The sequence below is a fragment of the Panthera uncia genome, chromosome D2 (assembly GCF_023721935.1).
Source record: "Panthera uncia isolate 11264 chromosome D2, Puncia_PCG_1.0, whole genome shotgun sequence".
NCBI lineage: Eukaryota > Metazoa > Chordata > Mammalia > Carnivora > Felidae > Panthera > Panthera uncia.
In genome coordinates this window covers 60,202,915-60,347,093 of record NC_064818.1, presented here as the reverse complement: position 1 = coordinate 60,347,093, position 144,179 = coordinate 60,202,915, and the positions used below count along the sequence as shown (strand labels likewise).

At 39.0% G+C, this 144,179-nt stretch overlaps 2 protein-coding genes, 1 long non-coding RNA gene and 1 pseudogene across 6 annotated transcripts in view; 2 read left to right on the top strand and 2 right to left on the bottom strand.

Annotated features, from left to right (window-relative positions):
- LOC125932945 (uncharacterized) overlaps nt 1-1,973 on the top strand; it is a 2,983-nt gene extending 1,010 nt beyond the window's left edge. Inside the window, exon 2 of the long non-coding RNA XR_007460799.1 lies at nt 1,635-1,973. This is a non-coding gene — a long non-coding RNA (uncharacterized LOC125932945). The remainder of the gene's footprint in view (nt 1-1,634) is intronic.
- GSTO1 (glutathione S-transferase omega 1) overlaps nt 1-10,540 on the bottom strand; it is a 12,635-nt gene extending 2,095 nt beyond the window's left edge. The window contains exons 1-4 of one of the 3 annotated variants that reach the window (XM_049645705.1): nt 10,003-10,107; nt 9,674-9,782; nt 5,644-5,866; nt 2,326-2,424 (exon numbers count right to left, since the gene is read on the bottom strand). In XM_049645705.1, the coding sequence (XP_049501662.1) occupies nt 2,326-2,424; nt 5,644-5,866; nt 9,674-9,782; nt 10,003-10,036 (465 nt within the window). In that variant the 5' untranslated portion in view covers nt 10,037-10,107. Of the gene's footprint in view, nt 1-2,325; nt 2,425-5,643; nt 5,867-9,673; nt 9,783-10,002 lie in introns of all 3 variants that reach the window. The other 2 variants (XM_049645704.1, XM_049645703.1) reach the window with 2 other exon arrangements.
- On the bottom strand, nt 3,220-3,311 carry LOC125933571 (uncharacterized; annotated as a pseudogene).
- Nucleotides 10,541-24,057: 13,517 nt separating the features above from the next.
- CFAP43 (cilia and flagella associated protein 43) lies at nt 24,058-143,780 on the top strand. 2 transcript variants are annotated; one of them, XM_049645691.1, is made up of 38 exons: nt 24,059-24,240; nt 25,246-25,499; nt 30,021-30,117; nt 36,005-36,172; nt 38,878-39,028; nt 45,267-45,426; nt 56,349-56,416; nt 58,371-58,502; nt 63,438-63,554; nt 66,461-66,541; nt 69,706-69,854; nt 72,227-72,330; nt 76,289-76,429; nt 77,439-77,611; nt 78,665-78,814; nt 81,239-81,369; nt 83,283-83,430; nt 85,825-85,926; nt 86,697-86,774; nt 103,521-103,646; nt 107,776-107,880; nt 109,102-109,218; nt 110,126-110,353; nt 112,460-112,666; nt 114,447-114,536; nt 114,834-114,914; nt 116,015-116,140; nt 123,006-123,125; nt 125,848-125,955; nt 127,470-127,556; nt 129,294-129,382; nt 130,982-131,195; nt 132,318-132,430; nt 133,418-133,577; nt 140,323-140,487; nt 142,477-142,557; nt 143,192-143,345; nt 143,535-143,780. In XM_049645691.1, the coding sequence occupies exons 1-38, from the start codon at nt 24,176-24,178 to the stop codon at nt 143,699-143,701; spliced, it is 5,007 nt and encodes a 1,668-aa protein (XP_049501648.1). In that variant the 5' UTR covers nt 24,059-24,175; the 3' UTR covers nt 143,702-143,780. The 2 variants fall into 2 exon arrangements, with proteins under 2 accessions (XP_049501649.1, XP_049501648.1); XM_049645692.1 differs by lacking the exon at nt 143,192-143,345 and having other exon boundaries at nt 24,058-24,240; nt 143,535-143,636.
- The last annotated feature ends 399 nt before the right edge of the window (nt 143,781-144,179 follow it).

The following is a 144,179-nucleotide window of genomic DNA, read 5'->3' as shown; positions in this document are numbered from 1 at the left end:
AATTAAAATTTTACCTAAAATATGCTGGAAATAACTGGATTAACTATTTTTTTAAAGGTGTTTTTTTTTTTTTTTACATTTATTTATTTTTGAGAAACAGTGAGACAAAGCATGAGCAGGGGAGGGGCAGAGAGAGAAGGAGACACAGAATCGGAAGCAGGCTCCAGGCTCTGAGCAAGCGGTCAGCACAGAGCCTGATGCGGGGCTCCACAAACTGTGAGATCATGACCTGAGCTTAAGTCGGATGCTCAACCGACTGAGCCACCCAGGCGCCCCTGGATTAACTATTAAACTGATGTCAAAATTATTTGAAAGCCAAAACAAGTCGTATGTTCCTGAAATTCAAGAACATGCCTTGGTATTAATGGTTTTGCCAAAGTAAAGAAACTGAGAATATTATCTGCCTAATAAACCAACTTACCGTTTCTAAAACTTCTGCAATTTTCCTCAGGGCCCATATAACAGTCTGCATTATAGATTGATGGCATATATCAACCATGTACTACCAAACTAAATATCTGAAGAGTATAGACAATGTCTTACTTTCTACCTCCCATACTTTCCAGCAGAGTACCTTGTAGTTATTAGGCACTCAGAATTGTACAATGAATCGATGTTAACTGGGTCTGTCCTTAAACTATAGTGTCTTGTTATTATATTCTGCATAAATAAAATTTAGTATGACAGTTTAAGTCAGAAGGAAATAACCCTCTCAGCAACCTAAAGCATGGAAATGATACTACTCACTTTGAAGCATGAGTTCTTAATCTGGAGTCTGAACTTAGATGAGAAAAAAGTACATACCTTCTCCCAACTCCACTAACCCCACAGTTATCAGGTATTTCCATTATGAAATAAACCACAGTAGAGTTAATCTTACATATTTTAATTTAAGCATTTAAAAACATGGGCTTTACCAGGTTGCCAAACACAAAAGTCTTAATCTTCAAAGAAACAACATCCCACATGCATTCTCTGACCATAATGTAATTAAATTAGAAAACAGCAAAAGATGTAGTTTAGGAAACTTACAAGTACATGATCAATAATTGGTAGGCAATGAGAAAATCATGGCAACAGCAAAAAAAAAAAAAAAAAAAAATTAGAACTGAACAATGAAAGTCCTTCACAGTAAAACATACTGGATGCAGCTACGATGTTTAGAAGTAGTGTGTTAGTCATTAATGCATTAAACAATCAAGAAAGACTGAAAATAAATGCATTGAGCTACTGAACTCCTGGGCTAGTTAGTAAAAGCAGAAACAGCCAAACCCTATCAAATGGTTTCTGAGATTAGAAATACAGGGAAAGTAACCCAACTCATTTTATCAGGTTAGAATATCCTTGATATAAAAAATAAGGACACTATGAAAACAAAATAATAGCTCAATCTCATTAATATACAACACCTTTAAGTATTCACTAGTTCTATAGTATATAGAAAAATCCATTGAAAACAAGTAATGCTAGGATGGTTTAACACCAGAAAAATCTGTCAATAACACCATATTTATCAGATTAAAGGTAAAAAATTCTATGAACATATCAATAGATGTAATATATATAGACAAAACATTCAGTAAAGTCTAACACTAATGCATGACTTTTTGTTTTTTACTTTTTGTTTTTTACAGACTAGAAACATTTTTCTTAATGAAAAAAAGTTGTGAAGAAAGTCTACAGCAAACTTCAAACTGACAAAATATAGGATACATTCCCATACAAGACAGGAACTATGTCTAGTAAAAACCCAAGGCTGAGCAAGGAAATGGTATGTTTCAAGACCAAGAGAAAGACTTGATCTAAAGGCCCAAATGGCAGCTTTGCCCCAAGGGAGGTAAAAACTCAGCCAGGCTTCTCCAAGTTTCTTTACAATTCATGGCAAACTGTGGTGGGAAATGTTTATTATGTATTATTAAGTGGAAAAAACACAGAATAATATCTATGCCCTGATTACAGTTATGTTAACCTTCCTTTCTTCCTTTCTTTTTGTTGTTTTTTTGTTTTAATATATGGATGAGGACTAGAAACAGGCATGGAAAAATGAAAACAGGTGACAAATTGTGGAAATATCAGTGCATTTCTCCCCCTTGTTAACATCAGTGCAACAAATTGTTTTAAAAGCAAGCCATGACAAAATATTTTTAGGTGTGTTGATTTCTATCTTAAATGCACCTGCTTATAGCAATCTGTTGTAACCTAAAATTCCTTAATTGATGTTATTACTAACTGTCACAAAGTGATTTGGGAAACGGGAATAGAAAGAAAGAAGAGGGCAGGAACAGTGTATCATTTACTCTGATAAAAGCTAGGAGAAGAGATTACCTCCTCTAACTTGCTGAATTCTTTACGCAATTCTTCTTTTAGGCCAGAGCCGTCTTCGTTATTTTGTCTTCTAATGAAGCTTGTTACCAAAGGGGGAACCTAGACAGAGTAATTTCTTACTGTCAGTGTGAGGCTAACTGTACCGGCCCCCTCACTGAACCCTCAGAGTCCCAGTTCAGGGTGTTTGAGAAACTTGAAAGGTGCACCCATTCCTGTGTTCACAGAGGTCAGGTATCAATCTTAGAAACAATTTTGCGGTGAAAGGTGCTGTTTGCTCAGGATTTTATAAGTTGCAAATAGTAGAACCCACTTTGGCGAGTTTGAGCCAAAAATACCTTTTAAAAAGTATTGAGTGGCCCATTGAATTATTGAGAGGCTGAAAAAAAAAAAAAAAAAGGCTGAGAACTAAGCTGGAACATTCCAAAATCATGCTCCGAGCTGACCTCATGGGAAGCACCCACTGCTGCCAGTGAGCTGAGCACTAGGTGCTGCGGTTTGTACCTTTGCCAGAAGTGGGACTCAGAGGTAACTAAAGCCCGGAATTTAATCTTGCAACCGCCACTGCTCCCGAAAGCCTGGGGCTCTGCGCCACCCTCCCACCCCCTCCCCTGCCACTCCCACCAGCAGAATCAGTGCCCTGCCCCAAGCCTGTCTCCCCACATTGCTCGTTTCTCATCTTTTTTTACCTTTAAAAAAAATTTTTTTTTAATGTTTATTTTTGAGAGAGAGCCAGAGATAGAGGCAGAGACGGAGACACAGAATCCAAAGCAGGCTCCAGGCCCTGAGCTCTCAGCACAGAGCCTGTTGGGGGGCTCGAACTCCTGAACTGTGAGATCATGACCTGAGCCCAAGTTGGAGGCTTACCTGACTGCGCCCCCCCACCATGCCTTTTTTAAAAATATGGAACGCTCTGCAAATTTGCATGTCATCCTGGTGCAGGGGATGGATGGTTCCAATTTTCATACATGCGCTGCTGAAGCAAGCGCCACATGGCTCATTTCTGAGCCCAGCTCCACCATGTGTGTTTCTGACAGGAAGAGCCTAGGTCCCAGGCATTGGCCCCAGCTGCAAAGGGAGCTGGGGAAGAGAATTTTTCTGCTTTCCACCTCGGGGAGGACATGAGAAGGGTGTTCGAAGGGGCTGACTACCTGAAGACTCACAGGCGTAGTGCCAGATGCTGTAGGGCTCCTGCTGGAGGCATTTGTGTGTTTTCTCACTGCAAGAGCTTGAAGTCCACTCGTCTCAGTTTATCAACAGGTGCTTGTAAAAATCCAGGAGAATGTCCTGATATCCTGTCCCTATCGGTACAGCTTGCCCTCTTTGGAACTGAAAGTTTGCTGGCAGCACTTCTGCACGCAGTTCCATCTGGGCATGCCTGCTTTATCTATCCCTGCCTTGCCTTAAATGTCTGCTCCATATGGTTTCCTGTATATCAAGATATCAAGTCCCTTTGCAATGCTCTTAATTTCTGCTTCCTTAAAAAATGTATTTTTTACATGCCTTTGGTTTGTTAAGCCTCCAATTATATAAACACACACACACACACACATATATATATATACACACACACACATTTATACACACACACACATCTCTAAAGCTTCAACACCTTTACTGTTAATCTCTGTGTCTCAGTTTCAAGTTCTCAAGAAAGAAGATGATTGGCTGCAGGTACAGGTGGGGGCATTTCTGGTTTGCTGAGAGCTGTGGCCAGGAGGGAGGGGGCATATGGTACCTAAGGCCACCTTTTCCCTGAATGTGAGCTGGGAAGTAATGGTGAACATCTCCAGCTTTTAGCTTATTTTCTTTCGAGACAATACAATGAATCTTTTTTTTTTTCTTTTAAGTAATCTCTACACCCAACATGGCGCTTGAACTCACAACCCTGAGGTCGAGTCTCATGCTCTACCAACTGAGCCAGTCAGATGCCTCTACAATGAATCTCGTTACTTTTTTTTTTTTTTTGAATTCTCCAACACCTTTCTTCTAATTGCCATGTTCCCTGTCTATCACTTTTGACAGCAGGTATCTGCTATTTCCCTCTCCTTCTGCTAAGCCAGACAACTCCCTCTTCCTTCCCCATTGGCTTCCCTTTGCAATGTCTCCTTACATAATACATTCTCTCTGTAAGTTCCACCTTCTAGGTATTTCTTTAACCATTTAAAGAAGACAAGATATGCCAACATATATTCTGATAAATAACAGGGGTATAGAGATAACTTGACATAGCTATACCTGTTGTCTACTATTGGGCATTTCTTTGTTAATATCAATTGTTTGAACTATCTACAACCTTGATGCTGATTAAAATAGTTCTTCTACAAGAATGTCATTTACTCAGCTAAGAACTACTGCCAACACACAGTAGATGCCCGCTGCTAGACACTGTGGCTAGAACCACAAGAGCTAACACAGTATTTACCATGTGTCAGACTCTGCTCTAGGTGTTTTATATAAACTGATTTTTATCTGCAAGAAAGGAGCAGTTATTGGGGCGCCTGGGTGGCGCAGTCGGTTGAGCGTCCGACTTCAGCCAGGTCATGATCTCGCGGGTCCGTGAGTTCGAGCCCCGCGTCAGGCTCTGGGCTGATGGCTCGGAGCCTGGAGCCTGTTTCCGATTCTGTGTCTCCCTCTCTCTCTGCCCCTCCCCCGTTCATGCTCTGTCTCTCTCTGTCCCAAAAATAAATAAAAAACGTTGAAAAAAAAATTAAAAAAAAAAAAGGAGCAGTTATTATACTCCTTTTACAAGCGATGAGCTGAGGCACAGAAGTAAATGAGTAACTTTCTCAGAGTCACACAACTAGGAAGAGGCAGAGTTGGTCACAGACCTAGGCAGTGAGCCAACAGTGATGGGAACATGGCTTCACCTTCAAGGAGCTCACAGCCCTGGTGCAACACACAGGCAAGAAGGCAGGCAGTCACTGGCCCAGAGAAGTTAGCACATGTGGGAACACAGCTGGGCACTAAGCCAGCGCGGACAAGCTTCTGGAAGGCAGCAGAACCTGAGCAGATACATGAACGAGAACTTGGAGATAACCAGGCAAAGTGAGAAGGGGGAAGATTTAAGGAGGAGGTGGCAAGTCTGGGAAAGCTAAATATTCAGCGGCTGGAATACAGTGTCCAAAGAGTAAGGAGGGCTAACATTGGAGAGGCAAACAGGAACTGGATGGTGAAAGGACTTGCAGGACATGTCAGAGCAGATAAGAGCACTGCTTTCTTTTCCTTTCCCACACTCCTGAGTCATAAATGACAACACCGATTTAGCTTAAACAACAAAGTTTGTTCAAATAAGAGCTGAGATTTCTTATACACACACACCTTAGAAAATAACTCAAAGACCATCTTTTGGCAAGCTTTCTCATAGGGGTCATCTGGCAACAGCTTCTTCCCTGGATATGCTTCATCCAGGTACTCACAAGTAATGGCAGATTCATAGATCAGTTGACCCTGACTGTTTTCCAGAACTGGCACCAGACCAAAGGGATTCTTCGTAAAGAACCACTCAGGCTTATTTTTCAGGTTGATGTTGATGATTTCATGCCTGAAAGACACACAAAAGACAATCAAGAGAGTGGAACTTTTTCTTTCTTTCTTTCTTTTTTTTTTTTTTTTTGGTACTTCTGAGTAGATCCTTACCAGCCCTACCATCCACTTAGCTGATTGGACCCCAAATTTAGGAATCAAATCAGTCTTGATTCCTTCTCCCTTGCTCCCTCTGCCTCCAGTCAAATAAATGGATGGATCATCAAGACCTGTCGGCTAGACCTCAAAATCATATCCACTTTTCAGCTATACTGCTACCATCTGGTCCAAAACATCATCTGCCAGCTGGACCACTATAGTAGTCTCCCACTGGCCACTGCTTCCACTGTGCCCTCCCTACAGTCCATTTTCCACACACAAGTAAATTGAATCAGGCCACCCTCCTGCTTGCAACCCCTTGATTGCTCCTCATTGCAATGAGCATAAACTCTAAGCCCCTCTGTGGCATGTGATCTGGCCTGTTCTTACTTGTCACACCTGTTTCCTATAACTTTCCCTCTGGTCATTACAATCTGGGCACACTGGCCTTTTTTATATTCCCTGAATTTGCCAAACATATTTTCACCTTAGAACATTAACATTTATTGTTCCTCTGCCTTCTCTGCCTGTCTTCTCAGGTCAAACACCATTCCAAGAGGCCCTCCCTGACCACCCTCTCTGAAGCTGCTGAGAGCCTCTATTAACATGATCATCTTGTTTTCCTGATGACACGTATCTGAAATTACTTTGCTCACTTATTTACCTGTTTATTATGTCACCTCCCTAGAATGTAAGCTCCTTGAAAGCGGGGATTTTGTGTATCTAATTCATATTAATAAACAAACATGTAAGTGAGTAAAATTTTAAACAGATTTAAATGCTGTGAAAATAAAAGTGGTTTCAGATAGGGTACTCAGTAAATATTTATTGAATGAATGAATAAGTGGAAAATGCTTCAAGATTGTCAATAAGATAATCCACTTTGGGGTATAAGGTATCATTGCAAATTATAGGAGGTACATAATTGAATTGTATCCATTACCTACTATAAGAGAATCAACATGATAAAATTCAATTCCTCTTGCTAAATTGAGTAGAAAGGTCCTCATTTTTAAAAAAATGTTAAGGAATGCAAAAAATCCACCCACAAAACCAAGTTTCAGATTAAATGTCCATGCATTATTGGTTTTTTTGTTTGTTTGTTTGTTTTTAAATGTTACGTGAGTAAGCTACGCTAAGCAAACCCAAAAGGAGGAAAACAAATGAAATCCAAGCTATATTCAGACTGTAATTAGATCTAACTTGTTTCTTGCCTGAGAGATTGTAGAGGAAATAAAAGAAAGGAAAGCTTCATATAATTGTTAAATCTGAGTAATCATTCAACAGAACAGGTTAGTTACTCAAAAATAATAACACACCAACACCTTTTGTTTCCTACTTCCCCATCCACCTCAGAAGTTAGAATAGTATTTAGTTTGAGGATTTAAATATGTAATCCCCCATGGAAACAGAAATGGCTACAATGAACCCTAGCATTTGTGTATCAAGAGGTTTGTGTGCGGACAGATTACTGGAACTCAGATACAAGCCATGGAAAGAAATACAAGGCCAGCTCCCTGCCAAGGAATTATCAACACTTCTGAAATTTTTATACCATGAAACAAAAGTTGTTTTATACCAACAACAACAACAACAAAATGGGTTTTTTTTTTTGTGATAAAGAACACACTTAGAACACACTTGGATTTGTCAACCTGACATTATGAGCTAACAAGTCAACACACCTGCCACGAGTTGGAAGATGCACTTTTTAGAGAAAACCACGCTTTGTCAGGTTATACCATGTGAAAATGTAGCACCTGTCCAATAAAAGTCTTCTGGGTGTGAAACTGAAAACTGATTCAGAATGTAGAAGACCTCTGTTGTTTCCTGTTACCATTCTTCACCCCCATACACACACTATTTGGGTAAAATCAGTCCAGTTTTCCTTTGGAAAACTGTCCCAGTAAATAAGGTAGGTTGTTTTCAACCTAGTGTTCCAGCGGGGCACATTAACCAGGATTTTATGCCTCCCAAGCCAGCTGTGCTTGCTCCTATCCTTTTATTTTTATTTTTAATGTTTATTAATTTTTGAGAGACAGAGACAGAGTGTGAGTGGGGAGGGGCAGAGAGAGAGAGGGAGACACAGGATCCAAAACAGGATCCAGGCACAGAGCCTGATGCGGGAATTGAACTCACTGACTGCGAATCATGACCAGAGCTGAAGTCAGACACTTGACCGACTGAGCCACCCAGGAGCCCCTATACTTTCCAATTACATAAGCATAAGATACATCTTTTTTCAATCCAATTTGAATAAGATTAGGATAAAATACAAAGTTTGGGATAGATGTTATTGAATGTTGAGCATTTTGCTATGTGTTCAGAATCAATTTCATCCAAATAAGATGCAAATTTTAGTGAAGTGATGGCTAATTCAAAAATATTTTTGGGGCGCCTGGGTGGCTCAGTTGGTTAGGCATCCCACTTCAGCTCAGGTCATGATCTCACCATTTGTCAGTTCAAGCCCCACATCGGGCTCTGTGCTGACAGCTCAGAGCCTGGAGCCTGCTTCAGATTCTGTGTCTCCCTCTCTCTCTGCCCCTCCCCTGCTCACACACTGTCTGTCTCTCTCAAAAATAAACATTAAAGAAACAATTAAAAGAAGAAACTTTTTTCCTTCAGAAAAAGAATGCATCTTACATTCTTTTAGGTAAAATTATTGTCTGCCTAATTCTCCCCCTAGAAAACTAAAATTAGTTTATAAACCTTAAGCACATGGATGGAAAATTTCTTAAGAATGGGGGCTATGTTTTAAACTTCCACACCACAGGTATCTAATGTCTGCTCAACAAATTCCAAAGATCATTGGAAGGGAGGGGATTCCAATGGATATTTGGTATCAGGAGCCAACTGACTATCGCATACTCTCTATGCATAACCCATTGGTCAAAAAAACCATGCTAATTTCAAAGAGGCTTTGCAAAAGACTAAATTTTTAGGCATAGACACTTTGACTCAACCAACAACCCAACCTATAAGAATATGTCCAGTACTGGGGCGCCTGGGTGGCGCAGTCGGTTAAGCGTCGGACTTCAGCCAGGTCACGATCTCGCGGTCCGTGAGTTCGAGCCCCGCGTCGGGCTCTGGGCTGACGGCTCGGAGCCTGGAGCCTGTTTCCGATTCTGTGTCTCCCTCTCTCTCTGCCCCTCCCCCGTTCATGCTCTGTCTCTCTCTGTCCCAAAAATAAATAAAAAACGTTGAAAAAAAAAATTAAAAAAAAAAAATATGTCCAGTACAATTAACTCAGCACTCTGCCAGGACGGTCAAGGCCTGGACTCTGTCCTGGGGTAAATTACCAACTATTAGGGAAGGGACTATATACTCAGAATAACAGCAAACAGTATTAGATATCAGACATGAATGTAGAAGTGGGGTGAAAGCAAAAGGGCAGTGGACCAAGAATCAGGGATCTACCAGACCCAAAAGCGCTGCTGTCAAGTGATCTCCCGTATCACCAGCTTTACCAGAGCCTCAGCTTTTCTAATCCATAAAGTGGTTAGGTTGATCTAAATGGGGAGTCCTAGACTGGTGTAATCTGTGGCATTCCCCCTACCTCTCACCCTGGGAAGTGGGTTCATAATTTGCTCTGTCCCCCCAAAAGTCTGAGAATAGTTTATTTTGCAGGAAAGGAAGCCCTGGGGCCCAATCCGAGGTTCCCCCCCGGCCGCCCCGCAGCAGCTGGTTCCCGGGCGGCTGGGGGAACGGCCCCTGCCTGGGTCCTCACCCAATTCCCTTGGCCTTCAGGACCAGGAGCGTCCTCTGGGCGAACGGGCAGAACCTCATGCTGTAGACGCGGATCAGGCCCTGGGGGACCGGCCCCGGGGGCGCGCTTCCTGCGGGGGAGACGCGGCAGTGGTCACGGCCCCGAGAGCGGCCGGGACTCCCATCCTCCCGCCACCCCCGGGCCAGGCCGCGGAGAGGTCCCGCGCGCTGCGGCCCCGGCCCGATCCCCCCGTGTGGGGGACCCCCCGGGTGGCTCCGGAACAGCCACACCGGACACGCGGCAGGGGGTGGCCGAGATTCCCCCCTCCTCCCGCGGCCGGCCGGCCTCACCCTTCGCTAGGCTCCTGGCTGACCCTCCGGACATCGCGGCGCAGGGCAGGCCCAGCTCGCGACCCAGGGTGTGCAGGCGGTTCAGGAAGTACGTCGCCCCTCCCTCGGTCCTTGCTCCCTTCTCTTCTCCTCTCAGAAGTGCCTGCCGGGGGCGGCCGCCAGCTGGGCGGGGGCTGTGCTCTCCGGGCCCCGCGTGGCCCCGGGCGCTTAATGAAAGCGGGCTTGAGGCGTCCAGAATCCCCTTCCCACTCTCTGCAAGCGGGAACGCGCCGCCCCTGCGGCCAAGAGCCTGCAGGGAAATGGCAGCCGGAGACCCACCCAACGCGCCCACCTAGGCCTGGCCTTCCCGGTTTTGCAGAGCTAGCGCTAAAACACCGCAGCTGCTGGTCGTGCCCGAGTGTACTCGCTGGCCAAGAGAGGTACCCACGTCCAGAGCCACAGAAGAAGCTGGACACCCTCAGAGACATCCCCCCATCCAGAAGGATGGTGGTCTCCAGGCCGGCCTCCACGTATGTCCACGCCTAACCCTGACCTGACCTCCCACACCCCACACCTGGGCGAGGAGGCGCACCCGCTGCTCTCAGGTGACATGTGTCTGGGTGCAGATCCCCTTCTGTCCCCAAACTCCCCTGACTTGAGGGCTTGTGGGCCCCAGCCTCGAGCTTGCTCACAGTTCTGGGATGTATTCTGTAAAGATACCTGTCCACTGCCGGTGTCAGGTCGCCCAGCCGTCTGTGCAGCCTTTTCCTTTCCTTGTCGGTACTTAATACAACTACTATTGCATAGCTTAATATGGCTACTGGGAGGGCCATTGTTCTTACTGTCACCTGTAGGACACATCCTTTTAATTTTAACCCAAAGGGAACAGCACAAATGTGGATAATACTAACCTCAGAATGCTGGTGCTGCTTTAAAAAACCTATTAAAGGTTTGGATTTTTTTTTAAGTTTATTTATTTTGAGAGTGAGAGGGATAAGCTGGGGAGGGGCAGAGAGAGGAAGGGAGAGAGAGAATCCCAAGCAGGCTCAGCACAGAGCCTTTCGTAGGCTCCATCCCTCCAAAGGGGCCATCAGAAAGGTGAGAACATGACCTGAGCTGAAATCAAGAGTCGGATGCTTAAAGACTGAGCCACCCAGGCGCCGCAAACGTTTGGATTTTGAAGCTGAGTAGAGGCACAGGCTCAGAGTCCCGCAAGTGAGCTGCGTAAATTTAGACTTGTAGATCTATGACAAATGTCTGTCTAGAGCCACTGCTGAAAGTCCCTTAAAGAGGCAGAAAAGCAGAGGCTCCAGGGCACATGGTACAGACTCTAGAAAGGGGTCAGTGTTTTGTTTGTCTGCCTAGATTTGCAAGCTGGTAATTCCTGTGCCATTTATTTGCTCCAGGCCTTGGTGTCTGCTTTTATTTTGATTAGCTCTATTATGGGAGAGGCAGAGAGTGAGGTGATAAGCACACCAATCTTGCAGCCTTTCCTGCCTGGGTTTGATGCCCACTCCACCCCTTTATTAGTTTTCAAGGGTTAGGTTATCAAAGTACCACGGACTACATGGCTTAAACCACAGAAGTTTAGGGCCGCCTGGGTGGCTCAGTCAGCTAAGCCGCCAACTTCAGCTCAGGTCATGATCTCACGGTGCGTGAATTCTGTGCTGACAGTGCAGAGCCTGGAGCCCGCTTCCCGTTCTGTGTCTCCCTCTCTCTCTCTCTGCCCCTCCCCTGCTCTCTCTTTCTCTCTCAAAAATAAATAAACATTTAAAAAAAATTTTTTTAAGGAAGTTTATTTTCACAGTTCTGGAGGCCAGAAGTCTGAGATCAAAATGTCAGCTGACTTGGTTCCTTCTGAAGACTATAAGGGAGAATCTATTTCATGCCTCTCCTCTAGCTTCCGGATGGTTTTGCTGGCAATTTTTGGTATCCTTGGCTTGTAGAAGCATCTGTTCCATCTCTGCCTTCACCTTCCCATGGCCTCCTCCTTGTGTGCATATCTGTGTCCAAATTTCCCCTCTTTATAAGGACACTAGTCATACTGGATTAGGGTACCCTACTCTAATATGGCCTCATCTTAATTGAACTAATTACAGCTGTAATGGACCTATTTCCAAATAAAGTCATATTCTGAGGTACTGGGGGGTGAGGTTTCAACATATGGATTTATGAATTAATAATTCAATATATGAATTTCTTATAAAACTCTATAATAACCCCTTATTAAACTGTGTGAATGTAGGCAAGATCCCTTTGTGTTTTAGTTCCCTCATCCGTAAAATGCAGTGGTGACAACTTCTTGCCTCCCTTATAGAGTTTGAAGAAGTATTACATTAGTAAATATATAGAAAACACTTAGACGAGTTCTTGGCACAGAATAAACGTTAAATAAATGCTTATTATTACAGATACTAAATGAAAAAAATTAAGGCACATTTTGTACTAACACAGGGGTCTTGCTTAGCTCTTTTTTTAGAAAACTAACTTTTTAGAAGGTCTTTTAGCACATTTATGATATAATGCAAATTAACCTTGTACATTTAAGTCTCTGATTGGCCAACCTAAAAACTTCATGACTAGTGTAACATTTTGTTGTAATGATTTGAAAGATCCAATTCAACAATAAAGTAAAAGGTTAATTGCTCAAAAGAAGAAATTGAAAAAAACATATATTGTCCCAGGAAACTACTGTACTGCTGTGCATTATAGTGGTTCCTCTCCAGGCCCTCTGTGATTGTGTTCATAATGTGACCATCTGGATACCCACTGCTGTTAGCCACAGGTGAAGGGCACAGTATTTCACATTTTTGCAGTTGTGATTGTCAGTAATTAACCTGAGGGGGCTAACTCAAACTGATTCTGCTGGTTAAAGGTCAAGAGTTGGAGGTTCCAGTGATAAGAAACAGTGTTTTGCCTTCTAAGTACCACCATATACACTCACTCACCATAACTCACAAGTGACTTACGGACCATATACACTCACTTGATACAACATTCTTTTGTGACTTGTCAGGAATGTAATTTGAATAATATTATACTTTTTAGAACACGATCAATTAAAATTAATAAGGTATTTTTATAGAGTAAGTTAGGAATATTGAAGTCACATGAAGTGTTTCACTCGTTATTATTTTAATTAATTATATTTAAAATCTCTTGAAAAATTAGGGGCCCTTATCTTCTTACAGAATTAACATTCTGTGACAGTCTATGGCAGCCTTCAACAAAGAGATTCCATGGAAAAATACCAGTGGAATGAGAATGAAAGAATTAGTAAGGCCCAGAATGAGGTCAAGTGAAAAAACAAAAAAATCATTATAATCCTTACAATAAGAAGCCATACAGGAATAAATGGCCCATAAAGAAAGGAGCTTGAATAGCAAAAAAACAAAAAAACAAAAACAAAAATGAAAAACGGGGCGTGAGGGGGGGAACAGAGACAGAGGGATAGTAAAAGTGTACCCTGAGTACAATGGATAAATAATTTGTGGTGTATTCATATGTTCATGTAATGGCCAACTATCCAACAATGAAAACTAATAAACTACAGCTACAACTATTAACATGAATGCATCTCGAAAACATAAGACTGGGTCACAAAAGCAAGTCACAAAATAATATACGTGGCATGACTAATATATTAACTTTAAAAACATGCAAAATGACACAGCATGTCAGTTATGGCACATGCATATGTGGTAAAATTGAGAAGCAAGCAACAATAATAAACAGAATTCAGGTGAGTGAATACCGCTGGATCGAGGAAGAGAAAGAAAAAGAGAAGGCACGTGACACGGTGCGGTGCTTGCAGGGCCTGGTTATATTCTGTTTCTTACGCTGGAAGGTGGCTTCTGGACAATGGAACTGAGGTAGGAAACAATGAGTTGAGAAGAAATGAGATGAAGACTGTCTTCATTTGAAAACCTTTCTATGTAATCTGAGTTATTACTCTATGCTATATATCAAAAAAAAATTTTTTTAAGAAACTGATTTTAGGGAAGAGGGAAGAGGATGGACCTAAGATGGCGGCGCCCACGTGCGCCAGGAGGAGCTACTCTTGTCGTGGAACAGAGCGGTGTGGGGGCGCTTGCGAGGCCAACTCCACACTTTCCGGGGACACCTACCGGCCTGTGGGGCCGAGGCCGCGGCCGCGGCCTACGGCAGGTGCGTGCAGGCGTCCACAGCCCCGGGAGGCCGCCTGACTAAGGACCTCTGCGCGCGCAGGAGTTCAAGGCCCTGCGGAAAAGCTTCGCTGACCCGGCCCAGAAGGGGAGGCTTTCGGGGTGGAAGAGCCAGCCCTGCACTTCCGTTTGCTGTGGACTGCCACAAGGGCAAAGGTCTAAAACATCTAAAGCTTTTAGAGCTAAAAGGACTGCAGACTTTTCTGGGCAAGTCGTGGGCAGAGGGGGATTTGGTTTTCCTGCATCCTGTGTGTAAGGTTTCTGATTAGAGTAAGAGGCAGTGAAGAGACAATACTGACCATGGCTGATCAAAAAATGAAAAAGAAACTGATTTTTAAAAGGACAGGTAAAAAATAAGAGCAAAACACAAACCTAACGACTTTTTTTTTTTTTTTTTTTTAATGTTTATTCTTGAGAGACAAAGGGCGTGAACAGGGAAAGGGCAGAGAGAGAGGGAGACAGTCTCAGAAGCGGGCCCTGTGTTGAGAGCAGAGAGCCCTATGTGGGGCTGGAACTCACCAATTGCAAGATCATGACCTGGCCGGAAGTTGGCTGCTTAACCCACTGAACCACCGAGGTGCCCCCCAACCTAACTACTCTTAAAAGGGACTGTAGGGGAGAAAATTTTGCCACCCCAAAATGTGTTTCTTTGGCATATGGCTTATGTTAGGCTGATTATTTATAAGAAACAGAAGGCTCAGGAAGAACCTTTGACCTTCTCCCTGAATACCTGAAAGAATTTGCATGAAAGACCTGTTCCAAGAAGGGAGCTATTATCATAAATAACAGCCTAAGATGAACTAGGTGTGGTAGACAGGAAGAAACACAGCAAAGTTTGTTTTTAAAATTCCTCTCTGTGTCTCATTCTTTTTGTATGGCCCCACAAACATTTGTTTAGGAAGCATTTGCTTGTTTTCATCTTGTTTTGTGGAAATTGTCTCCTCCAGAGCCCCAGATCCCTACCCCCCTTCTTCTCAGTTCAAGATGAGGTATATACCTAATTTTGCCTATTTTTGGAATCTTTCATGTTTGTGTGGATTCCCCAAACATACATAATTAAATTTGATTTTCTCCTATTAATCTTTCCCATGTCAATCTAATTCTTAGACCAGCCAAAAGAATCTAGAAGGATAGAGAAAAATTTTTCCTCCCCAAAAGCATGAAGTAGTTATATATATACTGATGCAGAAATATGTTCAAGGTATACTGTTAAATGGAAATGTAAAATAGCATATAGGATATAATTCCCTCTGGTGAATGCATACTGCCTGCCAGGTGTCTGCTAAATGTTCTACATGAAAAAGTTTTAATTAAACTTTAAATAAAAGTTAAATTAAATAAATAAAATTAAATAAATAAAAATTAAATAAGAATTAAATAAATTAATTAAATTTAATTAAAATTTAAATTAAATAAAAATTAATAAAATAAATAAAGAATTAAATAAAAATTAAATAAGAAATACTGTTAATATTACCATCTCATGGATGAGGAAACTCAGGGACAGAAATTAAGTGGCTTTCCAACAGCAACATACTTCTGAATGGTGGAATGGGTCTTTAAATTATGAACTGACATCACAGTCTGATCTCTTAACTACTGCCATATTTCATTAATTCTAAGCTGTACATTTCTCCACTTTTGAACACTTCTGAAAATTGGGCTATATCTTAAAATCACTATAGGCTTGGTGCAATCCTGACATGAATGTTATTTCTTGTGCTTGAACTTTGCAGGGTGGATGCCAATGGCTTGAAAGAAAATCCCAGAGATAATAAGAGGGCACTCTTTTTCCATTATTAAATGAAATGCTCTTATTGGCACAGAGGACAATGCAGGGGGTGGGGAGTGGCAGGTGAGGTAGTGGTAAATGAATACCTATGACTCTGACTTGAGAAATTGTTCAAAATAGCTGGGTTATAAAAGTGAACAAGTTGTAGGAAAACCTTAAATCACATCATTTATATTTTCTTTTTTTTTTTAATGTTTATTTATTTTTGAGAGAGAGAGAGAGAGAGATTGAAAATGAGTGGGGGAGGGGCAGAGACAGAGGGAGACACAGAATCTGAAACAGGCTCCAGGCTCAGAGCTGTCAGCACAGAGCCCAACTCAGGCCTCTAACTCACTCACTGTGAGATAGTGACCTGAGCTGAAGTGAGATGCTTAGCCAACTGAGCCACCCAGGTGCGCCTATATTTTCTTGTTTATACTTACACAAGAGAGTAATATAGGATAAGAACCTATTTCTTTTTTCTATGTTTATTTATTTTGAGAGAGAGCAGGGAAGAGGGACAGAGAGAGAGAGAATCCCAAGCAGACTCTGCGCTGTCAGTGCAAAGCCCAACTCAGGGCTTGATCTCAGGAACCTCGAGATCATGACCTGAGCTGAAGAGCTGGATGATTAACTCACTGAGCCACCCAGGCGCTCCAGGATAAAAATCTATTTCTAGGTAAGTTTCAGTTCTTTTATGATAAAAATCTAAATTTTAAAGAGCACTTTCAGTAAATATAAAATAAAAATTCTGAGTGATGAGAAAGGATTCTTTTGTGATTTTTTGGTAGATTTTACCCCTTAATAATTTTATCTGAAATTTGATGAAATTCAGTATGTCTTGCTCACAGTTACCTCTAATGTACTTACTGACTTTTTTTAAGTCATTTTTAAATCACATTTTTAAAGTGATCAAACACACACACACACACACACACACACACACACACACACACCCCTGAGACTTTATTTACCCTACCCTGTGGGATGCTTTGTGAGATTTTGTTTATGTTCTTTCAGTAACAAAAAGCTGTTGGACACAACTTAGTAAACAAATCATACAAATCACTAAGGTGTTACAACCTATAACTGCTCTAGAACACAAACGTGTTACCAATGCTAATGAACAATTCAAGGGAATTTGATAATCTTCTATCTTAGCCTTAACTCACCGTAGTAATCTATGCACTGCCTGCTTTCAGTGTGCTATAAATCACCTTCCTTCCCAGGCTCAGTAGCTGAGGGACTTGCAACTGACTTGCAACTATGTAACTATGTAACAGGACCATATGCCTATATTGTACATTTCATTTAAAGTCATTTTTATGTATATCATTTCATTTGATCCTCATAAATAATCCTGTGCAGGTAGGCAGGGGAAAATATCAGATTCGCTTTACAGATGATGCAGTTAAATTTCAGAATGTTTTGGTTTTTCCAGTATCACATACCTAGTAAGAAGCCAGATAGAATAAGAACATAAACTTTTAGGCTGGGGGCTCTTTTCTCTAAATCACATAGCCTCTGAGAGTATAATCTGAATTCAAATATGTATTTCCACCACTTCATCTTCACTTTCTCATTCTGGACTCAAGTTTTTGTCATAGAATACAATGAAGCGTCCAAGTCTAAACTTGTCATGCCAGATTTCTACCAGTAAAAACATATGGCCACAGAACATGTATTTTTTTTGAAAGCACTGTTTCTTTGCTTCTACTTTAAGGGATTATGAGCATGAAAGACCCTATGGGCAAAGGAAATGGAAGGGAAATAAGATGAAAGGATATAAAATGGAATGTACTGATGGATTTTACTGCTTTTAAGCTTTTACTTTTATGAGAAGGTACAATGGATAATTTAGTGTGGATGAACCTTGAAGCTTTTTAGGAGGACATCCAAACTCAAATTTTGAATATGTAATGATGGTAAACCTTTGCTCTTCAAAAACTTTGTACTTAATACTCCTTGAAAATGCTATTTTAAGTGATATTTATGGCACAAGGCGAATTGATTCATTTTTATCTACTAATGGCCCCTGGATTTCTATTTAAATGAAGTCCATGTTAGAGTCCATAGATATATGGATATATAGAGTCATAGATATATTTTCTTGTTTATACTTTCACAAGAGAGTAATATAAAATTTCATTTTTAATTAACATTCATTTCAGTGTTCTGCAAAATTGCCAGGGATCCAAGGCCCCAGGTGAGCCCAGAAGTCTTGCCCAGCCCATCTCAATGCCCTCCACAACCAGATACCTTCTGCAGGAGTAACTAACTTCCCGACTTTTTGTTAAACTGTACTGTTTTTGTCATCTAATAAATTCCACTGCTTCCCCCTTTCACCATCTCCCACAAAGCTTTCCTCCTACGCTATTTTATCTTTCACTACATAGTTTGTTAAACATCTGTAACATTGTACCATCCACAGATGCAGCAAGGAGTGCCCCTGCCAGGGACCCCACGCTTTAGAGAGCCCATGCCACCAACGTGCAGGATACAGCACTTCACATTCTCGCAGAACCATGGCAACCCTAAAGATCTACCATAGTGACTAGCCCTCTTCTCGCCCCGGGTTTCTCCATTGTTGCCCCAGGTCCTGTAAACCAGACTGCTTAACTGTTTTTGACCACTGTGAGGTTTCACTGTGAGGTATCACTACTGACTGACATCAGAGGGAGAAACTATTTAGGGAGTGTAGGGAAGATCTGAGTGGCAGAAATGCTTGGATATGAGAAAAGACAGATAATGTGTCTAGTCCTCTGCTGCTGAGAGTATGAATGCATTAGGCTGCTCTCATAATTAAGGACCCTTTCTCAGTAGAATCAAGTGACTATTTTCTTAATTCTCTTTGGGTTCCAATTTGTGCACCCAGGGGTTCTCATGAATTAGTGTGGTATTGGCATTAGTAACACATGAGACTGTGGAATGCGTTACAATATAATACAAACCTTATTATGCCTACGTTTATTTATGTACGTGGGACTAGATGAAACATGTTGGAGTCTGACACCAATTCTTCACTTTGACTAGATGGATACTGAACACTAGAATTACAATGTTTGATATAAAATATTTTAAGATTTAATTATGATAAAAAATGAAATAACAATTTTGCCTTCATTTTAAAATTCTGATTTGAATTTTTTTAATGTTTATTTATTCTTGAGAGAGAGCACGCGAGAAAGAGTACACGTGTGTGAGTTGGGAGGGGCAGAGAGAGAGGGAGACAGAGGAGCTTAAGCAGGCTGTGCTGTTAGCCCCATGTGGGGCTCAACTCATGAACCTGAGCTGAAGTCAGATGCTCAACTGACTAAGCCACCCAGTGCCCCCTGATTTGAATTTTTAATTTTCATTCCTGTAATTTGTATTTTGACTTTTAAATTTTATTTCATTTTTTAAAGTTTATTTATTTTGAGAGAGAGAGAGAGAGAGAGAGTGCTCGTGCGCTGGGGGAGGGGCAGAGGAGGTGGGAAGAGGGAATCCCAAGCAGGCTCTGCACCAATGAGGGGCTTGAACTCACAAACTACAAGATCATGACCTGAGCCAAAATCAAGAGTTGGACGGTTAACCAACTGAGCCACCTGGGCATTCCAACTTTTAAGTTTTAATAAATCATTTAAAAATACTTGGATAAATGGCTTACAGATGTCTTGCCTATATTCTTGCCTTGGAATTCAGGGTGGGCCTGATATAACAATCTCCCCTCTCCCCCTTAAACTAACTTTCTTAGTCACCTTCTTTAGAGCATTGTCTAACACTGTATTATTTACTACTTAATACAGTGTATTATTTACACTATTTAATAACTGTATTATTTACTTGGATGTTGATTACAAATCCTTTCCATGTTTCAACCAAATGTAGTTATTTCAGCATCAAGATCAAGGTAAGCAACTTGGGACATGAAATGTAATCATACAGCTATGTTTTACACACACTACAAAAATATTTGAAATGTGAAAATAAACCTGAATATGTTAGGTTAAATGCACAAAATAATAACATTTTTACTAATTGGCTCAGAATAACCATAAAAATGTAACCTGGTCCCATATTCTTTATTCTAAAACTTCTGAGAATTATGAAGGATTCCCTATTTTTCTTCTTCTTCCGGGAAAATGCTCAATTCAAGTTAAATGCCCAATTTGGTTTAAAATTTCAAGTCTTCACATATCTGGAAAGAAGGGTTCTTTCACATAATTAAATCCACCTGGGTTCAAATCCATTTAAGATTGTGATACTCTGTACAAAATTCTTGACTTTCCTGAGACTAAATTTCCATGTCTCTGCAATAGGGATAAAATAATACATGTTTCATAAATGTGTAGCAGACGCAGAGCAGTGGCATAAAAAGAGTGAGCTGTTCTCATTGCCGAGTGGAGAGGAAATCTGCGCAGAGCCATGCGTCCAAACTTGAGTTACATGCTTCAACTCTCTGAGCCCCAGTTTGCCCTGTACCATGGTTGTTGGGAGGGTCCAGATTTTATGAAGTTCTCTACAAAAAACAGGAGCTCAAGAAATTGTGGTTTGTTATCATCACTATTATAAAATGGGCCAATTACCAGAGAATAAGAAGCTACTTTCTCTTGCAAATTGTTATTCCTTTACCTTAAAAACATTAATTACTTACATTTCTTTTTACCCAGAGAAACAATGTTAATTTCTTGCTTTTTTGGCTTCTCATGTAAACATTGCTACCTTTCACAAAAAGCACATTTATTCATCTACTTAATGAAATGCGTTCCAGTATGCTGTGTAATTTTTTCCCATGTTTAAATGATCCTAGAAAACCGAGTTAGTGGGTGAAAACTTTAGTGAAAATTCATCTTTCAGATATCATGGAGTTTGACTGGGACCCAAGAGAAGCCAGGAATGAAACAATCTCTTAGTGGGAAACAAGTATTTGTTGTTGTTGTTCTGTGGCTGGTTGTGGACAAGTTTTGGTTTTATGGTTCAATGAACTTGAATTGACCACTGCTTTTTGGGGGCATTGAGCTGAGTTCTACAAAGGTATAAAGCCTAATGCTGAGGATGAGGCTTATTCTGTCCAGGACTAGTCTAAGGGTGATAGAGAGGAGATTTGCAAGGAGAAAAGGAGTTGAGAGGTGTGGGTTGTGCTTAGGTGGGTTGGATGCTTCCCCCAAATGGTGGAACATACTAGTTGTCACCTTAGGACGCTCAGGGCTGCTCCTTGGGGTCACTGATTAGAGAAAGAACTTGTTTCTAGAGAAAGATTTTGTTTCTACTGTTTGTAAATCTTTCAGAGTGAGCACTGGAACAGATTTTCCTGATTCACCCCTACCAGTCCATTTCCTGGGGATGATCTATATTTCCCGCTGCAGACTAAGAAAGGCCACTAATCTTCCTGTAACTGATATGATGTAAAGGTTAGGGCGTCTCTTCACGAATATCAACAACAGATATCACAGAAACCCAGCTGGAGACATTTTTTTTTAAATCTAAACTGCAGTCAGGGTTTCATGCAGTAAGATAGCTATAAAATGGGGTTTTCCAATTTGATTCCATTTCGTTTCTCTTTTGCTCTAGCACTGGGCAAGTTCAGGGTTTCCAGGGTCATGGCTGATGCCAGCCTGGTCAGTATCTCTTTTCCAGAGTACATACTTCCTGCCTCCCTTATATCTTCTACCTACCATTTATTTACCCAGTGGCAGGATTTGCCTCATCACATTCTTCTCTGGTGTTGGCTTTAAAATGCTCAGGTTGTGGTTAGGGGCGCCTGGGTGGCTCAGTCAGTTAAGAATCTGACTCTGGATTTTGGCTCAGGTCATGATCTCACAGTTAGTGAGTTTAAGCCCTGCATCCGACTCTTCACTGACTGTGTGCGGAGACTGCTTGGGATTCCCTCCCTCTCTCTCTCTCTCTCTCTCTGCCCCTCCTCCGATCACTTTCTCTGTCTCTCAAAATAAATAAACTTAAAAAAATAAATAAAATGCTCAGGTTGTGGTTAAAGGTATGTTCGGTGGGAGGGCTTAGTCAAAACACAAATACAAGCCAACTAGTGAGGAAGTGGCAGCAGAAACTGTCCAGGGTTTAGGAATTACCAGAGGGGAAAGCTTGACTTTTCTTTATGCCACTTCCCCCTGTGACTGAGAAATGTGGGATTTTGTCACCCAGTTCTGTGAGGTTCTTTAACACTAAGCACTGCATGTGTGTTGCCTTCCATTTCCGCAAAAAAAACAATCTTTAGAGCAGAAACACACGTCTCTGATTCTTCTTCACCCCCTCTCAGTGAAGGGTACCACTCTCTTTGACTATGATAATCAGAAATCCAAGATCATCCTTGATTCTTCCTTTTCTTTTACCACTCTTTATCAATCCAACACCAAATCCTATAGATTTTTACCTTCTAATTTTTAGACTGATCAGTGGTCTTTAACTAGGGGTGATTTTACTCCCCCCCCCCACTATAGACATTTGACAATGTCCATAAACATCTTTTTAAGTTTATTTATTTAGAGAGAGAGCGAGCAACAATGTGTACAAGAGGGGGAGGGGCAAAGAGAGAGAGAGAGAGAGAGAGAGAGCGAGAGAGAGAGAATCCCAAGCAGGCTCCACACTGTCAGCACACAGCCCAATGTGGGGCCCGAACTCACAAACTGTGAGATCATGACCTGAGTCGAAATCAACAGTCATATGCTAACCAACTGAGCCACCCAGGTGCCCTTAGACATTTTTGATTGTCCCAACTATGGAGGTGCTACTGGCAGAGGTGCTGCTAAACATCCTGCATGCAACTCCCCACCAACCCTCCAATGCCAATAGTGGTGAGCACGAAAATCCTGTTTTGCATCCCTTGCTGGGACCCTTAGGCTCCTAACATGTCTTCTATTTCTATTTTCCCTATTCTCCTAGTCAAGTGATAATCTTCCTGCAGTCAGAATCTTTTATAAACATAAATCTGATCATGTCATTCTCCTGCTTAAAGTTATTTAATGTGTTTGCATTGGCTTTTAGGAGAAAGAGCAGAATTCTCAACTTGGCTTTTACCTGGCCCTTGGTTCCTTCTCCAGCTTCATCTTCAGTATTTTCTTCTCATCTCCCTCTGCTCCAGGCACATTACTCTTCCCTGTTCATCCAATCTGCTGTCCTGTCCTAACAGTTTACAAAACTCTCTGCCCATCCTACTCCTGCCCCCCAACCTCCACCCCAGCCCCTAGCACCCAGCCCCCAGCAATGGCTCCTCATCCTTCAGCTCGCAGTGAAAATGGCGCATGCGCACTGAAATCATCTCTGCCCATTCAACTAGGTGAGGACCTCAACATAGGCGATCACAGTATCATGGTCCTTTTCTTCTTAATTCAACCTATAATTCCGTATCTGTGTAATGATGTGGATGTCTATCCTCATCTTCCTGGACTCCACCAATCTCTAAGTTCCAAGAAGGAAGAAATTTTATCTCTTGCTCATTTTTTTTTTCAAGTGACTAGCGCCATGCACGGGAGATACTCAGTAAATATTTTTGTACGAAATGAAGGCCAGAAGGTGGCAAGACAGGGAAGAAAGAACTAAGGAAGAGAAGGGGAGGCCAGTGAGGAGGAGACGAATAGAAAGGAAGAAAGGGAAAAAGGGTACGAGAGGGAAGGGAAGAAACAAGAACAAGATGTGGCCTTCCGATCAAGTTACTTCCTGGAGATGTCTGCCTCCTTGAGGTAGCGGAGGGTCCGTTTGAGAGTGTAATATAGTAATTAAAGGCTAGGAACTCTAAATTTAGACGATACCGATACCTGGTTTTAAGTCCTAGTTTGCAGTCTTAGGCAAGTTCTTTCTCGCATCACTTACACTTTGCTTATCTATAAAATGGGGCTGATGGGCGATTTGAAGAGTAAATGAAATAATGCCTGCATGGCGCTTGGAACGACGTCTGGCGTGGTCAGCACACAATATTAATTCTGCTATTGATATTTATTAATATTGTAATTATTTGCCCCGGGCAAGGGCCACTCAGCACTCACTCTTAAGGGCCCGCCCCACGCTTAGCTCGCCGCTCTCCCATATGCTGAGACGCGGCAGCACTTCACCAATCCGCTAGGTCCGAGAGGGAGCCGGCAGACAGGGCATAGCCAATGGGAGCAGGAGTTACAGTCTCCTGGATACGGTGGTAACAGCGGACGCTTTGCAGTCTGCGCCGCAGAGGACCTCAGAGTAACGAACGGCTGCAGACCCGAGTGGGCTCGGGCATTTTCTCCCCGGGGTCGGGCTGAGAGAAACCTGGCCCATGGCTCACGGCCGGGAGCGCGAGGAGAACGCCTACGCCTCCGTCGGCCCTTCCCTGTCCGTGAGGTGCGGCGTCCTCCGCCCAGCGACTGCCGGGTCTCTCGGAAACTTCCTTCTGACCCAGTCCCCTCCCTACCCTCTTCTTTCTCCCATTCTTTGGACCTCTCTCCTGGAAACTTTGAGCTCTTGTCCTTTACCCCCCAACGCCCTCCTGCAGACTCCCTCTCTGTGTGACTTCTTAGTGACCACATCTCCAGCTGTTTGCACCCCTTCGTTTTTCTGCGACCCTCCCCTTTCTCGCTTACCCACGATTGCTCTCTTCCACTCTTCATTTCTGCCTCCTCTTTCTGGCTCAGTATTCCGTTTTCTCCTGATTTTTCAAACATACCCACCACCCTACACACACTCCCATCCTTTCCTCGTCATCCTTGGGGATTTACCCTAAATTAGGACCGTCAGTCCCTTCCTTCTATCCACTAACTTTGGAGCTATTTGCATTTTTTAGTGGTCTTTGGAAAGCACAAACAGCTGCACAGATAGAAGGTGGTATTTCTTTTCTTCTACATTCTTGAGTGTTACCTGCACTCTGTTACTGTTTGATTCAGTATCCTGTATTCTCCAGTCATGTTGACTTAATTCCATTTATTTTCTGCATTCTATCCGTTTTTTTCCCATCTAAAATACAGCTGTACACACTTCATCTTGGTAAAGAAACAGTTTTCTACTTGACTCACAACCACAAAGTAGGCTGCCCTATTCAAAGTTGTTTTTTTTAAAGGTTGTTTAAAAAAAAAAAAGTTTCTTATTTTGAGAGAGCGTCTGCGCGAGCGAGCGAGCGCGCGAATGGGGGGAGGCAGAGAGAGGGAGATGGAGGGAAAGAATCCCAAGCAGGCTCCACACTGGTCTCACAGCCAGCATATGTCTTCTTTTATCTTAGAGATTGTTTTGGGCAGAAAGGAGGTAAAAATAGAATAGATGTGTTTCAAATATTTTGATGCCCTTTTGTTTGCTTTGTTTAAAAAAAGTATTTGAAACGGATTATATTGATGGTGATATATTTTTTTCCCAAAGATGGGTCCAAGGATTCCCTAAGCAGAATGTTCATTTTGTCAACGACAGCACCATTTGCTACCCTTGTGGGAATTTTGTAATATTTATTAATATTGAAACCAAGAAAAAGACTGTACTTCAGTGTATGAATGGAGTTGTGGGTGTTGTGGCAACTAATGTTCCTTATGAAGTTGTGGCTTTTTCCGACCGGAGGTTAAAACCTGTCATCTACATATACAACTTTCCTGGATTGACCAGAAGGACCAAATTAAAAGGTAAACTGCAAGACTCATAATCTGCCATAACTGAAGGATTTCTTTATGTGAGCAAACCTAGTTCTTACAAATGAAGGGTGTTTTGGGTTTGTCAGTTTGTTTTTTTTGTTTTTTGTTTTTATATCGCACATTTTAAAAGTAGGATCGGGCTGATCACAAAGAATTTAATCAGTGTACTGCAGCCTTGCTACTCAAAAGTCTGTGGTCTGTTTATCCTCAACATTGGCATCACCTAGGATACCTGTTATAAATACGGAAACTGCTCCCATCCCAGACTTACTGACTCAGAATCTGCATTTTAGTAAGATTCTCCAGGTGATTGATATGTACATTAAACTTGATAAGCACTGGGCTAGTAGACTATTACAGCACTAAATGCAGTTTGAAACCTTTTTCCAGAATACTTTTTTTTTCTTTTATGATGATTTATTGAAAATCCAGGTAAATTGAGGTCATACAAGTTCTAAAGTCTCTGAGCCTCTATTTCCTTAGGTGTGGGGATAATGGTAGTATCTACTGTTAAGGCTGTAGTGATAATAAATGTAATTATATGTATATTATGTATATATCCACATGACATATATGAATATCACACACACACATATATAATATGTCAGTCACTGTTACCCAACATTTACTATAATTAATTTATTCACAGATACATGTGACCCACAGTGGGCTGCTGCACATTTACTGGAGTTTCCATCTAATGATTCCCTCATTTAACACATCATGGATAGAAAGCCCAGGAGAGCTTGGGACTGGTCTTAGTTCTTTGGACTTACTGGTCAAATAAGTCTTTGGGTTAAGCCAGGGAATTTCACTATAATTGATAGCATTTTATTTGTGGGGAAATTTGTGTTCTGAACAGATTAAAACAACTTATAAAACATCGCTCATTCATACATTGGTAACTGTCTATATGGACTGTAACTACTCTTCATCTTAAAAATTTCCCCAGCTTTGTTATTTTGACTATAGCCCTGTCGAAGCAATTAAAAGTTAATTCAAACCAGCAGCCAACATTTATATTAAAAAATGAAACTCTAAAGGCATTCACAATAAAATTATGACTAAGTCATCAAGGATAGCTGTTGTTACCACAGTTATTTAATATCAGCCTGGAATTTCAAGCCAATGCAACAAAATATGAAACAAAAATTATAGCTATAGAAGAAGAGATTATGGGTAATGCAATGGTCTACTAGGACTAATAAAAGAATGCTCAGTAAGATGCTGGTTTCAAAATATTCACATAGCTAAGGTGATTTAAATACTTAGAACTGATTCAAGAAGAAATGTGAGTGACCTCAATGAAACCTACAAAAGTACCATTGATTTAAATTATTTAAGTATATAGAGACATATTCCTGAGTGGAAAGTCTTGTTATTATATAGTTCATAGAAAATAATTCCTAAGTTTATCATGTTTTAGACAGCAAGGAGTACCTAAATGAAATGATTCTGAAGTTCTTCCAGAACAACAAAAAGTAGAGATGGGAATAATTCGAAAGAGAATGATGGCATGATAGAGGGTCCTTTTAACATGATGCTATAGCGATTAAGAGTGTGATATTGGTGTAGGGATCACCACATCAGTGGAAGAGTTGAAGAGAGGGTAAAAGCTTAGAATATATAAAAGCTAAGTATATGATGAATGATACTCTGCATTCCTTCCCCCAAAATAGATAATATAAATTGTTCAGCAGTGATGCTAGGAAAACTATTTGAGGGGTACCTGGCTGGCTCAGTCAGTGGAGCATCCAACTCTTAATCTCAGGGTCTTGAGTTCATGCCCCATGTGGGGTGTAGAGATTACTTAAATAAATCAATAAATAAATCTTTAAAAATTTTAAACAAAACTATTTGAGCAAACATATCAAGTTTGATACTCATGTTATACTGAACATCAAAACATACATCAGATAAAAATAAGAGTTCAATATAAACAGCAAACCATTTGAAAAGTAGGAGAAAATATGGTAGAATATTGAAATGATTTGGATGGGGAAGAAATTTTCACACAAAGGAAATAGCTAAAAATAGAAAAATTGACCTATTATTGCATACAAATTTAAAATTTAAGAACATTCAAAACACCATGAAAAATTAAAAGGCAAATAATAAACTGTGGAAGATACTTGGAAGTAATATGATCAAGTATTTTTAGAGAGTTTATGAAACAATAAGAAAAAGACCCAAACATCCCATTAGAACAGTGGAAGAAGAAATTGCCCAAACCACAAAACTACAGATGACCAAAATATCAAAAAATATTCCATCTCAATATTCATTTTAAAAACTGGTATTTGAACTGAGATGAGGTTTTTCTCCTTATCAAGGTCACAATTTTTTTAAGCTGATAACCGCTAGGTGGAGCACAGTGAAATTGGTAGCACACTTTCTTGCTGAAGGTGGGAATAAGGTGGGAATAAGATTGATACAATCTTTCTGGGAAGTAAACATTACCGTATTTGACCCAGTTAAACTCAGTTGAAGAACTAGAATTCAATTTTAAGGAAATCAGAAATAGTCAAAGATGTGTATGCACAGGAGATAAAGGCACTATCATAATAGAAAAACATTGGAAACCACCTACATCCCCAGTAATATGAATATGGTTAAATATGTGAAAATATCCCATAAAGGGTATTATATAAGCATTAAAAATTGATTTTGAAGAATTATTAATGACAAAATGCTCTATATAATGTAAGTAGGAGTAACACTGTATGATCCAAGTTTTTAAAATGAATTATTATACATAATATTTAAACCATGATTGTTATAGCTATAAAAAGCAATGTTATGTATTTTTTCAAAGTTATATTTAAGCAAAAAAAAATGTTTATTGACAAGTAAGCATAGAAGAAAATACCAGAAATTTACCAAATTTGGTAGTGAGATTACAGAGGATATATTTTCTTGTAAAGCTTTTTATTGGGGGGGAGGGGCACCTGGGTGACTCAGTTGTCAGTCTCTTGACTTCAGCTCAGGTCATGATCCCAGGGTTGTGGGATAAAGTACCACATTGGGCTCTTTGGTGACTGTGGAGCCCGCTTGGGATTCTACCCCTTCCTCTCTCTCTGCCCCTCCCCCAGTTGTGCATGTGAGCTCTCTCTCTCTTTCAAAACTAAATAAACATTAAAGCTTTTTTTTTTCATATTCAAACATCATGCATTTTATTCAAACATCATGCATTTTTAGAAATTTAAAATAAATAAAATATAAAACGAATAATCTTCATTTATGAGAGGAAATGTCTATAGTAAGGATAGAAATTATTCTATTGAGGCCTCTATTCCACAGAAAACCTTTTATTTTTGCTCAGTTAATACAAGTTTTCTTTGTTAATCAAACTGGGCTAAATAAATTCAACAAACAACAAAGTTTAGCGTTCTATTCTAGTCAGTTAAAGTGAGAAGGGCAAAAAAAGCAGGAAACAACCACGAAAAGTACAGAGAACTAGCAATAGAGACCTGCATGTGAAAAAGACATGGGAGAAGGCAGAACTTGTACCTATGGAACCACATTGAAAAACAGCAGGTAGAGTGGGGGAAACCGGATCTTTATACACAGGAGGGCAGAAGCATACTTCCTTGTCTTAGCGTCCTCATGACACACATTGTAAACACATTGTTACTAAGGTTTTTAGAGTCATGTTTCATGTCTTCAACTACAGGGATGGATGAGATAGAACTTTTTATAATTGTTCCTAGAACCAGAAGATATTAAGCAAAGGGCCTGGTGTGGCCCAAGACATAGAGACATGGAAGTAACCTGGAATGATTACAACCCCCCAAAGTATTTAAAGTTGTTTGAATAACTTTTCTAATTACAGTGTTTCATATATTTATGGAGCATGTTCTAGTTCTTGGGTCATTTCAAATTATACTTACGACATCCGTGGTTCAATACACTCAGTTCTTATTGAAGTCTAGGGACAGTGACCTAATGGTCTTAATTTACTCTCATATCTTTAATTTTTTATTTTTAAAAAAAATTTTAATGTTTATTTTTGAAAAAGAGACAGAGCATGAGCAGGGGAGGGGCAGAGAGAGAGGGAGTCAGAATTCAAAGCAGGCTCCAGGCTCTGAGCTGTCAGCACAGAGCCTGATGAGAGGCTTGAACACAAGAGCTCTGAGATCATGACCTGAACCAAAGTCGAATGCTTAACTGACTTAGCCACCCAGGTGCCCCCCTAATTTTTTTCTTTTTTTTAAAAAGTAATCTCTACACCCACTGTGGGGCTCAAACTCAATATCGAGAGTTGCATGATTTCCCAACTGAACCAGCCAGGTACCCCAACTCTAATATCTAAAAAAAAAAAAAAAAAAAGGAATTTTAACGTTGCTTTTAGCTTTCTGTTCATAATCTTAGAAATTACCTAGGAGATTTGTTATTCCAGGAGCTGAATGCTTTTGAATTATGTGAAAATCGTTAGATAAGGGAGATAAACTATAAGACTGTAGTTAATCTGAACACAATGATTAAACCCTTGTAACTGATTTTATATTTTAGGCAGTGTTCTTCTGGACTACACTTTACTTTCATTCAGTTATTGTGGCACCTACTTGGCTAGCTACTCCTCTCTCCCAGAATTTGAACTGGCCCTTTGGTAAGTCAGTGTGCTACAGCATTCCTTTCATTGGATTACATTTTAATCTTGTCTGGATTTTATTAAAGGACATATACATGCAAAATGTGCAACAAGGAAAAATGGAAAGAATAAAAGTTTTGATTATAAGGTTTAATAGAGTTGCTACTTTTAGGCATAAAATTTGGCAGGGCAAAAGCTATATGGGAGTGAAATTATCATCTTTCCTTTTTTGTTAATGTGTTATAGTAGTTCCTTTGTTGGGTAAAGAATGACAATTGCATACAGTTTCATCTTTCCTTCAAATAAATGGTAGCAACTCTTTTTTTGAGTTGTGTGTGTATTTTCCACTAATGATGAATTTAAGATGTTCTCTATATTAGAGTTCAATTTGAAGTAATTATAATTAGTATTTTAATTTTAATTTTAATTAGTAAAGTAATGTTTTTAGAGACATTAGAAGAGTTATATGTTCAGAGAGTGGAACAGCACAGCACATTTGCCAGCTGTATAGGAAATACCTGTGAGTAAGACACATCTGTGGTCTTTGCTGGGTCATTTCATGTGGCCAGTTTCAAAGTTGTACTCACTCTTCCATCCATCATATAAACTCCTGCAATGGACAGTTTTCCGTTTTTAAAAATATTTTACTTTTAAGGAATCTATACACCCAATATGAGGCTCGAGCCCACACCCCTGTGACCAAGAGTCACATGCTCTACCAACTGAGGCAGCCAGGCACCCATCAGGGGGAGTTTTTCTTTTAAGGGGAAGTACAAACTGTTCAGAGAATGATTGAAGATACTCCTTACACACCAGCATTTCTTATACAAAAATATAATAATCTACATTCAGAGAACTACATTTAGTTTATTCGGTTTCTTTTTTTTTTTTAACAGCTTTATTGAGGTATGATTGGCATATTAAAAAATTCACATATAAGAATATAATTTGATTAGTTTTTACTTGTGTACACACCCATGAAACCATCACCATAATCAAGATAATAAATATATCTATCACCCCCAAAAGTTTCCTTGTGCTCCTTCATATGTTTCCCTATGGGCCCTTCCACACTTACACCATCCCTGTCCCAACCCTTGGCCCCTTTCCCCAGGTAGTCACTGATGTGTTTTCTATCACTCTGGATTTGTTTGCATTTTCTAGAATTTTTTATACAGGGAGTCATCCATTATGGACTCTTTTGGGGTCAGGGGAGCCTGGCTTTCATGCAGCATAATTATTTTGAAATTCTCTTATGCTCCTGTGTGTGTCAACATTTCATTCCTTTCTATTCCATGGAATGAATATACCACAGTTTATTTATCCACTCACCTACTAATGGATATATTAGTTTGCTGGGGCTGCTATTAACAAAGTACTACTAAATGGTTGAAACAACAGAAATTTAGTGTCTCACAGTTCTGGAGGCTAGAGGTGTAACATCAAGGTGTAAACAGGGTTGGTCTGTTCCGAGAGCTATGAGGGAGAATCTGCTCTAGGCTTTTCTCCTTGGCTTGTTAATAACTGTCTTCATGTTCACATGGTGTTCTCATTGTATGTAGATCAGTCTCCAAATTTCCCCTTTCCTTTTTACAGGGATACTAGTCATATTGGAATAAGGCCACACTAAATGACTTCATTTAACTTAGTAAAGACCCTGTTTCCAGATACAGTCACATTCTGAGGTACTGATAGGACATCAACAAATGAATTTGGGGGGACACAGTTCAACCTATAGCAATACTTAAAGGATAAGTAGGAATCAACCTTATGAAGAAGATAAGGAAGAGAATTCTAAACAGAGGAAAGGCATGTGCAAAGGCCATGAGGTCAGAGAAAATATGGCAAGTTTGAAGATTTAATTAAGACATCATAATGATGGCAACCAGAAATGGGTCATGAGAGGTAAGCCTAGGCGGTCAGTCTGAGGCTGAGGCTGGCTCATGAGCAGCCTTATAAATAAGTGACCATGTAATTTATCATGCAAGTCAGGACACTTGAGAGTGAGAGGGGATGTTGTCAATAATTAAACCAGGAGAATACTCACCCTATGCCTAAGCCATGCTAATAGGCACATCCTTTATCCTAAAGGTGATGGGAGGCTGTTAAAGGGTTATAAGCAGGGATGTGACACGAGCAGATCTGTGTGTAAGAAGCCTCCTTCTAGCCATGTCATGGAAAGTATATTGGAGGGAAATAGGCATGAACATGAATTAGTAAGCTTTGGTGGCTCAGGTGAGAGGTGACTGTGGCATGGACTAGGGTGGTGGGAGTAGGGATAGAGGGAAGTGGAGAGATTTGGAAGGTGTTTAGGAGGCAATACCATGGCACTTGGTGACTGAATGTTGGGCGTGGTGCTGAGGGAGAGGGACAGCTGAGGGTTTTACCCAGAGTTGTGACTTTGACAACTTATGGTCATTATGGTTCATGTCAGAAAGATGTCAAGAACACAGGTAGAGGGAAGTTGGAAGCGGCAATGGGGGAAGACCAGCTGAGACAAACTGAGGTGAGGGTGCCTGAGATAAATAAATGGATATAACTAGTTGGGGCAGCTGATAGATCAGCTAGGATTTAAGTTCAATTTCTGTCACAGAAACCCAAATCATCCTAAAGTGGTTTAAACAAGACAGAAGTTTCCTTCAAGTTCACTAGTCTGGGTATGAGTAGCCCATGGTTGGAATGGTGGCTCCCTAGTCTCGGGCCAGCCTGCCTCTAACTTGTTGCTCTCCCTCTCTTGGAGTGTTGCCCTCATCTCTAATGTAAAGTGGGGCACCGCCCACGTATTTTGGGGAGCCAGTGGGAAGGGAAAAAGATAAAGAGGAAGGCACAAACCTTTCTTGGAATGCATAGCTTAGACGTTGCACACGTCACTGCCACTTATATCCCACTCACCAGCTTAGTCACAAGCCTTGTGGAGCTACAAGGGACACTGGGAAATTTGGTCCTCAGTGTGGGTAACCACGTGGCTGGCTAAAAACTAGGAGTTCTGTTACTCACAGAAAGAAATGGAGAAGAGATGTTGAGGGACACAGTGCCTCTGCCACAGATGTACAGGACTGGAGCTCAAGAGAGAGCTGAAGTTTGGGAGTTGTTAAAGTGGTATTCAAAATGCTGGAAGCGGATAAGAACACTCAAAGAAGAACCTCAGGCTGAACCTAGAGAGCACCAATAAAAGGGTCTGAAAGAGGAAGAGAAACCTAGGAAGCTCAGAAGGAGTAGTTATGAAGGGAGGAGGGACACTAAGTATGGGGGCTTTCCAGAATATGCCTCAACCAGTGTTCCTTAGAAAGCAGAGTCTGAGGTAACAGCCCCTGAGCCACTTCTTTAGTGGGGAGTGCAATCCCAGGAAGGAGGCGGGTGGAAGTGGGAAAGTGGAGGGAGGCAGGGAAGGAAGAGAGCCAGCATCAGGGCGCATTACTTTGCCGGCCAAGTGCATTACTCTGCACTTGGTGCCAAGTGCAGTCGATTGCTTGGTTTCACAGATGGTCGTCTGAGAGGCAGAATGAACTGTGAACATGGAAAGTCCTTGGTCAGTGACAGACAGTAGTAGGCTAGGAAGCGGGGAGGAAGAGATGAGTTTATCCACCGACTCTTGTTATCCCACTGAGTGGGATATCCCTGCACAGAGTGTTAACAGCCACACTTTCTGATTTATTTAGACCTCCCGCATGTCATTTCCAGGGGCACATGGGAGCCTCTGGGTATGTGGAGCAGGCATGAGGTGAGGCACAGGTGGGGTGTGCCTACATGAAGTTCGTCAAAGCCTACACAGTCAGACAGCCACTGAGTCAGCTAGGCAGAACAGGTGATGAAGGCCCCAGAAAGAGGCAGGAGGGTGCCAAAAGGCAAGGTGAGCTCAGTGACAGAGATCCCAAGAGTCATTTCAGAAGATCATTGTGAGCAGCGTCAAATCCTGCAGAGGTCAAGTTAGACAAGGACTGAGAACTGTCGGATTTAGGATGAAGGTGGATATTGGTGGGTCTTGGAGAGAGCTGTGTCAGTGGACTGGTGGTGACAAGGAGCAGATTTCCAGACATGAGAGAGAGCTGGAGTGAGAAAGAAGAGGCAGAGAGTTTAGAACAACTCCAGGAGTTTGGCTCACAGGGGAGGGCAGAAAGACATGTAAGGGTGAGATTGAGGGAAGGCTTTTTAAAAGATGGTGCAGATGAACATTTAAGTGTTGTCAGGAAAGAGTCAGGAGAGAGGGAGAGTCTGAAGATGTAGAAGAGAATGAATAATGGAAAAACTAATGTTCCTAAGGAGGCAAAGACCCCACACACAGGTGGTGAAAATAGCCTTAGGTCAGAGGAAGTACATGCCTTCCACTGTAACAGGAGGAGGAAAGAATGATGCATATCCTGATAGCAGAAATTTGGGGAGAATTCCCAGGCGATAGCCTCTATCTTAATGGGATCTCTTCACTGAAAGGAAGAAGGAGGTGGAGAGGTTGGAGACTTCAGGAGAGTGGAGAATATTAAAAATATTCTCCCCTTATTGAGAGAATGGGAGAGAGAATGGACCAGAGAAACACAGCAGGATGCAAGGGTTATTGAGGGTCCAAGGGTGGGGGCATTAACCATGAACTTATAATGTCACAGACACACATAGTCCTCTGATCTTTGTTCCAATGTCTCCAGCATCCTGGGCTTTCAGTTCTATCCATCCAGGGTTGATGGTTGGTCCAGGCATCTGAGACAGAAAGTCAAAAGATTCAGGGAACCAGTGATACCAGTAAGAGAATGGCTGACATGAGGGACAGAACACTTGTGATGGAGGTGGAAGGAAGTGAGAGCAGAAGGGTGCCAAAAGGCGAGGCGAGCTCAGTAAATATTAATTCCATTTCCCAGTCAGAAGCCTGAATGGAGTGCTAGCTCCTTGGAGGAGGAGATAGCTCACATTTATTTTTCCTCCCATTTCATCTAATAAAAGACCTTGCCCATGGTAGGGATTCAGGATAGTCTCTCAAATGGGTAAATGAATGAAATATTCTAAAGTACTGATTTTTAAAAGTCAGTAAATAATCAATTGGTATCAATGTGTATAGTGAACATAGGTCAATCTGGAGTATTCGTATATAGTATGTTGAGATTTAGATACTTGTTTTTCAGCAAGTGTGATGATATATTCCATTTTCTAGATTTGGATGATTTAAATTCAAATTTTTTTTTTTAATTTTTTTTTTAACGTTTATTTATTTTTTTTTTATTTTTTTTTTTTTAAATTTTTTTTTCAACGTTTTTTATTTATTTTTGGGACAGAGAGAGACAGAGCATGAACGGGGGAGGGGCAGAGAGAGAGGGAGACACAGAATCGGAAACAGGCTCCAGGCTCCGAGCCATCAGCCCAGAGCCTGACGCGGGGCTCGAACTCATGGACCGCGAGATCGTGACCTGGCTGAAGTCGGACGCTTAACCGACTGCGCCACCCAGGCGCCCCTAACGTTTATTTATTTTTGAGACAGGGAGAGACGGCATGAACGGGGGAGGGTCAGAGAGACAGGGAGACACAGAATCAGAAACAGGCTCCAGGCTCTGAGCTGTCAGCCCAGAGCCTGATGCGGGGCTCGAACTCACGGACCGCGAGATCATGACCTGAGTCGAAGTCGGATGCTTAACCGACTGAGCCACCCAGGTGCCCCAAATTCAAATTTAATAAGGAAGATAAAATAACCTTGATAGCACATGACAGGGTAATATTGTTAAAACACACAGTTATTTTGCTTTCTTAGAAGGGTATAGCACAATTATTAATAAATTTGATATTAATATCATGGATTAAATAAATTATATCATTAAATAAATTATATCATATATTGAGACTCAATATATGTAATTAGATAAATGGTCTCAAGATGTCAAGTTAAATGAATTATTTTTTTTTTTACCAAACACAATTTCTCTCTAAGGAAATGGGAATCAAGTGTCATTTTATGCAAGAAGTCACAACCTGGTGTGGATGTAAGCTGCATGACTTTTAACCCTATGAACTGGCGCCAGCTGTGCTTATCAAGTCCAAGTGCATTGACTGTGTGGACTGTTGAAAAAAGCAACCAGGAGCATTATTTAAAAGCAAAGTAAGAGACTTAGTTACACAACAAGGTGGTGGTCTTAGTTTGCATTCATGTAATGTGATTGCATCAGTTTGATGAATTAACTGGCTTTATATGTACATATTAAACATCTTCAGTTGTAGCATCTTTCTACATGTGTAATTCCCTTGGAGTGATTACTTGCATTTTGAAAGGATTCTCTATGACCTGGTTTCTCAATGAATTTCTTCTAAATACCAAGTCATCCTCGAGCCTTTTCCAACATGATTTAATTTACCAAAATTTGATTTCCTTTACAATTTCAAAACATGCCTATTTATATGAAAAAAAGGATGGTTATGAGTTTTTGCTCCTATTACTTTTGCTCCTATGTACTCCAGTGTACAACTGGAATCTCAAAAATAAGAAACTTTTAGATATGGAAAACATATGGATTATACCTTCATTCACATAACCTCCAAACAAAAAGGGTAGTTGCATATAGTGGAGTCATGGGAATTACCTGCTTAAATAGAACTGGGTCAAAAAGAAATTTGTGACCAATGTCCTGGCAATAGCTGATGATGATGGTGCCTTTGTTAAAGGAGTTTAAAGACTCAAGGTGCCTCTGAACTGACTATTCTCAATGTATTCCACAAAGTCAAAGACTAAGTTGATGCTGGGTATATACATCCTTGAAATTGCAATTTTTGAAAAATTGCCTTCTTAAGAAAAATGTAAAGTTTTCTAAATGGAGAATCCTAAAAAAGACACCTCTTTCTGTTCTGTACCCTTTATGTCTCAATTTCACTTTTATAAGAACCCAACAAATAATCAAATCTGTCTCAAGGCAGAGACATTCATAAAATGGGTAATGTCTCTATCAAATCCTTGCCAAGGTGGGCAAGTAATTGGTCCCAGTATTCTCTCCTTTTGCTTGCCTTGAATATTCTCTTCTAGTTCTGAATGTTGAGTTGTGACTTTTCTATAAGCAGCTAAAGTGAGAGGCAAAGTGAGTGGATTGTCGTGGTTCTGAAAGCCAGCAGGATTAGAAAACATTGAAGCCTTATATTTGAATAGTAGGTACTGTTTTTACATGATCCGTTTTTAAAATTATTTATCATTCATAAAACATAACCAAGGAAGTTTTAAATTTAAGGCATAAAGCCATGAATTCTTCAAACGCCCTTTTATAGCTGTATTATGGATTAAAAGTAGATGTATGGTATATTTGAAAATGAATTCTTGATATTGGAGGTTGTAAAGGTAGCTAAATACAACCTACATGTACAGATGGTCCTTGACTTAGGATGGTTCTACTTAAGATTTTTTGACTTTGGGATGTTGTCAAAGTGATATACATTCAATAGAAACCATACTTCACATTTTGAATTTTGCTCTTTTCCCAGGCTGGAGATACATGGTACAAAACTCTCACGATGCTAGGCAGTGGCAGCTGCAGCTTATAGTCAGCCACGTGATCACAGGGTAGATAACCTGTGCGCTGACCACCATCCCGCACCTTTACAACCATTCTGTTTTTTACCTTCATCATAATATTCAAGAAGTTACTTGAAATATTCAGCACTTCATTATAAAATAGGCTTTGTGGGGGTGCCTGGGTGGCACAGTAGGTGAAACATCCAACTCTTGATCTCAGCTGAGGTTGTGATCTCACGGGTTCATGAGTTCAAGCCCTGCATGGGGCTGTGTGCTGATGTCTGCTTGGGATTCTGTCTCTCCTTCTCTCTGCCCCTCCTCTCTCTCTCTCTCTCTCTCTCAAAATAAATAAATAAACATAAATAAATGAATGAATGAATAAATAAATGGCTTTGTGTTAGATGATTTTGCCCAACTGTAGGTTGGCAACTAATGTAGTTTGCCTAGCTAATATAGGTATTCTGAGTACATTTATGGGAGGGTAGACTAAACTATGATGTTCAGTAGATTAGATGTATGAAATTCATTTTGACTTAGGTAGGATATTTTCAACTTATGATGGCTTTATTGGGACATAACCCCATCATAAATCAAGGAAGATCTGTACGTTTATTTTGGCCCACATTGATTTTTATTTGAATTGATTGCCAACATTTAATACTTGAGAGATTTCTCATAAATATCCAGATTATGATAGTCTTTCAAAATTCTGGAACCACAATTCTCAACAAACCCTCTTGGCTAGAACTGAGTGGCACCTACCACCTTTTGGAGGGAACACACTTTCCCATTTGCCACAGTCCCCCACCTGGCTACGCATCGCCTGCCTGACCCCTGCCTGTACAATCCCAGCTTTAGATATTAACTTTGAAAATTTTCAAAAATCCCTGTGTGCTTAATTTATAACTGCATTACTTGTCCTTTTGCGATATGTTTTTTTTTTTTTAACGTTTATTTATTTTTGAGACAGAGACAGAGCATGAACAGGGGAGGGGCAGAGGGAGAGAGAGACACAGAATCTGAAACAGGCTCCAGGCTCTGAGCTGTCAGCACAGATCCTGAAGCGGGGCTTGAACTCACAGACCGTGAGATCATGACCTGAGCTGAAGTCGGACGCTTAACCGACCGAGCCACCTAGGCGCCCGCGATATGTATTTTTAAATCTACTATTTGGTGTTTATCTGGTTTGGTTGCGTGTTTGTTTTTTACAAGTTACATTACCTCCCCACCTTGTTTATCACCAAAATGCAGTTGCTCCATCAGCGACTAGTTTTTGTTAATGATTATTCTGATTTCTCTTTTTCCTAAAGGTCAGTAAAACTACCTATGGAAGACGGGTCATTTTATAACGAAACAGATGTAATTTTCCCCACCTCGTTGCCCAAGGATCTTATCTATGGACCGGTGCTCCCACTGTCAGCCATTGCTGGGCTAGTAGGAGAAGAGGCAGAAACTTTCAGGGTAATTACCTGGCACCTCTTCCTGTTTGCCTATTTGATTCTCATAACCATCTCATGAGACATGCAGGATAGAGAGAAGATCATCCTGGGTTTTTAATACAGATTAGCCCTGGAGACCATGAGAAATGAAGTCTCTGGGAGGATGATGACTGGGAGGTTGGTTGACTGGGAGGATGATGACACTGATAATAGAAATAGAGAGCTGGGACCTGATTTCATTTTTGGACATATTGAATTTGGGATGCTGGGAAGGCATCCAGATATAGGTGCCAGGTGGAAATTGGGCCATCAGACCTGTTGCTGGGGTGTAGAAGGCAGGGCTGGAAACACAGAAGCCACAGTCATTACCACAGAGGGAATAGTGGAGGACTAGAGCAGGGGAGGGATGATAGAAAGGAGAGAAATGGTGCCAGGCAAGACAGCCAGAGAGGAAACCGATTTGTTAAGAGTTGAGAGTTAGTAGAAGAGTCTGAGAAAGAATAATCACAGAAGTAAGGACAAAGCCAAGAGAGAACAAGGCCATGGAAGAAAGTTTCTGAAGGGAGTTTGTTAACAGCTACACGCTCATTCAAGTCAACATATATATCAAGCTTCTTCTATGTAGCAGGCACTGTTTTAGGCAATGGGATCACATGATGACCAACCAGGCATAATCCCGACCCTTTGGAGCTTATATTCTATCGGAGACAAAACAACAACAACAAATAAAGAGATACATTAAATCATTGCAAAATGTAATAATTATTATAATGGGAAAAATGGGGGAAGAGATGGAAGTGAGGAAGAGATTAACATGTGTTGGTCAAGGAAGGCCACTGGGGAGATGACATTTACACTGAGACCTGAAGGACAAGGAGACTCAGTGCTACAAACAGGGTCAAGAATGTTCAGTCAGAGGGTACTGTAGGTACAAAGGCCCTGGGGGAAGAAAATAAATCAGTGTGTGTGAAGAGCTAAGAAAACTTGTGGTGGCTACAGCATAGTAAATGAGGGGGATCTGCAGTTGTAGGTCAAGAGGTAGGCGGGGAGCTCACTCAAGGCCTTTGGCATGAAGGTGAGGAGCTCCGTTAGGCTAAGCCTAATGATTGTGTTAAAACTCCAAGCCAAGGATGAAGGAAGTGAAGCTCCCAAATGTTTTTGTCCACCAAAGAGAACTGAGATATAGATGTTAAAAATAATTCAACATGGTAATTAGTTTGTTAAAAATTTCCACCAAGAGAAAAGGTTGTGTATGCTCTTAGTATTTCCTCTAAAGGATGACAATTATTCACTTTTTCAATACTGAAAACCACCAATTCCTTTTAAGAGGACAAATCCTAGCCTTAGAAATACAACCACGCTCAGCCACAGTGGGGCAGCAAAGTAAATACAAATAGATGAACCATCAGGGTTTACAACTTGAAAAAAATGTTTCTACGTTTAGTATTTGATGCCTAGAAACCCACATTTTCAACTATCTTGAATCTTCTCTTCTGCAGTAAAATTCTGTAGGAGCCCTCATCTTTCACATTTGCACCAGCAGGATGAACCCTACATAAAATATGTAAAATTCAGGCATCTGTCTTTATCATTTGAAAAATGCTATAAAATGCTTTCATTAAGTACTGAAATCTGGAGTCACCATTTTTTTTTAATGCTCATAATAAACAGACATCTTTGTTTTCTAGGACTTTTATACTCAGTGAATTTTAACATTTTTTTTCTGAAAACAGAATTTTAATGCTAAAGTTTGACATTTTTATTTATTTATTTATTTTTGAGAGAGAGAGAGAGAGAGAGAGAGAGAGAGAGCGCACATGTGCACAGGGGAAGGGCAGTGAGAGAGGGAGAGAGAGAATCCCAAGCAGGCTGTGCACTCTCAGCACAGAGCCCAATATGGTACTTGAACCCACGAACCATGAGATCATAACCTGAGCTGAAATCGAGTTGGACATTTAACAAACTGAGCCACCCAGGTGCTCCTAAAGTTCCACATTTTAAAATCACACAGGGAATATTAATAAAGCATGTACTTTACATTTGTACTGGAAATTAAGCTTTCCAATATTTACTTTTTCATCTTTTAGATAAGTAAGGTGAGAAAAATGGCTAAAACATTGATTAATGTCTATACAATGAGTGGAAGCATAACCAAAAATAGATCTCAAATGTCTTGATTCTTTTCCTTTGTTTGAATGACATTTCTTGTGACTTGGGTATCATCCAATGGCAAAGAAATCAGTAATGAATTGATCTGTATAAGAGGAGTCTTAAAAATTGATAAGCTATGAACTTTTACAAAATTATAAACATTAAATACTACCATTATGTCTCTTGTAGCCAACATAGGCCTGCCTCACATTACACAACCTATTTAAGGCATGAGAAACAGTATCTAGCAGTACCATGGGGGAAAATCAAAGGCAGATGTTATCTGGGCAGAAACTGGATCCAAGATAATGAATTTAATCTCAAGTGTCCAGTTTTCTTTTTCCATCTACCTTAAAAACAATAGAAGTAAGTAAATAGGAATTCCTTTTATAAACTCAAGTATTCTGAAACATATTTGGATGCTTACATTTTCTTTTTTCTTTTTTCATTTTTTTTAATGTTTATTTTTGAGAGAGACAGAGAGCACACAAGCAGGGGAGGGGCAGAGAGAGAGGGAAACACAGAATCTGAAGCAGGCTCCAGGCCCTTAGCTGTCAGCACAGAACCCGACACAGGGCTCGAACCCACGAAACGTGAGATCATGACCTGTGCCGAAGTCAGAGGCTTAACCGACTGAGCCACCCAGGCACCCCAGATGCTTACATTTTCTAAAGCAATATTGAGTTAGACTCAAAATTTTCATGTTCGGTCTTCAAGTGACCAAAATTTTTGATTTGTGATTCCAGAGAGCTGAACCAATGGGGTGGCATTATCAACAAATATTTTTAAACACTATTTTCTTTTAAAATTTCAGAATTTTTAGAATTTAAAATTATTGCTTCTGCTCACATAATCCGTATAATATCACATTCATTTTTCAATGGCACAGAACATATTTATTGATGAAGAGAGTAATAGAAAGACAAGCCCAGGTTTATCTTAAAGTAAGAAAAGCCACACACAATACTAGTTTAACATATTAAGGCCAGAAAACTCCAAGTTGTAATCCTCACTTTCCGTTGCATACCCATAGATTCACTGATGTGAGAACTAGATATGTGTGGGGTTTTTAAAAGGTTTTTTCAGCCCATTGCCATACCAGGTAAGAGTCTGTCCCTTTGTAATATATAGCCTAAGGTTAGATGTCATCAAGACAACCCAAGAAACTTTTAAATAATAGTGATTAAATACTGGCATTCAGTGAGTGACTCTTCCCTAGGAGTCAAATCTCAACTAGACACCACAAATGTGTCACTAATCAGCAGCAGTTTAATCCTTTTGAGTGGTTTTGCCCCCCTTTTTGGCCCATAGGGTGGCCAGATTATTAATCCAGTATTTATTTTTTAACAATCCAAGGCTATAAGGGCATGAAATAGATCAATCATTGACCAAAGTCAATATATCCTTATACCCTGATATATTGATTTTGGTCAATGATTGATTTATATATGCTTATACTCTGATATATTGACTTTGGTCAATGATTGATCTATTTCATGCCCACCATTTGCAGCAACGTGGATGGAACTGGAGGGTATTATGCTAAGTGAAATAAGTCAGTCAGAGAAAGATACCATATGTTTTCACTCATATGTGGATCTTGAGAAACTTAATAGAAGACCATGGGGGAGGGCAAGGAGAAAAAAAAGTTACAGAGAGGGAGGGAGGCAAGCCATAAGAGACTCCTGGATACTGAGAACAAACAGGTTTGATGGGGGTGGGGGAGAGGGGAAAATGGGTGATGGGCATTGAGGAGGGCACTTGTTGGGATGAGCACTGGGTGTGGTATGGAAACCAATTTGACAATAAATTATATTAAAAAATATATATCCTTTTAAAAAATTATCATGGTGACTGCTGCTATGTAGGATTTTTGCCTTAGTCATCAAGGTCCATTCCAAATGATAACTCTTTCTCCATACTTTGTTCACTCCACCAAAAAGAACCAATTGCTTTCTCATCAACACACCCGTGATATTTAAACATTCCTCTGCTATAACCTATCATGTTTTCTGATTCTGATATTTGTTAATACTTCTTCCCTCACCTAAGTGATCATCCTGTTGAGAAGAGGGATCCCTTAGGACTTGGCACAATGCCTGGTATATCAGCAACATCCAATAAATGTTTAAATACAAGTTATGTAACAAATTTATGTCTGTTGAGAATCTAGTAGAAATACTTTGACAGCAGTATACCTGCTTTACCTTGGACCTACAAATCATTCCTAAATTAAAAGAACAGTATATACTACATTGTTCAAGTAATTGAGTATTTATTAGAAAGGTAGCTTGTATATATTGAGGAGTTTCTAATGGAAAAATCACTGTTTAATAGGTTTGCAGTATTCCCCAACTGTAAAACCTATTCCAACTTCTGCTTTATGTTTATCCACAGCATTTGTCAACATATAATATTCTATATGGTTAACTTCTTAGCTTATTTTTATTCTGTTTCCCTTCACCAGGACATAAGCCCCATGAGGGCAGAGATTTGTGTGTGTGTGTGTCTGTTTTGTTCACTGCTACATCCCTGTGCCTAGAACAGTACCTGGAGTGTAGTAAGTGTTTAATAAATATTTTTTAGATGAATTAAAAAGTGAATGAAAGAATGAAATAAACATGGAGGTCTCAAGGTATTCAAAAATTCCGTTAATTTGGTCAATAGCTTATTAAAATTTTTTTCTGTTCCAATGGGTGTAAGGATCCTAAAGATAACAAAAACATTACTTTCTAGCTAATGCAATTCTAAACAGTGCTATAGTATAACCAAAAGCTCAGACAGTAATAACTAAGTAAGTAAACTAGTATATTTGATTTAACTAGAAAGGAAGCAGTCCTGTGTTATGTATTCTGAATTCATAGTTTTAATCAGTGCTGTGGGGCATATGCCCAAAATAGCTGCCACAGCTGCCTTGACCTCCAGGAAGGAAAGCAGGGAGGCCTTAACTTATGAGGAGACCTGCTCTGTGTTGGCAGAAGAGCGTGTCCCCTGTGGAACATGAGTATTTAAAGCTGCAGGGGCCATATTACTGAGGTATTACCGTCTAAGGCAGAGATCAACAAACTGTGGCCAGTTTTTATATGGCCCCAAGCTAAGAATGGTTTTTGCATTTTTTATTGGGGTGTTTAAAAAAAAATAAAAGGGATATGTGACAGAGACCTATGTGGTCCACAAAGCCTAAAATATTCACTACCTGGTCCTTTACAGGAAAAGTTTGCCTTACATCCTTGGTCCATATTGTTCTTACTTCCCAAAGCCAGCTTTTCTTTTAGGCACATTCCGTAGATGTTGTGTCTTTCTCTTTGAGTTTTTCATGGTATCAAAATCACATAGGATGTTTCATGAACCAAATTAGGCCACCAAAATCAGGCACGTGCCCTCTTTTCATTTCCCCTAAAAACTATGCCAGAGGATCTGGGTCAACTTCTCCATAACCACTCAAGGAAAATCATATCTGTGCCCCCTGCAGAATAAGGAGGGTGAAATGATGACAAAAGTTTTCCTCAGAAAGGGTGATTTTAGCTAGACAACGTCTTTCTTAGATTCGAGATAGCAAAAAAGTCTACCAAGAAGCAGTGTAGGAGTTATTACTTAAAATTTTCATGAAACCCTGTGACACTAGAACTCCAAATATGCTGGCAAGACCATCTTATATATTCTTAGTGGATTAAAATACAGAATGATAAGTGGAGCAAGGAATGGTAAGTTCACTCAGCTCTTGGCAAACAGGACCAATGAATTGAAAGGATGTAAGTCCATATTCATTTGTTTCTTTCTGGAAGTTATTCTGTTGGGTATTTCTCTGGCTCTTAAGCCATGAATGTTGTCTCTCTCTCTCTCTCTCTTTTTTTTTTTAATATTTATTTATTTTTGAGAGAGAGAAAGAGAGACAGAGTGCAAGTGGGGGAGGGGCAGAGAGAGAGGGAGACACAGAATCCATAGCAGGCTCCAGGCTCTGAGCTGTCAGCACAGAGCCAGATGAGGGTCTCTGACTCACAGACTGCTAGATCATGACCTCAGCTCAAGTCCGCCGCTTAACTGAATGAGCCACCTGGTACCACAGCCATAAATGTTGTTAACACAAGGTTTCTAATCTTTTCCTAAAGCCTAAAGACGATCTATATCCTTTGCTTCACCCAACTATGCATTGCTGGACTCCAACAAATGACCTATACATTGGCTGTGAAGAGGGTCATCTTTTAATGGTTAATGCAGAAACCTTGAAGGTGACTATACTTAATAAGATAGAAGATACGACATCAAGGGGTAAGAAACTACTTTGTTTCATTATTCCCGGAAATGTAGCCACTGGTGATGGTTTTACACTTGAAAATGGATGTTTGTTCCTTATTTTTCTCTTGCTTGGAGACCTCTTTGATTCTTTCTTTTCCTTTATCCCATAGTTAATTACCAAGTCTTGTGCATGTTCCTTCTAGCTAGTGTTCTATGCTCTGGGCATTCTGCTGCACCCTATGTGTATATTTCATGTAATCCTCAAAACAACTTTATAAAGAGATACATTTTCATCTCCATGAGAAAGATGAAAAAAATGTAAGCATTGAGAGGTTAAGGAAAATTCCCAAATTCACATAACTGGTAAACTGTGGAACTAATACCTGAACACAAGCAATAAGACTTCGGAGTCCATTGGGGCACCTGGGTGGCTCAGTTGGTTAAGTGTCTAACTCTTTTTTTTTTTTTTAAGCTTATTTATTTTGAGAGAAAGAGAGAGTGCATGAGCAGGGTAGGGGCAGAGGGAGAGGGAGAGAGAGAGAATCCCAAGTAGGCTCCACACTGTTAGAACAGAGCCCAACATGGGGCTCAAATTCAGGAACCATGAGATCATGACCTGAGCCAAAACCAAGATTCAGACACTTAACCGACTGAGACACCTAGGCACCCCAAGCGTCCAACACTTGATCTCAGCTCACGTCTTCATCTCAGGGTCATGAAATCAAGCCCCACATTGGGCTCTGCACTGGACATGAAGCCTACTTAAAAGAACTTCAGAGTCCAAGTTATTTTATTTTATTATTTTTAAAATTTAAATCCAAGTTAGTTATCATTTAGTGTAATAATGACTTCAGGAATAGACTTTAGTGATTCATCACTTACATATAACACCCAGTGCGCATCCCAACAAGTGCCCTCCTTAATGCCCCTTGCCCATTTAACCCATATCCCCACCCAACACCCCACCAGCAACCCTCAGTTTGTTCTCTGATTTTAAGAGTCTCTTATGGTTTGTATCCCTCTCTGTTTTTATATTATTTTTGCTTCCCTTCCCTTATGTTCATCTGTTTTATATCTTAAATTCCACACGAGTGAAATCATATATTTGTCTTTCTCTGACTGACTTATGCCACTTAGTATAATACACTCTAGTTCCATCCTTGTTGTTACAAATTGTAAGATTTCATTCTTTTTTATTGCCAAGCAATATTCCATTGTATATCTATATATATACCACATCTTCTTAATCCATTCATCCTTCAATGGACATTTGGGCTCTTTCCATATTTTGGCTATTCTCGATAGTGCTCCTATAAACATTGGGGTGCATGTGTCCCTTTGAATCAGCACAACTGTATCCTTTGGATAGATACCTAGTAGTGCAATTGCTGAGCCATAGGGTAGTTCTATTTTTAATTTTTTGAAGAACCTCCATACTGTTTTCCAGAGTGGCTGCACTGGAGTGCATTCCCACCAGGAGTACAAAAGCGTTCTTTCTCCACATCCTCACCAACATCTGTTAATTTTAGCCATTCTGAGAGGTGTGAGGTGGTATCTCGTTGTGGGTTTGATTTCTGTTTCCCTGTTGATGAGTGATATTGAGCATCTTTTCATGTGTCTGTTAGCTATCTGGGTGTCTTCTTTGGAGAAGTGTCTATTCATGTCTTTTGGCCATTTCTTCCCTGGATTATTTGGTTTTTGGGGTGTTGAGTTTGATAAGTTCTTTATAGATTTTGTATACTAACTCTTTATCTGATATGTCATTTGCAAATATCTTTTCCCATTCTGTCAGTTGCCTTTTAGTTTCGCTGATTTTTTCCTTCACTTTTTATCTTGATGAGGTCCCAATAGTCCATTTTTGCTTTTGTTTCCCTAGCCTCTGGAGATATGTCAAGTAAGAAGTTGCTGCGGCCAAGATCAAAGAGGTTTTTGCCTGTTTTCTCCTTGAGGATTTTGATGGCTTCCTGTCTTACATTTAGGTCTTTTATCTGTTTTGAGGTTTTTTTTGTATATGGTATAAGAAAGTGGTTCAGGTTCATTTTTCTGTGTGCTGCTGTCCAGTTTTCCCAGCACCATTTGCTGAAGAGACTGTCTTTTTTTCCACTGGATATTCTTTCCTGCTTTGTCAAAGATAAATTGGCCATACATTTGTGGGTCCATTTCTGAGTTCTCTATTCTGTTCCATTGATCTATGTGTCTGTTTTTGTGCCAGTACCATACTATCTTGATGATTATAGCTTTGTAATACAGCTTGAAGTCCGGAATTGTGATACCTCCAGCTTTGGTTTTGTTTTTCAGGATTGCTTTGGCTATTTGGGATTTTTTCTGGTTCCATACAAATTTAGGATTGTTTGTTCCAGCCCTGTGAAGAATGCTGACATTATTTTGATAGGGAATGCCAGAGTTCAAGTTATTAGCTACTATGCTATATCCTTTCCCATACATATGCCTATTTTGTTTAATCAACAAATTATGCCCTTTCCTGCCCTCCACCCCTTTCAAGGCCTTTTTCCACAATGACCTCTTTTAAGTTTAACTGCCATCTTGAAAATTATGTTGTGTTCCTTGATTAGAATTTCTAAGAGAATTGGATTTATTTTCCTTAGATCTGCTGTCCATTCCTGGTCCCATCAGCTGTGGCCAGGGTTGCGCTTAGTCACAGAAGCTAATGTCCACTCATTAGCTAGGTATAGACCTTTTGGGTCTAGGAGCTAGGTATAGACCTTTTGAGAAGGGAGACTGGTCATTGCGAGCTCCCCACTTTGTGCAATGCACTCTCCATTCCACTTATTCCACTCTCCATTCCTCTTGTTATTTCACTTCTTGATTTCTGCAGCAACCTTAGGACTGACTTCATTGGCCTTAATCTACACTAACCCAAAGCAGGCATCTCATCCTTGCCAAACTGTCCTTCTTGAAGACCATTTCAAATTTTTTTTTAACGTTTATTTATTTTTAAGACAGAGACAGAGCATGAACAGGGGAGGGGCAGAGAGAGAGGGAGACACAGAATCTGAAACAGGCTCCAGGCTCTGAGCTGTCAGCACAGAGCCCAACGCGGGGCTTGAACTCACGGACCGTGAGATCATGACCTGAGCCGAAGTCGGACGCTTAACCGACTGAGCCACCCAGGCGCCCCCTTGAAGACCATTTCAACATGCAATTCAGTGACTGCTTTGCCTTGATTCTACACTCTCTCTAATCTGATCCTACCTGCTCTATTTATATTGTTTCCTTCTACTCCCCAGATTGAGTTTTCTGATCTAGTCAGTAATTTCTTCCTGTCTTTTCACAGACATGCCTCCTAGCTCACCCTCTTGCCGATTTACTCTCTGAATCCTTGAGTTCCCAGCTCAATACCACCACCTACAGCAAGTTTCCCCTAGGACAGTGCCCCTCATCTACTCTTACTCCCATTCCCTGGCTTAGACTTCATTGAAGCCATTAGGTTTGACTTTCCTGCCCCAACCCTGGCTTCCTTTCACTGTCACCTGTACCCTCCAGGCTAAGTTCTCTTTAACCTTGCCTCCACAATGCCATCCCATAGCTCTCTACAAAGTGAACCCCTTTTGTGGCCTGCCTTCCCAGTTCCAGCTTCTCGCACATAAGCCTTGGAGCAGTTCTCATCATTCCTGTGCTGCCTCCAAATTCTGCCTGCTGGCATTTGTAGTTATCTTTGTCTAAGATGCCCTTCTCTTCCTGGTCTACCTGATGAGGTCATCCTCAGTGGATCCTTTCCTGTCTTCACCCCAACCTTAGGGTGAAATTCAGTGATCCTGTATGGGATTCATTGAGACTTGCTCCCTTGGTAGAGCCTCATCCTGTGCTTTCACAGTGTCCCATGTGCATGTCTGTGTTTCCCACTAGACATCAATTCTTTGAAGTCAAGAACTGTGTTTTACTCATCCTTTGGCTCCAGAGTTAAATCCCAGAGATTGCTACAGATTAGCACCTATATGTTTTTTTAAAACAAATTCTTTTTTTTAATTTAATTTTTTATTTTTTAAATTTATATCTAAATTAGTTAGCATATAGTGCAACAATGATTTCAGTAGATTCCTTAGTGCCTCTTACCCATTTAGCCCATACCCCCTCCCACAACCCCTCCAGTAACCCTGTTTGTTCTCCATATTTATGAGTCTTTTATGTTTTGTCCCCCTCCCTGTTTTTATATTATTTTTGTTTCCCTTCCCTTATGTTCATCTGTTTTGTCTCTTAAAGTCCTCATATGAGTGAAGTCGTATGATATTTGTCTTTCTCTAATTTCACTTAGCATAATAACCTCCAGTTCCATCCACGTAGTTGCAAATGGCAAGATTTCACTCTTTTTGATTGCCAAGTAGTACTCCATTGTATATATATACCACATTTTCTTTATCCATTCATCCATCAATGGACATTTGGGCTCTTTCCATACTTTGGCTATTGTTGATAGTGCTGCTATAAACATGGGGGTGCATGTGTCCCTTTGAAACAGTACACTTGTATCCCTTGGATAAATGCCTAGTAGTGCAATTGCTGGATCATAGGGTGGTTCTATTTTTAGTTTTTTGAGGAACCTCCATACTGTTTTCCAGAGTGGCTACACCAGCTTGTATTACCACCAACAATGCAAAAGTGATCCTCTTTCTCCATATTCTTGCCAACATCTGTTGTTGCCTGAGTTGTTAATGTTAGCCATTCTGACAGGTCTAAGGTGGTATCTCATTGGGGTTTTGATTTGTATTTCCCTGATGATGAGTGATGTTGAGCATTTTTTCATGTGTCAGTTGGCCATCTGGATGTCTTCTTTGGAGAAGTGTCTATTCATGTCTTTTGCCCATTTCTTCACTGGATTATTTGTTTTTTGGGTGTTGAGTCTGATAAGTTCTTTATAGATTTTGGATACTAACTCTTTATCTGATATGTCGTTTGCAAATTCTTTCTCCCATTCTGTTGGTTGCCTTTTAGTTTTGCTGATTGTTTCCTTCACTGTGGAGAAGCTTTTTATTTTGATGAGGTCCCAGTAGTTCATTTTTGCTTTTGCTTACCTTGCCTCTAGAGACGTGTTGAGTAAGAAGTTGCTGCGGCTAATATCAAAGAGGTTTTTGCCTGTTTTCTCCTCGAGGATTTTGATGGCTTCCTGTCTGACATTTAGGTATTTTTGAATTTATTTTTGTGTATGATATAAGAAAGTGGTCCAGGTTCATTCTTCTGCATGTCGCTGTCCAGTTTTCCCAGTACCACTTGCTGAAGAAACTGTCTTTATTCCACTGGATATTCTTTCCTGCTTTGTCAAAGATTAGTTGGCCGTACATTTGTGGGTCTATTTCTGGGTTCTCTATTCTGTTCCATTGATCTGAGTGTCTGTTTTTGTGCCAGTACCATACTATCCTGATGATTACAGCTTTGTAGTATAACTTGAAGTCCGGAATTGTGATGCCTCCTGCTTTCGTTTTCTTTATCAAGATTGCTTTGGCTATTTGGGGTATTTTCTGGTTCCATGCAAATTTTGGGATTATTTGTTCTAGCTCTGTGAAGAATGCTGGTGTTATTTTGATAGGGATTGCATTGAATATGTAGATTGCTTTAGGTAGTATCGACATTTTAACAATATTTGTTCTTCCTATCCAGGAGCATGGAATCTTTTTCTATTTTTTTTTTTTTTGTGTCTTCTTCAGTTTCTTTCATAAGCTTTCTATAGTTTTCAGTGTATACATTTTTCACCTCTTTGGTTAGATTTATTCCCAGGTATTTTATGGTTTTTTTGTGCCACTGTAAATGGGATCAATTCCTTTATTTCTCTTTCTGTTGCTTCATTGTTGGTGTATAGGAATGCAACTGATTTCTGTGCATTGATTTTATATCCTGCAACTTTGCTGAATTCATGAATCAATTCTAGCAGTTTTTGGGTGGAATATTTTGGGTTTTCCATATAGAGTATCATGTCATCTGTGAAGAGTGAAAGTTTGACCTCCTCCTGGCATCCTCCTCTTGGATGCCTCTTATTTCTTTGTGTTGTCTGATTGCAGAGGCTAAGACTGCCAATACTATGTTGAATAACAGCGGCGAGAGTGGACATCCCTGTCTTGTTCCTGACCTTAGGGGGAAAGCTCTCAGTTTTTCTCCATTGAGGATGATATTGGCATTGGGTCATTCATATATGGCTTTTATGATCTTGAGGTATGCTCCTTCTATCCCTACTTTCTTGAGGGTTTTTATCAAGAAAGGATGCTGTATTTTGTCAAATGCTTTTTCTGCATCTATTGAGAGGATCATATGGTTCTTGTCCTTTCTTTTATTGATGTGATGAATAACGTTAATTGTTTTGCGGATATTGAACCAGCCCTGCATCCCAGGTATAAATCCCACTTGGTCATGGTGAATAATTCTTTTAATGTATTGTTGGATATGGTTGGCTAATATCTTGTTGAGGATTTTTGCATGCATGTTCATCAGGGAAATAGGTCTATAGTTCTCCTTTTTAGTGGGGTCTGTGTCTGGTTTTGGAATCAAGGTAATGTTGGCTTCATAGAAAGAGTTTGGAAGTTTTCCTTCCGTTTCTATTTTTTGGAACAGCTTCAAAGGAATAGATGTTAACTCTTCCTTAGATGTTTGGTAGAATTCCCCTGGAAAGCCATCTGGCCCTGAACTCTTGTTTTTTGGGAGATTTTTTATTACTAATTTGATTTCCTTACTGGTTATCGGTCTGTTCAAATTTTCTCCTTCTTTCTGTTTCAGTTGTGGTAGTTTATGTGTTTCTAGGAATTTGTCCATTTCTTCCAGGTTGCCCATTTTATTGGCGTATAATTGCTCATACTATTCTCTTATTATTGTTTTTATTTCTGCTGTGTTGGTTGTGATCTCTCCTCTTTCATTCTTCATTTTATTTATCTGGGTCCTTTCCTTTTTCTTTTTGATCAAACTGACTAGTGGTTTATCAATTTTGTTAATTCTTTCAAAGAACCAGCTTCTGGTTTCATTGATCTGTTCTACTGGTTTTTTTTGGTTTTGATAGCATCAATTTCTGCTCTAATCTTTATTATTTCCTGACTTCTGCTGGCTTTGGGTTTTATTTGCTGTTCTTTTTCCAGCTTCTTAAGGTATAAGATTAGGTTGTGTATCTGAGATATTTCTTCCTTCTTTAGGAAGGCCTGGATTGCTATATACTTTCCTCTTATGACCGCCTTTACTGCATCCTGGAGGTTTTGGGTTGTGATGTTATCATTTTAATTGGCTTCCATATACTTTTTAATTTCCTTTTTAACTTCTTGGTTAGCCCGTTCATTCTTTTGTACAATGTGCTTCAGTCTCCAAGTATGTGTTACCTTTCCAATTTTTTCTTGTGGTTGATTTTGAATTTCATAGCATTGTGGTCTGAAAATATGCACAGTATGATCTTGATCTTTTTGTACTTGCTTAGGGCTGATTTGTGTCCCAGTATATGGTCTATTCTGGAGAACGTTCCACGTGCACTGGAGAAGAATGCGTATTCTGCTGTTTTAGGATGAAATGTTCTGAATATTTAGGATGAAATGTTCTGAATATATCTGTTAAATCCATCTGGTCCAGTGTGTCCTTCAAAGCCATTGTTTCCTTGTTGATTTTTTGATTAGACGATCTGTCCATTGCTGTGAGTGGGTGTTGAAGTCTCCTACTCTTTTTTTTTTTTTAATTTTTTTTTTAACATTTATTTATTTTTGAGACAGAGAGAATCAGAGCATGAATGGGGGAGGGTCAGAGAGAGGGAGACACAGAATCTGAAATAGGCTCCAGGCTCTGAGCTGTCAGCACAGAGCCCAACGCGGGGCTCGAACTCCCAGACCGCGAGATCATGACCTGAGCCGAAGTCGGCCGCTTAACCGACTGAGCCACCCAGGTGCCCCGAAGTCTCCTACTCTTATGGTATTACTATCGATGAGTTTCTTTGTGATTAATTGATTTATATATTTGGGGGCTGCTACATTTGGTGCATAAATGTTTACAAGTGTTATGTCTTCTTGGTGGATAGACCCCTTGATTATGATATAATGCCCTTCTGCATCTCTTGATACAGTCTTTATTTTAAAGTCTAGATTGTCTGATATAAGTATGGCTACTCTGGCTTTCTTTTGGTGACCATTAGCATGATAGATGGTTTCTCCATCCCCTTATTTTCAATCTGAAGGTGTCTTTAGGTCTAAAGTGGGTCTCTTGTAAACAGCATGTAGATGGATCTTGTTTTCTTATCCATTCTCTTACCCTTTGTCTTTTGATTGGAGCATTGAGTCCATTGACATTTAGAGTGAGTACTGAAAGACATGAATTTATTGCCATTATGACGCTTGTAGAGTTGGAGTTTCTGGTGGTGTACTCTGGTCCTTTCTAATCTTTGTTGCTTATGGTATGTATGTATGTATGTATGTATGTATATATGTATTTATATTTTCATCTTTTCTCCCCTCAGAGAGTCTCCCTTAAAATTTCTTGCAGGGTTGGTTTGGTGGTCACAAACTCCTTTAATTTTTGTTTGTCTGGGAAACTTTTTATCTCTCCTTCTATTTTGAATGACAGCCTTGCTGGATAAAGAATTCTTGGTTGCATATTTTTCTGTTCAGCAAAATGAATATATCCTGCCACTCCTTTCTGACTTGCCAAGTTTCTGTGGATAGGTCTACTGCAGACCTGCTCTGTCTTCCCTTATATGTTAGGGACTTTTTTTCCCTTGCTGCTTTCATGATTCTCTCCTTGCCTGAGTATTTTGTGAATTTGACTATGATATGCCTTATTGATGGTTGGTTTTTGTTGAATCTAATGGGGGTCCTCTGTGCTTCCTGGATTTTGATGTCTCTGTCTTTCCCCAGGTTAGGAAAATTTTCTGCTATGATTTGCTCACATAACCCTTCTACCCCTATTTCTCTCTCTTCCTCTTCTGGGACCCCTATGATTCTGATGTTGTTACTTTTTAATGAGTCACTGATTTCTCTAATTCTTAAATCATGATCTTTTGCTTTAATGTCCCTTTTTTTTCTGCTTCATTATTCTCCATAAGTTTGTCCTCTATATCGCTGATTCTCTGTTCTGCCTCATCCATCCTTCCTTCCATGGCATTCATCCGTGATTGCAGCTCAGTTATAGCATTTTTTGTTTCATCCTGACTAGTTTTTACTTCTTTTATCTCCTCAGAAAAGGATTCTCATCTACTTTCGACTCCAACTAGTATTCTTATTATCATGATTCTAAATTCTGGTTTAGACATCTTGCTTGTATCTGTGTTGGTTAAATCCCTGGCTGTCATTTCTTTGTGCTTTTTCTTTTGGGGTGAATTCCTACTGAATTGTGTGGTTCAGGTTGTGCAGATTGTTGTGTTAATCCTCAAATCAGTTTTCTAGGTGTGCAGGATGGCTTAGTGTCGGTCTGGCTGTATTTCATGGATGCAAGACACACAAAAAACTTCCATGCTGTTCCACAATCTTGGCTCCTCCCTTTTAAAATGAACTCTAAAGCAATGTTCTTCATTTCCAAACTGTTGTCACATTTGTAATATGTTATACAAAATTTAGGACTTATTCATGCGTAGTCTTGTATTGTTCACTATTTCCTTCTTGCATACTATTCCTAATAATTTTCATGGTATATTATAAATGCTTTCATATAAATATTTGCCTAGCCTCTGCAATGTGTAAGATACCACACAAAGTGCCTCAGAGGTGATATAAGTGGCAAATATATGATTTTATAATATCGACCCTTGAGAGATTTCTATTTTATTGAAGAGAATTAAACAAGTAGACAATTACATCCAGGTAGACTAAGATCATTTCATTAAAGAGAAATTTCACCAATTGCTATGTGAATTCAAATGAGGGAAACAGGCCATGTTAAGTCATTTTGAAGGTGACATTTGAAATGGCCATTGAAGTTTGGGTTGTCACAGCAGAGATGAGGGTAGGTGGAGTTTCTGGCAATGGTATCTGCATAGACAAGGAAAACTGGGGAAGGTTGTGATACAAGAAGTGATCCAGTTTGTCTGAAAGCATTGAGTGTTACACAGGGCTAGTGGGGAACAAACGGACATGTATACCATGTCTGACCTTGAATGTCCAGCTAAGGTGTTTCTACTTAATTGAGCTGACAGTGGGCAGACATCAAAAACTCCTGACTGGTGACGTACCCTAACTGGAATTGTGCATGGGAAGATTAGTTTAGCCATAATTCAGAAAAGGATAATCCTAGAAGGTGGCTCTAAGTATCAGGTACCTAGGCCAGGCCAGGAGTCATAAGAACCTCGGATCCAGGGTCACCTGGATTGGAAAAGAAGGAACTGTGGGGAGGTGAATAGTCTTTGAAGGAAAGGACAGTATGCTTCTTAGCATCTGGCAAAATGCCAAGCATGTAACAGTAAAAAAGTAATTTGATGGATGCTGTGTGAGCTTTTGATCTTATAGTTGTCATGGTTTATCTACATAAAAGGTAAAACACTTTTGTTATTTCCCCCCCCCCCCCCGAGGGCAATATGTTATTAATAACATTTGTTCCTATAGAACGTTTTTCTTTTTACTTTCTTTTTATCCTTTTTTGCTTATTTACTGAGATATGAATTTACATACCATAAAATGTACAAACCTTAAGTATGCAGCTTGATACTAACTTAGGTTTCATTTTATTTGTTTTTTCCTGGCATCTTAAAATCTCTGACAAAGCTTCCCTAAAATAAGAAAGTGCATTTGCTGTATAATTCCACAGTGTTAGTTACACAGACCTGATGATACAGAACTTTAAAAAAATTCCTGTGATTTACATTAGTAATCAATGCTGAGCATCTTTTATGATTCATTGCTTGGGAGGCATTATAGCACATATTCTGATAGAAAGCTAACTTTTGGTATGGATTACAAAGAAAGGACTAGTACTAGGAAAGAAAATGAAATTAATTGCTTTGTACTGCACTTTTAAATATGTGTCACCTGTTTTACCTTGTTTTTCTTTGCCAAAAGAGGGATGTCATCTGATTAGTCCAGTCACCATGGCATATCAGAAGGGAGGCGTGCTGATTTCTGGAATTGTAATGTATTTTTTCTTCAAAATTAATTGCTTTCAAGAATATATATAGCTTCCATTTGTTGCCACTTACTATTATGAGCCATAATTTGGGACAACAGGTTCTGTCTGGTTATTAATTAAAATTATTCCCTTTTTGGATGCTTGCTATTATAAAACTTTTTATATGAAGAATGTTTTAAATATATATAAAAGTAGAACAGTATAATGAACTGCCATGTATCTAGACTATTGCAAATAATCAAAAATAGAGTTAAAAACTCCAAGTCCCCCAGAACACCTAATTAATATCTGTCACCCAACTTCATGCCTGTTTGTGCACTTAACATCTTAGGTTGTCAGATACACATGGAACCTTTTGTCTAAGCTTCAGCTTACCTTCTTGTGCATACCCAGTTAGCTTACATGTATCAGATTGTTATTGTTAATATTAGAGTTAGTATTAATGATCTACATTTACTTGGTGCTTATTTGGTGCCAGGCATCATGCTAAGTGCTTTCCTTGTATTATCTTACTGGTTTTTGTAATGACCCTATCAAGTAGGAACTATTGACATCCTCCTTATACAGAGGAAGGATCCAAGCCTTACAGAGTTCACCAGCCAGTAAATGTGGTAGTTGAGGCTTGAACCCAGGTGTGTCAAACTCCAGAGTTTTTGCTATCATTTATTAGAGCACACAGTCTCAATTAAGTATGAAAAGGGGTCAGACCACATTGCTTTTCTGTGGTATTGTAATTAGTGCTAAGGTTTGGAGCCAACCTACACTAAAGTCTGAGCTCTACTGGTTGATGTCCCAAGACTGCTGTTAGCTTTGTCTCTTCCATTGCCAGAGATCACATTTCCAGGACCCTGAGGGTAGTTAGGCAAGGATGTCAGGGTGAAAGATGTAGCTCCACCAATGAGAAGCAGTTTGGAGCTCATACACCTACACTCAGTTGATAATCACCTCACCAACCTTGCAACAGACTATTCCCACTCCCTCACCTCCTACATTTAGTCTGCATTTATAGCCTTTTCTGACTCTGTTCTTCTCAAGCCCATCCTTGGCATTTTTAAAAACCTAGTTTAGGGGTACCTGGCTGGCTCAGTTAGTAGAGCCTGTGACTCTTGATGTCAGGGTTGTGAGTTCAAGCCCCACATTGGGTAGAGAGATTATTTTTAAAATAAAATTTAAAAAAAACCCACTAGTTTAAAAAGTGGTGGGAGCATCTGCTCCATGAATTATGGAGAATGGTGATGAGTTTGGAGAAAACACCTTGCGTGTTTTATCCCCCAGGTCTCAAGTATCTGAATCCAGCCATCTCACCAATCCATTTATTTTAGTTATAGTGGGATCTAATCTAGAAATGATGAATGAATTTGTCCAAAGCTACTGTAAAAATAACTCAAATTCATCTTGAGAATAGTTAAATTAACCTAAGTCTGTTTACAACCAACCAACCCATTTTTACTGGGTACTAGCACTGTGAGAGGAACTCGAAAGGAGGATATAAAGGAAATAAACACCACATGCCCTACCTTTGAATCATTTAGGGAGAAAAGAAATACGCATAATAGTGATTAAATAATTACATTAAGGCTAGTGTTCCTTGAAGTAAGGAGACTGCTATACATAAGCCATACGATAAACTGCTTCATTTGCCCCACCTCCTGTATAATGAAGAATTTGGTAAAAAAAGATAGATGCTAGAGGAGTTCAAAGAAAGGGGAGATCAGTAAAATTTTAGGTCACAAAATTTTGTGTCACAAAAGAAATAAAATTGACACTAGGCCAGGAAAGATGATTAAAAGTTGCCTAAATAAAGAGGACATTCTAGATAATGTAAACGTTGATGATGATTCCAAAATAAACTGTGGATGGTAGCCAATATGTTTTAGCTCATTTGACATGAAAAGTATACATGCAATGACTGAGGCTGATTTTCTGTGTTTATCTCATTGTTTTTTGGTCTCTAGGATGGCTTTGTGTATTCTTTTATTATTAAAGATTTACATTACAAAATAGAGGATTTTCTTCAGGTTGAAGAGCCTGTGGAACATATGATGTTTTCTCCAAGTTACCAAATGTTGCTGATTCAAACAGAGAAGGTATGCTAGATGGCATTTCTTGATGTATAATTTTCAAATATTGTAATTATTATTATCATTGCACTCCAAGAATGACAAGCATAGTGCTGCATAGTGATACTCTACTAGTTGTGACCCCTTAGGTTACAAATGAAAAAATACCCAACTTAAAAGGCCTAAATACCAAAAGGTTTTTTTGTTGTTGTAGTTACTGCTCATTTGTTTGTATTTGCACATGTAACTAAAAGGGCAAGCCCCTGAACTCAGGGGCTCCCATGATGCTGCTGGCCTTGAAAACAAGGCCATATCTTGTGGCCATATCTTGGCTCTGTTTCCTCTCTGCTGTCACCTTTTCCATGCAGACTCTTTCCTGAGATGTCAAGGGGGCCTCCTGCAACTCCAGTTTATATTTCTACCTTCATGGTGACCCTAGTGGAAAGACATCAGCTGGGAAAAAATGTCCTGGAATTTAGACTCATTGTACTTACTTGGGTCACCTCTCTACCCCTGTGGCAATTACTATGTCCAGGAGAATTCTAAGCTGTCATTGATCAGGCCTGTCACATGCCTACTCTTGAACCCTGGGTAGAGTCAACCCAACCAAACATGGATTGAGATTGGGGTCATGGATGGTTCTGTAAGAGAAGGAGAGAAGAGGAGTAAATGCAGGCTAAAACCAAATGTCTACCTCAATTATACCGTTAGAACGGCTCCTAATTAGTGGAATGACCCTCAACAGTCAGGATTAGCAGCAGTTTATATTTTTAGGTAATGGCCTTAGATGGATTACAAAAAAAGGTCAATGATTTTCTACCTAAAAAAACCTTAAATTTAAATATGAAAAGATTTCACTTTCTGGTAAATATCTGAAGTTAAAACAATTATGCTAACTATGTTTTCATAAATACGGTTTTAACAAATAAATGACAAACCTAAAATATCTATGGAGAACAGGAAACAATAAAAGACATAACAGGGGTACCTTGGTGGCTCAGTCAGTTAAGCGTCTGACTTCAGCTCAGGTCATGATCTCACAGTTTGTGAGTTCGAGCCCCACGTCGGGCTCTGTGCTGACAGCTCAGAGCCTGGAGCCTGCTTCGGATTCTGTGTCTCCCTCTCTCTCTGCCTCTCCCCCACTTGTGCTCTGTCTGTCTGTCTGTCTCTCTCTCAAAAATAAATAAAATGTAAAAAAAAAATTTTTTTAAAAAGACATAACAGAAGAGAGAAAGACTGAAATAAAAATTCTAAAAGAGAAAAATACACTAACAAAGTAAAAATTAAATGGCTATGTCTGACAAAAGATTGGACATAGCCAAACAGAGAATTCATGAACTGGAAGACAGAGCAGAAGTTATCCAGAAGGTAGCTTAGAGATGCAAAAGGATAGGATATACAGAAGGGAGAGTAAGAGACATGAATGATACAGTGAAAAAAATCTAACATATGCTTAATTGGAATCCCAGAGAGGAGAGAGAGTGAGGCAGAGACAATATTTAAAGAGATATTTTAAAAAAAGAGATTTTCTAGACTGATTAAAGACATGAATTTACAGATTCAAGAGGACCAGTGAATCTCAAGCAGAATACATAAAAAGATATCCACACTTAGACTTAACAAAGTGAAATTCATGAAAACCAAAGGCAGAGAATATGTTAAAAGCAATCAGAGAGAGAAACAGATTATTTCAAAGGAATTTCAATTAGACTAACAGCTGACTTCTCTGTGGCAATAAAGTAAGTAAGGAATAGTGAAATGCTATCTTCCATATATAGCAAGGGTCAGCAAACTATTGCCCTGTAAACCCAAACCAGCCTGCTGCTTGTTTTTATAAATCAAGTTTTATTGGAACACAGTGACACCCATTCATTTATGTATTGTCTATGGCTGCTTTCACACTACAATGGTAGAATGAAGTCATTGTGAGAGATCACATAGCCTGCAAAGCCTAAGATATTTACTTTGTGTCCCTTTATAGAAAAAAGTATGCTGACCCCTGATGTAGTGAAATGAGGTAACTACCACCTGGAATTCTACACCCAGTGAAAGTACTTTTCAGTATAGGGTTGAAAAAAAGCATTTTTAGACACTCCAAAACTGACTATAAGCAGCAGACCATCACTAGAGAAAATTCTAAAGAATGTACTTCAAGCGGGAGGAAAATGATCCCAGATGGAAGTATTGTGTTATAAGAATGAATAGCAGTAAATGTGTAGAGAAATGTAAATGAACACTGCCTAACAGCAAAAATAATGTGAAGTTAGGTTTAGAAATAACATTGAATTAAAATCCTAGACAACAATAATGTAAACTGGAGGGGAAGGAGTAAATGGAATAAAGTGTTTCAATTTCATTGTTTACTTTCCCAGGCAGAAAGTAAGGTTTTAAGTAACCTTGTGGTGTTTATAAATTAGGTTTACATGTTGTAATTTCTTTTTTTTTTTTTACATTTATTTATTTTTGATAGAGACAAAGCACAAGTCGGGGTGGGTGGGAGACAGAGAGAGAAGGAGACACAGAACCTGAAGCAGGCTTCAGGCTGCGAGCTGTCAGCACAGAGCCTGATGCGGGGCTCGAACTCACGAACCGTGAGATCATGACCTGAGCCGAAGTCAGACGCTTAAGCAACTGAGCCACCCAGGCACCCATACATGTTGTAGCTTCTAAGGTAACCACCAAAAGATCTGAAACAGTAGATGAAATTTCTACACTATAGATGGAGAAAGTGAAATACTTTTTTTAAAAGAGCAACCCAAAACAAGGTAAGAAAAGAGAAAAAGAAACAAGTAAGAAAGTAGAAAGCATAAATTAAAATGTAATATTTAAACTCATATATATTAGTAATTACAATAAAAGTAAACCAATAATTGATTTACTTAAAAGGCAAAGGTTACAATACCGAATTAAAAAAAAAAATACAAAACCCAATTATGCACTGTTTACAAGTGACACAGCTAAAGCATAAGCATACAATGAGATTGAAAGTAAATAAAAGTTTTTTAGGGGCACCTGGGTGGCTCAGTCGGTTAAGCGTCTGACTTCAGTTCAGGTGGTGATCTCACAGTCTGTGAGTTCGAGCCCCACATTGGGCTCTGTGCTGACAGCTCAGAGCCTGGAGCCTGCTTCAGATTCTTTATCTCCCTCTCTCTCTAACCCTCCCCTGCTCATGCTCTGTCTTTCTCTGTCTCAAAAATAAATAAAAACATTTAAAAAAATTTAGAAAGTAAATAAAAGTTTTTAAAAATACAGTAACATTGAAAGTAAATTTAAAAATTGAAAGTAAGTAAAATTAAGACAGAAAAAGATCTAACATGCAAACATTAACAACAACAAAAAGCCAGTGGTGATATATTTATTAGGCAAAAATCATTACTGAAGACAAATGGACTTATTTCAAGAATAGTAAAAGGTTAAATTCACCAGGAATATATAAACATTAAAAAAAAACATATGTACTAAATAAAATAGTCCCAAAATATATAAAGCAAAATGTGGCAAAATGACAAGGAGAAGCAAAGTCATAATCTCAATGGGACACCTTAATACACTTTTCTCAGTACAGGATAGAGTAAACTGTATCCCCAACATAGCAGCCAAAGTGAGAACAACTGTTGTGTTTACTCTTCAGAACCCTCCAGTGATTTCCCATGTTCTTCTGACTAAGAGCCAAAATCCTCACTGTGCTTTACAAGGCTCTTCATGATATGGGTTCTGTTCTCACTGGGCCTTGTCTCCCCCTGCTCTGCTTCTTGTTCATCCTGTTCCAGTCATGCTGGCAATCATGCTGTTTTCTTTAACTCACAAGGCATGTTCCCCCTTCACCGTCTTTGCACTGGCTGTTCTCTCTGTTTGGAATGCTCTTCCCACAGAATGCACATGAATCCTTTTTTTCCTCATTTCCTTCAAGTCTTTTCTCTAAAGTTACCTCAGTAAAGCCTTCCTTGGCTACTTGGTTGAAAATCCCACTCTCTTATTTTATCATGTCTTACCTTCTTTCCCTGCTTTATGTTTTTGAGTCTTACAAGTACTGCTGTTTAACTTACAATATATCCTATTTAGATACCTTGTCTATTGTCTGAATGCCCCAGCAGAATGTAAGCTCCATGAGGGCAGGGAATTTTTGCCTGTTTTGTCCTCTGCTATCGTCCCAGCATGCAGAGCCATGCCAGGCCAGTGTATCCATTCAATATTTGCTGAAGGAATGAATGAAAATTAAAATCAGTAAGTATCTATCAAATTTAGACTCTACAGAATTGTATTTTTTAGACCAACAAGAACAGGAGTATTCATGTTTAACTCAAGGAAATGTGAAGAACTCGTCTTCAGTTGAAAGCCGATTTCTTATTGCTAGTTAAGTGGCTCTACCATATTACAGTTACTTGGCAGAGAGTCATAACTTACAGGATAGATTTTTTTTGAGAGGTGAATTCGGCAGCTGAGAATGATAAATAAGTCATAAAGTAACAGCTTCAGCCCCACCTCCACAATTTCCACAAAGGCTTATTTAAAAGTTTTTATCAGTGCCCACCACTGTCTAGTATGTGATTAAGACTTACTCGTTCACCATAACAATTTTTCTGGTTTTCCACATTTCACAAATTTTTTGTATAAATATTTTTGAAGTCAGGAAGAAGTGTTATGTTTTATTCCTTAAAAAACGAATGCTTGGAATTGGAGAAAAGAAGAAAGTCCTATTTGTTGATTATTTTAAATGACGTGTGAGTGAATGAATCAATCAATAAACAAATTAAGCATCTAGATTTTAAGCTCTTCAAGGTCAAGGCCTTATTGGCATTGATCTCTAATTTCCCTTCACCTATTCCCACACAGTGCCTTGCTCATAGTAGGCATTTAATAAATAGTTGCTGAACTGCACACACAACAATTACATCATATTTCTTTTTCTTTTCTTTCTTTCTTTCTTTCTTTCTTTTTTTTTTTTTTTGGTATATTTAACAGGGATCCATTTATATTTACACTTTTGGTGAGGAGCCAACCTTTAATAGAGTCCTAGAGGCTTGTGATGGGAAATTTCAGGCAATTGACTTTATCTCACCTGGAAATGAATACTGCATGGTAAGGAATATTTTAGCATTTCACGGTAGGATTTAAAGATAAGATTTTGGAAGTTTATGTGGAACCTTATACAAATAGGAGCCAGAGGGTATTAAGGATGTGGTAGAAATGCCAACCACTTCCATCACTGAATGTCCTCCCCAGTTGGAATGACATCATTATATTTTGACTTCATAACATTAAGTCTCTGAAAACATCCAGAGCAATTAAAATCTGAGGAGTTGGGGCGCCTGGGTGGCTCAGTCGGTTAAGCCTACGACTTCGGCCCTACTCATGCTCTATCTCTCTCTGTCTCTCAGAAATAAATAAATGTAAAATCTGAGGAGCCATCCTGTTTATATTCATCACCCAAGTTTTCCAAGCCAGAGCTTTAAACAGATTCATCGCTCATGAGTTATTAACACTCATTAAGCTAGTAGTATTTACCCTTTGTCAGAGTAGTATAGACCCTCTGAGGATGGAAATGAAATACTTGCCATGCACAAAATATGAATTTGACCTATTAGGAAAAAAAACCCAACTGCTACATTTTGGAAAGAAACTGTTTTCTTCCTGGTGTTTAACTGTTTACTTTTTATTGATCTCAAGAAACATTTCATTTTTCATATGGTTTATCAACAAATCCATTAAAATTTTGGGAGTTCTAGCAAAAATATGTACAAGATCTATATGAGAAAAGTTACAAAACTCCTTTGAATGAAATCAAACAAGATCTAAATAAATGGACAGATATTCCATGCACATGGATAAGAAGACTCAAAATCGTTAAGGTATCAGTTCTTTCCAAACTTTCCAAACTTAACTTATCAGCGCCCACCACAGTCTAGCATGTGGTAAGATTCAATGCAATCCCAATCAAAATCCCAGCAAGTTATTTTGTGGATATCAATAAACTGATTCTGAAGTTTATATGGAGAAGCAAAGATTCAGAATTGCAAATACAATATTGAAGAAAAAAATGTATGACCAACACTACCCAATTTTCAAGATTTATTTTAAGGCTACAGTAATCAAGACAGTATGGTATTGGTGAACAACTGGACAAATAGATGAATGGAACAGAAGAGAGGACCTAGAAATAGATCCATACAAATATAGTTGACTGACCTTTGACAAAGGAGCAAAAACAATTCAATTGAGAAGGGACAGTCTTTTAACCAAATGGTGCAGGAACAACTGGACATCCACATGCAAAATCATCATCATTGTCATCACCATTGAGTCACAGACTTTACACCTTCCAAAAAAATTAACTCACACTGGACCTAAATGTAAAATGAAAAACTATAAATTCCCATAAAATAGCATAGGAGGTTGGCAATGACTTTTTCAACACAATACAAAACGTAATCCATGAAAGGAAAAACTGACACGTTGGACTTCATTAAAATCAAAGGCTGATACACTAGGAAAGACAATATTAAAAGAAAGTAAAGACAAGCCACAGACAGGGAGAAAAATCTTTGTAAAACATGTATCTGATAATGGACTGGTTTCCAAAATGTGCAAAGCATTCTTATAGCTCAACACTAAGAAAATAATCAACTCCAGTAAAAAAAGGAGCAACACATTGGAATACTTTACCACAGAAAATATACAGATAGCAAATAAGTATATGAAAAGATGTTCAACATTATTCATCATTTAGAGAATTGCAAATTAAAGCAATGAGATGACACCACACACCTATTAGAATGTCTAAAATCTAAAACGTGGACAATACCAAGTGCTAGCGAGGATATTGCAGCAACAGAAGCAATTACTCATTGCCTATAGGAATCAAAATGGTATAGCAACTTTGCAAGTTTGGCCCTTTCTCACAAAGCTAAACACTCTCTTACCTTATGATTCAGCAACTGGGCCTCTTGGTATTTGAAAACCAATTTGAAAACTGGACCTCTTGGTAGTTGAAAACGTGTGCCCACACAAAAACCTATACATGAATGTTTATAGCAAGTTTATTCATAATTGCCAAAACGTGGAAGTAACCAAGATATCCCCCGGTAGGTGAATGAATAAACAAACTGTGATATATCCATACAATGGAATATTATCCAGCACTAAGAATAAATGAGCTATTAAATTGTGAAAGGATATAGAAGAGCCTTAAATGCATAATGTTAAGTGAAAGAAGCCAATTTGGGAAAAAGCTATATGATTCATTCTATGTGATGTTCGGGAAAAAGAAAAACTATGGAGACAGTAAAAAGATCAGGGGCTGCCAGGGACTCAGTGGGAAGGAGGGAGGGAAAGATGGAGGTGGAACACAGTGAATTTTTAGGGCAGTGAAACTATTCTGTAGGACACTGTGATGGCAGATACATATTATACATTTGTTAAAGCCTGTAGGATGTATGACACAGAGAGAACCCTAATACAGACTATGGGCTTTAGTCAATAATAATGTATCAATGTTGGCTCCTCAGTTGTAACAAATGTACTACACTGAAGGCAAGATAATAATAGAGGAAATTTTATGTATCTGGTGGGGGGAGGGTAAGGGCAACTTTGTACTTTCTGCTCAAAATTTCTATAGTACTGAAACTGGTCTTAAAAGCAAAATCTATTAGTTTTAAAAATGTATAATTTGTTGTTTCTAGCTTTACTCCTTAAGCGATAATCCTGTTGAATTTCTAAGTGATTATGCTACATGGAAAAAAATTTTTGATTTCACTTTTCTGATCCTAAATAGTTATTATGTGTTACTTAAATTGTATTAAAGGTAATTTAATTTTTGTTTAAATCAGAAGTACTGGTGTTGTGATTGTCGTCATAATCCATACAAGTAAAATGAAGTATTATAGTAAGTCATCCAAGTCATTGACATACTAAAAAGGGATTTAGAATATGATTCTATAACAGAGTCTTGTTTTCTGTTTAGGGTTTTATTTTTCTTTCTTTTACAGACACTCACACATTCAGGGGAAGTTTGTGTTTGGTGTTTAGAAGATGGTACTTGTGCCAGCAGGATTTGTCTGAATACCCCAGTAAGTGTGGCTTAGAAATGGATTAAAATATTGAATTCTAATCTAATCTATGTTTTCATATTTACATGTCAATAGTCTATGGAAATACTTGTTACACATGCCAGTAGGGCATTTTTACCCTCTGTATGTAGAGTAATTCCGGTGTATAAAGTATATTCCGCAGCCCGGAAGATAGAATATAAGGTACGGTATTGGTGTATACCAACATTGTCTGTGGTGGCAATTGTTGCTGAAGTCCTCGTGGTTTATATCTCACTCACGCTGTAAGTTCCCTGTGGTTTGGCAGGGTCTCTGCTCCACACAGTCTCTCTCTCAGGGAGCCAGGCTGAGGGAGGCTGACTCATAGCTCCTCAATGCCATGGTATGGGAAGGGAGTGTTTGAGGGTCTTGAAGTAGCACTTAGGTGTTTTTACTCAGAAATGAGTCACCGCCCTCGGCCATAACTAGTTAAATCGCCCCATCTAACCTCAAGGAGGTCAGTTAGAAATGAAAGAAAATTGCTACTCTAACCAGCTTGAGCCAAAATTAAGGAAGTGGGAGGTGTTGGCTTAATTGACTGTAAAGTATAGAACTTGTCCGGCCTCAGATGTGGTTCCGTCCAGCAACTCAAATGATATTATCAAGGATCTTGGTTTTTTCTCTATATCTTTAGTTTCACCCTAGGCATCTTTTAGTGGTACCCCAAATGCCACAGGTGTCAGCCTCATGGGTGTCAGACCATCAAGGAAGAAAGCCTCCTCCAGTGGGAGGAGGAAAAGAAAAGAAGCTTCTCCTTTCCCCAAGGCTAAATGTCTTCTAATTTCTTTTTTTAAAATTTATTTATTTATTGTGTTATAGAGAGAAAGTAAGAGGGGAGGGCCAAAGAAAGAGGGAGAGAGAATCCCAAGCAGGCTCCACACTGTCAGCACAGAGCCTGACGCGAGGCTTGATCTCATGAACTGCGAGATCATGACTTGAGCTGAAATCAAGAGTCAGCTGCTCAACTCACTGAGGCACTCATGCACCCCATTTTCTAATGTCTTAATAACATCCCTGAACTAGTCACTGTGGACAGAGGAATGAGAAATGCTAATTGACTTAAGCTTAGCCTTGAAAATGGGAGTCAGATCTGTTTCACTGAACCTCCAAAATAGGAGAGATGGTTTCTCAATAGATATTCCAGAAATTTTCCAGAAGGAAGGTGTATGGATGCTGAGTGGCAAACCACAATTGCTCACAACACTTACCACAAGGTGATCCCAGTATTTCTGCTATGTTCATAGTACATTTTACATAAAATAACATTTCTAAAACATAAAAGGACCAAGAAACAATGGCAATGCTATTTCTCCCTGAAATCATCATTTGATGTATTCTACAGTTCTAGATAAGATATGGATCTTGGTAGTAGGTAGGGAGGTTACAGTCCTTCTCCTTTATAAAATTAAAATCTCAATTATAAGACAAGAGGAAACATCACACCTCACATAAGAGGGATTATAAGATGCAAAGGCACGTAATTCAATGGGATATATAAAACTCACCCCAACAAATAAACCTAAAAATTCTTACCTAAAAGACTGAAATGTGAGTAGACTGCATGTTCTAGTGACAAGAGCTCATATGTATTTATTTCTGTTAGAATTACTAGAGCTTGAAGAGATCTTCAAGTTCATCACATCTCCTTTTACAAATGAGAGACATACAAGTGGTTAACAACCTACCTGAGAGTCTCTCTAATCAGGGCTTACCTTGTTCTTCTTGGCTAAAGAGAGATAGAGGCACCGTGAGAAGGCTTGCTTTCTGTACCAGATCTCTCCTTCGCCCAACCAGAGGGGAGACATTCAAATAGCTTTCACAGTTAATTTGACAAATATTCACTGAACTCCAAACCAGGCATGGCACACTCATATGGTTCAGCCTGCACTGGGGACATCTGGTGGTTGCTCCTTCCTGAACAATACTGCTGCCTTGTGGGGAATTGGTAAGTGCACTGACCCAGCAATACTGAGGCCAGGTCTCCTGCCTGTGCCCAGGACTGTGTTCCCCATGAACATTTTAGGCAGAGACCCCGGCCCAGCACTGGGATGGGAGGATGTCTGGACACTAGCAGCTTCCCTTGATGGCACTTGCTAAGGAACAGAAGACCCCTCCAGATATTGCTGTATATTTTTAACCTGGCCGACTATTGCCCGGGAATGGACAATAATTTCAACTGATTATTTTGAGAACACACACACACACACACACACACACACACACACACACACACAGATCCCATAAAGACTTTTAGTTGAAAAAAAGAAAAAAAGAAAAACCCTCACTATTTCGTTTCCAGTTTCACACTGAGATACCACTATAAAGACTCAACCTTGGAAAATTCACCTTTAAAAATAAAATAAAGACATGCTTGGTTGGACAACTGTACACTCTAATGAGTTCTCATCTTTGTCGCCAGCTATGGGATCCTGAAGCAAATTGCTACATTTTTCTTGGCCTCCATTTTCTGTTCTACCAAATGATTATCTCTTAAAGTCTTTTCTATTTCTAACGTTCTATGATCATATTCAAAACAGCCTACAAGGTATAATTATAGAGGAATGAATCTGATTGCTTCAGCGTCATGAAAGCAGATTTACTCCCCTAGACCTCATATTCTGTAGATGACTGTGAGGTAAGCAGGAATCTGCAATGCATGTCTTTGGTTACTGAATATATGGTGCAGTGATATGGTTATTTTCTTAAGTCTTCCTCCATCATACCAGCATCTACCATCAGCCAACAGATGAATGCTGATTAAAAAAAAAAAATCACTAACATTCCAGAAAGATTTCCAAAAGTGCTAGGAATGTATTTTAAATTTATTTTATTTTTTTATTATTATTGGTATAATCATTTCATAATCCTTTAGTGATATAAATGACGCCATGGTTTAAAGCTCAAGAAATCTCTTTATATTTTTGTGATGCTAACTTTAGGATTAAAGAATAAGATGTACAGATTCCTGTAACTTATGCTATCTATTAGCTCAGGAATGCTGCATGTGTAATTTGTAATATCATACAACACTTGCCAAGGTCCTCATTTTGAGGGCTTTTCAAATAAACTGTAGATTCTTATGTGTAGTAGAGCAGGCTTTGTGTTCTGGCACAGGGAAATTAAGCCTCTGGGGTTATTTTAAACAGGCGACGGTTCTGGCTTCCTCTCCCTCCTCCTTCTCTGCTGCTGTGGGCACCCAGGAGGGCTCCATCCATTTCCTGGATGTCAGAGATCCTGAGACCCCTCGGGCAATTTACAAGGTCTTTCCCTCCGAATGGTCTGTGCAGCACCTGCTGTAAGTACTTCCTGCTTCTGGCAGCAGCATTGTTAGGACTGTCTGTCGAGAATTACAGTGAAGCCATAATTTCTTTTAATTTTAAGTTTTACATGTTTTGTTTCAAAAATTAATACACTGACTCAGGTCACTATTCAAAAAGTACAGAGGGGTGCATCGTGAAAAGGCTCCCACTCTTGTTCCCACTCAGTTGTCCTCCCTGGAGGCAGCCTGTTACCAGTTTCTCATGTCTTCTTTCCAGAGATATTCTGTCCATAAATAAGCAAAACAAACAAACAAACAAACAAAAAAAACCCACAAGTAAGTTCTTCCTTTTAATTACACAAATAATTATCAAGCACTTAGAATGTGGTATGTGCTTTGTTGTATGAGATGGATACTCTTATTGTCTCCATTACGGGGGAGGAACATTAGGCACAATGTGTTAAATAATTTGCTTAATATTGCACAGGTAGTAAATAGCAAATGTCAGGATTTGAACCCAGGTAGTGGGGGTCCAGAGTCACTGCCTTCGTTTTTATTTTTTTCAAGTTTTGATTTAAACGCCTTTGCTTTTAATGGGTAGCAAACCGTATACAATGTTCTATACCTCATTTTTTTTCCACTTAATGGTATATTTTGGACAATGTTTTCTATCCACACATGAAGACCTTCCTTATTCTGTTTTATGGTATGCAGTATTCCATGATATAAATATACCATCATTTAAAACTTTTTAATTTTAATTCCAGTATTGTTAACATACAGTGTTAGATTCGTTTCAGGTGTGCAATATAGTGTTTCAACAGTTCTACACATTACTCAGTGCTCATCATGATAAGTGTCCTTTTAATCCCCTTCACCTGTTTCACTGATTCCCCCCCCCCCCACCTCCCCTCTGGTAACCATCAGTTTGTTCTGCATAAAGAGTCTATTTCTTGGTTTGTCTCTCTCTCTCTCTCTTTTTTTTTCCTTTACTCATTTGTTTCTTAAATTCCACATATAAGTGAAATCATTTGGTATTTGTCTCTGATTGACTTATTTCACTTAGCATTATACTCTCTAGCTCCATCCATGTTGTTGCAAATGGCAAGATTTCATTCTTTTTATGGCTGAGTAATATTCCATTATATATACATACATACATACATACATACACACCACATCTTCTTTATCCATTCATCAGTTGATAGACACTTGGGTTGTTTCCATAATTTGGCTATTATAGATAATGCTGTAATAAATTTAGGGGTGCATGTATCCCTTTGAATTAGTGTTTTTGTATTTTTTGGGTAAATACCCAATATACTATCATTTTTAAAGACTGAGTTCTTTGGGGTTTTGTTTTGTTTTGAGAGAGAGAGAGCATGCAAGCAGGGGAGGGGCAGAGGGAGAGGGAGAGAGAGAATCTTAAGCAGGTTCCATGCCCAGTGCAGAGCCTGATGTGGGGCTCTATCTTACAACAGTAACATCATGACCTGAACCTAAATCAAGAGTCACTTAACCAAGGGAGCCACCCAGGTGCTCCAAAAGTGTGTATCGATGGGCATTTAGATGATTTCAAATCTTTTGAAGTAATACTTTTTAGAAGACAGCATAGAGACATTGGATTTAGACTTGTATGTTATTGTTCTTTCTTTTGTTAATTTATCAGAATAGTAAGTATTAATAAGAAGTGACATTGGTGCCCTGCTTTACAGTTTGAGGTGCTGTCATACATTGTATGTGAATGTGAACCTCACTACAGCAGTCAGAATGGTATTGTGTTTGTTCCTGTTCCACAAATGAGAGGATTTAGGCTCAGAGAAGTTAAGAGAAGCTTTAAAGGATTGCCTAACTCGTGCCTGGAGGAGGCAGGTTTCCACCTGCTGCATTGTGCTCATGGCTCCCTCCAGCTCAGGGGGAAAGGAGCTGTAACCTCACTCCATTTATACTTTTGCCGCCTCCTCTTTCTCAGATCCTTTTCTCTTATTATAATTTCTATTTTCCCATTTTTCGAATTTGAAGAAGGTACAGAAACATTTCACTACATTCTTCCTCCTCCTGCCAGGCACTAGATGTCACAGTGATCACTAGTTTGAGAATTGTTTATTTCCACCTGCAATACCAAGAAAGCTCTGGTGTCATATTTCACTTACTTATGATGAAACACCACTGCATCTTCTCGACTGTGCGCTTTTAAGCTGCAGTTTGGAGATAACATTAACCTAGAATGTAATGATTGTATTTACCTGTAATCACTTGGCTTTTTATAAGATGGGATAATATTAAAAATCACAAACCATAAGAATGACTGGTTTTGAATGTATTTCCACACTGTCAGTCAATAAGTTTGTTTACCATCTTACTGGTGAAACAAGCAAAATCTGAGCCTCAGATTTCTTCTTCCCTAGTTATGACCAGCGAGGGATATATCTATTAGTTGGAACATCAGAAGGATGCGTCTTCATCATCAATGCCAATCCATCAAGCTTGTTTCAGATCCTTGGATTCGTAGGTACAACATGGAATGTTAATTAATTGGCAATTAATTAATGAAAAGACTGGTCACTTTATTCCAAAGAATTTAAGGTTGTGAAGATGGGGCTCTAGTGTATTTTCTATAAAGGAAACATTTAAATAACTGCTGTAAGTTATGTAAGAGAATTCCCACATCATGTTTCAAGGGTTTTTGGTACCTCTGCTTGGCACGTAGTTGAGCTAAGTAAACTTTCTTAACTAAATTAATGGATTAATTTAGATATTTCTCATGTCAGATTTTATATATATTATACATATATTGTACACATATATAATATGTATGTATATTATATACATTATATATAATGCTAGATATTTCTAATGTTATCACAAAAAGTAGTTTCATTGGTTTATCCTTGAAATATATTTTAAAATACTTGATCTCTATTTAATAGAGATAGCTAAAGAAAGTTTTAGTACATGCATCTTTAATATTTCCTCTTTAAACAAAATGATATCTGGGTTTTTCAGTAATGTCATCCACATGCCCAGGTAAACCACAGACCTGGAAGGTGAGGTAGCAGTTATGTGATAAGTAGTAAGAACTAATACTTTCCTTTCTGGTATATTTTTACCCAAACACATTTTTAATTTATTCATTAACTTTTTAAGATTAGTGAGTGACTACTAGGTCTAAAATGCTGAACCTAGGTCAGTGGGGGCATGAAAAGGTCAAGGAGACAATTTCGTGGTGGAGGAATAAGCAGAGTGCTGTGTAGTCTCAGAGGAAGAAGCAATTAACTCTGCCAAGTGTGAGGAAAGGAGTGGAGACCAGATAAGGAGGTGCAGAGGGTTGGGGGAGAGTTCTCTGAGGATTTAAGTAGTGGGGGATGGGGTATATTAGTATTCCAGCTCAGGAGAGAAGTCTGAGTAAAGGCACTTGGAATGGCCAGCAGTCTGGTATAATAGGTAAACAGAAGAGTTTACTCAATGATGATCATGGCAATGAAGTCCTGAAGAAGATGAGGGTCTTGAATATCATTGCAAGGAGTCTGGGACATCCTCTGAGGTTTTCAAGATGGGCCTGGTATGATTTGACTTTGGAGGATGACTCTGCCACCAGTGTGAAGGATGGAGCTGAAAGGCAAGAGAATGGAATAAAAAAGAGGAGTTAGGGAACAAGTCTAGTAGCCCAGGCAAGAGGTGACAGTAATCATAACAATAGCCGACATTTATCGAGGTATTCTCTGCCATATGATCGCGTTCTAAGAACTTGGCATGTGTTAATTCATTTAATCATTACAGACAACTTTTATGGGGTAGAGACTATTACTATCCCAATTTACAGATGAGGCAATTGAGGCACAGTGAGGCGAAGTACTCATTCAGAGTCATGCGATTGGATAGTGGTGGAGCCGGGACCCAAATCCAGGAAGTCTGTCTTGAGGCTCATGCTCTTATCCAGAGTGCACACACCATGCAGCAGTCATAGAAAGAGAAAGGAGGGGACAGCTCTGAGTGAGGAAATTGGCAGGACTTTGGTGTTCCATCAAATGTGAGAGGGGAGGATCAGCACGACTCCAAAATTTCTAGCCTGGATGGTGGAAGTTTATGATGTCATCAAATGAAGCAAAAACTCAAGAAAAAAAGGAAATTAGAGAGGTTGAGGGATAGCGTGAGCTGACGAGATTTGTGTAGATTTGAAGCTAATAAGCTATTTGGGGATATTTAGCTAATGTTTGGAAATGGAGATTTGTAGTTCAAGTCTTAATGATAGCATCCTGATCTTGAAATTGCGGAAGCTGATGGGAAGGCTTAAGAAGATAGAATAGGGGTGCCTGGGTGGCTCAGTAGGTTGAGCATCCGACTTCGGCTCAGGTCATGATCTCACGGTTCATAGAGTTCAAGCCCCATGTCAGGCTCTGTACTGACAGCTTAGAGCCTGGAGCCTGCTTCAGATTCTGTGTCTCCCTCTCTCTGACCCTCCCCCGTTCATGCTCTGTCTCTCTCTGTCTCAAAAATAAATAAACATTAAAAAAATTAAAAAAGAAAAGAAGACAGAGTAGAGGGAAATACCAATTGCTTAATGAGGCCAAATGGATACGCTAAATATGTAAATTCGAAGACATGGACTGTGGTAGGACCTATGGCTCACCTCGCAGTGGATGCACATCCTGCTTAAATGTTCCATTTTTTAACATATCTGGTTAAAGTGTGGGACGGGAAAAGCAACTTCCATTGCAGTTATGGACAGAGGAAGATGAGGCAATGAAGACAACTGAGGACAGGCCAGTGTAATGAGAGCACTGGGAGTCCCCACTCCAGAAAGAGCTTGAAAGAGGAAGGCTGATGAGGGTGTGGCCTGGCAGAAACTTGAGTGCAGTGAGGGCTGGGATGAAGCCCTTCTGCATGGGCCCATCAGCGGGTAACTGCTGGGAGAGCTACTGCCTTGGAATAGAGGGACAAAGAGGTTAGGGAGGGCGTGGTGGTCAGAAAACGAAGTCCATAAACAGCAACTTCTGTTTTAAGAAGTTTGCAACAGAAAAATAAAATTGGACAACTGTGGTGGGGAAGCAGGGCTGCAGCAAGGTCACAATCTGAAGATTGGGTAGTCTTGAGAGCTGAATAGAAGAAACCAATAAAAGACACAAGAAAATAAAACGAGGCCCTGAGAGCACATGGTCTAGTAGGAGATTGGTGACCTGGGCTCAAAATCAGAGATGTAAAGGATTGCATTTTATTGATACAAAAATACCTTCTGAATAAGAACATTGAGGTCAGGGCACCTGGATGGTTTGGTCGGTTAAGCATCCAACTCTTGATTTTGACTCGGGTCATGATCTCACAGTGTGTGGATCCAGCTCCACATTGGGCTCTGTGCTGACAGCGCAGAGCCTACTTGGGATTCCCTCTCTCCCTTTCTCTCTGCCGCTCCCCTACTCGTGCTCTCATGCTCTCTCTCTCTCAAAATAAATACATAACTTTTTTTTTTAAAGAATATTAAGGTCCACTTTGTATCAGATGTCTTTGGTCTTCTTTGTTGTCAGACGAAAGACCACCAGCTGACCACCTGAGGGGAGGGGCTGATCCTGGGGGCCTGAGAAAGTGGACACATACAGAACAGCCCCTGTTCTGTGGAAAGAGGGAGTAGTGACTCTGGAAAGAACTGAAGATGTGTCCCAGGCATGCCACCTTTCAGAGGCCTGATTTCCAGAGAAGCAAACTCATAAAGTCATGGGTATTTCCACCATACCCACAATATCTTGACTACAGATTCAGAGAACACTGGGAGTTTATCCAATACCAAGAGTGGGCAAACAGGCCACAGTGGACAATGAAGGGGCCAGAGCAAGCAGGTGCTGCTGAGTGGGGTGTACATGGCAAACTCCAGAGGCTTCCCTGACAGGGAAGGAAGATCAGCCCAACTGAGCTGGCTTGAATCTATCAACCCAGATATCCAGTCATGAGAATCCCTCATCGTTCATCAAAAATGTCCCCATAACTTCTGTATAGTTTTTAAGTTTATTTATTTATTTTGAGAGAGAGAGAGCATGAGCAGAGGAGGGGCAGAGAGAGAGAGAGGGAGAGAGAGAAAATCTACAACAGGCTCTGAGCACAGAGCCCAACATGGGGCTTGATCCCACAAACTCTGAGATCATGACCTGAGCCCAAATCAAGAGTGGGACCCTTACTGACTGAGCCACCCAAGCACCACCCCCCATCACTTACGTTTAAAGATCACTTTAAGTGTACACTCGAAGCTTGCTGTGGATTCTCTCTCTCTGCCTCTCTCTCTGCCCCCCTCCCTGGCTTGTGCACACTCTCTCTCCCTCTCTTTCAAAATAAATAAATTTAAAGAAAAATAAAGGTCACTTTAAAAATGCCATAAATAAATTGAAATCTAAAGGTTTACTGAAGGTAATCCTATAATGTGATATCTTACTTGAGATGATAAAAGATTCTTTAAACTTATGATGATTTCTGTTTGCTTTCAGAGGTGGGCAAAGACATTTTACAAATATCCACAGTGTCTCTTTTGGAAACAGACATAGTAGAAGTGATGGTGCTTTCGCCACTTCCGGAAACAGGAAGAAGCAGATTGGAAATATTTACTCTGCCTACAACACTACCACAAGGTAAAGAAAAAGCAAGCAACCCAGATGAGTAGTTGTTTAGCTTGTTTTCTCGCCTTCCTTCCTTCCTTCCTTCCTTCTTTCCTTCCTTCCTACTTTCCTTCCTTCCTTCCTTCCTTCCTCCCTTCCCTCCTCCTTCCTTCCTTCCTTCCTTCCTCCCTTCCCTCCTCCTTCCTTCCTTCCTCCCTCCCTCCCTCCCTCCCTTCCTCCTTCCCTTCCTTCCTTCCTTCCTTTCTTCCTTCCTTTTCTTCCTCCCTCCCTTTCTCCCTCCCCACTCTTTCTTCCTTTCTTTTCTCTAATGATTGCATTTTTTCCCTCTTAACATGTAAAGAGGTAAAATGGCCATCTTTTATACATCTTACAAAGTGAAACTGATGTGCCTGCTAAATGATGTGAAGTGTGGACTTTCCTCAAGTCCTTGTCATTCATATGAATGTATCTTCTTCCCGGAGAAGAAGATCAGGATCAACGGGTGCTTTTGTCAGATCGATATGTCATTTTGTGATACCTCTTGTTCTGTAGCTTTAAATATACATAGTTAAATTCAGATAGCTTACTGTGTAGTAGCTTTCACTCATGAAATTATAAAGAAAGCTTTTTGGATAAAGAAGCCTGATGAAATAGACACTCTTTGTTTTAGATAACAAATATATCTGGGTAGCTATTTTGTAAATACATAATTACAGAGTCTGAGAGAGCTGAAAACCTCAAAGTACTCTTGTGTCTTAATTAAGACTCTCTAGACCATCATGAGTATCTTTTAATATGTCTCTACCTAATTGATTAAATTAACCAAGGCCTTATAAAAGATATTTTACTCTCAGTCACTTAATACTCGAGTAGTTCTAGTGGATCTGTGTTGTTTTAAATCATTTTTTGTCTCCTAATAGCCTCTGCAACATTAATTGGGCATTTGAATTTTTTATTTTGCTTTTCATAGTTATTCATAATGATTAAAAAATAAAATCACTGTATGGTACAAATGATGTCCTTTCTTCCTCACATCTTACAGTTTCTACAAGCTTTGCTGATGAAAGAGGGAGGCTGAGAGATGAACTCATTGCTAAGTTCCTGTATGAGATAGAACACACCCTGTCCTCTGCCGTGTTGGACTATCAGAGTCACCAAGTATATGGCTTCTGTAACCAAGTGCCATACATCTGCAGCTACCGTCTTCCTGAAAAAGTATGCCAAAACTTAAGCGTGCTATTATTTGTCTTAGCGATCATGATTGACACGTTGTGTTAATTACACACGATCCATGCTTTAACATTACAGTTCAGTTAACAAATGGCTTTATTACACTAACATAATTTTCTCGAATCAGATACATTATGAGCATTATTTGTTAATCCATCATAAATACATTTGAGCAACCTCATACTTGTGCCGCACACATCCTACTCATCACATAAACATGCAGGCAACTCTATTGATTTCGTGTGTTTAAAAACAGTGTAGCATTAGAGCATCTAATGCTCTAGTACATTAGAGCATGTACTCCACAGGTATCGGGGGGCTCCAGGGTCTATGGTTTTCCATGGAACTTTGCACCTAAGCCATAAGCAAAATTGCACAAAATAGATAAACTGTTTTTGCCATCCTTGTATCACACTCTTTTCAAACCTCTCTCTATCGTATCACTCCTGGTATACTCACTGGCCCAGATTATCTACCACACTTACTCTCTAAACCCTCCTCTCCCAGGGAAGCCACTGTCAGCGAGGTATGAGACATCACGGAAGTAATATCTGAACTGGCCTTTGAAGAATAGGTCATATTTAGACACGGAGAAATATTGTGTACAATTTTGGCATGAGGTGGAGGTTGTTGAGGTAGAGAGGGGACAGGACTGGTGGGAATGGGGTGGACAAGGGCATTGCAGACAAAAGTCACAGTATGTGTAGGGGCTTGGAGGTGGGAGTACATGAGAGAATACTGATTCATTTAATTGTCTTGAGCATGGGTGTGTGTGAAAAGGATCAGTAAAAAAGAAATATTGTCAGTGTAGGCTGGGATCTTTAATTGCAGCTAACGCATCATGACTTTTCTTAGTTGGTTAGAACAAATGTTAATTTACAAACAGATGAAAATGTGGTGCAAGAAAAGTGGTGTATCAGTTCACTCCCATGGACAGCATTTGCAGATTTGAATCTGACCGTATATGCACAACTGCAGACCCTTAGGTACCACTCTCCTGTTCTTTTCTACAATGGAATCATGTTCTTTGATTGGCAGGAACATAGCGGTATTTGCATTCTTAAGCCATACCAAAAGGTGCAAAGCAAGCACTACGGACCTGGCATGGTCTCTCTGTCTCCGCATGGATTGTGGCTCACAACAATAGCTAAAGGTGGAATTCTGTGTATCCGAGATGTTCACACTTTGGTAAACAATCTTTTTTTTTCTTTTTTTTAAATCTTGGGGATGTTTATCTTGATCTCATATAAGGAACAAAAGCCCTCAGGGAAGGAATTGAACTTCTTTCTTAGGTCAATTAACTCATAGCTTATTCACCACTGGTTGTAGTACTGGCTTTAACATTTTACTGGTGTTTTTATATGCTGAGGGTTTGAGTCTCCAGGGGAGGAAACACCAACCAGTAGACTGAGACCTGCACAAAATGAGCATGGGACCTGGACACTGTAGATGAGCTGCTGCCCAGCTCTGTCACCACTTAGTTGTGTGTCCAGGAGACTCACTGACCTTCACTGAGCTTCAGATGCTCATCTGTAAAATTAGGGAGCCCTTCCATGCCCTCATCCTCTGTGATTCTGATGAGAGCCGGTGAGAGGGTATATGCAAAAATGCTTTGGAAATAGTGAATTGCCATGGAAACCTAGGGATTATTACCCCTATCTCCCTGGCCTGGAGTGACTCTGGGCTGGTTGCTGCTGCCCCCCACCCAACTCTTCAAGTGATCCCGAGAGAGCAGAAGGGAGAGTTCTTCCTCATCCCTTGCAGACCAACCTCAACATTACCAATACTGCTGCCATTTTCTGATTTCCATTGGGAAAGTGAAAATAGTTTCTTCTTCCAAAAACGTGCAGGGTCCTTTTCTAGGTTTTGAGACCACGTTGTCCTGGTTGTCAGTCTACTTCGATGAGGTCAGTGATTCTTACCCAGGGTTCCACCCCACACACCTGAAGCCTTGCAGCTACCTACATATCACACTCCTGTGGGTCCACAGCTAAACCGGGCCCTGGTGTGCACATCCTGCTCTTCTCGTTCATCTGTGTAAGAAAGCATATTTAGAATGCAACTGGACAAAAATGATACTATTATTGTACAGGGAAAGTTTTGAATCCTTTAGAGATTATGTTGAAGTGGTCAATTTGCAAACTTTGCTATATTGTCTCTTATTCAAGTGATTTAAAATTTATTTATTAATTTTGAGAGAGAGAGAGAGAGAGAGTACACGTGCAGGGGAGGGGTAGAGAGAGAATCCCAAGTAGCCTCCACACTGTCAGAGCACAGAGCCTGATGCAGGACTCCAATCACAAACCGTGAGATCATGACCTGAGCTGAAATCAAGAGTCACATGCTTAACCAACTGAGCCACCCACATGTCCCTCAGGAGATTTTTAACATGCTATAGTTGATGGTGGCATGACATGGCAAGACATCAAAGTTCTGGGTGATTCTGTGCAAAGCACCTCACACATGAAGTTATTCATGGCAGCACTGTGTGTAAAAGCAACCTAATAACAATCAACAGAGGACTGGATAAATCATGGTGTATAAACGATACATAAGGAAAACGTGAAATATTATGCAGAGTGAGAAAATCTTTACGCCACAATGTGGAAGGAACCTCAAGATCTATGGTCACGAAGGAAAAGCAAGGTGCATGATATAATGTATTATGCTCCAGTTTATGTTAAAAATTATGATTGCATAAAAATTTGCTCATATGTTCTAAAAGACACCTGAAAGGATATTAAAGGTATTAATTACACTGATTGGCTTTGGGAAGTGGTGGTTGGGGAATGGAGACAGAAAGGAGATTTCACAGCATTGTTTTTCAATTTTGAAACCTTTGAATATATTGCCTATTAAACAGTTAAAATTTTCTTTAAAAAAATCATGGTTGAGAACCAGCGTGACACATAAATCCCAGTTTTTATACCACTCAGCATATGTATATTGCCTATTCAAACAGTTAAAATTTTCTTTAAATATATAAAATATAATTATATAAATATATAAAACATATATTCAAACAGTTAAAATTTTCTTTAAAAAAATCATGGTTGAGAACCAGCGTCACACATAAATCCCAGTTTTCAGTCAAGGAGCTTAAACTGTTGCCCTCTGCACCAAATCAGTGCTGTGTTTTGTTTGGGTTCTACTTGAACTGGTTTAGCCTCCTCCATGTGGGGCAGGTCACCCTCCATTCTTCACAGTGCCTCTTACCCTCTCTCAACCACTCAGCACACGTAAATGAAACCTACCTGACTCTTGAAGGCACCTGAATGCCATTTCTGCTTGCTCAAGTCCCCTCCCCTAACTTTGTAGCTTTCAGCAATTTGCTTCTGTGTGTCTGGTTTTCCTGTTGGAAATTGGTGATAACAATCCCTCTCCTTCCATTCCACACAAATGAGAAAAATAAATCAGTATTGGTGAACGGGTTTTGAACCAGGGATTTTCAGTACTATGTATTACTAACAGGCTACTTCCATGCCAAACAAAACGCTGTTAACAAATAGAAACAGATTTACTCATGAGCGAAAGTGCATGTGATCCCCTTAGAAAAACTACGTGGTGGAATTGCATTTGTAATTTTTGCACTTTGTTCCTAAAACTATTGAGGAAACGTTTGCTCGAAGTCGGAGTCATTCTCACCAGGGGCATGGGATTCAATCAGTGAGAATTTCAATGGATGGAAAAAACATTCTAGTGAATGGGAGAAATGATGGCACCCTTGTTTACCTCAGATGGAGGTATGTACAGTATCCAAAAGCAACTTCATATGGTATAGTGTTGAAAATAAATATTTTGTTATTATTTATGTATAGCAAGGCCACCATCACAGGAGACAACTGCCATTGGAAAGATTATTATACCCACAGATCCCAAGAGGAGGAGGTTTACCAACTCTGTGGTGGGGCCACATGGGGAAGCCCCAGGGTGGGTCAGGAGGCAGAGGGAACAAAGGAAACATGGGCAAGAGCCCTATTTTGGTTTCCATGGGAAGGAGCAGGCCGGTTTGGCTAGTGTGGATAATTTCAGCAGCTTCTGGGGCATGGTGGCTGGCCCTGGTTGTCTGGTACTTGGCCCAGAGGTGATTAGGGCAGGGAAATAGTAGCCCTGAGTTGGAGGTATGGGTTCTGGATTGGTTTGTTTGCATTTTAAAGGTGGCTCCAGGGTGAGTGGTTTCCTATCTGTAGCAACTGGCTAGTACTGAAGGGGCAAAGCCCCACATGTCAAAGCATCAAAACACAAAAAATAACAAGACATAGTTAGTACATATGAGATGATCAGTCCTCCCATTCACAACACCCGTTGGAGGAGTACAAGGAATGGGGATAATCCTGAAGAGTAGATAATTTTAAAAACTCCTATTCATCCCTTAAAAACCTGACATAGATATGCATGTGTGTTTACACACATGTAGATATACTTCTCTAGTTAGACTTAGTTTAGACAATATTAATTTGGACTTTGCTTAGATTAAAATTAAAGTTCTAAATAAAATACTACTCAAGCATATAGATGATGACCAGGGGACAGAGAACCTGGAAGTGACAGCCTAGACTTTATATGTTGCCTTGGTTGATCTGTCAATGGATATCACTAGTCAATGTGCAATTTATTTCTACAAAAATAATATCTTACGGTGCCCCCTGTGATTAAAACAGTAGCAAAACATGGCCTTTTCCCAATGACATTGTGAAAATGTTAAATATTTGTAAATGTTAAATACAGGTAAATGGAGATTTTATATCATAACAATTTTGGTAGTCACTTATTTCAAAGACTCGTTTGAACACTGCATCATCAGGCTCAGTCTATGCATGGCATCTGAATAAGATACTAACTTGTAACTCATATGTAAGTCCTAATATACCCTTTACACTAAGTGAACAAACAGCATTTCAGGCAACAGCAAACAAGTGCTGGAGACCTCTTGATAGAAGTAAGGGCATTTCCATTCATGGGTAATCACGTGGACCTCTGACTCAAAGGTGAGTTGGAAACCTTGGTCCAGGACTTACTAACTTTGACCTCAGACACATAATAACACCCTCTAAATTGTCTGCAACATTGTTACTCAAGGTGGGGTCTGCAGCAACTGTAAGTTTGTTAGAAATGCTTATATTTGGTCCTCCCCCCAGACTTTCTGAGTCATACCTCTGAAATGGAATCATCTGTTTTTAACAAACTCTCATCCAGGCAATGCTGATATGCCTAAAGTTTGAGATGCCCTGATATACTGAGTGGAAGTAGTGCTTTCCTCAATGACGGGTGGGGGCTATGAGGACTAAATAGGACAATGTAATTATGTACATGAGGCAGCGCAATGCCTAGTACATTCTAAGGCTCCACCGGAGCAGTGGCTCTTCTGTGCAGTGGCCAAGGTGGGTGGGTGCAGAGGGTATTTAGGGTAAGGGTACATGGACAGTGTGAGGAGAGGTCACCTCAGAGAGATCAAGAAGCTTTGTCATGTCCTGGAGCACATGAAGGTGCTCTCCTCTAAGTAGAGCCCTAATAACTACAGGGCACCGTGAAGAATTGGCCGCCATATTTCTTTGTGTAGAAATGATGCGGTATCTGGAAATAATGCTGCTGAATGTAACTTTTTAAAACTGATTTTGTAGCCAGTTTCTTTTCTTTTTTTTTATTATTATTATAGGCGGTTTGGAGGAAACATAGCCAGTGAAATTCTTGAATATTGCCAGAAACTTTTAATTTCCCTGAGCAACACCATGGATGAGGAGAATGATTATTTAAGTATATTAAAAAGAGAGTCCTTGAATTTCAGATCAACATTTGAACACACAGTTGAGTTCCAATACAGTGTTTGTCCTTCTTTCCTCCCTCCCTCCCTCCTTCCTTTCCTCTCTCTCTCCCTCTTTCTCCCCTTCCTTCTGTGCCTTCTACCCACCCACTGTCTCTTCCTTTCTAAATCAGATACCAGTTTTCAGTTTGTGGTTTTCCTTCAGCAGATATTTAATAATATTTCCCTTTATCCAGGTACCCCATGATTTTCAGAAAGACCATTAGCTACATCTGAGACATAATATTCAGCATTTCTCAAAGCAATATTCTCAAAGCAAATATTACATCTCAGATTTTATTTAAACCATAATACAAGATCTGGGCTTTCCTGTGAAACAAATCTTACCCCTAATTCTGGTGCTTGATCAAACCAGTCTCTCTTTACTTTTATGTTACATACTTTATTCTGGAAGTGTCTAGCCAGAGAACAACATTCTTCCATTCAATCACTTAAATATTTATGGAGTGCCTACAAAGTGCCAGGCTGTGGGGGATATAAGTATGAACAAGACAGTAACATTTTCTGTATTCATGGAGTTAACATTCTAATTAAGAGTTGGGTGTGAGCAGGGAGAGATAAGTACTCAAATAAGAAAATATTAGATAGTAACAAGACCTATTTAGTGAATAAAAATGCTAGTATTTGGCTGGAGTAACCTCTCTAAGGAGCAGACATGTAAGCTGAGATCTGAATTAAAAGAGGGTACAAAGGTGGGGGTCAGGAGGGCAAGAATAGGGCAGAAGGGGAAAGACCTCAGCATGTTTGAGGCCCTAAAAAAAGGTTTGTGCAATTGAAGTGAACAAGGGAGAGAGTGGAAGGAGATGAGATTGTAGAAGTAAAAAAAGACCAGATAACGTAGGGCTTTGTAAGCCAGGTGGAATTTGGATTTTATGTTACATGTAATGAGAACCTATTAAAGAGTTGTGAGCAGAGGATTTACAAGATCTTATTTACATTTTTAAAAAATGATTACTTGCCACTATGTGGAGAATGGTTCCTGTACAGGACAAGAATGGAAACAGGGAGATTTATTAGGCTATGGTAAAGGTCCAGGTAACAATGGAGGAGGAGGAATGTTATGGAGAGGAAGTGATAGATTCCAGTTACATTTTGGGGGTAAAGTTGACAGAACTCACTGAGAGATTGGACATAGAGGGGCAGGAAGAGAAAGGACTCTAGGATGACTCCTAGGTTTTTTACTTAAACAACTTTGTAGAATATGGTACCATTCACAGTGATGAGGAAGTTGGAGAGGAGAGCTGCTGTGGGGAGAAAGAAGGTATTCCAAAATCGGTTACCCATGCCGAGCTTGAGAATTCAAGCCTGCTGGGCATTCAAGAGGAGATACTAGATAGACTGTTGGATAGATGAACTTTGAGTTCTGGGGAGAGGTCAGGATTGAAGATGTTGATTTGAGAGTCAAGGGAAAATGCAAAGAGTTTAAAGCCATAAAAATAGGTAAGGTTACTGTGGAAGGGGGGATGGTGAGCAACAGAAGGAGACCAGGATAGAGCAACTTCTATAGATCCAGGAGAAGAGTTCAGGGTTGCAAAGAAGTGGCAGCCAGTGAGGTTCTATCTAGTAGGGCCAGGAGAGTGTAACATGGCAAAATCTTTCTAGAGACTCTATTGCAAAAGGGAGCATAGAAAGGGGGTGGTACCTAAAGAGGAATGTGGTAGTACATGGATAATAGCTTTCCTAGGACAAGATATATTAAAGTGTGTTTGGGAAAGACTTGTTGGGAAAGATTTAGTAAAAAGGAGAAATGGATCGTGCAGAAGGGCAATGGAATTTTTTTTTAATTTAATGTTTATTTATTTTTGAGAGAGAGAGAGAGAGAGAGAGAGGGAGAGACAGAGTGCAAGTGGGGGAGGAGCAGAGAGAGACACAGAATCTGAAGCAGTCTCCAGGCTCTGAGCTGTCAGCACAGAGTCCAATATAGAGCTTGAACCCATAGGCCATGAGATCATGACCTGAGTCGAAGTCAGACGCTTAACCAACTGAGCCACCCAGGCGCCCCTCAGTGGGATTTTTTTTTAAGTGTAAAGATCTCTTAAGTGTAAAGAAGGAGGAAAAGATTGAGATCCTAAGTACAAATGGCTGGGCAGGGCGTGATAGGCAGAGCATGTGATCCACAATTATAGGAAGGAGGCAAAGAGGGATGTCGTGAATGTGTGACTTGTCTGATCATTTCTGCTTTCTCAGTGAAAAGTGTGGCTATTGTAAGGACAGATTGGTAGGAATTAAATTAATAAAACATTACATCTCAGGCAGGAAAATTTTTTGGTATTCCTTAAAAAAAATGCAATAAGTGCAGAGGGATCCAAAGCAATTATATGAAGTAGGGTGGGAGAAGAAGAATTTTAATTTTAAGAAATATCTGTCTTCTTCTAAGATAAATGAAGATACGAAGTTAAGCATTGATTCATCACAAGAGGAATTAACCCAAGTTGATAATTCAAAGGAAATTCCTTGGATACAACAAAAAAGCCAAGAGGTATTTATAAAACATGGAAGAGGTTTGAAATAATGTGCCAAATAGACTAGCTTCCTATGAAAACCCGCTGGAAAGTTAGGAAGCAGATATTAGTAGATACTAGTAGATAGTAGTAGATGCTTAGTAGGTACTACCAGGCAGAGCATTGCACCATACAAGTGTAACTTTCCTGAAAGCAAACACCCTAAACTAGCCCAATCTTTTAGATTAGGTTATTTTGAGCTTTAAGAAGTGTTCTTAAAGCAATGTGGAACAGAATCAAAATGTCTAGGGAAGCCAAACTGAAGAATAATCAGATACCTCATGTTGGAGTGAATGTTGAGGGACACTGCAAAGTTGATTTAAAGAAAAAGGGTGGTCCAGAAACAGGAGAAAGGACTTGGTAGCTTCAGATGTGCAGGAAGGTGACAAAGGTAGTAGCTTGTGCCTGGATTTAGCTTATTAGTCCCATTCAAGTTCCCCATAAAATAGCAGACTGGTTTCCTTTGTCAACTATTCTCTATTTAATTTTTTTACTACTTATTCTTTCCGATGGCCTGATAAATGACATCAGTTGCAAGTTACTTCGATGGCCACTTACGTAGTAGCAGTTGACTTAAGCAAGGCATTGCAGTGGTGTTATTTCATGTACACGTTGTATCATTAGTCTTTATTTTTTGTTTATTTCTAGAGAAGTGCTATCTATGTATCTATGTACCTATGTATGTACCATGATATGTATAACTATTGTTTCTCTTGCCTATCTAAGAGATATACTTGTTCCATTTCAGGCCATCAGAAAGGAGGTTAAACTGTTTTCCAAGAAAAGGAAAGAGATAAAAACAGGAATCAAAGCACTTGCTAAAACCGTAAGTGTTGTGATTTCATATACTAATACATCGGCCCTCTGTCTAAAATTACTTTCTACTCTTTCATCCAACACAGCATGAGGAGCTCTACCCATTTTTTCCTCTGCCAGTAAGCTCAGTTTTCTGAGATGCTTTTAACATGGTGGGATTTTTACCATACAACACTAAATATAAACAGTGGTTTTCTTCCCCGTCTTCCTGAAACACTGGATCTTATTTGTTTTTTTTTAATACTTATTTTTATCAAACTTATTTGTTTATACTTTTAAAAATTAAATAATGAGTTATATAACTAAAAATAATGTCTTTAAAGCAACACCTGCCCTAGTTGTCTTCACTAGGATTCCTGTATTCCCGAGGTACATGTTTTCAATTCTTTCAGCTTTTTTGTTTGGATATTTACCTCTCTCTTTCTAAATAGTCTTTTTAATACTGCTATTTATTGATATTTCTATTTTGACATTAATGGTGGGCTTCCTGGCACGGAAGAAGAGTATTTACGTTCTTTTACATCCCTTATCAGTACAACATAAACATAAATCCATACTCCGTACACACACTATTATAGCTACGTAAAAGTTCTTCAGAGCTGAGCCACGTGGTATGTTATGATTACATTTCCATTTTATAATTACATTTTTACTGGAATTCACAATTGCTTTTGTTTTAGTATAAGCCTTTCTATATACCTATTACCTATTCAGACTCTCTCAAAATGCTAAAAACTCTTCCCAATACAAATACCTGAGGTAATCAAGCTGTCATGCTTCGGTTTGTTTGTTTGTTTGTTTGTTTGTTTGTTTGTTTTTATGACCTGCCTTTCCATCTTCCAGCTCCAATATAAGCACCTTGCTCCCTACACCAGGCAAATGGTCTAGGGAACATGTGTCCTAGGGACTCATCTTGTCCATTCTCCTGGGAAATCCTCTCACCTGCCTCCTGAGTTGGAGCCCCTCTTTCCAGAGCCCCATTTCTTGATGTACATCTTCCAATTCCTAAGCAGGACTACTGTGTTGTCCCATGCTTGAAGACATCATTTATCAGATAGCTGTGCTTCTGGCATGCCATTTAAATGTTATACTGTATGAATGGTGCCCCCCCCCCCCAGAGTTGTAAGAGCTTTAGCTCCATTCTTGGGAAAGGGCATGTGAGAGAGATATCTTTTAAGACTTGGTTTTTCTTAAAATGTCTTTATCCTACTGTCAGTGCTCATTTGATAGCTTGTGTAGGGGTTTATTGATTTCCCCTCAGAATTTTAAAGGCTTGCTCATCATCTTCTAGCTTTCAGTGTTTGCTTTAGAGAGTCCAATACCTTTCTGATTCCCAGTTCTTTGTCTCTGCAAACTTACAGGATCCTTTCTTTATCCCGGCTGTTAGGAAATTTCACAATTATGCTTCTTGATAGATTTGATGGATATTCTTGGTTTGAGGATGCAAATAGACTCTCTGCCCTTTTCCATCCTGTTCTCAGCCGCAAGAAGCTGGCCTTTGTGGACTGCATCAATGTACTACCTTGCCCCTGGCCTCTGGTTAGGTGTAACCAGTGAGTGGCATCAGCAGGAGATCAGAGGGCAGAGCCTTTATTCCTCCAGTGGCCTCTTTGTGGTATCATGAGTTGGCAGTGACAGCTAGGCCTTTCCCAAAGCCTCCGATCTTTCCAAGTTCCAGTAACTACTCCACCCCCCTTGCCCTTCTCACATAGGAAGTAGGAACGGTGATAGCTTTCTGTGGTTGCCAGTGGGAAATGCTTTATCATGCCTAGCTGCTCTCCTTTACCCTGACAATACTTTTGTAAAAGTCCCTCTCCCCAGTTATCCCAAGCGACTGTGTCATCTATTTTGTACCCAGTTTGTTTGCTCTGTCTTTTCCACATGTTAGGCATTGGTGAGCACTTTCAATAAAAAAAATTTTTTTAAAAATTTGATTTTCAGTTCTGGGAAATGTCCTCAAATTTTTCTTCGGGAATTTCCTCCCCTTTGTTTTATTTTCCTGGTTACTAACTAGGTTGAGCATCTTTTCCTAACTCTTTAAGACTTTGTATTCCCTCTTCTAGGAATTCCCTGTTTGTATCCTTTGCTTATTTTTCTATTGGGTTGTTGGTCTTTGTCTTTTGGATTGTAGGAGTTCTTTATTTTTATTTTAATTTACGTTTATTTGTGATAATTAGGGCTAGTTAAGCTGTGATCATAACTAAACTCCAAAAATATAGTGGCGCAGAGATTAGAAGTTTATTCCAGGTCATTGGCAGCTCAGTTCCATGCAGTTGTTCAGAGATGCACGCGGCAGAGATTCAGCTGTCTTCAATACGAGGCATCTAAGGTCGCCCTGCTGGATCTCACAACAGTCAGCTGGGAGGGGAAAGCGCATGGAGAGGGGCAAGGGGAAAATCGAGAGGTGGCTCTTATTACCAGGTTGAACCACATGAGATCACAGTTTTACACAGGTCAACCTAATATGCTATGTATATTTTTTGTCTTGTGTCATAACTTTTATAATGTGCCTTTTGAAATGCAGAATTTAAAAATTATGATCCAAATTTATTGATTTTTTTTACAGCTTTTGTTTAGTGTGTCTGATCTTAAAAGGTCTTCCAAAGTCCCACGTACTTTTTTGTAATACTCCTTTATTTAATCTGTAATTTACTTCATGAATGGTATGAGGTATGGATCTAAACTTATTTTTTCAAATAAACAGCCCATTTTGCCAGTGTTTTTTATTGAATATACCACCTTTTCTCCACTGATTTGTGGAGCCTCCTCTATCAATCCCTGGGTTCCCGCATATACAGTGTTGTTTCTGGACTTTATTCTGAAATTGAGTATTGATAATTTTCAAAGCCAATTCCAAACTATTTTGATAGCTAGCTTTATAAAATATTTTTATACTTTGAAAGTAATTCTCCCTTTATTCTTTTTTTTAATGTTTATTTATTTAGTTTGAGAGAGAGCACACACACGTGTGAGTGGTGGAGGGGCAGAGAGAATCCTTTTTAATTTTTTAAAATTTTTTTATTTTATTATTTATTTTATTTATTTATTATTTTTTATTTTATTTTATTGAGGTGGGGAGAGAATGGCAGAGAGAGAGGGAGAGAGAATCCTAAGCAGGCTCCATGCTGTCAATGTGGAGCCTAACATGGGGCTTGATCCCGCGGCAAGAGATCATGATCTGAGCCCAAATCAAGAGTCGGATGCTTAACCGACTGAGTCAACCAGGCACCCCTCTCCTTTTACACTTTTAAAAAAGAAAAATGTTGGCCTTTTTATGCACTTATTTTTCTATTTGAATTTTAAAATTGGCTTCTCAAACTCCAAGTTTTTCATTGGCTTGAAAAACTCTGATCTGACTTTGAAACTATATTGCTTATGTTTTACTTGGGTGAGGGTTTATTTGCTCTCTGAAAGTTTATAGAAATACATAATTTATTTATTTTTTTTTTTTAATTTTTTTTTCAATGTTTTTTATTTATTTTTGGGACAGAGAGAGACAGAGCATGAACGGGGGAGGGGCAGAGAGAGAGGGAGACACAGAATCGGAAACAGGCTCCAGGCTCTGAGCCATCAGCCCAGAGCCCGACGCGGGGCTCGAACTCACGGACCGCGAGATCGTGACCTGGCTGAAGTCGGAGGCTTAACCGACTGCGCCACCCAGGCGCCCCTAGAAATACATAATTTATAAAAAATGTTTATTAAAAAAATGTTTTAATGTTTACTTTAGAGATAAAGACAGAGTGCAGGTGGGGGAGGGGCAGAGAGAGAGGGAGAAACAGAATCTGAAACAGGCTTCAGGCCCTGAGCTGTCAGCACAGAGCCTGATGCGGGGCTCTAAGTCCGGAACGGCAAGATCATGACCTGAGCTTAAGTCGGATGCTCAACCAACTGAGCCACCTGGATGCCCCATAATTTACAAAAATTTATAATATAAATTTTATATGTAATATGTACTATATAAGTATACTATTTATATGTAAATAATATATATCTGTATTCAGTTAAGAATTCTTCAGTGAAGTTTTTTGTTTGTTTTGTTTTTAATTTTAGTTAACATACAGTGCAATATTGGTTTCAGGAGTAGAATTCAGTGATTCATCACTTACATACAATACCTAGTGCTCATCACAAATACCTTCCTTAGTATCCATCATCCATCTAGCCCATCTCCCACTGACCTCCCTCCATCAACCCATAGTTTATTCTCTATCATTAAGAGTGTCTTGTGGTTGTTTCCCTCTCTTCTCTTTTTTCTCCCCTTCTCCATATGTTCATCTGTTTTGTTTCTTTCTTCCCCCCCACCCAGGAATGTGACCTTTATTTTTTTAATAATTTTATTTATTTATTTGTTTGTTTGTTTGTTTATTTACATCCAAGTTAGCATATAGTGCAATAATGATTTCAAAAGTAGATTCCAGTGATTCATCCCCTTTGTGCTCACACCCAGTGCTCACCCCTATCTGTATCACACCCAGTGTTCATCCCAACAAGTGTCTTCCTTAATGCCCCTTACCCATTTAGCCCATCCCCCCACCTACAACCCCTCCAGCAGCCCTCAGTTTATTCTTTGTATTTAAGAGTCTCTTATGTTTTGCTCCCCCTCCTTGTTTTTATATTATTTTTACTTCCCTTCCCTTATGTTCATCTGTTTTGTATCTTAAAGTCCTCATATGAATGAAGTCATATGATATTTTTCTTTCTCTGACTAATTTAACTTAACATAATACACTCTAGTTCCATCCACATAGTTACAAATGGCAAGATTTCATTCTTTTGATTGCCGAGTAATACTCCATTGTATGTATGTATGTATGTATATGTATATATATATATATATACACCACATCTTATTTGTCCATTCATCCATTGATGGACATTTGGGTTCTTTCCATACTTTGGCTATTATCAATAGTGCTGCTGTAAACATTGGTTTATAAAACAAACATTGCTATAAACACACCTGTATCCTTTGAATAAATACCCAGTTGCTGGGTCATAGGGTAGTTCTATTTTTAATTTTTGAGGAACCTCCATACTGTTTTCCAGAGTGGCTGCACCAGTTTGCTTTCCTACCAGCAGTGCAAAAGAGATCCTCTTTCTCTGTATCCTCACCAACATCTGTTGTTGCCTGAGTTGTTAATTTTATCCATTCTGACTGGTATGAGGTGGTATCTCATTGTAGCTTTAATTTTTATTTCCCTTATGATGAGTGATGTTGAGCATTTTTTCATGTGCAGTTGGCCATCTTTATGTCTTCTTTGGAGAAGTGTCAATTCATGTCTTATGCCCATTTCTTCACTGGATTATTTGTTTTTTGGGTGTTGAGTTTGAGAAGTTTGTTATAGATTTTGGATACTAACCCTTTATCTGATATGTCATTTGCAAATATCTTCTCCCATTCTGTTGGTTGCCTTTTAGTTTTGCTGATTGTTTCCTTCGCTGTGCAGAAGCTTTTTATTTTAATGAGGTCCCAATAGTTCATTTTTGCTTTTGTTTCCCTTGCCTCCAGAGATGTGTTGAGTAAGAAGTTGCTGCAGCCAAGATCAAAGAGGTTTTTGCCTGCTTTCTCCTTGAGGATTTTGATGGCTTCCTGTCTTACATTGAGGTCTTTCATCCATTTTGAGTTTATTTTTGTGTATCGTGTAAGAAAGTGGTCCAGGCTCATTCTTCTGCATGTCGTTGTCCAGTTTCCCCAGCACCACTTGCTGAAGAGACTCTTTATTCCATTGGATATTCTTTCCTTCTTTGTCAAAGATTAGTTGGTCATATGTTTGTGGGTCTATTTCTGGGTTCTCTATTCTGTTCCATTGATCTATGGCCTGTTTTTGTGCCAATACCATACTGTCTTGATGATTACAGCTTTGTAATACAGCTCAATGTCCGTGATTGTGACGCCTCCACCTTTGGTTTTCAGGATTGTGTTGACTATTTCGGGTCTTTTTCTGGTTCCATACACATTTTAGGGTTGCTTGTTCTAGCTCTGTGAAGAATGCTGGTGTTATTTTGATAGGGATTGCATTGAATATGTAGATTGCTTTGGGTAGTATTGACCTCTTAACAATATTTGTTCTTCCTATCCAGGAGCATGGAATATTTTTCCATTTTTTGTGTCTTCTTCAATTTCTTTCATAAGCTTTCTATAGTTGTCAGTGTATATAGATTTTTCAACTCTTTTGGTTAGGTTTATTCCTAGGTATTTATGGGTTTGGGTGCAATTGTAAATGGTGTCGATTCCTTGATTTCTCTTTCTGTTGCTTCATTATTGGTGTATAGGAATGCAACCAATTTCTGTGCATTGATTTCATATACTGAGACTTTGCTGAAATCATAGATCAGTTCTAGCAGTTTTTTGGTGGACTCTTTTGTTTCCCATATAGAGTATCATGTTGTCTGCAAAGAGTGAAAGTTTGACTTCCTCCTTGCCGATTTGGATGCCTTTTATTTCTTTGTGTTGTCTTATTGCTGAGGCTAGGATTTCCAATAGCATGTTGAATAACAGTGGTGAGAGTGGACATACCTGTCGTGTTTCTGACCTTAGGGGGAAAGCTCTCAGTTTTTCCCCATTGAGGATGATATTAACGTTGGATCGTTCATAATATGGCTTTCATGATCTTGAGGTATGCTCCTTCTGTCCCTACTTTCTTGAGGGCTTTTGTCAAGAAAGGATGCTGTATTTTGTCAAATGCTTTCTCTGCATCTATTGAGAGGATCGTATGGTTCTTGTCCTTTTTTTATTGATGTGATGTATCACATTGATTGTTTTGCAGATATTGAACCAGCCCTGCATCCCAGGTATAAATCCCGCTTGGTCATGGTGAATAATTTTTTTAATGTATTGTTGGATCCGGTTGGCTAATATCTTGTTGAGGATTTTTGCATGCATGTTCATCAGGGAAATTGGTCTGTAGTTCTCCTTTTTAGTAGTGTCTTTGTCTGGTTTTGGAGTCAAGGTCATGTTAGCTTTATAGAATGAGTTTGGGAGTTTTCCTTCCATTTCTGTTTTTTTGGAACAGCTTCAAAAAATAGTATTCTTTTACTATTTACTAATTTATACTATTGACCATAGAAGACTAATAGTCTTCTTAAATGTTTGGTAGAATTCCTCTGGAAAGCCATCCAGCCCTGTACTCTTGTGTTTTGGGAGGTTTTTGATTACTAATTTGATTTCTTTACTGGTTATGGGTCTCTTCAAATTTTCTATTTCTTCCTGTTTCAGTTTTGGTAGTTTATATGTTTCTAGGAATTTGTCCATTTCTTCCAGATTGTCCAATTTATTGGCATATAATTACTCATAATATTCTCTTATTATTGTTTTTATTTCTGCAGTGTTGGTTGTGATCTCTCCTCTTTCATTCTTGATTTTATTTATTTGGGTCCTTTCCTTTTTCTTTTTGATCAGACTGGCTAGGGGTTTATCAATTTTTTTAATTATTTCAAAGAACTAGCTCCTGGTTTCATTGATATGTTCTACTGGTTTTTTGATTTCAATAGCATTCATTTCTGCTCTAATCTTTACTACTTCCCATCTTCTGCTGATTTGGGGTTTTATTTGCTGTTCTTTTTCCAGTTCTTTAAGGTGTAAGGTTAGGTTGTGTATCTGAGATATTTCTTCCTTCTTTAGGAAGGCCTGGATTGCTATATACTTCCCTCATATGACTGCCTTTGCTGCATTCTGGAGGTTTTGGACTGTGGTGGTATTATTTTCATTGGCTTCCATGTACTTTTTAATTTCCTCTTTAACTTCTTGGTTAGCCCATTGATTCCTTAGAATGTTCTTTAGTCTCCAAGTTTTTGTTATCTTTCCAATTTTTTTCTTGTGGTTGATTTTGTTTCATAGCATTGTGGTCTGAAAATATGCATGGTATGATCTTAATATTTTTGTACCTGTTGAGGGCTGATTTGTGTCCCAGTGGTCTATTTTGGAGAATGTTCCATTTGCACTCGAGAAGATATGTGTATTCTGCTGCTTTAAGATGAAGTGTTCTGAATATATATGTTAAGTGCATCCGGTCCAGTGTGTCCTTCAAAGCCATTGTTTCCTTTTTGAGTTTCTATTTAGATATCTGTCCATTGCTGTGAGTGGGTGTTGAAGTCCCCTACTATTATGGTATTATTATCAATGAATTTCTGTATGTTTGTGATTAATGGATTTATATATTTGGGTGTTTTCACATTTGGAGCATAAATGTTTACAATTGTTAGATCTTCTTGATGGATAGACCCCTTAATTATGATATAATGCCCTTCTTCATCTCTTGTTACAGTCTTTATTTTAAAATCTAGATTGTCTTATATAATTATGGCTACTCTGGCTTTCTTTTGGTGAACATTAGTATGATAGATGTTTCTCCATCCCCTTACTTTCAATCTAAAGGTGTCTTTAGGTCTAAAATGGTTCTCTTGTAAACAGCATATAGATGGATCTTATTTTCTTATCCATTCTATTACCCTGTGTCTTTTGATTGGAGTGTTTGGTCATTGACATTTAGAGTGAGTACTGGAAGATATGAATTTATTGCCATTGTTTTGCCTGTAGTGTTGGAGTTTCTGGTGGTGCTCTCTGGTCTTTGTTGTTTTGGGTCTGTTTTCTTTTGTTTCATCTTTTCTCCCCTCAGAGAGTCCTCCTTAAAATTTCTTGCAGGCCTGGTTTAGTCACAAACTCCTTTAGTTTTTGTTTGGGAAACTGTTTGTCTGTCTTTCTATTTTGAATGACAACCTTGCTGGATAGAGAATTCTCGGCTGCATATTTTTCTGATTCATCACATTGAATATATCCTGCCACTCCTTTCTGGCCTGCCAAGTTTCTGTGGATAGGTCTGCTGTGAACCTGATCTGTCTTCCCTTGTAGGTTAAGGACCTCTTTTCCCTTGCTGCTTTCATAATTCTTTCCTTACCTGAGTATTTTGTGAATTTGACTATGATATGTCTTGTTGATGGTTGGTTTTTGTTGAATTTAGTGGGAGTTCTCTGTGCTTCCTGGACTTTGATTTCTGTGTCTTTCCCCAGGTTAGGAAAGTTTTCTGCTATGATTTGCTCACATAACCCTTCTACCCCTATTTCTCTCTCTTCATCCTCTGGGACCCCTATGATTCAGAGGTTATTCCTTTTTAATGAGTCACTGAGTTCTCTAATTCTTTTATCATGCTCTTTTGCCTTAGTTTCCCTCTTTTTTTCTGCTTCATCATTCTCCATAAGTTTGGCCTCTATATCGCTGATTCATTGGTCTGCTTATCCATCATTGCCGCTGGGGCATCCATTCAAGATTGCATCTCAGTTATAGCATTTTTAATTTTGTCCTGACTAGATTTTCCTTTTTTTAATCTCCACAGAAAGGGATTCTATGCTTTTTTCAACCCCAGCTAGTATTCTTATTATCATGATTCTAAATTCTGGCTCAGACATCTTGCTTGTATCTGTGTTGGTTAAGTCCCTGGTTGTCATTTCTTCCTGTTCTTTCTTTTGTGGTGAATTCCTTTGTTTAATCATTTTGAAGGAATAATTAATAAAAACAAATTAATTAATTAAGAATTAAAAATTAAAAACAACACTAAAATGTCAAAGGACATTTAGGTGTGTTTTGGTCTGGCTATTGAAAGAAGCTTGATAGAATGGAGGAAAAAGGGAAAGAAAAGAAAAGAAAAAAAAAGGAAAACATTTGAAAATTAAAGAAGTGAATACAATAGAGTAAAATGAAATGATGAAAATAAAATAGAATTTAAAAAATTTACAAAAAAGTAAAAAAATATAGAATAAAATTAAAGAAAAATCTTTTTTATAAGAATGGAAAATAAAAATAAATTTTTTCCTTCTGTATTCAAGAATATGAAAAGAAAAAGAAAAAAATTGAATAGATGGGCCAGAGAACAGAATGAAATACAATTGAAGTGATAACCAGTTTCCCCTAGAAGTCAAGCTGTGAAGCACTTTATAGTCTGTAAACTAAGCAGGCGGAGAAACTTGCGGTGTTCCTCGAGAGCACAGTTGGCCCAGTCGTCTGGGGCTTGGTGTAATGGCTCCGTTCTTCACTAGATGGCACTGCTTAGTTTACTTGAGTGCATCGTTGTGGCGTATGCACGCATGTATGTGCATGTGTGGGAGGGGTGAAAATGGTGTCACCCAGCTACCCAGTCTCTAGTATTAGGACTCTGTGCTCTCACCAAGGGGCAGTCAAGCACCCCACCTTTGCCTCCAGCTTCTGTCCCCTCCCGACTTCTACAAAGTCCATAACTAAGCTGTCAGCCTGCCAGGTGATACCTCCCTCATGAGTTTTATCTCAGATGGGGCTGTGTTTCCAAACCCCTCACTACTGAGGGCCCTGCAGCTTTGACCCGCTGAGACCCTCTGGAGGAGGTTCTCACCCAGCAATGGTACGTTTGTGTGACTGTGCTCCTGCAGATGCCCAGAGACTGCAGCCGGGTGCCAGCCCGCCGCAGAAAAAGTTTATGCAATCATGTAGCAGCAGCATTTCAGGGATTATGGTAAATCACAACACACATCCAGCGCTAGGCTTCACCCTTAACGTCCTTGTTCCAACACCAGCTAATGTAGCTGTTCTCTGGGGTCCACTGGGATCTTTGCCTGTGGGGAGGCCGTACAGCCTTTACCAATGTCCTCCCAGCAGGGAACCGCCTCTCCCCATGTGACCCAAGGACCCTCGGACCTCACCGTCTGCTCCTGGGGATTCACCCTTCCCACCAGAGCTCCACCACATATCAAGCTGTAGAGTTTCAGACTCTGCACTCCCCTGTTTATAGAGTCTTGTTGATATTTAAACCCTCTCCTTTCTTTCCCCTTTCTCCTTTCTCCCTTTCTACCTTTTTCGTTCAGTCTCTTGTGGGTGTTTCCACTCTTTCTCTCCAGCTGCTTTCTGGGGGAGTGCTTTGCCTGTACTCTCCCCACCTGTCTCTGTCCTCTCTCCAGAAGCAAAAATATCTCCCTACCCTCTGGCCTTCTTCATCTCTTGTTGCAGTCTTTGTTTTAAAATCCAGTTTGTTCATGGGGTGCCTGGGTGGCTCAGTCAGTTGAGGGTCCGACTTCGGCTCAGGTCATTATCTTGCAGTTCGTGGATTCAAGCCTCACGTCAGGCTCTGTGCTAATAGCTGGGAGCCTGGAGTCTGCTTTGGATTCTGTGTCTCCCTCTCCCTCTCTGCCTCTCGCCTGTTCATGCTGTTTCTCTCTCAAAAATAAATAAACATTAAAAGAAATATTTTTTAATCTAGTTTGTTCAGTGAAGTTATAGTATAAAAATGACTTTGTATAATCTTCTCATTACATTCATTTTAGATATTTTATAGGTTTTTTAAAACTTTTGTGAATGGAATATTTTTCTATTACAATTTCTAATTTGTTACTACTAGTATATATGAATGTTACTGATTTTATCTTTTATATCTGATCATGTTGCTGAATTCTCTTTTTAGTTACCCTTTTTGTCAGTTGATTCTCTTGGACTGTCTAGGTAAATGATCATATCTAATGAAAATTATGTCTCATCAATTTTTATACTTCATTACTTTTTTTTATTATTATAATGTTTATTTATTTTTGAGAGAGAGAGAGAGAGAGCACACGTGCACGAGCGAGTGGGGGAGGCACAGAGAGAGGGAGACACAGAATCCGAAGCAAGGCTCCAGGCTCTGAGCTGTTAGCACAGAGCCTAATGCAGGGCTGGAACCCATGAGTGTGAGATCATGATCTGGGTCGAAGTCAGACGCTCAACCGACTGAGCCACCCAGGCACCCCATTTCATTTCTTTTTCTTGTCTTATGTCAAGGGCTTCTAATATAATAGTGGTCATAGGAGTAGACATGCTTGTCTTCTTCCTGACCTCAACAGGAAAGGTTCTAACTTTTCAGTATGATACTTGTCTCAGCGTCTGTTAGATATCCTTTTTCACAAGTTAAAGAAATTCCTTTCTATCCCTTGTTACCTAAGAGTTTTTGTGAATTTTATTGTGAAGTTTATCAAACACTTGTGTTCCTCTGATAGATATTGGTAGTTCCTCTGATAGAGTTTAAGTAGTACACCAGATTCCATTTGCAATATTTCATTTAGGATTTTTGTATCTTTATCCATAAATAATATTGTTTTCTTATACTTTCTTTGTCTAATTATTGTATCAGGGTTATACTAGCCTGATAAAGTGATTTGAGTAGTTTTCTACTTTTTTTTCCATGCTCTGGAACAGTTTGTATAAAGTGGGATTCTCCTTTAAGTTTTGATTAGAAGAGAAACAAAAAATTCACACACATATAAAACCATCTGGGCCTGATTTGTTATGAGAGTTGATTCTGTTCTTTGTTTCAAGTTTTTCTACAGTCATTAGTCCTATCAGGTTTTCTATTTCAAGTATAGATTTGATAAATTATAGTTTCTTAGAAAATTGTTCATCCCATCTAGATTTTAAAATATATAAGATATATTTATAGAATAGTCTAATTTCAAGTCTTTTCTGATTTTTCAGTTATAGGTCTCTCTTTATTCCTAATTGTATATTTATGCCTTTGATCTTTTTTCTTGATCACACTTTATAAGTGTTTCTATTTTATTAATATGGTACAGTTTTTATTGACTTGACTATTATTATAAGAGAACCATATATATAATTTTATACCTATATATTTGGCCAGTTTAGGGTTTTAGCAATTTAGAATTTTATTTGTTCTTCCCTACTTCCTTCAGGGTTATTTGTCCTCATTTTGTCACTTTTTTGAGTTGAAAACTTGGTTTATTTCCTATTGTTTTCCAATGTGCTTGAAAGGCTGTAAATATACCTCTCAGTACCACTTGGACTATATTACATTGGTTTTGATAAGTAATTTTCTCATTGTTCCTTAGTTGTAAACATTTATAATTCCATTTTGAACACATCAGCCAAAGGATTTCTTAAAGGAGTGTATGCATTTGCCTGTTTTCAGTTTTCAGATTGCCTTGTATATTATAGATTGTTTTATATATGTTTTTTTTTTCTGCTTATATTGAAATTTATTTCACTGTGGTCTGTGAATAAAGCTTGTTGAGATTGTCTTTGTAGCCTTGTATCCAGTCACTTTTTTTACCTTTCTATGTGTGTTTGTAAAGAATATTTTATTCTCTGGGCCTTTTTGGTGGGGGAAGACAGTAGGGGGAGGTATAGTGTTCTTTAAATTCCTATTAGATCAATCTAATTGTGTCAACTTCTTCATATCTGTATTTACATTTTTGCTATTTGAGATGTTGTTATCTAGGTTATGATTAGCAATTTGTCAATTTATCCCTCTGTTTCTGTCAATATTTATGTTAGATGTCAAAATGTGCACAACAGATCTCAGTAAATTATTCCTTTTGTCCACATGAAATATCTTTTTCTCTTTTAATGTTCTTACTCTACATTTTGTTTCTTATATTCCCATTTTCTTGGTTTTTTTTTAGCACTTACATATATATATATATATATATATATATACATGTATGTATATACATACATGTATATATGTATATGTATATAAATATTTTTTCCAGTTCTTTATTTCCAACTTTCTTTTGTCTGCCAATCAGTATACAGCTCGATTATTTTTTGTAAATTCCATCTAAACTTTTTAATAGGTGAGGTTAGCCCCATTTATTATGATTATTGATATATTTAAAATTATTTCTGCCATTTTATTTTTTGCTTTCTATTTAACATATTTTCAACTTATTTCTTTTTCCCACTTTCCTATCTTCTTGGGTTGCTCATACATTTTTTTTTATTATTGTTCTATTTTTCTTTACTATTTTGGGAGTCATAATTCTATTTCTATTTTAAAAATTATAACCCACATGCTTGGACTTCTTTCTGTCTTTCCACCTCTCCTGGTGTCTTCATAGTCAGTGGAAGAGCACACCAGCACTGACTGACATCACCTGGAATCTTAACCCCAGCCCATATGTGCTGAATCAGAATCTGTTCTTTAACAGGTGATTCATAGGCACATTAAAATTGGAGAAGCTCTGGTTTAGTTTAGCTCTGGTTTATCCATCCCCCAGATAAGACAACACCCTCAGTGTGTTTTTGTTGTTGTTACGTCTTACTTTTCCAGCTCCCTCTGTTTCCCTCACCTTCTCTCAATGATATAATTTGGAGTTATAGCTCTAATTTGCTAGTTTTAAAAACTCCTAAAAATATGTAAATCTTCTTTAGACTTAAGTCTTTCTACCCACCTTCCTCTAGCATTAGTACATCCTGAATAATCTTTTCAGCGGTGTGGGTATTGGTGAACTTTCTGAGCCCCTGTCTATGAATGACTATTTTAACCTCGCACTTGAATGATGATTTGATGGTACAGAATTAGAGGTTCAAGGTTTTTCTTCCCCTCAAACATTTGATTCAAAGCTGTTGATGCATTGTATTCTTGTATCCAGTGTTGCTAATCTAAGACTGATTCTTCTATTTCATGATATTCTTTTCCCCTTTGGAAATGTTTCAGATTTGGTTCTTAAGTTTCACATTTCTGGTCAACACTTGTTAGGCCCTTTCAGAGTTGAGTATTCATGCTGTACTGTGTTTTTCAAAATTCTCCCTTGTTATTTCTTTAAACACTATGGCCCCCATTCTCTTTATTCTCCCCTCTTCTGAAGTCATGTTAGTTGTAGGTCCTTCTAGATATATCATACAGTGTCTTCACTTTTCTTTCACATTTTCTGTCTCTTTATTTTGTTTGGTTACACCCCAGGAGAATTCTTAACTGATTCTTGCAGATCACTGATTATCTTCAACTGTCCATCTTGCTATTCAGCCCATCTATTGAATTATTTTTGTTTCAAAGATCAAACTTAAAAGACCAACGTTTTTAAGTTTTATAATCTCTTGATACTTTTTTTGATATACAACATTTTGTATCTAGTTACTGTAAAATTATACTTTTGCTTAATTAACTCCCTTTCTTTGTGTAACAAGTCTTCTGTTGATTGAATTTATTGTCTCTCTTCAATGGTCTTGTTGTTCCTCAAATATTGGTGATGTATTATTATTTTTATTATTCCATGCTCATCTTTAAAGTTGACATGCCCCATTGTAATTCACTCTACCAGTTGAACCTGCTTGGGAAGATGTGTAGGAGATCTGACTTAAGTAAGTATATTGCTCTGTTTTCAGTAGAATGAGAAGGGATGGGTGGTGTTGGTAGATGTCTTGGCCACCTATCTTGTGGCAGGGGGAGATGTTCTCTAACTCCTTCTAGCCACTGACAGACTCCTTGTCATTGCCCTATTTCTCCCACTCAAATATTCATTTAATTTTTCTCTGCCTGGTGGCAAACACCCCTGGTACTACTGCTGCGCCCCCAGGAGTTTTATCAAGTGGTGGTACATATACATGCAGGTTCTATCCACTGCCTGTTTCTGATGTAGTACCCCCAACCAGTCACTCAGCCAGTTACTTCCAGGTTAGTGCATGCTCCTATATCTGGTGTACCTTCTACATGTTGTTAAATATTGTCTTGTGGACACTTGGGGCTATCATGTATCATTTAGATCCATCTGATTTTCATCTTTCAGAAGTTACAGTTTCTGGGCCACTGAAAGATTCTTTTTTTCTGTCTTAATTTTAGTAGTGGATTTATCTATTTATCATACACTTCTTTTCTCTTTATTTTATGGATTGAGGTGGGGAAGGATGATTGTAAACTCCATTCTCAGTCAACTATTTTGAAATTGAGGTCCTCAATTTTTCTATTATATTTTCTGATTTTTTTTTTGTTGACTTGTAAGAGCTTTTAATATATTGAAGATATTAATACTTTATCATCCATGCTGCAGTATGTGTCCTTTGGCACTGAATTTTATGAAGTTATAAACTTTTTTAATTAGAAAAAAATTGTTTTTATGTTTATTTGGAGAGAGAGAGAAAAAGAGCACAAGCAGAGAGAGAAGAAGGAGAGAAGGAGAGAATCCCAACCAGGCTCTATTCTGTCAGCACAGAGCCTGACGCAGGGCTCAAACCCATGATCCCTGAGATCATGACCTGAGCCAAAATAAACATCATGCACTTAACTGACTGAACCACCTAGCCTTCCCTGAAGTTATAAACTTCTAAACATAATTTTTATTTTGGAAATGTTCAAATATAATATAAAAGGAGAGAGAATAATAAAATAATAAATCCATTGGCCAATATTGTTTCATCTATATCCTCAGCCACTATCTCCTGATCATTTTTTAAATGTTTATTAATTTTTAGGATTATTTTTGAGATTCATTTTGAGAGTGTGAGCAGGGGAGCGGCAGAGAGAAAGGGAACAGAGGATTCAAAGCAGGCTCTGCACTGACAGCAAGCTTGATGCGGGGCTTGAACTCACGAATCATGAGATTATGACCTGAGCCAAATTTGGAGGCTCAGCCAACTGACCCACCCAGGTGCCCTCTCCTGATCATTTTGAAGTAAATCCCAGATATTATATAATTTAATTATTTAAGTAGGTACCTCTAAAAGATTAGAACTCTTAAAACACATGATCACAATACCATCAGCACACCTAAATATCAATAATTCCTTAATTTCTTTCAATGAAGTGATGAATTTACACATTTTTGTTGTCATTTTTAGATGAATGAGGGTTAAAGCTGAAAACTTAAATGGCTACAATAAGCCCATAACCTAATGCTTTACTCAATAGTTACATTTAGATAAACAAGACTTCTCTTTTTTTACTGACTGCTGTCTGAAGAGACTCTGAAAAGCATGGCTATAAAGTTTAATTCTTTACTTGTCACCATTCTTTCTTATCTAAAAATTCAGGTTCTGACTATGATGGAAGAAAATGAAGCAGTAGACAATATTGCAAAATTAGAGCAAAAGGAATTTAGCCTGGATCTTGAAGAACTGGAAAGGCTTCACAACGAAAATGAGGAAGAAGTGGCAAAGGTATGGAAAAATATGAATTAAGCACCATAAAGAAACATAATGAAAGAAGTAAAAAAGAAAATGTGAAGGAGAACTTTTCTAGGATAATGTGAACAAAACAAAAACTTCCCCAGCACAATGCAGAGAAAGCAAACCTAGTGAGTATAAATGCGACGAGTCAGAGAATTATTAAATTTGGGAGTTAGGGGAAAGGGGTGACTGGGCCAGCCACACATCTGATGTATGTCCCTCTTCTCCTGACATCCATTCCAACCATCTGCCACCATATGTTTGAACGTTTTTTGAAATCCTCTCAGCCACCTATGCCAACTTTGGACCTTCTGGATTAGTAAGCCATTTCTTGACAGGAGTTGGAATCCTTCTCCCTTTATTCACTGATTCTTCTACCCTTTAAGCGTCATCTATTCAATGGCCACTCTGAAAACAGAGAAGATTAGCACTTACCATGTTCCCTCTGTATCTTGTCTAAGCTAGCTGTCCCGGCTCCTATGACCATCATATAATGTAGTTTCAATAGCTTCATCATATGTCATACATTTTCCCCTATGATTTCATTATACTTGAGTATGGCATCCACAAAAGAATTCCAGTTATTATCTGTCCAGTTTAGAGAAAAGCATAAAATTAAACCTCCATTTTTCTAGATACTATACTTCTATTAATACAGCCTTTGCATCTCTTTGTGTCACATTACATTGTTTACTCATATGGGTTTTATTTTAGGTGAAAGTCCTAATTGTGTTTTACACAGAGTGTTCTCTTTTTTTTAAGTTTTTGTTTATTTATTTTGAAAGAGAGAGAGACAAGCAAGCTAACACGAGTGAGGGAGGGACAGAGAAAGAAAGAGGGAGAGAGAGAATCCCAAGCAGATCCTGCCCTGTCAGCGTGGAGCCCAACGTGAGGCTTAATCCCACAAACTATGAGATCATGACCTGAGCTGAAATCAAGAGCTGGACACTCAACTGACTGAGTCACCCAGGTGCCCCTACACAGAATGTTCTTAAGCTACCTCTTTCTCAACCTGCATAGTACATTTAACTTTTTGAGTGTGCAAATATAAAAAAACATTTTTTTTCCTAAAGAAGAGAAGGAAATATTGCTGGATATAAGGACATTTGAGTGGATTATAGTTGGTTAAACAACTATATCAAAAAGAGGCTGATAATTTGATGCCTCTAGGAGGGAGGTCTCCAGTGATGTGCTCTAGGACCCTTTCCTGTTAAATAAGTTAATGACTGGGGTAAAGATACAGAAATGAGGCATATTTGTCAAATTAGTGAATGATATAAGGCTGAGAATGAGAGGAAATATATTGAATAACAGAATCAGTACCAAGAGGACCTCACAGACTGACTCAAGGAGGTAAAATTCATCAATCCATCCATCCATCCATCCATTCTGCAACATTTATTGGACACCTGTTATGTGCCAGGCACTATTGTCAGTGCCAGGAATACAATGCCTATGAAATATAGGTCCTGCCCACATGGCACTAATCTAGTGGAGAAGACAGACCATACACAAATCCCTCTATATTGTATGATGGAAACAAACTGAATTCTGTGATAGATATGGGGCATCTACTTCGGCGGTCAAAGAAGACCACTTTAAAGGGAACGAACAGGAGAGAAGGAGCTAGCTATGCAAGGAGCTGGGGGAAGAGAATATCAGGCGAAGGAGGCAGCATGAACAGAGGTCCTGAGGCAGAAATGGCTTGGATTACTCCAGAAACACCATGGCCAGAAAGGCAGTAGCACAGGGGAAGGAGAGCTTCTTGAAATGAGGTGGGGGCAGAGACCGGCTCTGAAGACCTTGTACATCATTGTAAAGAATTTGGCTTTTCTTACACTCAACAGAAAGCTGTTAGAAATCATCCCATTTTCTTATTATAGCAAATAGACACCAGTTTAGGGGCTGTTTGAATGTTATTTATTTTGATTGTTGCAATCACCCAAAAAAGGTAGGTTTTTCGTTTTCCTGACTTGAGGAAACTAAGGATTTGGACCTAGAATCACTTGACCTCTCCGTAGTGCATCTGGGTCAGGTGCCTAGCCCTGTCTTCATTGTTGGTTCTCTCTCCAAGCTAATGTGGGACCACTCAGCCCCACAAACCTGCCCCTCTGGCCTGCTGACCTGCAGATCACTGATGAGCCCACCCTGATTACCCCCCACCCCATGCCTCTGTCCAGATGCTCCTTGCTGCTTATCAAATTCCTACATATTTCTCCAGAAGCCTCTTTGATCCTTTGAGGCAGTCTTTGGTGCAGAGAGTGGCTCTTCACACACTCGTTTCCCCAATATTATTACCTTTTTTTTTTTTTTTTTTTTTTTAGCTCTGGGCTTGGAAGAAAGATTGGCCCCAGATTAGATGTGATAGTGGAACCAGATGGTCCAGCACAGAACAGTGTTAGCAGATGACACCCTAAACCCAGGTGGCCTTCAGCACATTTGGGAACAGAATACTAGTCCCTGGGAAGAGTTAGTGCTACCTACCTGTCAGGGATCCCAGTCCTAAAGGGAACAGGCGATTAGTTAGCCTCGGCTAGGATCTCAACAATAGGGAAAAGACCAAAGCCCAGTAATGACAACCTGAACACAGTCTGGAGGGGTTGATCAAATAGCCTCAGCAGTAGAGAGGAGAGGGCTGGGTGGGCTGGGAATCGGGCAGGTTCTGACAACTGATAGGCCAAAACAGCTGTTTATTTAAGGAAAAAATAATTTAAAACTGTATTAGCCATTAACTCAGTGGATAAAAAAAGAAGTAAAATACAAATTAAACAAAGCCTTTTGTTCAAATCACACAATGAATAAAATAAACACAAATGAATAAACAAGACATCTTCTAATCTGGGAGATATATTCTTAGCTAGTTTGCTGATAATTCTGCCAACACAGCGAAATGCAAAAGAGGTTCTGAAGAGGATCCTAAGGACTAAAGATTGTTGGTCCTCACTTTCATGTTAGATCTTTTAGCAAACTCCATTAAAACAAGAATACTTAACCACTTATGTGTTAAGCAGTTGGCTGACTTAAGCAGATAAAACTAATTGAGATAGTGTATGTTTCTCAATGAGAAAAGGTCAAGCATATGATGCCCAAGAGAAATGGAGCATTTATTTTTTTTTTAATTTTTTTTTAATGTTTATTTATTTTTGACAGAGAGAGAGCATGAGCGGGGGAGGGGCAAAGAGAGAGGGAGACACAGAATCAGAAGCAAGTTCCAGGCTCTGAGCTGTCAGCACAGAGCCCGACACAGGGCTCGAATTCACAGACTGCGAGATCATGACCTGAGCCTAAGTCAGACGCTCAACCAACTGAGCCACCTAGGCGCCCCATGGAACATTTATTTATTGTGTATATAAAAATTAGAAGAATTAAGTGACCCCAAGACAAAGGTCACAAACTGGCACTTCAAATATGCATTGAAAAGAAGTAAGGCAACATTTAGATATCTGGTAGTTTCATTACAAATACACATTTTCAGGGTGCCTGGGTGGCTCAGTTGGTTGGGCATCCGACTTCGGCTCAGGTCGTGATCTCATGGTTTTGTTGGTGGGTTCAAGCCCCGTGTCAGGCTCTGTGCGGACAGCTCAGAGCCTGGAGCCTGCTTCACATTCTGTGTCTCCCTCTCTCTCTGCCCCTCCCACACTCGCTCTCTCTCTTAAAAATAAATAAACATTTAAAAAAAAAATTTAAAAATACACATTTTCAAGCTTCTCTAATAAAACAGGAACACTTGGCACAGCGGGTTTGCTTTCCAGCTCTGTACCAACCCGCCAGTGTGCACTTTAGTTCTGCAGTCCACCGTGGCCACGCACGTGTCCTCACACCTCCCTGGCTCACGTTTAGGACCTACCTGCCTTTAGAGGTGTTTGTGTTGACACCCTAGTCCTCAAGGAAGGGAATCCCAAGCCTCCAGACTAAACTCTAGGAAATGTTCTTGAGACAGGAAAGTGTTCCTCCCAAAGGACATCTGAACACAGGGCAACCCAGAATATTGGGGAAAGAAGATCCCACACTACCACTAAATGTGCAGCCACGGCTGCTTAGTGAATTTACAATTCAGATTATTTTTTCAAGAGGCCACGTTTTCATGTGTATTTTTTCCCCTTCACTTATGTTCTTCAAGATAAGAAAGGATGCAGAGATGCATAACCTAGCCAAGGCCTATTTGGCTGAACTTATTAAAGAAGAATGCTGGAATGCGATGGCTGTGAAAGGTCGAGCTCTTAAGGTAACAGATAGAACTCCAGGTACAATACCTTAGCCGATGAGAATTTTCATTGAGAGTCTCATGGCGGAAAAAACTTTTAAATAATTTTAAGAAAATGCATACATACAAAAGCATTCAGAGCGTGCCTTGCCCTTCCAGATTCCACCTGGATGTACCACTTTCTCTCGTCTCATTCTTCCCTCTCTGTTCGGTCCCTGTGCCCCTCCAAGCCAGCAGCTCTGAAGATTTTCTCTCTTTCCTCTATGAACTACCTGCATCCAGTCTTATTATCTATCTGTTCCAAAAAGCCGCTTCATTCACATTCCACACAGATGGAAAACTAGACACAGTACTGTCCACAGTTCTACCTGTGCCCTCTAAATGTCTGGTTTTTATGCTTTTTCACTGAGATTCCTCCCAACACAATGTTCCTCTTCATGTAAGGTGACCAAAAGTCCCAGTTTATCCCTGTGGTCCTAGAGTAACTATTAAGAGCACCCTTCTCATTTCAAATATGCCCCCCCAATTTGGGTAATGAAATATATGGTCACCCTACATATTTGTGGTTGAGTATTGCTCTTAAACAGGGTTTCCCAAGAGTGGCACATTTGGGACTGGTTAATTCTGTGGTGTAGAGGCTGTCCTATGGATTGTAGGATGTTTTGACCTCTATCTACTAGGCCCCAGTAGCATCCAAAACTCCCACTAGTGAAAATCAAATATAGCTCCAGACATTGCCAAATGTCCCTGGGGGGCTGGGGAGGAGGGGGACAGGGCAAGTGAAATCACTCCTGGTTGAGAATCACTGCTCTAGAAATAAATCCTTCACTGAAGCACAGTATTTCTACCCAAGGTTTACACCAATACTAATGTAATATAAATAAATTTTTTAAAATATTTACTTATTTATTTTTTTTGAGAGAGAGAGAGAGAGAATGCAATCGGGGGAGGAACAGCGCAAGAGGGAGAAACAGAATCTGAAGCAGGCTCTGAGCTGTCAGCACAGAGCCCCATGTGGAGCTGGATCTTAGGAACCCTGAGATCAAGAGTTGGCCACTTAACTGACTAAGCCACTCAGGCACCCTGTGTTGTCTCATTTTAAAGAAAGTTTCCACTGTCAATTTCACTCATGAATGATAACCTATGAATTAATTTTAATCAGGGATAACATCTCTCACTCCAATTGTGTGTATACAATTATACTACAAATAAATTTATTTATCCTGCCTTTTTTTTTTCAAGTGCTTTCACATGCCTTACGTGGTTGAGAACTTCCCAATGAAAGAACGCACAGATGAAGAGTTGAAAGAATTAAAGAGAGTTTTGCAGCAAAAGAAGATTGAAGCAGAGTGTCTTAAAGTACAATTTTAAATATATATGTATTTATATAAGCAATGTGTTTTACTTTAGGTTCTCCATATGGATCTGAGTTAAGATACAATTTAAGATAAGTTTAGATCTTGTTTGTATTTTCATTCCCTGTTAATTTGTAGAATATATTTTAATAAATATAGGAGCTAAATCCACACAATAAGTCAAGAAGTCTATAATCCTATATAATACTGGCTAGCTCTCAAATAGGAGGATATACTTTTAAACAATGAGATTTGGGGTTTTGTTCTTGTTCTGGTTAGAACTTGTCTTCATCTACCCTGCTCTTTTTATCATCTCTTATCATATGGGATTATGTTTTTAAGTAATTGTCCAAAGATGCATAGTATCTACTTTGGTGGAATTACAGTTTTCCTAGAACAATCCCAGATTTTTGTTTCTTTGTTTTCAAGCAGCAATCTCTATCAGACCACTAAAAACACACGTCCCTGTCAGTGTAATGGGGCCCAGAACCTTGCATCCATTCTTTTTCTGAAATATAAAATTAAGGCATACTTAATTCTTCTTAACCTACACTCCCCAGTCCTATGGGAATAAGTTCCTTTGTAAACATGAAGAAAAGGTATATTTTTTAATGTTTAGGTGTCAGGAAAGACTCAAGGTATTTACAAACAGCTGTAATCCGGTCAGAAATGTAAATATTACGTACTGTCAAGGACAGTGTTCACTCTTTCGACTTATCCACAGTTTATGAGTTTCCAAGGCTTAACCCTCTTCTGCATCAGTTTCAGGATCTACCCAACACTTTGAATTCAGTTGTTGGCAAGACAATTTGACATCTAAGATGACTGAAAAAAATTAAGTTGTCACAAAATTGCCCTTTTGAGAATTCTTGTTATTGCATAACTTCTGTGTCATCTTTTTCTATATTTAGCTACGGAAGGAAATTGTAGAGGTTCAGTCTGCAATTACCTTGGTTAAAAAGCATCGTGAAGAGGAGGATGAAGAAGAGGAAGAAGATGTGGCAATAAAAACTAGCAACTTGCCCAATTATCTGCTTGGCAGTCTGAGTACTGATTTTGGGGTACATGCCTCTCTGTTGTCAGGCCAATTGGAACTTCATTCCAGAGAGGAGAAAATCAACCAAATTATATTACTAAAAGTAGGTGAATTTTTCCTTATCCTCCAAAATCTCTAAAATTCCCCATGAGGTGTCTTGCAAAGGCTCAAATTGAAATTTAATGCCAATCAGATGATGTCTTTAAAGTACATAGAGAAATATCCAGATGGCTCGTGTGTCCACGGTCTTCAGACAGAACTTGTATACAAGTGTTGCTTTCATCTATTTGGACTGGGATCTCTGATAACAGGTTTTCTGAGGAACACTCCACACTGGCTGATACCACAAGCAAATCATTGTTCTACTTAGAACTTCAGTAATCTCAAAGGTAAAATAGGTCCTTGAATGCCATCTTCTAGGTAACTCAGATGTCCTTTAGAACCTCCTTGTAAGATCAAGATGTGATTGCTTATCTATATATCCTCTTAACCTGGGGAAACACAATTTCTTCCCTAAGATTTCCATAACTTCTCTTCTGGAACTCAGGGATAAAGTACAGCATCCCACAAGCTCTAAGCTCCTACTCCTTACTTTCTACCAAACCAGTCAGTCTCAGAACACATCTGTATATGCCAACCAAAGGGTTTTGAAAATTTGATGACTGAGATTGCACTAATGTGGATAGTTTGAAATTTAATAATGGCCATTCATATTCCTAAAAGTTCTCCAGCCATATCTACAATTTGAGTTCCAGCCTCCTACCATGATACTCTGCTCTCTCTTCCTATTTTTTTTTCTTCTCTTCCTCCAACCCTGAAATTCCTGTGCATTTATATCCAAAATTGTTTCATTATGTCTTTTGTTGCTCAGCTTCTGCTGACCTGTGCCCTCAGTGTCTCACCTTTCTGCTGTTTTGTTAAGGCATTTTCCTACAAGAAGGTTAATTTCAGCCGAAGAGAAATTCTGGTTTTAACTGTTAAGATCATTTTTCTACCTGCTTTGATGGTTTCATCTTCAGTAGGATAGATATACAGATTGAACTCTGATGGTAAAATAAAGGATACTTTGAGTTGACCATCATTCTACTCACCAGCAGAGGTGGGGGTGATCCAGTTGGACCCACTGCCAAGGTCCAGCTAGCCAGCTTAGCTCCCCTTCCTGCCTTAGAATGACCTGACCATACAGAGAAAGAATATTGTGTGCAGTTGTGCTTTTCTGGGAAATTCTTTAGACAATCTCTATAGGCCATCCTTTCCTTACCACATGTCCCCCAAACCAGGTCTCAAAGAAGAGACATTTCCCAATATAAATATCACATATTGCTTTTTAAACATTTTAGGATGGATTTTTTTGGAACATACACAAAAGTTGAGAGAATAGCCCAGAGTCTCCTAGTACCCATTGCCTACTTGAGCATTTATCAGCATACCTGCACATTGAGTTACGGCTAACATTTCAGGAAGTAGAGTGTGGTATAACAGTTATATCACTGCCTTAATCCTACCGCTGCCACTGTGGGTTATTGAACCAAGAAATGACTTAATATAAACCATCTTTTAAAATGATGAACTTACTGGGGCACCTGGGTAGCTCAGTTGGTTGAGCATCCAATTTTGGCTCAGGTCATGGTCTCATGGTTCATGGGTTTGAGCCCCAAGTTGGGCTCTGTGCTGACAGCTCGGAGCCTGGAGCCTGCTTCAGATTCTGTGTCTCCCTCTCTCTCTTTGCTCCTCCCCTGCTGGAATTCTGTCTCTGTCTCTGTCTCTCTCAAAAATAAATAAAACAGAGAAAGACAGATACCATATGTTTTCACTCTTATGTGGATCCTGAGAAACTTAACAGAAGACCATGGGGGGAGGGGAAGGAAAAAAAAAGCTAGAGAGGGAGGGAGCCAAACCATAAGAGACTCTTAAAAGCTGAGAATAAACTGAGGGTTGATGGGGGGTAGGAGGGAGGTGATGGGCATTGAGGAGGGCACCTGTTGGGATGAGCACTGGGAGTTGTATGGAAACCAATTTGACAATAAATTTCATATTTTAAAAAAAAGTTAAAAATAAATAAAACATTAAAAATTTTAATAAATAAAAACAATTTAAAAGAATGATTAACTTGCTGAGAGTTTGTAAATTGATTTGGCAGGAAGGTAAAAACATGAGATCATGTTACCATATAATGTGATGTGTTCACAGTATCATATTGCTATTTCAGGATGTCATTTACAAGGTGAAAACTATTTTCAACAATGAGTTTGATGCTGCATATAAACAAAAAGAGTTTGAAATTGCACGTGTGAAGGAAAGAAATGTAAGAATTCAAGAAATTATTTTAGATCTGGACTTGGAAGAAGTGGTCTGGCAACCAGAATTTGATGATTGTGAGAAGCCAGAGAGAACCCTTGTTGTGGAAAACAAAGAGGTACTGACTACCTGTGTCATCCCTTCCCTTCTTTCTTACAACATTCCCCCATGTTCTTAGTTACTCATTTTCTTGTGCACACTACTGGAAGTGACTATATTAGGTAGCAGTCTTGGTCACAAGAAAAAAAAAAAAAAAACAGTTGACATTGCCTCAGCAATAATGAGAATTTCTTTTGTGAATCCTATGGAATCTAGGGAAGATTTGGACACCCAGCCTAGAAGGAAGCAGGGGCCAAAGACTGGAACTTTGAGGGGAGTCAAGAAGTACCCTTTCTTTATCTCTTAGCTCACTTCTCTCTGCATTTCACCTTCCTCCAGCAGCTTCTACTTTATTTCTCCCCACTTAAGCAAACAACTGATCCCAACTAGAATCTCTTAGTCCTGATTCCACATTTGCCTAGGAAGAGGTCCCTAACCCAGCATAGGTCTGGTACCTGTACCAAAGAAGGTTGGGTCACGCTGTGGGAGAAAGGCTGATGAAGCTCCAGGAATTATCTGGGTCATTAAGGCACTGACCAGAGGAACGGGGCTCACTGGGCAGCCTTCTTTTTTTTTTTTTTTTTTTTTTTTCAATATATGAAATTTATTGTCAAATTGGTTTCCATACAACACCCAGTGCTCATCCCAAAAGGTTGGGCAGCCTTCTTAAAAGGTGTTTGGCCCCAGGTGGTTACAAGTAAATGCTTAAAGAAAACAATTAAAATATAACCATATTTTATTTCTAAAAAGTAAGAAATGCTAGAAAATACCAAAAAAAAAAAAAAAATCCTTGCCCATATGAAAACAGCTTGATTACTTTGGGACAAAAAGGTAATAGTGTTGCTTAGAAATAATACCAAACATTATACAGCCCCTGTTAAAAGCCAGATACCATTCTAAGTGCCCTAAATAGATTGAGACTAATTTTTCATTATAAGACCTTATATGGTAGATACTAATATTACCTCCTTTTTACAGGTGAGGAAAGTGAGGCACAGAGAGTTTAAGTAGTTTGACCACAGTTACAGAGCTAGTAAATGACAGAGTTGCAGTCTGAACCCAAATTATTATCCTTCAGAACACATCCTTACCTCTGAGGTCCACTGTACTTGTTTAAGGATATCATTTCTTCCAGAACCAGACCCTCACCGTGTAATCAAAAACCCTGGAGCATGGTGATAGCAAGGACTTTACTCTGCCGCTCTCACCAAGGTCTTGCTATGGGCAGTCTTTGTATGTGGATAATTAACCTCTTCTTTAATCCCTTCTATGTGAGGAGAGTGAGCTTGTTACAAGCCAAACTTATGTCCTTCCCCTGCTTCAAACCCCGCAGTGGCTGCTCATTTCACTTCAGGAAACATGCCTCTTCCTGTCTGCCCACCCCAGCCCCTTCCTCTTCAGCTGTTCTCACCATCTTGCTTTGGGCCAGCCACACTTGCATTCCCATGACTCCTTGAATACTCCAAGCTGTTGGTCTCTCAGGAACCCCATCCTACAGGGTTTGGCTTAGAGGACACTTCTCTGAACCCTCCTCCTGCCCCCTCCTCTAAATCAGATCCCTGTTATAATCTCTTTAGTGGCAGAGAACAGCTTTGAGAGCTAATAGAGAAGGAGCAATCAATTCTCCCAAGCCTCTCATTCTAGATCTCATCTGTGTTCCAAGATAGGAAATGGGTTGTGAAATCTGGATGGTTCCTTTATCTTCTTGGTACCTTCTAACCTCTTCCCTGATGTGTGGAAGGAAGGTTTGTTTTGAATTTTGTAAGAATAACAGCAGGAAACTACATTTTCTCTTTCAGATTACAGCTCACAGATTTGTTAATCCATGGCAAAAAAACAAAACGCAATTTACTGTGACCGGTAAAATGGAGCAATGGCTTCTGACACGGGTAGGCAGTTTGGCTCAGACATATCTAAGACCCCCTTTCCTTTAGGGATTCTTGTTCCAATTTGGTTCAGTAGTCTCGTACTTGTACTCCACTGTAGAAACATATCAAGGCAATTGACATGGTCAGACGTCACTGGAATCTCCGTGGCCTCCTTCTCCTCTTCCCTCCATGCCACTTTGCCACCCTCCCCAGTTCTAAATGCAGTCATTCTAACACTGGGTGGGAGGCCGCCTCTGGTGCCACCAGAGGGACAGATCTTTGTCTCAGCTGCCCTCCCTGACCCTGGCTCTTTTCCAGGGTCCTGACACAAGGCACCGGGCCCTGATGGACATGATGGGAGGAGTTCTGGAAGTCAAGAAGGAAGATATTTTGAGAATGGTGAGATTTCTGGACATTCTTATGGAAGGTGGAATGGGGTAGAGAGAGCTACTTAAATCTGATCATTCTTGTCTATAATAACCTGAGTCTTAGAAATTCTACAGCTACAAATATACAGTACCTCATAAACAAACCACATCAGGCAAATAAGAAATTTGAAACCCCAGGCTTGCCTTCTCATTGACATAAAGCAAACAAAAGAACAAAAACAGGCAACCATAGTGGTTCTTATCTCTATAGAAAGCAGGGTTAACGCTGCACCCATAATTCTCTGGATATACCAAGAAACATTCCATTTGATACCTGCCATAGGTGTCCCTGGAGCTCAGATCCAGTTCTAGCTATGAAGATATCAACATGTACCTCTGAACCTGTCACTTAAGAATCGGTGTACATCCCAAATTGCCCACTCTCGCTTATGTCACAGAAAAATAGTTGTAACATTTTTTCATATCCTTTCATTAAAGTGTCAGGCCATCATCTTGCCAATGTGAAGAACTGTATCTCTTTAAAAGTCGTTGGGGCTTAATTTAATTTAATTTAATTTAATTTAATTTAATTTAATTTTAGAGAGAGAGAGCATGCATGCATGCGTGCACTCAAGCAGGGGAGGGGCAGAGAGAGAGAGAGAGAGAGAGAGAGAGAGAGAGAATACCAAGCAGGCTCCATGTTCAACACAGATCCCAATGTGGGGCTCAATCCCACGACCCTGGGATCATGACCAGAGCTAAATATCAAGCATCAGATGTTCAACCAACAGAGCCACCCAGGCATCCCAGGGCTCTTTATTTAAGCCATAATGATGGGGCACCTGGGTGGCTCAGTCGGTTGAGCATCTGACTTCGGCTCAGGTCATGATCTCGTGGTTGGTGAGTTCGAGCCCCATGTCAGGCTCTGTGCTGACAACTCAGAGCCTGGAGTCTGCTTCAGATTCTGTGTCCCCCTCTCTCTCCACCCCACCCCTGCTTGTCCTCTGTCTCTGTCTTTCAAAAATGAATAAACATTAAAAAAAAATTAAACTGTAATGATAACCCTGAACCTTCACTGTACTGCTATATTTATGTTTGAGGCACAGTATATGCTTTCCTTTATATCTTCAGGTGATTCCTCAACCTGCTTTCATGGCAAAACCTGATGCTGTATGGTCTGAAGAAGAGAGGAAACAATTTAAAGAATATGAGAAGAAAGTTAAAGAGTTAAATGAAGAAAGAGAGAAATATAGAAAGGTCAGAAGAGCAAGGAATTAATGTACCCCACCCAAGTTTCATTTCAGTATGTTTTAAAATTGAGTGTTCTTTATTCCCTCAGTATCTTGAGTAGCTCCAGGATAGTGTTTCAGCTTAAATTCTCAAGAGACTTAGGGGAAGTGGGTAGAGATAAACTTAGAGTTAACACAATTTCAAACAGAAAGAACATATTGCAATGATTGTGTTTTTTTTAAGTTCTTATTGATTTCAATATTTCCCACATAGTTACAATTCATTTGGTCCTCCATTAATTCTTAAAATGTTTAGTGAACATGTATTATAGTATATTGTAGGTACTGCTCTCTATCTTCTACATCTGTTTCAGTTTAGTAATACTCTTGCTTGATTTGCTCTCAATCTCAAGGAAAGGACTTGACAAAAGAATGACATAATCAACACAGCACGTAGTTTACAGTTGTAATTTGAGATACCTGCAGTGCAGTTCTATTTTTATCTCTTTGCATCACCAAGAAACATTCCAACATTAAAATTGCTTACAATTATAATAGGGATATAAAAGCTGATGGTATACAACCAAATAAAAAAATTTATTCCTCTGTGAAGAAAGTAAAACCATGCCATCATTTCAGGCAGGACAGTTTGTCAGCTTTATAGTGGCTGTATCTCATGAGCAACTTCTTTAAACCTATTGTTAACCTGTTCCCGCTTTTATTCACGGCAGTCCTCTAACAGTGCCCTAACATTTCATCCCAAGGTAGGACTTACCAAAAAGCCAAAATGAGCAGTCTTGAATGCAGTAAAAATGTGAAGGCATTGGGGACTCTAGATGCCTAAGGTGGTGGCATTTATTGCATGGTCTCGTGTTGTGAAATTAGTCTGCTGCCTGTGTCCCCACTTCCCTGTTCCTTGGTCACACTCAATGGGTAAAAGCCAGCCTTGACTAAAGCCAGTACTTGGCCTTCTCTGTGCCTACACCAGCTGACTCATTTCCCTCTAATGACCTTAATCATTATTGGGTCCTTAGAGCTGTTCAGCGACACTGTTCTCTTTTTCCCCTAGCTTAGTCCACATCACCTGGGGGATGTTGTCAAAAACGCAGATTCAGTTCTGTCATTCTGAGGAAATGGAAGGATCCTGAGATTTCTTTTTTTTTCTTTCTATAATTTATTTTTTATAATTTATATCCAAGTTAGTACATGGAGCAACAATGGTTTCAGGAGTAGATTCCTTGAGCCTCTTACCCATTTAGTCCATCCCCCCTCCCCAACCCCTCCAGCAACCTTCTTTTTGTTCTCTACATTTAAGAGTCTTTTATGTTTTGTCCCCCTTCCTGTTTTTATATTATTTTTGCTTCCCTTCCCTTATGTTCATCTGTTTTGTATCTTAAAGTCCTCATATGAGTGAAGTCATATGATATTTGTCTTTCTCGGACTCATTTCTCTTAGCATAATACCCTCTAGTTCCATTCACGTAGTTGCAAATGGCAAGATTTCATTCTTTTTGATTGCTGAGTAGTACTCCATTGTATATGTGTGTACCACGTCTTCTGTATCCATTCATCCATGGATGGACATTTGGGCTCTTTCCATACTTTGGCTACTATCGATAGCACTGCTATAAACATTGGGGTGCATGTACCCCTTCGAAACCGCACACCTGTAGGATCCTGAGATTTCTAACAAGCGACCTGGTGGTACAGCTGCTGCTGGTCGGAGGACTGTGCTTTAAGTAGCAAGATCCTAGAGGACTGTGTCACATGTTCTCCCGTCTTCAAACTTCCAACACCTGACCTCTTCAACGCACTCTTACCCTATTTTCTATTTCACTGGGAGGAGAGAAGCAACTAGAAGAGATTTCCCTTACTCTTCCACCTCCACATCTATCTTCTGCCCGTGCTAGAATCCATAGACTCTTCCTGCCTTTCTGTCTCTTAAGGATGAAATGGCCTTGCATCTGCCCGAGCTGGTCCTTCACTTGTGCACCCAATCCCCTACCACCTTACGATTCAACATTGTTACTCCTGCAGTTTTCCCCTTTTTCCTGCATCAATTTTTCCCTTCAGCATAGACACATGTTGTAATATTATACATTGGATACATCTCTCATCTTTTAGAAGAGAAAAAGAAAAAAAAAAACTCCTTTGAAGAAGATTCTGGAATTCTTTCTATGATCCTTGTGACTTTTGAGTTAGTCTGAATGTACTTCAAAATAAGCTAAAAGGAAAAAATAACTCTCTGGACCCCACTTTCCTTTCAATCCACTGCCCAGCGTCTCCTCAAAAAAAAACCTAGAAAAATCTGTGTTCATTGTCTCCAGTTTCTCCCGATCTTTTCAAAAAGCCTTTGTATTCTGGAAAATATCAAATATATAAAAGAGTAGAGAGAATAGTAGAATGACCCCCCCCATCCAGCTTCAACAATTATCAATTCATGGCAAATCTTATTTCATTTTATACCTCCACCGATTTTCCTAACACCGGATTAAATTTGCCAATTTTTATTTTAGAATTATTCAAATGTACAGAAATGTTACATGAGTAGTACTGTCTATATACCATATACCTATACCCTCCAGTTTTTAATATTGCCACATTTGTGTTTTATATTTTTCTCCTGAATTATATATATATGGTATCAAAACATCATACTATACATAAAATGATATGAAAGCTTCATACTATTACCTCCAATTCCAACATAGTATTTAAATCTCCTTTCTCGGCGCAAACTCTAGTTCCCCAACTATAAATGTATTTATTCATTTGCTCAGTCCTACAATATGCCTAAAATGCCTCTACGAAAAGCAAAACTACTTGGTAGGTTTTAAGATTTCCTTGCACCTCCTTTTATTCTTAGGATATATCCACTGAGGGTGGGCCACCTGCACATTATGTTCAGAATTTGTTTGGATGAATCTTCTTTTTCCCTTCTGTGTGGACGACATTATCAATTTGATATAAATTCTTCGTGTAGGACTATTCTTATTTCAGGGGGAAGAGGCCAGTGTGTCTTCTGATTTCATGATTTTCTTTGTTTCTGCAGAACCCTTAATGTTCACTTCTTCCTTCCTTCTTTCCCTTTACCCCAAGTCTCCTGGAGGCACCTCCATCTTCCACTCTGCCTCATTCTCCCCAGAAGCAGCACTGCCTGACATTGCACCTCAAGTCCCTTCTTTATGATTTGCCAGGGGCTCCTCTTTGGGCACCTTGACAGCTGCCACCCTAATCCAAATAGTGTCATTTCTCACCTGATTTATGGCATCCGTTTCCCTGCTCTTCCCTCCCCTGATCTGTACCCTTCCCATTCTCTCCCACCACTCTCCCCATCCTTAAGTGTGTCTACTGCACTGGCTTCGAGGACCTCCATGGATCCCCAGTGAACTCTTGACTCCCACACTCACAGCTCATTCTTGCCATGGACCCTTGACATGCTGTGGCCATTGCCTGGGGTGTTCTCGTCCCATTTGGCCACACGCTGTCTCACCTCTTTTGGATCTCTACTCGGTCGTCAGCTCATCTCCCTAAATAACATGGCAAACTCTCTCCTCACTAGTCCCACTCTGTCCCCCACACCCTGCTCTGGTGTTCTCCAGAGTGCTCATCCCCACCTGGCCTGCTTCCCCTGCACTCGTGTATATATTACCTGCCTCCTCCACTAGAATGTAATGTGAGGGAAGAGAACTGGTTTGTTTTGCTCTTTACTATATTTCAAGTTTTGAGAACTATGCTTGATCCATTGGCACTCAATAAATATTTCTTGAATGAGTCGATAAATTTATTGACACTTATTATGTACCAGGCACAGACCAAGGGCCTGGGGATTTACCACCTTCATCCTCAAGAGCCTGTAGTCTGGCCAACTACAACAATACTTTCTTAAATTGCAAGCCATGTGTTTGTCCAGGGCTGGGAGAAATTCTTGTTCTCATGGGTTCTGCATTGTTCATCCATACCCTCCTCTTTAGTGTCCCATCTCCCATCTCCCTGCTTCTCATTTCTCAGCACCTGATGCAGACATTTTTAGTTACAATTAGATTTTCCCAGGGATGTTTGAGGAAAAGTGACACCCAATTCTTTAACAAATACTCCTTTGATTCCCACTGTGGGCTGGGGGCTGTGCCAGATCCTGGAGGACGCTTGCTGACTAGACAGACACAGCCCTTGCCCCTTCACAGTGCTCACTGTCTTGGGGGGTAGGGAGTTACATATTAACTGGACATTCACAAAATAGTCATTCAACTACAATGCAATAAATCAGCACGGACAAGGCCAGGTGCCATCTGTGACAGTAAACACAGAGGCACTGACTGAGATTGGGGCCACTGCTGTTCACCAGCCCCCCTTTACAGGCTGGCGTGCCCATCCCCTTACCACTATGCATGCTACAGATAAAGACTCAGACCTGAGACCTCTGGCACCTTGCCCTTGGCTCATCAAGGGGGCATCCTTGTTGTACCACACAAGGTTATCCAGAACAGCCTGTGACTGACTGATGACATGGGGATGCAAAAGTCCAGCCCCCTTGACCCAAACTGGGAGAGCTCAGTGGAGCCTCTCTATTACCCTTATCCCCTGGGAATCAGGCAAAGGCTGGGCTACCTAAGGGCACATCGTTGCTCAGCCTCTGCCCCTTCCTTGGCTGCTTCCCTTCCTCCCCTTTACAGATGTCTCTGAAAAAGCACTCCCTCCCAAAATCACATACACTGGAATCCCGTTCCAGGCTTTGCTTCTCAGGCTCAAGATAGTGCCTAAGACGGGACCCAAGGTAGGCTTACTTGAGAAAGTGACTTTGGTACTCACGTTAGAAGAATGAGAAAAAATGACAAGTTGAAGAGCAGGGAATGGAGATCAGGCAGATGGAAAAGCACATGAGAAGAGCCTGCTGTGAAAAGAATGTGGGGTGTTTGAAACACAGAGCAAAAGGCCGTTCTGACATTAGAAAAAGTTCCTTTCTGTCCGGAGAGAGGGGTGGGCTGGGATCGTTGGCCATGTGATGGTGCTACCATTGTCCAGGGACACAGGGCCTGGATACACAGCTACTGGGCCCATAGCCGGTGTGATGTTTCCATTCCTATGAGATAGTGTCATAAATTATGATAAATAAACTGGCCCTGAAGTGTGCTTTTTCTGTATTTGTTTTATTTTAATATTTCCTCATTGCTTCATTAGCTTAATTTGGGTGGTGTTTCTCCTTGTGTCAAGGGCCTCTATACATCTAGCTAAACTCTCTCCATCACCTTCCCAGAATTTGTCTCTCACTTCATTAAACCAGCATAGATAGAACTTAGCTTTTTAAGGTAAACTTAAAATAATGTATTGTTACCATCATAGTAATAATTTATTCAAGGAAGAATTATCAGTGGATGCTGAAACTGGTGGATAAAAGTTTGATGAGGAACAAGATTTTTACATGGTTCCTAAGTATCTTCCCACAAATTGATTACAAATGGAAAAATAGCAACTGTATGATAGAGACACTGGCAGACAATGCTTGACCAGTTAACATCACCAGTAATGAAACAAACCAACATCATGTCTCCTCATGTGGTGCCCTGAGAAGGATACAACATGATTTATGTAGTGTTCCTGCTAGAAATGTATAACCTGGTCTATGCATGAGAAAACATCAGACAGACCTAAACTGAGTGACAGTCTACAAAATGACTCAGCTGTATTTGAGCGTCTGTAGCTTATTCTCAAATGGTTGAGAAAAAGATAGAGAGAGAGAGAGAGAGAGAGAGAGAGAGAGAGAGAAGGGATTGAGCAAGTGATAAAACAAATGCGTTGGAATATTAGCATTTGATTAATTTGGTAAAAAGTATGTGGGGATTCTTTGTACTATTCTTACAACTTTTCTGTAAATTTAAAGTCATATCAAAAATTTTAAGTTACAAAAACGTTTAAAGATAAAAATTATTTGTAATGGTATGTCTAGGATTGAACTACAGGTATTGTTTTCTTTAAAAATATAAGTTTAGGAGCGCCTGACAGTCAGTTAAGCGTCTGACTCTTGATTTTGGCTCATATCATGATCTCACGGTTCGTGAGACTTGAGCCCTGCGTCACGCTCTGTGGTGACAGCATGGAGTCTGCTTGGGATTTTCTCTCTCCCCCTCTCTCTCTGCCCCTCCTCTGTTCTGTCCCTCTTGCACATGCTCGCTCTCTCTCTCTCTCTTTCTCTCTCTCTCTCAAAATAAATAAATAAACTTTAAAAATATTGAGGAGGGCGCTTGCTGGGATGAGCACTGGGTGTTGTATATAAGCGATGAATCACAGGGAACTACTCCCAAAACAGTGGATACACTGTATGTTAGCTAGCTTTACAATGAATTATATTTTAAAAAGTAAACAAATTCACCAATGTGGTATTTTCCATGAAAAAATATATATATAAATTTATAGTTTCCTACTCACCTGCTCTTGCTTAGATCTAAGTCTATCTCTGCCTCTACCTCTTTATCTATACACTCACTCCTTATTTCCTTAAAATCTAAAAAATTCTGTGAAGATATATCATGGCTTTAAAAAAAAAATCAAGATTTTTTAGGGTCAGATTGTGTGCCTGGAAATTTGTTTTATATATAGAGAGTAAGAATTTTCCAGAAAGATTTGTTGTAATTTGTTTTACTAGGCCTTATTCTGCCTGCATCATTAGCCATGATCAGTTATGTCTTTTTTTTTCCAACATAATCTTTTTAAAGCAAAAATCTCAGACTCAGTATATTAAACAGATCCAAATGGAATATCTCTGGTTGAAGAGAGTGGAAGGCCCAGAGCACTTCAGAAGGCCTGTCCTTCCCCTACCCTTGCAGCAAAATGTGAACACCACTTCCTTGCAGCATTTAATGTTCCTAAACATTAACTTTGCTATTGATTTCCTTTCAGTCATTAGAAGCAGAAATGAAGAAACTTCAAAATTCCATTCAAGAAAGCACACAGAATTTTGATGAACATTTGAAAAGACTCTTTGAAAGGAGAGTAAAGGCAGAGATGGTTGTCAACCAGGTAAATAAAAGCTTTTACTTACATGACTTTTTCTTTTAATGTTTATTTATTTATTTTTGAGAATGAGAGAGAGTGTGAGCAGGGGAGGGGCAGAGAGAGAAGGGGAGACAAAGAGTCCAAAGCAGGCTCTGAACTGTCAGTGCAGAGCTAGACACAGGGCTCGAACTCACTAACCATGAGGTCATGACTTGAGCCGAAGTCAGACACTTAACCAACTGAGCCACCCAGATGCCCCATGACTTTTATTTTAAGGAGCCTCCAGGGCCTCTCTTTGTTGTTAGGAAAAAGACCAACAACCTTCCTGCTCATGTGGGCCTGGCTCCTGCTCCAGCCTCACCTCTGCCCCTCCCGTCTTCACTGGCCACACTCCCTTTGGTGCCTTGAGCACAGCAGTGTGCCCATTCCTCCTGGCTCTGCCTCCTGACCTGTATCTACTCATCCTTCAGGTCCCAATTTACAAGCCAGTTCCTCAGACTAGGTTAGAGCTTCCTAGTATATGCTCTGACCTTTTACTTTCTATTACTTATCGCAACTGAATTTTAATTTATATGAGATTACTTTTTAATGCTCCCAAAACTATAAGTTCCATGAACTCTGTCTTGTTCGCCCCTGTATCTCCAGCAACTAGCAAAGGGCTGGGCTCATACTATGTGTTAAATGAATGAATAATCCATCTGCCCCAAAGAGCCAATGAGAAATCTGGCTTAATTTGATTCAACAGTAAGAATATAAATGAAGTGTGCAGTAACTAGAAACAAGAAGACCAAGGGGTGAAGCCTTTCAATTCTAAGGGAAAATTATTCCTAGCATTGGATTCTGTACTGCCCAAACTATCATTTGAGTGTAAGAGGAGAATAATGATATTTTGAGAAACACAAGATCTTGAAAATTTATATGTGTCTCTAAAGGCAAGAGAGGTCAACCAAAAAAGATGAAAGAAGGTAAGGGAACCTCTAGGAGGATGTCTCTATCCTCGGGGTCCCAATAGGAATGGTACACTGAAAGAGTTACATTGAAGAGGGTTTAATGCAGGGACTCTTCACTGAGGTATGGGCAGGGTTAAGGGAAACAGCAAGGAATGGCCAAGAGACCAGAAACAGTGGGAAGCCCCTAACATTTCTAAATCTAAAGAGGCAAGGGAAGGGAGCTACTACCACTACCAGCAAGAGCTGTAGCCTTGAGAGAGGGGCTGCTCCTGGGGAGTCATGGCCACAGACAGATAACATAACCACTGGCCCCACAGGGAGGGAGTGTGTATATGGTAGTTGGGTCGGGGGAGATTGGTAATGAATGCCCCAGAACTAGGCATAAGAACAGCGTTAGTCATATGGCCAGAAAGTAGAAACAATCCAAATGTCCAATGACTACATATAGATAAATAAAATATGGTTTATCCATATAATGGAATATTATTTGGCAATGACAAGTACTAACATGTGCTACAACATGGGTGAAAAGTGACTTATATGAAATGAGTGAATTGTATGAAATATATACTAATAAAGCTATTATTTTAAAAAGATGTGCTTAGAACATCTTTTCATACAAAATAATGAGGAAACTATCAAAGACTACCAGATAATATCCAAAGGACTCAGGAGCCAATTTTAAAAGCTCCCGTAAAGGGAATAATTTAAGATTCAACAATGATAATCATTGCAATTACCTAAAACCCACCAAAGTTGTTTAAATTTGTGAATTTGCGGTATTTTAAAAAGAAAAATGCCTATCGTTCACCTTCAGACGATAACAACCAATTCATTATTTGAAAACTGACAGAGAGAGTGTCGAGAATTGATTCTGCCTTCCTGTATGAATTGTACCACTAGGTAACTACATTGCAGAGAAGGAGGAGCATCTGTGTATTTACAAAGGAGTTTTAATGAATAAAGTGAAAAAAAAAAGGAACTACAGAAATAGAATATCACCATCCTACAACTCTCCATGGATTAATGGGCCTGGGCATGCAGTGTCTACACTTACTAACATCACAAAAAAGCAGACAATAGTATGTGTCTCCTGATCAAAGGACATAGTATCACCTACGGTATTGCCAAAAGGATCACACATGGGTCCGATCAGGCCTCTGATCAGTTGCCAGTTTTCAGACAGTACATGAGATGAAGGATACTGATGAACTCACCGGAAGTATGCAGTTAGCAAAACCCAGATTAGGTAAAACTACAAGTAAATGTGAGGAGAGGAGAGGAGAGGAGAGGAGAGGAGAGGAGAGGAATCTGTGGATTATAAGAAATTTTTTTTCAGGTGGCAATTTTTTAAATGGACAAGTTATGCTCTAGTGCCTAGAGACATACTTGGGTAATAAAAGCATAAAGAAACACAAGAGAGTGATTATTATGAATGTCAGGAAGGTGGTTATTACTGGGGTTGAGACTGTGAAGGGGACACATGGAAGGGGAAAGCTGTATTTCTTGAACTGTGTGGTGATTGCAAGGGTGTTTTACCTTTATAACTCAAGCTATATGCTGTTGTGTGTATTTTTTCTGTATATATATTTCACCTTACAATGAAAAGATGGAAAAGGTAAAATAACTGAGTAGTTAGTGCAACTGTCTATATTCCCTTTTTCCTGAAAAGAATTTCTCTTATTTGTATGTCATGAATCTGCTTGATGAGTGCCAAGTCTGTGGCCCTCAGTAGAAAATCATTTCTCAAATAGAAGTAGTGATCATCTTCCCCACCTTTTGAAATATTTCCACAGGAGGAACTGAAAATAAATAACCTCGTTTTTTCTTTGCTGTTGGATGAAGAAATAAGCTCCAGAGAAGCATTCCTAAACAACTACCTTATAAAGAAGCAGGCGGAGAAAGTAAGGACAGTATCTGATATCTTGAGTATAACCAGAGCTGACACACCTAGGCCCTTCCCTTCTTGCACATCCCTCTTAGCTGTGTGTGTTCCTTGGCTCCCTGCCAGGGACTTTGCTCCAGGGTCAGATGAAAGCACCTGCTGTAGTCTGTTCATGAAGTTATGTGATTCCGTGTCTGTAACCATTTAGTCAAAAGAACTGTGTAACTTTGATATGATATATGATTTATAAAATGAGACAATATAGCTTCATGGTTGGAAGGACTCGCTTCTAACTACTGACTGGCTGTGGGACCTTGGACAAGACATAGAATCTTTTAAGCTATTTGCAAGCTCTTCTCTGGGAGTATTGTCTTCTCTGGATCATTTGGAACCCTACGTTTTACTAAGCATGTGAGTAACAGGTTAGCTTATAGAATGAAAAGCTGTCATATTCTGAAAAACCCTAATAAATAGGGGTTGAATAGATAAGTCTTATTAAAGAGACAATGAATGCAAAATGCTTATCACATAATAATTTTCAAAAGGTGTCAGCTTTTCTTGGTAGTATTAATAAAGAACATTTATGTATGAATGATTTAGAGTATCATATATGACATATGAACTTAGTTTTTGCTAGCAGTCTATTAAATAGCCTATGTAAAGCACCTTCTAAATGCAACCATCCTCATAACAACCCTGCAGGGTCCTGGATTTCTTTCCTAGTTGAGGAGAGTTGGTAACATGCCTAAGTCACCCATTAGAATGTAAAACAGCAGGAATTGGAACTGTGGAAATAAATTAAGACCATCTAGATGACAATAAGCAGACTATTTATTCAGAGCTTGGTATAGTAAGGGTTCAGCCACCATCACTTGTGTTTGGCAGACACTCAAAGGCAGGCAGGGGGTGGGAAAGCTTTATAATAAAGAAGAGAGGGCTTCAGATGCACCCTGATTAGAAGTTGTTGGCATGGGGAAGCCAGGGGCAAGGTAATTAGAAGGCAGGCAACCTGTGTGATTAATTTGGGGAGCATATTTGGCTTTGTCTGTTTGGTCCTAAACTGGAAATGGCGGCAAAAATTAGGAAAGCTGAAAGTTACTGACCAAGTCCTGGCAGTTTGGGGTTGCTCGCTGCTGAGGATATGGTTTAGCTTCCTGGCTAGTGGCTACAGGGGTTGTGGGTCAGAGTCCTATTTGTATATATAGTCTGGCCATTGTCTGTTTATACATTCAGTCTCTCAGAAGCCAGCTCCATGTGAATCCCAAGACTGTACAATTCCATCATCCATACTTCCTTTAGTCACTTAACACACTCACATGCAGGCCTGGCTATACTTAGAAACAGGTGATTAGATGTTTGTTCTTTCAAAATCTCCAATTGATTTACTTTCTTCTACAAATCTTATCTGTAATGGATATTCCACTGACACATTTATCTTATACTAGGAAATTTGTTGTTATTTTTAATATCCCCAATATTTTTGTTTATCCTGAAAAACTTAGTTCCAATTGCCTATTCTTGGTGTCATTACAGAACCAGACTTCAGAGGCCATCCAGAAAGCCAAAGAAGACCTTGATACGTACAGGGAACACTATGACAACTTATTGGCAGAAGACAAAGTGAGAGCCGTTGTCTTACCCATTCACCAATGCAATAGAGTTGCTGCCTAGATTTGGGGAAGATTAAAAGGAATGTAATTTAACTTCCTCATAGATTTTTCTCCTATTATAATTTTCAGTTATCAGTGAACTTCATTCTGTGCCATTGTATATTTCTGATAATAAGTGTATAAAATAAATTTTTGTAAACATCTCTGGTTTAAACATTCTCTTGTACAAAAAAGAGAGATCATCTAGACTTAAGGGCTTCTCAAACTTTAAGTTGCAGTTGCCATCAGTTGGTCATGAAATCAATTTAGTAAGCTATAACCAGTAGTTTTAAAAAATTTATTTTAATTCAAGTATGATTAATGCACAGTATTAATTTCAGATGTACAATATAATGATTCAACAGTTTTATACATGACTCAGTTCTATACATTACTCATGATAAGTGTACTCTTAATCCCCAACACTGGCGTGCCTGGGTGGCTCAGTTGGTTAAGTGTCCGACTCTTGATTTCAGCTCAGGTGATGATCTCACCTCAGGTGGTGATCTCATGGTTCATGAGTTCAAACCCCACACTGGGCTCTGCACTGACAGTGCGGAGCCTGTTTGAGATTCTCTGTCTCCCTCTCTCTCTGCCTCTCCCCCACTTGCAATCTCTCTCTCTCTCCCAAAATAAACATTTAATCCCCCTCACCTATTTCACCCATGCCCCCACTCACCTACCCTGTGGTAGCCATCAGTTTGTTTTCTATATTTAAGTGTATGGTTTTTTATCTCTTTTTTTCTTTGTTCTTTTGTTTTGTTTCTTAAACTCCACATATGAGTGAAATAATATTATATTTGTCTTTCTCTGACTGACTGACTTAGCATTATATCTTCTAGGTCCATCCATGTTGTTGCAAATGGCAAGATTTCATTCATTTTTATGGCTGAATAATATTCCGTTGTATGTATATGATACATCATCTTTATCCATCCATCTATCAATGGGCACTTGTGTTGCTTCCAAAATTTGGCTATCATAAATAATGCTGCAGTAAACACAGAAGTGCATAATCTTTTTGAATCAGTGTTCTTGTATTCTTTGGGTAAATACTCAGTAGTGGAATTACTGGATCATATGTATGACCAGTAGTTTTGTTTTGTTTTGTTTAAAGTTTAGCCATTTATTTTTGAGAGGGGGGAGAAGGGCCGAGAGAGAGAGAGGGAGAGAGAGAATCCCAACTAGGCTCTGTACTGCCAGTGTGGAACCCAGCTCAGGGCTCGAACCCACGAACTGTGAGCTCATAACCTGAGCCAAAATCAAAAGTCAGATGCCTAACCTACTGAGCCACCCAGGTGCCCCTGACCATTAGTTTTGTAATGGAAAAGAACAGGCTAGAAAAACATACAGGATAGGATAGGATAGGATAGGATAGGATAGGATAGGATAGGATAGAAGAATAGAATAGAATCCCTTGCATGGTTTACTTGTAAATATTATGTTGTGAAATTGTAGTTCTGAATGATTTCTAGAACCTTATATGAAGTAGTACTTATAATTCACTGAAGTACTTCGTATTCAAAATAAATCTTTGATAAATCCTTGCATAGTGAGGGGTCACCCTTCAACAAATCTACTTTTTAACCAAATTTTCATAGATTTTTTAAACCAAAGTGATACAATCCTATATCTTGAAGAGTGCTGTCAACAAAGAAAGGGCTTCTGAAGAGAGTTGCAATCCCAGCAATGATATGTCTGTCCTTAGGTTTTGGATCGCAGCTTTAAAAAAGAATTTTCTGAAATTCCCAGTCACCAGGTGGATATACTCTACAAACTTTTTAAACGGCGACCAAGGTTTGTTTCTCCTTTGCTATCACGTTTCTGAGAAAAAAGCGTTTGTAAGTGAAAAGGAATATTATTATATTTTGGCTTTTTCAGTCCCACTTAGATGGAAATATTCAATATAACATATTTTATGTGAAAATGTTCACGTGTCTTTATCATAACTCTGGGTTTTTTAAGATTATTCTTAAATCTTAAGGTAAGCAATGAAGAACAATGATTTCATTATTCAAAAAGTGTCTAGGTGAGCATTGTGCTATTTTAGTTCTATGAAAGTAGCACTAAAGTTCCTCTTAAGTTATAGATGGCGTACAGATTTATAGTTTTTCCCAAGATGTGTTCCAGCAAATATGAGGACCTTGTGGTATGAATTGGAATTCATGTAAAAGGCTTCCAGGACAAAATAAGTTAGGGGGAAACACTGGGTTAAAAGAAAAAAAGTTAAACAGTTTTCTTTACTGAAAAACTTCTCAGAACTTGTTTTTGGTCTTTGGATCTCCAAATATAAAAAATAGAATAAGCAGAGTTGTCCAAACTTATTTGGCACTCAGAGCATTTCATGTAATTGTGTTTAAGACAAAGTTTGAAAAATGCCAGTATATATGATTGAAAATAACCATTATCATAAAGGGTTCTAAAATATCTGTTTTTTATACCGAAAGGAGCATTAGAATTACATTTCACAGATTTCCAAACTTTTACAATTTCCATAGTAAGCCATAGAAATCCACAGATTTCCATAATTTTCAAATGTAAGCTAGAAACCATGGAATTTGTTACAGAGGTATAGGCTCATTGTGTCTGAGGTACAGACTCATTCTCTCACCCTTGACGGGTTACATACAACCCCGGGGAATTCAACCTAGCACATGCCTCATATCTTGGTTTCCTTATTTTTAAAGGAGTCAGTCATAGTAAGTCTTGTGAAAAAAGAAGGAAGACTTCCTACATATTGGGAGGCAGCAGTGGAAAAAGCATAAGCTTTAGTGTCAGACAGAATTAGCTTTAAATCCTAATTCTACCATCTATCAGACCTGTGGTCTTAGACCAACAGCTTCTCTCAGACTTTCCTCATTCTAGAGAAAGAAGATAACAATAGTAACTTCACAGCATATTGTACAGCATCTTGATGGTGAGTGGCTGGTACAAATCTTTGTATCCTTCTTTCCTTCCTAGCTACAGCCCAGGGAAACAAAACTAATCTATTCAGGTAGATTTTAAAAGGTGCTTCTTCAGTTGAGTCTATATCTGAAAAATTCCAGGCTAGAGAATATGTGGGACATAACTAGGGAATATCCACACTCCTCTTGGGCTAGACTTCTTCAGGGCAGGTAAAGCTGCCAATGCTGACGATAGTTAGGAACATCAGTAGTCCAGCCAAGGTCATGTCTAGGTGTCCAGGGAGTATGCAAGAAGACCAAAGTAGGTGCTTTTCTCTTTGGAATAGTCCACCAGCCTCCTTCTATTTGGTGGAATAGTCCACCAGCCTCCAAATGTCAAAATAAAGTGTCTTGCAATGTCATATTGATGCTAAGCGTTGTATATAATTTAACATTGATTTCTTTTGTGTGAGAATGTGAAAGGTTGATGGGTTTTTATTGGTAATACCAGGATTCAGAAACAGAAAATACACTCAGATACTGCCGGTATTGTGCCTTTTGGAGAGCGACCAGAATCTGGGAAACTGAATAAGGATGCCTTTGCCCAATTAATGAAAGCCATGGATGACTTGGACAATATTAGTAACATGCCAGAAGGCTTGGACCCCTTGGTCTGGGATCATTTCTGCCAAACCAGACGAGCGAAAGTGGAAAATGAACAGAAAGTATATAATAACATTTTATTCCATTTTCACTTCATTTCAGTGTGCTAATAAATGTAGTTTATAGTGACCTTTGCTTCCAGAAATGCTAATTATTTAGGTTTTCCTGCTAGGATAGTAGTTAGTAATGTTAGTAATAATAATGAGATAAAATATTAACCTTAGTGGTATTAAGGGCTAAGTATAGGCCTGTATTGTAGGCCCACACTGTCCAAAGTGGTGGTCACTAGCCACATGGGGTTATTGTTTACTTGAAATAATGTGGCCAGTCCTAATTGAGACATGCTGTAAGTAGAAAATATACAGAGATTTAGCAGTCTTATGAAAAAGGAATGGAAAATGTCTATATGTTTTATATTCATTACAGGTTGAAATGGTAATGTTTTGGATATATTGTTTTAAATTAAAAAATTAGCAAAATTAATTTCACCAGTTTCATTTCACTTCTTATAATGTGGCTACTACAAAATTGAAAATTAAGTATGTGGTTCACATGTGTGGCTCACATTGTGTTTCCCTTGAAGAGCACCATTGTGGACACAACTTCCCTTCTCCTCTCTATCCCTGGTCTTGAGTTGTCCTCATCCCATTTTGCAAAGATTAGAATTATATTTCACTAGAACCTACTTTATAGTTTTACTAGAATATTTTTTTAATGTGGCAAAGGTAACAATTTGAGGGTATGTTTGAGAGAAGAATTCTTCCTCTTATTGTTTCTTAACCACCCTCTGCCCCCCCATCTCAAAATACCTAAATTCCGTGCCACAAGCATCAGACTGGCATATTTTTGCTAAAGAATCTATGATTTTATATTTTTGTCTGAGATGACGAGAATGAATTTGAAAATAAGATATAAGGAAAGTTGTGGTTGCTTGAGTATTTGATTTTCAGTGAGAGGCAAAATTGGATACTTTTCAAATTATTCATGGATGTACCATGTTAAGTTTTAGGTATCTTACATAATGGTGGGAATTTAAATTTTTGTTAATCTCCTAGAAAAATGGGCTTATTAAGGTTTTGTAGCTAAGTTAAAACATGTATGTTTTCCAGAGTTCTTTAAAATTTGTTTGCTTTTATTCCTAGAGCTGCATATGTACTGAGATGTTTGTGGTTTGGTTCCTTCAGGTAAAGCAGAAAGCAGCTGGCTTAATGGAAATGGTCGCTTTCGTCCGGAGGAGAACTGAGGAGGATGAGAAGTTACAACAGGAAATTGAAAAAGTGTTCCATGAACGCATTGTGTAATTTGAACCTTTCGTTCATGTTCATTTACACAAAACCTAAGCTAAGGCTAAGTTAGATTGTGTTATCATGGGGGAAGAAAGCCTACTCACTGGTTTACAACTGGCACAGACTGGTCTATCTTGCTGGGCTTTATAACTTCTCCTTTAAAAAGTGCATTTTGTTACAAAAGACCTTACTTCAGAATAGAATTTACCTACACGTTCCATTGCTCTTATTAGAAGTAGGCAAGTTTGGGGAAAATCTTATTATTTTTTAATCTGCTCCTTCCACATAAAAATGCAAAGAACTTGTTTCTGCTAATAAGCACTTTGGGGCTCAAGCCACACAAGCAAACTATGTTGAAGATTAGGCAGATATCCAAGAAATTTCCATGTAAACAACTAACCAGCTAATATATTTTTCTTTAGGAAAGTTTGTTCAATTTTGCTAAGTGATTAGGATACTGTTTTAAGTCCTTACTTCACTTTATCCGAATTTACAAACATTTTGATAAATTCTTCTTTGATGTTCCCAAATTCATCATTATACATCATTTTCAGATCCAGGCTATTAGGAGAAATGTGAATTAGCCAGAAATAGATATAAGTAGCATACAGATTAAATATCGTTAATAAAATATCAGAAGTCAATACACAAAGTCAGAACTTTAATAGATTTGTTATTTGGGAGCATCTCAATTTTCTTCCAAAATAATATTAATCTTTTCTTAATCATAAAGTATAACTTTATGAATGTATTTAAGTCCATGCCATTCTTTGAGCAGCCCAAGTGTAATTCCGTATCAATAAGAGGCATCATAGAGACCTCCAAGAAAGCTCATCATTGGGAAAGATTTTCTGCATTAATCTCCAGCAGGTTTTTCTTTAGCTTAAGGTTGAAATTTAAGTTGAAAACTAAGTTTGAATTTTATATTCTCAGATAATAGATGAAATTTGAAATATAAGTATATTTCAACTGCTTACTTTGAAGTCTTTTCAATGTAGATTACAGGAAGAGAAGGTGAGATTCCAGTTGAATTTGACAATCCAAATTCTCCTTAAACAAGGACAAGTAGAGCTGGAAAATTTCCAGTTATTGCTGGAGTATCCTGATGCAATTCTCATCAACAAGAGCATAATTGAAGACTTGAATTGTGTGATTCGGGTAATTATCATTTTTTTAAGAAGAAAGCCAACATATTAGCCTGCTGTACCAAAAATTTTCTCATTATTCTCCCATTTCCATGAAAAGTCATTTTCATTCTGTTAAATCAGTGATTCCAAACTCTGGCTATACATTAGAATCATCTAAAGAACTTTACAAATGCATCCAGGCCCACCCCCTAAGCATGGGTATTTTTTAAAAGCTTCCCGGATGATTCTAAAGTATAAGAAGTTTAAAACTACAAGGTTAAATGCTCATTCTAATATGCTATCATTTTGTTAAGCTCAATTTACTCATGTAATGATAATTTTAGATAAGATTAGATCATTGATTTTAGACCTTGCTTATTTTCTAATATAAACATTTAATGTCATAAATTTCTCCCTAAGCACTGTTTTAGCTGCATTCTGCAAATTCTGATATTTTGTGTTTTCATTTTCTTTCCATTTAAAATATTTTCTAATTTCCCATTAACTTCCATGTTTGACTCATGGGCTACTTAGAAATGCTATTTGGGGCGCCTGGGTGGCTCAGTCGGTTAAGCGGCCGACTTCGGCTCAGGTCACGATCTCACGGCCCTTGAGTTCGAGCCCCGCGTCCGGCTCTGGGCTGATGGCTCAGAGCCTGGAGCCACTTCGATTCTGTGTCTCCCGCTCTCTCTGACCCTCCCCCGTTCATGCTCTGTCTCTCTCTGTCTCAAAAATAAATAAACGTTAAAAAAAATTTTAAAAAAAAATGCTATTTAATTTCCAAATATTTGGGGAATTTGTGCTATTTGGGAATTGTGTGCTAATGTTTCCATGCATTTTACTTTTCCAAATACCCTAAACTGACAATACACTGTTACTATTTTTGCTTTAGATAATTTTCTTTTAGAGTGATGAAAAACAAGAAAAAAGCATTTCGTATTTCCTTTTATTTTCACTATTTCAAGAGATCTTTCTTTGTATGGATTAAAGTTTCTGCATTATACCATATGTCTTCTGCTTAAAGAACTTTTAACTGAATTGAATTGCAAATCTGCCTGTAATAAATTCTCTAAGTTTTTCTTTGTCTGAAATTGTCTTCGATTCACCTTCATTGTTGAAAGATAGTTTGCTAGGTTCACTGGATTGGCAGGTTTTTTCTCTCTCTTCTTCCTCTCCTTTTCTCTTTAAAGGTGTTCATTTTCTTCTGGCTTACACAGTTTCTGACAAGGTGCCTACTATATATTTTTAGATCTTTGCTCCTCTTAATGTAATATGTCTGCCCTTGAGATATTCTCTTTATCTTGATTTTCAGTAGTTTGAACATATGTCTAGGAGTGTGTGTATGTGTGTAAGATCCTTTTAATGCACTGTTGAATAATACAGTTTGCTAATATTTTGTTGAGGACTTCTGTATCTCTTTTCATCAAGGCTATGGCTCTCTGTGAGGTGCTTGAGTGGCTTAGCCAGTTAAGTGTCCAGCTCTTGCTTTCAGCTCAGGTCATGATCTCCTGGTTTGTGGGATCAATCTGCACATCTGACAGTACAGAGCCAGCTTGGGATTCTCTCTCTCCCCCCTCTCTCTTCCCCTCCCCTACTTGTGTTCTCCTTCTCTCCCAAAATAAGTAAATAAACATAAAAAATAAAAAGATTATGGGCCTGTAATTTTCTTTTCTTGTGGTGTCCTTGTCTGGCTTTGATATCAGGGTAATGCTGATCTTGTAAAATGAGTTTGGAAATGTTCTCTCCTTTTCTATTTTTTTAAAGAGTTTGAGAAGGATTGGTATTAATTCTTCTTTGAATATTTGGTAGAATTCACCAGTGAAGCTTTCTGGTCCTGGGCTTTTTATTTCGTTGGGAGGTCTTTTATTCTGATTCAGTCTTTACTTACTATAGGTTTATTCAGATTTTCTGTTACTTCTTGAGTCAGTTTTTGTAGTTTGTGTGTTTCTAGAATTTTTTTCTATTTCATCTAGGTTTATCTAATTTGTTGGCATTCAATTGTTCATAGTATTCTCTTACTATATTCTATAAGGTTAGTAGTAATGTCTTTGATTTCATTTCTGATTTTAGCAAATAGAGTCTTTTATCTTTTTTCTTATTCTAACTAAAGGTTTATCAATTTTGATCTCAAAGATTTTGGTTTCATTTATTCTTTCTTTTCTCCTATTTTATATTTCATTTCTTTCTGTTCTAATCTTCCAATTTCCTTCTTTCTTCTGGGGTTGAGTTGATTTTGGTGTTCTTTTTCTTAGATTATTGATTTGAGATGATTCTTTTTTTTTCTTTGATAATTCTCCTTTTTTAACATAGGTGCTTATAACATAGGTGCATAGCTATAAATTTCCCTCTGAGCACTGCTTTTGATGCATCTCATACGTTTTGGTATGTTGTGTTTTCACTTTAGTTTATTTCACAATATTTTCTTTTTTTAATTTTTTAAAATTATTTTTGTTTATTTTAGAAAGAGAGAGAGAAAGTGAGTATGTGAGTCGGAGAGAGGGGCAGAAGAAGAGAGAGAATCTTAAGCAGGCTCCATGCTCAGCACGCAGCCCAACACGGGGGGCTCAGTCCCATGACCCTGGGATCATGACCTGAGCTGAAATAAAGAGTCAGGCACTCAACCAACTGAGCCACCCAGGCACCCTATTTCACAGTATTTTCTAATATATCTTGTGATTTCTTCTTTGACCTATTATTTAATAATGTGTTATTTAATATTCACAAATATGTGAATATTCCATATTTGTGAATCCATATTTGTGAACATTCCAGTTTTCCTTCTGTTATTGATTTCTAGTTTAATTCCCTTGTAGTCAGAACAGATGTTTTGTATGATTTCAATCTTTTAAAATGTGTTAGGATTCATTTTATGGCCTAACATATGGTCTACATTTGAGAGTGTTCCATTTGCACTTGCAAAGAATGTGTATTCTGCTGTTATTGAGTAGTGTGTTCTGTATTTGTCTCTTAGGTCTAATTAGTTTATAGTGTTGTTCAAATCCTCTCTTTCCTTATTGATCATCTGTATACTTGTTCTACCCATTACTGAAAGTAGGATGGTGAAATCTCCTATTACTATCATGGAACTATTTCTCCTTCAATTCTATTGATTTTTGTTTCATATATCTTGGGGCTCTGTGTTTCGAGCATATGTGTTTATAATTGCTGTATCTTCTTGAAGGATTGGCCTGTTATCAGCAAGTAATGTGTTTGTCTGATGTTAGGATAGCCACCCCAGCTATCTTTTGATTACAGTTTGCACAGATGATACCTTTACATCATTTCACTTTCAAGATATTTGTGTCACTGAATCTGAAGTGAATCTCTTCTGGATAGAATATCATTGGATCATTTTTTTAAATTCATTGTGCCTATCTCTGACTTTTAATTATTGAGTTTAATCCATTTACATTTAAAAAAACAATTGCTAGTGAGGCACCTAGGTGGCCCAATCAGTTGACTGTCTGACTTTGGCTCAGGTCATGATCTCATGGTTCATGGGTTTGAGCTCCCTGTTGAGCTCCAGCTCAGAGCCTGGAGCCTGCTTCAGATTCTGTGTCTCCCTCTCTTTCTCCCCAGCTTATGGGCGTGTTCTCTCTCTCTCTCAAAAATAAGTAAACATTAAAAAAATAAAAATAATTTCTGGTAAAATAAAAAGGACTTTACTATTTTGTTATTTGTTTTCTATCATATTTTCTGGTTCCTCAATCCCTCCATTATTGCCTTCTTTTGTATACAGTTGACTTTTTGCAGAATACCATTTGATCCTCTTGTCTTTTACTTTTCTGTATACATTTTAGTTTTTCTCTTAGTGGTTACCATAGGGATTATAATCAACATCTTAGTTTTATAACAAACCAAATTAACACCAACTTAGTTTCAATAAATATACAGAACTACAAAACTCTGCTCCTATACAGGTCTGTCCCTCCTCCTTTATGTTCTTATTGTCATAAATTATATCTTTATGCATTAAGTGTCTGTTATCATAGATTTATAGTTTTGTGCATTTTTCTTTCTTTTCTCTGCATTTTTCTTTTATTTTCATTTTTTAAAAATTTTTTTTTAACGTTTATTTATTTTTGAGACAGAGAGAGACAGAGCATGAACGGGAGAGGGTCAGAGAGAGAGAGGGAGACACAGAATCTGAAACAGGCTCCGGGCTCTGAGCTGTCAGCACAGAGCCCGACGCGGGGCTCGAACTCACGGACCATGAGATCATGACCTGAGCCAAAGTCGGCTGCCTAGCCGACTGAGCCACCCAGGCGCCCCTGCATTTTTCTTTTAAATCATAGAGAAAAAAAAAGAGTATACACAAACCAAAATACAATAATACTTTTATATCTACCTTTGTAGTTACATTTTTAATTTAGTTTTTTTTGGTTTTTGTTTTTTATTCTTATGGCTTTGAGTTACTGTGTAGTGCCTTCTCATTTCAGGTTGAAGGACTCCCTTTAGCACTTCTGGTACAGCAGGTCTAGTAATGATAGACTCCCTCAGCTTTGTTTTCTCAGAGCATTCTCCTTCATATTTTGTTGTTAGTGTAGGCGCAAAAATCATTATCAAAATTGCTGATGGATTCAATGCAAATGGTAAAGAGAAGAATCAAGAATAAATCCTAAAACACTGGCTTTTGAGCAACTGAGTAGATGATGGTGTGATTAACTGACATGAGAAAAAACAGGAAGCATATAGTTTTGCCTGGGACATAAAACAAAGAGTTTTGGCCTTTGCTAAATTTGAGATGCACATAAAACATTCCAGTGGAAATATTACTGGACAGAATTAAGGGCTGATATATAAATTTAGGAGTGTTCTATATATAGATCACGTACAGGTAACTATATATGGATTATTACCTATAGACATTTACAAATGGATAGTTTAAGGCATGAGAGTGCTTGAGACCACCTAGGAATGGGTAGATAGAATACAGAGTTTGGGCCAGTGCCCCAAGTCTAACTTTGATAGATCTAGCAGAGAAGGAATCATGTAATGAAACTGAGAAGGAGCTGCCAATAAAGAGGAAACCTGAGGGGCACCTGGGTGGCTCAATGTCCAGCTTCTGCTCAGGTCATGGTCTCGCAGTTCGTGAGTTTGAGCCCCGCGTTGGGCTCTGTGCTGACAGCTCAGAGCCTGGAGCCTCCTTCGGATTCTGTGTCTCCCTCTCTGTCTGCTTATCCCCCACTTGCACTCAGTATCTCTCTCTCTCTCTCTCTCAAAAATAAAGATTAAAAAAATTTTTTTAAATAAAGAGGAAACCTGAAAACCATGAAAAAATGTCTCCAAGGACAAGGGACTTGTGCACTATGTCAATTACTTGACAAGAGCAGTCTCAGTGGAAGTTTGGGGCAGGGGCTCAACTGGCCATGGTTGAAAAAATAATATGAAATGAGGTTGTAGAGACAGTAACTATAAATAAATCTTAGAAAAAAATTGATCAAAGGAGAGTAGAGAGGAGATGTGGTAGCTCCACAGCAGTGTTTCTCAACCTTGGCACTACTGATATTTTGGGCCGGATGATTATTTGTTATGGAGAGATGTCCTGTGTATTGCACGGTTTAGTGGCATCCCGGCATCTACCCTCTAGATTCCAGTAGCAACACCTCCCTCCAGTTGTGTCCGCCAAAATTTCTCCAAACATAATTTAATTTCCCCTGGTGGGGCAATATTTCCAACATTTGACAAACACTGCTCTGGAGAAATTCCTGAACTTCATATTTTGGAGCTGTTATGACAAGATCAAGGGTATGATCATGGGAGTTGGGTGGCTGAGTGAGATGGAGAAAAAATCATTGATAGTGAGAAATTCAAGGAATTGAGAGGCCAAGTAGTGATTAGAAGATGAAAATAATTTTTAAAAAGAGGAGCAGGTAGTATAGTATAATATAGTGCCATGAACTTTATAAAGCTGAGTTTTTGAAGAAGAGAGGAAAAATATAAAATGTTAACTGATGGAGCTCTTGTACAAATTAATTTAAGAGACATAATAGTTTCACTATTAGCAATCTGGAAGAACAACTTCATGAAAATATTCCTGAACTTCAATGTAGGCAATTTGAAGTGAAAGGCAAAATATCTAGGTATTTAAAAATATTTAGCTCATCCAATTGTATTTTATTTCATCTCATTTCATTTGCTTTTCCACTAGCTACCAACTGGATATTGTTGTCCCTAGCTGCATTAAACTACAATCTTTTTTTAAATTTTTTTTAATGTTTTTTATTTATTTTTGAGACAGAGACAGAGCATGAGCAGGGGAGGGGCAGAGAGAGAGGGAGACACAGAGTCCGAAGCAGGCTCCAGGCTCTGAGCTGTCAGTACAGAGCCCGACGCGGGGCTCAAACTCACAAACCAAGAGATCATGACTTAGCCAAAGTTGGACGCTTAACCGACTGAGCCACCAGGTGCCCCTAAACTACAATCTTTTATCTATATTGTCGAGAAGCAGGGCAGAGAGTAGGGGTGCCAGTGCATACAGACTGGTAGATTGGTGATAACAGAAAGAGCTCCCGCCTAATTTTAACATATAAAGTAAACTGGCTATGCTATTCAAGTATATTTTATAATCCTTTCTGTGTAGTACCTATAAAGCTTTTTAGTGATCAGATTTTGCCCAAGAAGTAATTTTTAAATATCTGCTACATTTTTAAAAGAAGATAGAATTATCTCTGTGGTCCAAGTGTTTTCTAAGAATAGCATTCAGCTTCAGATATTCTGTATTCTGTCTGCGGAGTCCTATGAATATCAGAATGTACTTTTTTTTTCCCCCTAAGGCTCAAGGACAAAAGAAAGTTGCTAGCATGATGGAAAGTAAAGATGTCCACAAAGGAATATTTCAGATTGAGTGGGAACATAAGAAAATGGAGATGGAAATGGAAGATCTAAATCAGAAGGCTTGGGATATTCAGATGCTATTTTTTTCCAGAGATCGTCAAAAGGTAAGCTCTCCTTGCCCCACTACGTAATTTTACTTTCATTCATTAATGTATTCATTCATTCAAACAGTATTCAATAGGAAGTCTCTGTAATATCAAACATATTCTAAGCCACTAGTTTTTCATGATGTGTATGAATTCTTTTTCTTCCAAGTATTTCCTAATTATCAAACCCAGTGTTCTTTTCCCCAGTCATCACCATCCCTCAGCTGTCTGTAGCACTTGACAATCTTTATTGCCCATTCCTTTGGCTTTTTTCATCTCTATTTTCTGCTGGTTTTTTCTTCCAACATGTCAGGCTGCTCTGCTTCTTTTGCTGACTTCTCTTTTGCTTCTCTTAAATATAGCTATTTAAGATGATGCTTTTAGCTTGGTTTCCTTCCATGCTCTCTCCTTTGATGGTCTCAATTTTTCTAATTTCAGTGATCCCTTCTAAAAGTCCTATCCAAGTTCTCTGTTCCTGAACTCCCTGAATTCTATTTCTGCCTTCCCACCTCCCAACAGCAACTCTTTAATTAATGTGCTTATTTCTGTTCTTTTCAACCACTTACTCAGGCTTGCAGTTGTAGTCATGTGTGATTCCCCTCTCCCCTGTCTTCCAAGTCTGGCCTAGTTTATCTCTTTATTCCTTCATTCTCTATCCCTTCTGCCTTTGCCCTTGCTCAGTTTTTCTTTTTCATGATTTACACTATTGTATAATAACCTCCTAACTGGTCTCTTAACCTTGGGGATTTCTCTTATTTAATATCTACTGTATGCTGCTGTCAGATTAATACTGCTATTTACCTCCAATAACATTACTACTCTCCTCAAACATTTAAAAAAAATTTTGGGGCCGCCTGGGTGGCTCAGTCGGTTGGGTGGCCGACTTCGGCTCAGGTCATGATCTCGCAGTCCATGAGTTCGAGCCGCGCGTTGGGCTCTGTGCTGACGGCTCAGAGCCTGGAGCCTGTTTCAGATTCTGTGTCTCCCTCTCTCTGACCCTCCCCCATTCATGCTCTGTCTCTCTCTGTCTCAAAAATAAATAAACGTTAAAAAAAAATTAAAAAAAAATTTTTTTTAATGTTTATTCATTTCCTGAGCGAGAGACACAGAGTGCAAGCAGGGGAGGGGCAGAGAAAGAGGGAGACACAGAATCCAAAGCAGGCTCCAGGGTCTGAGCTGTCAGCACAGAGCCCAATATGGGGCTAGAACTCATGAACCATGAGATCATGACCTGAGCAGAAGTCAGTTGCTTAACCAACTGAGCCACCCAGGTGCCCCTCTGCTCAAACATTTTAAACTGCAACTTCTTACCTGGCAAATGAATTATGAAATCTTTGGGTCGATGTTCCACATCCTTCAACCCTACTTTTCAAATTCATTCCCACTGTTCCTTTTATACATTAGTATTCTTAAACCAGACTAGTTAATATTTTCTAGGATTTTACCTCTGTGCCTTTGCTCATTACTGATTTTTTAACCTCGAATATCTTTCCTCAGGTTTTTCACATCCCAAATTTATTTTTCAAGGTCTAGTTTAAATGCCACCTGCCCATAAAGCTTCTGGATTTCCCCAGTCCAGAAAAACCACATCCTTTCTCAAACCGCCTTTGAATTTGCAAGTCACTTTATTTTCTGGCAACCTAATCATATCTACATGTTCTCTTTTTCTTGAAGGCTAAGGTCATGTTATCCATCTTTGTATCTCCCTTAGTATCTTTAACTGAAACAATATTAATATATGACTCAAATGAGATACTTAATAAATGTTTGGTGAGTTGAATAAATGAATGAGAAAATAAACTCTAGGTATCTGTAATTATTAGCATACAGGTAAATATATCAATAGCTAAATACAAGTAAATATTATAGCACAAAAGTCAAATAAATCTTGGATAATTTTTATGACAATAGTAACTTTCAAAAATAAGAACTTTTTATAAATTTATCTATTGAAAGAATAGAGAAAAATATACTTACATATATTGTGGGGTTTTTTTCTTCTCCAAGTACCTAAATGAACCAAACTATGAGACTCTGATTGCCGTTCAGATTGGAATAATGGAGCAAACCATTGCTGTTTTAGATAAGGTAGGTCTGAAAGATATTGATCAATTATAATCCCAATAGTTGTGAATCATTTGAACACAGTAATAATGTTCGAAATCATGAATTCAAACATAACCTAATAAAACCTAATAAAATAAAATCAAAACAGATCCTTTACTGACATTCAGGATATAATTAGAGGCCCCTGAATAGTGTCTTTATAACCATAACAAGTATGGTAGACTGAAGTACTTCTTTTAATATTAGAAATAACCCCTTGGGAGATATCTGAGTGTATATGAATTTCCAATTTCACAGAAGTGTTAATAGTCTCTCCTTGGCATAACTTTTTTCATAACTGCTTAACAAATGCTCAGTTTTGATTGTATAGCATATATAAGATGGAAACAAAGTCATCTCAAGGCTATGTGGGATTTTTTAATCTCTCATTTTCACGAATATACAAGATTTTTTTCTAGAATGTGGTATTAAAGTACCCTTCTATCTTTAAACAAATAATTTAATTAACTACTATGTGCAGGCATAATGTAGGCAGTAGGGATATGGTGATAAGATGATATCTTGATGATAATGAATTTAAATTTTTAAAATGTCTTTATAAAATACTCTTTTTCAAAATTATTTTCATGGGGTGTCATGGGGACAAAAATTTCAGACCCACAAAAAGAATGTGGAAAACTGCAAAAAACTACTAAAAAAGCTGGGAAGGTACAGCAATCAAAAAGATATAGCAAATTATACTCTGAGCTGCAATTTACGAGAAGAGCTGGTGGCTGTCTCAGAGAGAAAGGACATCTGTAATGCAATAGGTAAGAATTGTTTCTCTTTAATCAACTGTAGGTTTCTTTAAAAGTAATCACTGTTCCTGAATTCTGGTCACTGGTTATCAAGCTGCCAGCATTTCTTCCACAGGGTTAACTGATTCTGAGTGCTGTTTCTGTATTTGAAAGTTTAAATGACAATCCAACTAATTCTATTCTTCATTTTTTGGGGGATAGGGTCTCAACTGACTTGTGAAAAGATTGCCAAAGAACAGTATGAAAACATGATGCATCAACAAAAGTTAACAAATATTTCAAAACAACAAGCTGAACAGATTTCAATACTGCAGGCCGAAGTTGAACGATTAAGGATGAAGACATTTCCTGCTCTTGTTCAAATGTAAAAATGCTGGTGGGAAACAAGACAGACAATCAATCATTTAAAAAATAGTTTCATTTGATTAAAATGATTTTTTTCTCCCATATCAGGACATTTAAGTAGAGCTTCTTCTTAGTTTCATTTTTTAATAGCAAATTATCTAATTTTAGCCTTCATTATTATAAAAATTTTTGTCTTCCACAAATGTGTAAAATATCATGAATTGCTTTTGCTCAAGAATGAACTGAAAATATTCAAGATCTATTTTACTATTTAACTCATTTAGGCTTAATTTTGGTCATAAAGACAAAAAATTTTTAGCCACTACTGGCATTTGTAACTTTATGAAATTACCAGAAAACTTATGAGTTAATGGATGATTTTCATACTTTTCTGTATTAAGTTTTCTTCAGCAAGGATTTATGTAATCAGAAAAAAAAAATTACCAGGGGGCACCTGGGTGGTTCAGTCGGTTTAGTGGCCAACTCTTGATTTTGGCTCAG

Bases quoted from the DNA above. Each gene is read 5' to 3' on its own strand.
- CFAP43 (XM_049645691.1), top strand. From the start codon at position 24,176: ATGGCTCACGGCCGGGAGCGCGAGGAGAACGCCTACGCCTCCGTCGGC. The intron at 24,241-25,245 runs GTGCGGCGTCCT...TTTTTCCCAAAG, and splicing joins GGCCCTTCCCTGTCCGTGAG to ATGGGTCCAAGGATTCCCTA. The intron at 103,647-107,775 runs GTATGGAAAAAT...ATGTTCTTCAAG, and splicing joins ATGAGGAAGAAGTGGCAAAG to ATAAGAAAGGATGCAGAGAT.